Source organism: Ambystoma mexicanum, chromosome 1p (genome assembly GCF_040938575.1).
Source record: "Ambystoma mexicanum isolate Mex_15411 chromosome 1p, UKY_AmexF1_1, whole genome shotgun sequence".
In the NCBI taxonomy this organism is placed as follows: Eukaryota; Metazoa; Chordata; class Amphibia; order Caudata; family Ambystomatidae; genus Ambystoma; species Ambystoma mexicanum.
The window spans coordinates 4,460,379-4,593,518 of record NC_090921.1 but is presented as its reverse complement, the minus strand read 5'-3'; the positions used below and the strand labels follow the sequence as shown (position 1 = coordinate 4,593,518).

General features: G+C 45.2%; 19 non-coding genes across 19 annotated transcripts; all 19 read left to right on the top strand.

Annotated features, from left to right (window-relative positions):
* The first annotated feature begins 3,264 nt into the window (after positions 1-3,264).
* On the top strand, positions 3,265-3,335 carry TRNAG-GCC (transfer RNA glycine (anticodon GCC)). The gene has a single exon. It is a non-coding gene; the product is annotated as a tRNA-Gly (tRNA).
* A 6,103-nt stretch (positions 3,336-9,438) lies between these two features.
* TRNAG-GCC (transfer RNA glycine (anticodon GCC)) lies at positions 9,439-9,509 on the top strand. Its single transcript has one exon. It is a non-coding gene; the product is annotated as a tRNA-Gly (tRNA).
* A 6,103-nt stretch (positions 9,510-15,612) lies between these two features.
* Positions 15,613-15,683, top strand: TRNAG-GCC (transfer RNA glycine (anticodon GCC)). Its single transcript has one exon. It is a non-coding gene; the product is annotated as a tRNA-Gly (tRNA).
* A 6,103-nt stretch (positions 15,684-21,786) lies between these two features.
* TRNAG-GCC (transfer RNA glycine (anticodon GCC)) lies at positions 21,787-21,857 on the top strand. The gene has a single exon. It is a non-coding gene; the product is annotated as a tRNA-Gly (tRNA).
* Positions 21,858-27,961: 6,104 nt separating this feature from the next.
* On the top strand, positions 27,962-28,032 carry TRNAG-GCC (transfer RNA glycine (anticodon GCC)). Its single transcript has one exon. It is a non-coding gene; the product is annotated as a tRNA-Gly (tRNA).
* Positions 28,033-34,135: 6,103 nt separating this feature from the next.
* Positions 34,136-34,206, top strand: TRNAG-GCC (transfer RNA glycine (anticodon GCC)). Its single transcript has one exon. It is a non-coding gene; the product is annotated as a tRNA-Gly (tRNA).
* A 6,102-nt stretch (positions 34,207-40,308) lies between these two features.
* TRNAG-GCC (transfer RNA glycine (anticodon GCC)) lies at positions 40,309-40,379 on the top strand. The gene has a single exon. It is a non-coding gene; the product is annotated as a tRNA-Gly (tRNA).
* A 6,103-nt stretch (positions 40,380-46,482) lies between these two features.
* TRNAG-GCC (transfer RNA glycine (anticodon GCC)) lies at positions 46,483-46,553 on the top strand. Its single transcript has one exon. It is a non-coding gene; the product is annotated as a tRNA-Gly (tRNA).
* A 6,101-nt stretch (positions 46,554-52,654) lies between these two features.
* TRNAG-GCC (transfer RNA glycine (anticodon GCC)) lies at positions 52,655-52,725 on the top strand. Its single transcript has one exon. It is a non-coding gene; the product is annotated as a tRNA-Gly (tRNA).
* An 18,433-nt stretch (positions 52,726-71,158) lies between these two features.
* Positions 71,159-71,229, top strand: TRNAG-GCC (transfer RNA glycine (anticodon GCC)). Its single transcript has one exon. It is a non-coding gene; the product is annotated as a tRNA-Gly (tRNA).
* Positions 71,230-77,330: 6,101 nt separating this feature from the next.
* On the top strand, positions 77,331-77,401 carry TRNAG-GCC (transfer RNA glycine (anticodon GCC)). The gene has a single exon. It is a non-coding gene; the product is annotated as a tRNA-Gly (tRNA).
* A 6,103-nt stretch (positions 77,402-83,504) lies between these two features.
* Positions 83,505-83,575, top strand: TRNAG-GCC (transfer RNA glycine (anticodon GCC)). The gene has a single exon. It is a non-coding gene; the product is annotated as a tRNA-Gly (tRNA).
* Positions 83,576-89,677: 6,102 nt separating this feature from the next.
* Positions 89,678-89,748, top strand: TRNAG-GCC (transfer RNA glycine (anticodon GCC)). Its single transcript has one exon. It is a non-coding gene; the product is annotated as a tRNA-Gly (tRNA).
* Positions 89,749-95,848: 6,100 nt separating this feature from the next.
* TRNAG-GCC (transfer RNA glycine (anticodon GCC)) lies at positions 95,849-95,919 on the top strand. Its single transcript has one exon. It is a non-coding gene; the product is annotated as a tRNA-Gly (tRNA).
* Positions 95,920-102,020: 6,101 nt separating this feature from the next.
* TRNAG-GCC (transfer RNA glycine (anticodon GCC)) lies at positions 102,021-102,091 on the top strand. Its single transcript has one exon. It is a non-coding gene; the product is annotated as a tRNA-Gly (tRNA).
* A 6,101-nt stretch (positions 102,092-108,192) lies between these two features.
* On the top strand, positions 108,193-108,263 carry TRNAG-GCC (transfer RNA glycine (anticodon GCC)). The gene has a single exon. It is a non-coding gene; the product is annotated as a tRNA-Gly (tRNA).
* Positions 108,264-114,366: 6,103 nt separating this feature from the next.
* On the top strand, positions 114,367-114,437 carry TRNAG-GCC (transfer RNA glycine (anticodon GCC)). The gene has a single exon. It is a non-coding gene; the product is annotated as a tRNA-Gly (tRNA).
* A 6,101-nt stretch (positions 114,438-120,538) lies between these two features.
* Positions 120,539-120,609, top strand: TRNAG-GCC (transfer RNA glycine (anticodon GCC)). Its single transcript has one exon. It is a non-coding gene; the product is annotated as a tRNA-Gly (tRNA).
* A 6,101-nt stretch (positions 120,610-126,710) lies between these two features.
* TRNAG-GCC (transfer RNA glycine (anticodon GCC)) lies at positions 126,711-126,781 on the top strand. The gene has a single exon. It is a non-coding gene; the product is annotated as a tRNA-Gly (tRNA).
* Positions 126,782-133,140: the final 6,359 nt, after the last annotated feature.

The window sequence follows — 133,140 nt, the reverse complement described above, 5'->3', positions numbered from 1 at the left end:
TGTTAAAGTAGATGAGCTTAAACTCTTTTGCAAGTCTACAAAATGCTTGTCCATTGCTCAACACCATCTGCAAGTCCTGACTCCATTTGAGTCTAGCTTTTGACTCTATCTGTGGTGTATTCTGTTGTACTAGATTATATAGGGCAGATATCCCTCTCCTCACCTCCTGGAATTCATTATGTGTGACAAGCAAGGATAGGGAACTGGTTCCCACGGGAAAGAAGGCCAATGCCACCTAAATGATGCGTGCATGCGTTTAAATTGCAATATTTATAATGGCCCACTGTCGATCTGAGCCGTGACTCCATTCCAATCTTTGAAATGACCCTCAACAAACATGTCTCCCAGCGTGTGAAACTGTGCTTCCAGCCAGTCTGTGATGATCCTGCAGTCCATGATGGGGCTTAGGGCAGGATTGTTTATCGTAAGGGGCGGCAATCTCCACCTGCCGGAACAGTTTCCTCCACGCAGGAAGTGTGGATCCCACTGAGTCTACTGGATTGTCCCATTTATAGCAGTCAACAAGCAGAAGAGTTTGTAGATTGGCATCACTAGCAGTCACGGTTTCTAGTTTAACATGGGGATGTGCCATATCAGTCCCGAACCAGTATGCTGCAAACTGATTCTGTGCAAGCAAGTAGTATAATTCAAAATGTGTAGCCGCAAGGCTACCAGACTCATACCGCAGCGCTAAGACTGCTCATTGCATTGTAATTGGGCCGGGTGTCAACACAAAATCGGTGCACAGGCACACCCATTCAGTGAAAAAGTCTCTGCCTCGCCATAACAATATCTTACCGAACAAATATAGCAGCTTGGGAAGGACGATAACCTTCAGGCTGAAATTCTACCCATTAGCGACATTGGTGATTTGCTCCATCTCGCCAAGTTCCGCCGCAGTTGTATTATATATGCTCCATGGATACCGTCAAAGATTCCAATGTTTGAATGTGGAAATAGGGTACCGAAGTATTTAAATGGGGTGTCGGACCATTTGATGCCAGCCATGTTGGCGGGTCTCTTGGTTTTGGAGCTTAATGGAAACACTTTGGATTTAGCTCTACTAATGCAGAGTCTTGAGTATTTACTGAAATCAGTCACCACTTGGGTCAGGATCATGGGCTATATGCCCTGCCCGGATTCCTCACAAGTAATTGAATAGCATCAGCGCAAAGCAATATCATTTCAGGAGTGCCCCCCAGTTTGATGCCCTTATCTTGGAAATGATCGCTAATGATGTCTGCCAGCAGTTCCACCACCAATGCGAATAGTAGTGGGGAACGAGGGCTGCCTTGCCTCGTACACTTAGCTAAATGGAGAATTGAGGAGAGTATGTCATTCGATCTCCGCCTGGCGAATGGCTTTGTTCATAACAATCTAATCCAAGATGGAAAAATCAGGGCCAAAACCCTATTTCTCTAGGACTTTGAAGAGGAATTGCCAGGACACAGAGTCAAATACTTTCTGCATGTCTAGAGAAACAGCCACTTCATGCACCTCTGGGTCCACTCAGATCAACATGTTGAATATTCTTTGCAGATTTAGAGTCATCCCGACTGGTCCAGGTGCATTAGAAGGGTAGAAGCCTAGTTGGTATTATTTTGGCGTACCTTTTAACGTCCACCTTGATAAGAGATAGTGGACGGCAGAAGACGCAATCCCGCGCAGGCTTATTAAGTTATAAAAGCAAGATTATTATGAGTTCTCGCATTGATTCGGGTAATGTCCCTTTTGAAAGGGACTCCTCCCAAAGCTGTAATAGATATGGGGTAGGAGGTCCGGAAATTCTTCATAAAATTCTGGCATAGCCCATCTGACCTGGGTGCATTACCATTGGGCACCTCGCAGATTGCTGTTTTGATTTCTTCTTGCGTCATGGGACTTTTGAATAGGGCACTGGCTTCTCTGGAGAGCAGAGGGATCGGGATACTGTCTAGACATTGCTCCATTTCGGCATTGGCTGTTTTCCTCCTCGGGCCAAATAGTTCTCCATAAAACCAGTAGAAAGTGCCATTCATGTCTGTGCTGCAGTGCATTACTATCCCCACTTTAGATAATATGAACAAGATAGTTTTACTGCAGGTGTCTTTCCTAACCAGTTGGGGCAATAATTACCCGGTGTGCCTGCCTGGATGGAGGGTAGCCTGGGCGGACCCAAGGCACCAGTCTGATCTGGGGGGCCCAGACCAGCAGGGACCGGCAGGACCGTGATCACACGGTATGGGCCTGTAGGTCCGAAATGAGAGACAGTTACATTGGCAGATGGCAGTCGAACATGGTGGTCTTCCCAAGGCAGCAGGAGGCTGCCCTCGGTCTCTTCCTCTTTCAGGCGGGAGCTGTTTACTCGATGAGACAGCGGTCCTGGCCGGGTCTAGCTTCCCCTTTCCTTGCTAGGAGTCGCGGCAGGGCGGCTGGCCTTGGTGGCAGTTTGTTGGCCAGCAGGTGACCGCCAGCAGCACTTTGTAGATAAAGGGCTTCTATCTTCCTTAGGTTTAATCACACAACAGCAAACACCTTGACAAAGACGCGGGAGGGATGATCTAATAACTGCGACTATACCAATACTTACAGATATACCGATAGCGAAATAAAAAGTTTATCAAAAGTGAAATACACTGAATAGTGCAACCTCTCCCTAAGACTCGAAACACGTGTGGGTGTTGATTGGTATACAAAGAAAAGTCATTGGTCTTGATTAATTTCATCTAAACTCATTATGCTTGCGCCAAGAACCGTGCACTTCGAATCAATGTATGGTGAGAACTGAGAATTATTGGGCTGAGTTAACTTGTTTTTGGTGTTAATGGCATCCGCTTTTCTAGTTTCTTTGCAGAATTCATGAAGAATAATCTTTTGTCTAGAGGCAATGATATCATTGTGAAATAGAAGATATGAGCATTAATGAATGTATTCAATTTACAATGAAATGAGAAATTTGATTTTATTATTGAATAATATTTTCTAAAAGTCTTACCCATGAATCTGACCGGACATATTAATGTTGTAAGCAATAATGAGTTTGAAGGAATTGAAGTGGTTGACAAGGTTTCTCTTATTTCCCTGCGAACTACAGTAAGGCAGAGAGTAAAACTTAAAAAAAGGACGTAGCAAAGTATGAATGAAGATTTCACCAGAATGTGAGCTCTCTGCCTGCTCCCTGCTTTTGAAATTGAAAGTGCATTGCTTTCCTGTCGCTCTATCCGGTCCTTTGGCATTCGTGAATTGTGCTCAACTGCACTTTTTCCCACAGGGGTCAACATGCAAGCATTGGTGGTTCAGTGGTAGAATTCTCGCCTGCCACGCGGGAGGCCCGGGTTCGATTCCCGGCCAATGCAGCAAAGTTTTTTTTTACTTCTAAAAATCTGTTTGCATGCTGCTGACATTTTGAAAGTGAAATCAGAACATTATGCACATTATTCTGCAGCTCTAACGTAAACATTCATCCCTCTACCGCCCCCTGGAGCTTTCATGAAAGCATCCAAACGTCCCAGCCACGTCTACGAATTTGCTCACAGATGGTTTACTGGTGTATACTTGTTGAAGAAAATACCGCAAAGAAATTACCATAGCAAAATCCGCATGTTTCTAATATGTGCTCGCACAATACATTATCTATTTAACTCTGAACTTTTAATTATGCCACTTTTTATTGCCCACAGGGCAGAACTCCCGACTATAAACGGAGTGCTCTTCACTGCAGCATAAATCACGTTCTGTTGTGTAATGACTGCACGTAATTGAGGAGGTGTATACTATATGGGTGATCATCAGGGCTTTAAGTGGGCCGGTGTTAGCCTGGGCCACGCCTCGGCAGTCTCAAGAAAGGGCTCCTCAGGCAGTCCTGTAGCCGAAGCGTTGCACAGTTACACAGACTGCCTGCAGGTGTCATCATGCAGCATGAGGCCTTTTAAATGAGGCTTCATGAGGAGTGATGACTCTTTACAGGAAAACAAACGGAGAGACTGGTTACTGTTTCAGAGTAGTCATCACGCAGCAGGCAGCCCTTTCATTCAAGGAGCCTGTGGTTGTTATCCACGCGGCACCTTGAATGAAAGGGCTGCCTGGTGCGTGTGAGAGAGGGGCACACTGGTATTACACCTTTGGTGTGCCCCAGCCTTTCACCAACCCCTCTACCCTGCATTGGCGAGTGGGGGGGGGCTCTCATTTGGGGTGTGGCCTAAATACACACATACTTTGGCAACACCCCCCCTCAATGTAGCACCCCACTTTATCCACTGGTGAACATATTAACTATAGTTAGTGGTGTTCCCATGGAAGGGCAGGGGGGCACAGGCCCCCACTTTGATCAAGCTTGGCAGCACAACCTATTCCCACTGTAGTGAGCTGCATGTGGCCCACGCTGCCCGGTGCTGGGCGCATGCACAACACAGAAACTGCGAGAAACATCACAACATGATGAGTTCGTTTCTTGACTTTAGTCAGCTGAAAAGTTCGCACTTTGCAATTAAAGTGGGCTGCACATGACATTGTTACCTAATTCATATTTTGGCTTTCTTTCGGTGGCCAATGTGCTGTATGCACAAGGGGGCAGATAGGTCGTCAGGTTTGCCTGTACAGAGCAGGCAGACTGGCTTACCCAGGCCTTTAGTATCTTATCTGGAGTTAACTTCATTGAGTTATGTTTCTGTGGCCTACAATTTCGTGCATGCCGATAAACTCCACATTTTGATGTACTAACACCGAGATTCTCCCATATCCAGCTAGAATAGTTGATATTATTCCACATTTACTTGCATGCAAACCCTCCCGACATAGTCGGGAGTCTCTCAATTATTTCATCACAAATTGCGCTCTATTTTACCTTCTCCCTCCTAAAATATTTCTAACCCCCATTCAATCCAATGGGAACATTCAATTCTCCCGAGCTCTGTTACAAAACCTCCCTCCCAGCTGTGGCAAAGATGTTGTCATGTATGTTTTGATGTGACGGATTGTCATCTGCAAAGGTGTGAAAGCCCTGGCTTTTTTTATTCTTATTTAAATTAAATGCTGCTAATGATTCTAAGGCTGTCTGTGTAATGAGTACATGTAATTGGCGAAGGTGTATAGGGGTAAAAGGGGGTCAGACCCCCTCATTCATGGTACTACGTCCTTTCATCGACACCCGACACCCGTTTTTTCGACTGGTGTTTTTACGAATGGTTTTTGCCGAAAACACTCATCAACATTTTTTGGGGGGGGAATGGGGAGGGCATATTAAGGGATGGGGAAAACAGAAAATTGGTAGAGGAGGGGGAGGGGAGTAACCCCCCAAAAATGTATTGGACAAAAATTTGATGAGTTTTTTCGGCAAAACTCTTCGTAAAACCACCCGTCGAAAAAACGGCTGTCGATTAAATGACACAGAGCCCTCATTCATAAATGCGCCTTGGTAAAATGATTGTACACATGACTTGCTGTAGCCAGTCTCCTAACAGTTAGAGAGCCAGTTCTGCCATGGCACAGAGCAGGCTCAAATGTCACATATGCATCTCTGACAGTTGCTGTGATGCAAAGTCCATGCAGGCAGAGGTGGCATGGCATTTTTTGAATTCTTTCTTTATTTCAGCACTTAGGTGGTTGAACAAACAGTACAAAAATAAAGCATCAGGAGGCAAGGCATATACATTACATGGTGCCTGATTACATTGTATATCAGTGGTTAAGCCATATCTATTCTCAATCTGCCACAGAGTCAGTGCTTTGGTCATGTTGTGTATCAGTCAGTTTTCGAACATTATATAGTCCTTAAGAGCAGCCTATTTGTCTTTGGGATGACACCCCGCTGGGAGAGGGTAGCATACAGTATATCCATATCGTTGGCCAATTCCATATTTGACATCCACATATTGGGCATGAGAGGACAGTTGTCCTTCCATTTCTAATATATAACTCGTTTAGCTACGAAAAGACCTAGATTTAACAGTCTATGGATGATAATAAACATTTTGCCCACAACGTCAAACATACATGTACGGGAAAGCACGTCCACCCGAAAGCCAGTAATGTCCACTAGGACCTTGCACACCTCTGACCAATATGATCCCAGCATCGGGCAGGCCCAGAGAATATGCAAAAAGTCTGCATTTGGGGTCCGGCATATCGGGCACCTGCCCTCAGATTCTGAATTGAATAATGTGATTCTGGATGGGGTATAATGAAGGCAATTTACCATGTTAAAGTAGATGAGCTTAAACTCTTTTGCAAGTCTACAAAATGCTTGTCCATTGCTCAACACCATCTGCAAGTCCTGACTCCATTTGAGTCTAGCTTTTGACTCTATCTGTGGTGTATTCTGTTGTACTAGATTATATAGGGCAGATATCCCTCTCCTCACCTCCTGGAATTCATTATGTGTGACAAGCAAGGATAGGGAACTGGTTCCCACGGGAAAGAAGGCCAATGCCACCTAAATGATGCGTGCATGCGTTTAAATTGCAATATTTATAATGGCCCACTGTCGATCTGAGCCGTGACTCCATTCCAATCTTTGAAATGACCCTCAACAAACATGTCTCCCAGCGTGTGAAACTGTGCTTCCAGCCAGTCTGTGATGATCCTGCAGTCCATGATGGGGCTTAGGGCAGGATTGTTTATCGTAAGGGGCGGCAATCTCCACCTGCCGGAACAGTTTCCTCCACGCAGGAAGTGTGGATCCCACTGAGTCTACTGGATTGTCCCATTTATAGCAGTCAACAAGCAGAAGAGTTTGTAGATTGGCATCACTAGCAGTCACGGTTTCTAGTTTAACATGGGGATGTGCCATATCAGTCCCGAACCAGTATGCTGCAAACTGATTCTGTGCAAGCAAGTAGTATAATTCAAAATGTGTAGCCGCAAGGCTACCAGACTCATACCGCAGCGCTAAGACTGCTCATTGCATTGTAATTGGGCCGGGTGTCAACACAAAATCGGTGCACAGGCACACCCATTCAGTGAAAAAGTCTCTGCCTCGCCATAACAATATCTTACCGAACAAATATAGCAGCTTGGGAAGGACGATAACCTTCAGGCTGAAATTCTACCCATTAGCGACATTGGTGATTTGCTCCATCTCGCCAAGTTCCGCCGCAGTTGTATTATATATGCTCCATGGATACCGTCAAAGATTCCAATGTTTGAATGTGGAAATAGGGTACCGAAGTATTTAAATGGGGTGTCGGACCATTTGATGCCAGCCATGTTGGCGGGTCTCTTGGTTTTGGAGCTTAATGGAAACACTTTGGATTTAGCTCTACTAATGCAGAGTCTTGAGTATTTACTGAAATCAGTCACCACTTGGGTCAGGATCATGGGCTATATGCCCTGCCCGGATTCCTCACAAGTAATTGAATAGCATCAGCGCAAAGCAATATCATTTCAGGAGTGCCCCCCAGTTTGATGCCCTTATCTTGGAAATGATCGCTAATGATGTCTGCCAGCAGTTCCACCACCAATGCGAATAGTAGTGGGGAACGAGGGCTGCCTTGCCTCGTACACTTAGCTAAATGGAGAATTGAGGAGAGTATGTCATTCGATCTCCGCCTGGCGAATGGCTTTGTTCATAACAATCTAATCCAAGATGGAAAAATCAGGGCCAAAACCCTATTTCTCTAGGACTTTGAAGAGGAATTGCCAGGACACAGAGTCAAATACTTTCTGCATGTCTAGAGAAACAGCCACTTCATGCACCTCTGGGTCCACTCAGATCAACATGTTGAATATTCTTTGCAGATTTAGAGTCATCCCGACTGGTCCAGGTGCATTAGAAGGGTAGAAGCCTAGTTGGTATTATTTTGGCGTACCTTTTAACGTCCACCTTGATAAGAGATAGTGGACGGCAGAAGACGCAATCCCGCGCAGGCTTATTAAGTTATAAAAGCAAGATTATTATGAGTTCTCGCATTGATTCGGGTAATGTCCCTTTTGAAAGGGACTCCTCCCAAAGCTGTAATAGATATGGGGTAGGAGGTCCGGAAATTCTTCATAAAATTCTGGCATAGCCCATCTGACCTGGGTGCATTACCATTGGGCACCTCGCAGATTGCTGTTTTGATTTCTTCTTGCGTCATGGGACTTTTGAATAGGGCACTGGCTTCTCTGGAGAGCAGAGGGATCGGGATACTGTCTAGACATTGCTCCATTTCGGCATTGGCTGTTTTCCTCCTCGGGCCAAATAGTTCTCCATAAAACCAGTAGAAAGTGCCATTCATGTCTGTGCTGCAGTGCATTACTATCCCCACTTTAGATAATATGAACAAGATAGTTTTACTGCAGGTGTCTTTCCTAACCAGTTGGGGCAATAATTACCCGGTGTGCCTGCCTGGATGGAGGGTAGCCTGGGCGGACCCAAGGCACCAGTCTGATCTGGGGGGCCCAGACCAGCAGGGACCGGCAGGACCGTGATCACACGGTATGGGCCTGTAGGTCCGAAATGAGAGACAGTTACATTGGCAGATGGCAGTCGAACATGGTGGTCTTCCCAAGGCAGCAGGAGGCTGCCCTCGGTCTCTTCCTCTTTCAGGCGGGAGCTGTTTACTCGATGAGACAGCGGTCCTGGCCGGGTCTAGCTTCCCCTTTCCTTGCTAGGAGTCGCGGCAGGGCGGCTGGCCTTGGTGGCAGTTTGTTGGCCAGCAGGTGACCGCCAGCAGCACTTTGTAGATAAAGGGCTTCTATCTTCCTTAGGTTTAATCACACAACAGCAAACACCTTGACAAAGACGCGGGAGGGATGATCTAATAACTGCGACTATACCAATACTTACAGATATACCGATAGCGAAATAAAAAGTTTATCAAAAGTGAAATACACTGAATAGTGCAACCTCTCCCTAAGACTCGAAACACGTGTGGGTGTTGATTGGTATACAAAGAAAAGTCATTGGTCTTGATTAATTTCATCTAAACTCATTATGCTTGCGCCAAGAACCGTGCACTTCGAATCAATGTATGGTGAGAACTGAGAATTATTGGGCTGAGTTAACTTGTTTTTGGTGTTAATGGCATCCGCTTTTCTAGTTTCTTTGCAGAATTCATGAAGAATAATCTTTTGTCTAGAGGCAATGATATCATTGTGAAATAGAAGATATGAGCATTAATGAATGTATTCAATTTACAATGAAATGAGAAATTTGATTTTATTATTGAATAATATTTTCTAAAAGTCTTACCCATGAATCTGACCGGACATATTAATGTTGTAAGCAATAATGAGTTTGAAGGAATTGAAGTGGTTGACAAGGTTTCTCTTATTTCCGTGCGAACTACAGTAAGGCAGAGAGTAAAACTTAAAAAAAGGACGTAGCAAAGTATGAATGAAGATTTCACCAGAATGTGAGCTCTCTGCCTGCTCCCTGCTTTTGAAATTGAAAGTGCATTGCTTTCCTGTCGCTCTATCCGGTCCTTTGGCATTCGTGAATTGTGCTCAACTGCACTTTTTCCCACAGGGGTCAACATGCAAGCATTGGTGGTTCAGTGGTAGAATTCTCGCCTGCCACGCGGGAGGCCCGGGTTCGATTCCCGGCCAATGCAGCAAAGTTTTTTTTTACTTCTAAAAATCTGTTTGCATGCTGCTGACATTTTGAAAGTGAAATCAGAACATTATGCACATTATTCTGCAGCTCTAACGTAAACATTCATCCCTCTACCGCCCCCTGGAGCTTTCATGAAAGCATCCAAACGTCCCAGCCACGTCTACGAATTTGCTCACAGATGGTTTACTGGTGTATACTTGTTGAAGAAAATACCGCAAAGAAATTACCATAGCAAAATCCGCATGTTTCTAATATGTGCTCGCACAATACATTATCTATTTAACTCTGAACTTTTAATTATGCCACTTTTTATTGCCCACAGGGCAGAACTCCCGACTATAAACGGAGTGCTCTTCACTGCAGCATAAATCACGTTCTGTTGTGTAATGACTGCACGTAATTGAGGAGGTGTATACTATATGGGTGATCATCAGGGCTTTAAGTGGGCCGGTGTTAGCCTGGGCCACGCCTCGGCAGTCTCAAGAAAGGGCTCCTCAGGCAGTCCTGTAGCCGAAGCGTTGCACAGTTACACAGACTGCCTGCAGGTGTCATCATGCAGCATGAGGCCTTTTAAATGAGGCTTCATGAGGAGTGATGACTCTTTACAGGAAAACAAACGGAGAGACTGGTTACTGTTTCAGAGTAGTCATCACGCAGCAGGCAGCCCTTTCATTCAAGGAGCCTGTGGTTGTTATCCACGCGGCACCTTGAATGAAAGGGCTGCCTGGTGCGTGTGAGAGAGGGGCACACTGGTATTACACCTTTGGTGTGCCCCAGCCTTTCACCAACCCCTCTACCCTGCATTGGCGAGTGGGGGGGGGCTCTCATTTGGGGTGTGGCCTAAATACACACATACTTTGGCAACACCCCCCCTCAATGTAGCACCCCACTTTATCCACTGGTGAACATATTAACTATAGTTAGTGGTGTTCCCATGGAAGGGCAGGGGGGCACAGGCCCCCACTTTGATCAAGCTTGGCAGCACAACCTATTCCCACTGTAGTGAGCTGCATGTGGCCCACGCTGCCCGGTGCTGGGCGCATGCACAACACAGAAACTGCGAGAAACATCACAACATGATGAGTTCGTTTCTTGACTTTAGTCAGCTGAAAAGTTCGCACTTTGCAATTAAAGTGGGCTGCACATGACATTGTTACCTAATTCATATTTTGGCTTTCTTTCGGTGGCCAATGTGCTGTATGCACAAGGGGGCAGATAGGTCGTCAGGTTTGCCTGTACAGAGCAGGCAGACTGGCTTACCCAGGCCTTTAGTATCTTATCTGGAGTTAACTTCATTGAGTTATGTTTCTGTGGCCTACAATTTCGTGCATGCCGATAAACTCCACATTTTGATGTACTAACACCGAGATTCTCCCATATCCAGCTAGAATAGTTGATATTATTCCACATTTACTTGCATGCAAACCCTCCCGACATAGTCGGGAGTCTCTCAATTATTTCATCACAAATTGCGCTCTATTTTACCTTCTCCCTCCTAAAATATTTCTAACCCCCATTCAATCCAATGGGAACATTCAATTCTCCCGAGCTCTGTTACAAAACCTCCCTCCCAGCTGTGGCAAAGATGTTGTCATGTATGTTTTGATGTGACGGATTGTCATCTGCAAAGGTGTGAAAGCCCTGGCTTTTTTTATTCTTATTTAAATTAAATGCTGCTAATGATTCTAAGGCTGTCTGTGTAATGAGTACATGTAATTGGCGAAGGTGTATAGGGGTAAAAGGGGGTCAGACCCCCTCATTCATGGTACTACGTCCTTTCATCGACACCCGACACCCGTTTTTTCGACTGGTGTTTTTACGAATGGTTTTTGCCGAAAACACTCATCAACATTTTTTGGGGGGGGAATGGGGAGGGCATATTAAGGGATGGGGAAAACAGAAAATTGGTAGAGGAGGGGGAGGGGAGTAACCCCCCAAAAATGTATTGGACAAAAATTTGATGAGTTTTTTCGGCAAAACTCTTCGTAAAACCACCCGTCGAAAAAACGGCTGTCGATTAAATGACACAGAGCCCTCATTCATAAATGCGCCTTGGTAAAATGATTGTACACATGACTTGCTGTAGCCAGTCTCCTAACAGTTAGAGAGCCAGTTCTGCCATGGCACAGAGCAGGCTCAAATGTCACATATGCATCTCTGACAGTTGCTGTGATGCAAAGTCCATGCAGGCAGAGGTGGCATGGCATTTTTTGAATTCTTTTTTTATTTCAGCACTTAGGTGGTTGAACAAACAGTACAAAAATAAAGCATCAGGAGGCAAGGCATATACATTACATGGTGCCTGATTACATTGTATATCAGTGGTTAAGCCATATCTATTCTCAATCTGCCACAGAGTCAGTGCTTTGGTCATGTTGTGTATCAGTCAGTTTTCGAACATTATATAGTCCTTAAGAGCAGCCTATTTGTCTTTGGGATGACACCCCGCTGGGAGAGGGTAGCATACAGTATATCCATATCGTTGGCCAATTCCATATTTGACATCCACATATTGGGCATGAGAGGACAGTTGTCCTTCCATTTCTAATATATAACTCGTTTAGCTACGAAAAGACCTAGATTTAACAGTCTATGGATGATAATAAACATTTTGCCCACAACGTCAAACATACATGTACGGGAAAGCACGTCCACCCGAAAGCCAGTAATGTCCACTAGGACCTTGCACACCTCTGACCAATATGATCCCAGCATCGGGCAGGCCCAGAGAATATGCAAAAAGTCTGCATTTGGGGTCCGGCATATCGGGCACCTGCCCTCAGATTCTGAATTGAATAATGTGATTCTGGATGGGGTATAATGAAGGCAATTTACCATGTTAAAGTAGATGAGCTTAAACTCTTTTGCAAGTCTACAAAATGCTTGTCCATTGCTCAACACCATCTGCAAGTCCTGACTCCATTTGAGTCTAGCTTTTGACTCTATCTGTGGTGTATTCTGTTGTACTAGATTATATAGGGCAGATATCCCTCTCCTCACCTCCTGGAATTCATTATGTGTGACAAGCAAGGATAGGGAACTGGTTCCCACGGGAAAGAAGGCCAATGCCACCTAAATGATGCGTGCATGCGTTTAAATTGCAATATTTATAATGGCCCACTGTCGATCTGAGCCGTGACTCCATTCCAATCTTTGAAATGACCCTCAACAAACATGTCTCCCAGCGTGTGAAACTGTGCTTCCAGCCAGTCTGTGATGATCCTGCAGTCCATGATGGGGCTTAGGGCAGGATTGTTTATCGTAAGGGGCGGCAATCTCCACCTGCCGGAACAGTTTCCTCCACGCAGGAAGTGTGGATCCCACTGAGTCTACTGGATTGTCCCATTTATAGCAGTCAACAAGCAGAAGAGTTTGTAGATTGGCATCACTAGCAGTCACGGTTTCTAGTTTAACATGGGGATGTGCCATATCAGTCCCGAACCAGTATGCTGCAAACTGATTCTGTGCAAGCAAGTAGTATAATTCAAAATGTGTAGCCGCAAGGCTACCAGACTCATACCGCAGCGCTAAGACTGCTCATTGCATTGTAATTGGGCCGGGTGTCAACACAAAATCGGTGCACAGGCACACCCATTCAGTGAAAAAGTCTCTGCCTCGCCATAACAATATCTTACCGAACAAATATAGCAGCTTGGGAAGGACGATAACCTTCAGGCTGAAATTCTACCCATTAGCGACATTGGTGATTTGCTCCATCTCGCCAAGTTCCGCCGCAGTTGTATTATATATGCTCCATGGATACCGTCAAAGATTCCAATGTTTGAATGTGGAAATAGGGTACCGAAGTATTTAAATGGGGTGTCGGACCATTTGATGCCAGCCATGTTGGCGGGTCTCATGGTTTTGGAGCTTAATGGAAACACTTTGGATTTAGCTCTACTAATGCAGAGTCTTGAGTATTTACTGAAATCAGTCACCACTTGGGTCAGGATCATGGGCTATATGCCCTGCCCGGATTCCTCACAAGTAATTGAATAGCATCAGCGCAAAGCAATATCATTTCAGGAGTGCCCCCCAGTTTGATGCCCTTATCTTGGAAATGATCGCTAATGATGTCTGCCAGCAGTTCCACCACCAATGCGAATAGTAGTGGGGAACGAGGGCTGCCTTGCCTCGTACACTTAGCTAAATGGAGAATTGAGGAGAGTATGTCATTCGATCTCCGCCTGGCGAATGGCTTTGTTCATAACAATCTAATCCAAGATGGAAAAATCAGGGCCAAAACCATATTTCTCTAGGACTTTGAAGAGGAATTGCCAGGACACAGAGTCAAATACTTTCTGCATGTCTAGAGAAACAGCCACTTCATGCACCTCTGGGTCCACTCAGATCAACATGTTGAATAGTCTTTGCAGATTTAGAGTCATCCCGACTGGTCCAGGTGCATTAGAAGGGTAGAAGCCTAGTTGGTATTATTTTGGCGTACCTTTTAACGTCCACCTTGATAAGAGATAGTGGACGGCAGAAGACGCAATCCCGCGCAGGCTTATTAAGTTATAAAAGCAAGATTATTATGAGTTCTCGCATTGATTCGGGTAATGTCCCTTTTGAAAGGGACTCCTCCCAAAGCTGTAATAGATATGGGGTAGGAGGTCCGGAAATTCTTCATAAAATTCTGGCATAGCCCATCTGACCTGGGTGCATTACCATTGGGCACCTCGCAGATTGCTGTTTTGATTTCTTCTTGCGTCATGGGACTTTTGAATAGGGCACTGGCTTCTCTGGAGAGCAGAGGGATCGGGATACTGTCTAGACATTGCTCCATTTCGGCATTGGCTGTTTTCCTCCTCGGGCCAAATAGTTCTCCATAAAACCAGTAGAAAGTGCCATTCATGTCTGTGCTGCAGTGCATTACTATCCCCACTTTAGATAATATGAACAAGATAGTTTTACTGCAGGTGTCTTTCCTAACCAGTTGGGGCAATAATTACCCGGTGTGCCTGCCTGGATGGAGGGTAGCCTGGGCGGACCCAAGGCACCAGTCTGATCTGGGGGGCCCAGACCAGCAGGGACCGGCAGGACCGTGATCACACGGTATGGGCCTGTAGGTCCGAAATGAGAGACAGTTACATTGGCAGATGGCAGTCGAACATGGTGGTCTTCCCAAGGCAGCAGGAGGCTGCCCTCGGTCTCTTCCTCTTTCAGGCGGGAGCTGTTTACTCGATGAGACAGCGGTCCTGGCCGGGTCTAGCTTCCCCTTTCCTTGCTAGGAGTCGCGGCAGGGCGGCTGGCCTTGGTGGCAGTTTGTTGGCCAGCAGGTGACCGCCAGCAGCACTTTGTAGATAAAGGGCTTCTATCTTCCTTAGGTTTAATCACACAACAGCAAACACCTTGACAAAGACGCGGGAGGGATGATCTAATAACTGCGACTATACCAATACTTACAGATATACCGATAGCGAAATAAAAAGTTTATCAAAAGTGAAATACACTGAATAGTGCAACCTCTCCCTAAGACTCGAAACACGTGTGGGTGTTGATTGGTATACAAAGAAAAGTCATTGGTCTTGATTAATTTCATCTAAACTCATTATGCTTGCGCCAAGAACCGTGCACTTCGAATCAATGTATGGTGAGAACTGAGAATTATTGGGCTGAGTTAACTTGTTTTTGGTGTTAATGGCATCCGCTTTTCTAGTTTCTTTGCAGAATTCATGAAGAATAATCTTTTGTCTAGAGGCAATGATATCATTGTGAAATAGAAGATATGAGCATTAATGAATGTATTCAATTTACAATGAAATGAGAAATTTGATTTTATTATTGAATAATATTTTCTAAAAGTCTTACCCATGAATCTGACCGGACATATTAATGTTGTAAGCAATAATGAGTTTGAAGGAATTGAAGTGGTTGACAAGGTTTCTCTTATTTCCGTGCGAACTACAGTAAGGCAGAGAGTAAAACTTAAAAAAAGGACGTAGCAAAGTATGAATGAAGATTTCACCAGAATGTGAGCTCTCTGCCTGCTCCCTGCTTTTGAAATTGAAAGTGCATTGCTTTCCTGTCGCTCTATCCGGTCCTTTGGCATTCGTGAATTGTGCTCAACTGCACTTTTTCCCACAGGGGTCAACATGCAAGCATTGGTGGTTCAGTGGTAGAATTCTCGCCTGCCACGCGGGAGGCCCGGGTTCGATTCCCGGCCAATGCAGCAAAGTTTTTTTTTACTTCTAAAAATCTGTTTGCATGCTGCTGACATTTTGAAAGTGAAATCAGAACATTATGCACATTATTCTGCAGCTCTAACGTAAACATTCATCCCTCTACCGCCCCCTGGAGCTTTCATGAAAGCATCCAAACGTCCCAGCCACGTCTACGAATTTGCTCACAGATGGTTTACTGGTGTATACTTGTTGAAGAAAATACCGCAAAGAAATTACCATAGCAAAATCCGCATGTTTCTAATATGTGCTCGCACAATACATTATCTATTTAACTCTGAACTTTTAATTATGCCACTTTTTATTGCCCACAGGGCAGAACTCCCGACTATAAACGGAGTGCTCTTCACTGCAGCATAAATCACGTTCTGTTGTGTAATGACTGCACGTAATTGAGGAGGTGTATACTATATGGGTGATCATCAGGGCTTTAAGTGGGCCGGTGTTAGCCTGGGCCACGCCTCGGCAGTCTCAAGAAAGGGCTCCTCAGGCAGTCCTGTAGCCGAAGCGTTGCACAGTTACACAGACTGCCTGCAGGTGTCATCATGCAGCATGAGGCCTTTTAAATGAGGCTTCATGAGGAGTGATGACTCTTTACAGGAAAACAAACGGAGAGACTGGTTACTGTTTCAGAGTAGTCATCACGCAGCAGGCAGCCCTTTCATTCAAGGAGCCTGTGGTTGTTATCCACGCGGCACCTTGAATGAAAGGGCTGCCTGGTGCGTGTGAGAGAGGGGCACACTGGTATTACACCTTTGGTGTGCCCCAGCCTTTCACCAACCCCTCTACCCTGCATTGGCGAGTGGGGGGGGGCTCTCATTTGGGGTGTGGCCTAAATACACACATACTTTGGCAACACCCCCCCTCAATGTAGCACCCCACTTTATCCACTGGTGAACATATTAACTATAGTTAGTGGTGTTCCCATGGAAGGGCAGGGGGGCACAGGCCCCCACTTTGATCAAGCTTGGCAGCACAACCTATTCCCACTGTAGTGAGCTGCATGTGGCCCACGCTGCCCGGTGCTGGGCGCATGCACAACACAGAAACTGCGAGAAACATCACAACATGATGAGTTCGTTTCTTGACTTTAGTCAGCTGAAAAGTTCGCACTTTGCAATTAAAGTGGGCTGCACATGACATTGTTACCTAATTCATATTTTGGCTTTCTTTCGGTGGCCAATGTGCTGTATGCACAAGGGGGCAGATAGGTCGTCAGGTTTGCCTGTACAGAGCAGGCAGACTGGCTTACCCAGGCCTTTAGTATTTTATCTGGAGTTAACTTCATTGAGTTATGTTTCTGTGGCCTACAATTTCGTGCATGCCGATAAACTCCACATTTTGATGTACTAACACCGAGATTCTCCCATATCCAGCTAGAATAGTTGATATTATTCCACATTTACTTGCATGCAAACCCTCCCGACATAGTCGGGAGTCTCTCAATTATTTCATCACAAATTGCGCTCTATTTTACCTTCTCCCTCCTAAAATATTTCTAACCCCCATTCAATCCAATGGGAACATTCAATTCTCCCGAGCTCTGTTACAAAACCTCCCTCCCAGCTGTGGCAAAGATGTTGTCATGTATGTTTTGATGTGACGGATTGTCATCTGCAAAGGTGTGAAAGCCCTGGCTTTTTTTATTCTTATTTAAATTAAATGCTGCTAATGATTCTAAGGCTGTCTGTGTAATGAGTACATGTAATTGGCGAAGGTGTATAGGGGTAAAAGGGGGTCAGACCCCCTCATTCATGGTACTACGTCCTTTCATCGACACCCGACACCCGTTTTTTCGACTGGTGTTTTTACGAATGGTTTTTGCCGAAAACACTCATCAACATTTTTTGGGGGGGGAATGGGGAGGGCATATTAAGGGATGGGGAAAACAGAAAATTGGTAGAGGAGGGGGAGGGGAGTAACCCCCCAAAAATGTATTGGACAAAAATTTGATGAGTTTTTTCGGCAAAACTCTTCGTAAAACCACCCGTCGAAAAAACGGCTGTCGATTAAATGACACAGAGCCCTCATTCATAAATGCGCCTTGGTAAAATGATTGTACACATGACTTGCTGTAGCCAGTCTCCTAACAGTTAGAGAGCCAGTTCTGCCATGGCACAGAGCAGGCTCAAATGTCACATATGCATCTCTGACAGTTGCTGTGATGCAAAGTCCATGCAGGCAGAGGTGGCATGGCATTTTTTGAATTCTTTTTTTATTTCAGCACTTAGGTGGTTGAACAAACAGTACAAAAATAAAGCATCAGGAGGCAAGGCATATACATTACATGGTGCCTGATTACATTGTATATCAGTGGTTAAGCCATATCTATTCTCAATCTGCCACAGAGTCAGTGCTTTGGTCATGTTGTGTATCAGTCAGTTTTCGAACATTATATAGTCCTTAAGAGCAGCCTATTTGTCTTTGGGATGACACCCCGCTGGGAGAGGGTAGCATACAGTATATCCATATCGTTGGCCAATTCCATATTTGACATCCACATATTGGGCATGAGAGGACAGTTGTCCTTCCATTTCTAATATATAACTCGTTTAGCTACGAAAAGACCTAGATTTAACAGTCTATGGATGATAATAAACATTTTGCCCACAACGTCAAACATACATGTACGGGAAAGCACGTCCACCCGAAAGCCAGTAATGTCCACTAGGACCTTGCACACCTCTGACCAATATGATCCCAGCATCGGGCAGGCCCAGAGAATATGCAAAAAGTCTGCATTTGGGGTCCGGCATATCGGGCACCTGCCCTCAGATTCTGAATTGAATAATGTGATTCTGGATGGGGTATAATGAAGGCAATTTACCATGTTAAAGTAGATGAGCTTAAACTCTTTTGCAAGTCTACAAAATGCTTGTCCATTGCTCAACACCATCTGCAAGTCCTGACTCCATTTGAGTCTAGCTTTTGACTCTATCTGTGGTGTATTCTGTTGTACTAGATTATATAGGGCAGATATCCCTCTCCTCACCTCCTGGAATTCATTATGTGTGACAAGCAAGGATAGGGAACTGGTTCCCACGGGAAAGAAGGCCAATGCCACCTAAATGATGCGTGCATGCGTTTAAATTGCAATATTTATAATGGCCCACTGTCGATCTGATCCGTGACTCCATTCCAATCTTTGAAATGACCCTCAACAAACATGTCTCCCAGCGTGTGAAACTGTGCTTCCAGCCAGTCTGTGATGATCCTGCAGTCCATGATGGGGCTTAGGGCAGGATTGTTTATCGTAAGGGGCGGCAATCTCCACCTGCCGGAACAGTTTCCTCCACGCAGGAAGTGTGGATCCCACTGAGTCTACTGGATTGTCCCATTTATAGCAGTCAACAAGCAGAAGAGTTTGTAGATTGGCATCACTAGCAGTCACGGTTTCTAGTTTAACATGGGGATGTGCCATATCAGTCCCGAACCAGTATGCTGCAAACTGATTCTGTGCAAGCAAGTAGTATAATTCAAAATGTGTAGCCGCAAGGCTACCAGACTCATACCGCAGCGCTAAGACTGCTCATTGCATTGTAATTGGGCCGGGTGTCAACACAAAATCGGTGCACAGGCACACCCATTCAGTGAAAAAGTCTCTGCCTTGCCATAACAATATCTTACCGAACAAATATAGCAGCTTGGGAAGGACGATAACCTTCAGGCTGAAATTCTACCCATTAGCGACATTGGTGATTTGCTCCATCTCGCCAAGTTCCGCCGCAGTTGTATTATATATGCTCCATGGATACCGTCAAAGATTCCAATGTTTGAATGTGGAAATAGGGTACCGAAGTATTTAAATGGGGTGTCGGACCATTTGATGCCAGCCATGTTGGCGGGTCTCATGGTTTTGGAGCTTAATGGAAACACTTTGGATTTAGCTCTACTAATGCAGAGTCTTGAGTATTTACTGAAATCAGTCACCACTTGGGTCAGGATCATGGGCTATATGCCCTGCCCGGATTCCTCACAAGTAATTGAATAGCATCAGCGCAAAGCAATATCATTTCAGGAGTTCCCCCCAGTTTGATGCCCTTATCTTGGAAATGATCGCTAATGATGTCTGCCAGCAGTTCCACCACCAATGCGAATAGTAGTGGGGAACGAGGGCTGCCTTGCCTCGTACACTTAGCTAAATGGAGAATTGAGGAGAGTATGTCATTCGATCTCCGCCTGGCGAATGGCTTTGTTCATAACAATCTAATCCAAGATGGAAAAATCAGGGCCAAAACCATATTTCTCTAGGACTTTGAAGAGGAATTGCCAGGACACAGAGTCAAATACTTTCTGCATGTCTAGAGAAACAGCCACTTCATGCACCTCTGGGTCCACTCAGATCAACATGTTGAATAGTCTTTGCAGATTTAGAGTCATCCCGACTGGTCCAGGTGCATTAGAAGGGTAGAAGCCTAGTTGGTATTATTTTGGCGTACCTTTTAACGTCCACCTTGATAAGAGATAGTGGACGGCAGAAGACGCAATCCCGCGCAGGCTTATTAAGTTATAAAAGCAAGATTATTATGAGTTCTCGCATTGATTCGGGTAATGTCCCTTTTGAAAGGGACTCCTCCCAAAGCTGTAATAGATATGGGGTAGGAGGTCCGGAAATTCTTCATAAAATTCTGGCATAGCCCATCTGACCTGGGTGCATTACCATTGGGCACCTCGCAGATTGCTGTTTTGATTTCTTCTTGCGTCATGGGACTTTTGAATAGGGCACTGGCTTCTCTGGAGAGCAGAGGGATCGGGATACTGTCTAGACATTGCTCCATTTCGGCATTGGCTGTTTTCCTCCTCGGGCCAAATAGTTCTCCATAAAACCAGTAGAAAGTGCCATTCATGTCTGTGCTGCAGTGCATTACTATCCCCACTTTAGATAATATGAACAAGATAGTTTTACTGCAGGTGTCTTTCCTAACCAGTTGGGGCAATAATTACCCGGTGTGCCTGCCTGGATGGAGGGTAGCCTGGGCGGACCCAAGGCACCAGTCTGATCTGGGGGGCCCAGACCAGCAGGGACCGGCAGGACCGTGATCACACGGTATGGGCCTGTAGGTCCGAAATGAGAGACAGTTACATTGGCAGATGGCAGTCGAACATGGTGGTCTTCCCAAGGCAGCAGGAGGCTGCCCTCGGTCTCTTCCTCTTTCAGGCGGGAGCTGTTTACTCGATGAGACAGCGGTCCTGGCCGGGTCTAGCTTCCCCTTTCCTTGCTAGGAGTCGCGGCAGGGCGGCTGGCCTTGGTGGCAGTTTGTTGGCCAGCAGGTGACCGCCAGCAGCACTTTGTAGATAAAGGGCCTCTATCTTCCTTAGGTTTAATCACACAACAGCAAACACCTTGACAAAGACGCGGGAGGGATGATCTAGTAACTGCGACTATACCAATACTTACAGATATACCGATAGCGAAATAAAAAGTTTATCAAAAGTGAAATACACTGAATAGTGCAACCTCTCCCTAAGACTCGAAACACGTGTGGGTGTTGATTGGTATACAAAGAAAAGTCATTGGTGTTGATTAATTTCATCTAAACTCATTATGCTTGCGCCAAGAACCGTGCACTTCGAATCAATGTATGGTGAGAACTGAGAATTATTGGGCTGAGTTAACTTGTTTTTGGTGTTAATGGCATCCGCTTTTCTAGTTTCTTTGCAGAATTCATGAAGAATAATCTTTTGTCTAGAGGCAATGATATCATTGTGAAATAGAAGATATGAGCATTAATGAATGTATTCAATTTACAATGAAATGAGAAATTTGATTTTATTATTGAATAATATTTTCTAAAAGTCTTACCCATGAATCTGACCGGACATATTAATGTTGTAAGCAATAATGAGTTTGAAGGAATTGAAGTGGTTGACAAGGTTTCTCTTATTTCCGTGCGAACTACAGTAAGGCAGAGAGTAAAACTTAAAAAAAGGACCTAGCAAAGTATGAATGAAGATTTCACCAGAATGTGAGCTCTCTGCCTGCTCCCTGCTTTTGAAATTGAAAGTGCATTGCTTCCCTGTCGCTCTATCCGGTCCTTTGGCATTCATGAATTGTGCTCAACTGCACTTTTTTCCACAGAGGTCAACATGCAAGCATTGGTGGTTCAGTGGTAGAATTCTCGCCTGCCACGCGGGAGGCCCGGGTTCGATTCCCGGCCAATGCAGCAAAGTTTTTTTTACTTCTAAAAATCTGTTTGCATGCTGCTGACATTTTGAAAGTGAAATCAGAACATTATGCACATTATTCTGCAGCTCTAACGTAAACATTCATCCCTCTACCGCCCCCTGGAGCTCTCATGAAAGCATCCAAACGTCCCAGCCACATCTACGAATTTGCTCACAGATGGTTTACTGGTGTATACTTGTTGAAGAAAATACCGCAAAGAAATTACCATAGCAAAATCCGCATGTTTCTAATATGTGCTCGCACAATACATTATCTATTTAACTCTGAACTTTTAATTATGCCACTTTTTATTGCCCCCAGGGCAGAACTCCCGACTATAAACGGAGTGCTCTTCACTGCAACATAAATCACGTTCTGTTGTGTAATGACTGCACGTAATTGAGGAGGTGTATACTATATGGGTGATCATCAGGGCTTTAAGTGGGCCTGTGTTAGCCTGGGCCACGCCTCGGCAGTCTCAAGAAAGGACTCCTCAGGCAGTCCTGTAGCCGAAGCGTTGCACAGTTACACAGACTGCCTGCAGGTGTCATCATGCAGCATGTTGCCTTTTAAATGAGGCTTCATGAGGAGTGATGACTCTTTACAGGAAAACAAACGGAGAGACTGGTTACTGTTTCAGAGTAGTCATCACGCAGCAGGCAGCCCTTTCATTCAAGGAGCCTGTGGTTGTTATCCACGCGGCACCTTGAATGAAAGGGCTGCCTGGTGCGTGTGAGAGAGGGGCACACTGGTATTACACCTTTGGTGTGCCCCAGCCTTTCACCAACCCCTCTACCCTGCATTGGCGAGTGGGGGGGGGCTCTCATTTGGGGTGTGGCCTAAATACACACATACTTTGGCCACGCCCCCCCCTCAATGTAGCACCCCACTTTATCCACTGGTGAACATATTAACTATAGTTAGTGGTGTTCCCATGGAAGGGCAGGGGGGCACAGGCCCCCACTTTGATCAAGCTTGGCAGCACAACCTATTCCCACTGTAGTGAGCTGCATGTGGCCCACGCTGCCCGGTGCTGGGCGCATGCACAACACAGAAACTGCGAGAAACATCACAACATGATGAGTTCGTTTCTTGACTTTAGTCAGCTGAAAAGTTCGCACTTTGCAATTAAAGTGGGCTGCACATGACATTGTTACCTAATTCATATTTTGGCTTTCTTTCGGTGGCCAATGTGCTGTATGCACAAGGGGGCAGGTAGGTCGTCAGGTTTGTCTGTACAGAGCAGGCAGACTGGCTTACCCAGGCCTTTAGTATCTTATCTGGAGTTAACTTCATTGAGTTATGTTTCTGTGGCCTACAATTTCGTGCATGCCGATAAACTCCACATTTTGATGTACTAACACCGAGATTCTCCCATATCCAGCTAGAATAGTTGATATTATTCCACATTTACTTGCATGCAAACCCTCCCGACATAGTCGGGAGTCTCTCAATTATTTCATCACAAATTGCGCTCTTTTTTACCTTCTCCCTCCTAAAATATTTCTAACCCCCATTCAATCCAATGGGAACATTCAATTCTCCCGAGCTCTGTTACAAAACCTCCCTCCCAGCTGTGGCAAAGATGTTGTCATGTATGTTTTGATGTTACGGATTGTCATCTGCAAAGGTGTGAAAGCCCTGGCTTTTTTTATTCTTATTTAAATTAAATGCTGCTGATGATTCTAAGGCTGTCTGTGTAATGAGTACATGTAATTTGCGAAGGTGTATAGGAGTAAAAGGGGGTCAGACCCCCTCATTCATGGTACTACGTCCTTTCATCGACACCCGACACCCGTTTTTTCGACTGGTGTTTTTACGAATGGTTTTTGCCGAAAACACTCATCGACATTTTTTTGGGGGGGAATGGGGAGGGCATATTAAGGGATGGGGAAAACAGAAAATTGGTAGAGGAGGGGGAGGGGAGTAACCCCCCAAAAATGTATTGGACAAAAATTTGATGGGTTTTTTCGGCAAAACTCTTCGTAAAAACCACCCGTCGAAAAAACGGCTGTCGATTAAATGACACAGAGCCCTCATTCATAAATGCGCCTTGGTAAAATGATTGTACACATGACTTGCTGTAGCCAGTCTCCTAACAGTTAGAGAGCCAGTTCTGCCATGGCACAGAGCAGGCTCAAATGTCACATATGCATCTCTGACAGTTGCTGTGATGCAAAAGCCATGCAGGCAGAGGTGGCATGGCATTTTTTGAATTCTTTTTTTATTTCAGCACTTAGGTGGTTGAACAAACAGTACAAAAATAAAGCATCAGGAGGCAAGGCATATACATTACATGGTGCCTGATTACATTGTATATCAGTGGTTAAGCCATATCTATTCTCAATCTGCCACAGAGTCAGTGCTTTGGTCATGTTGTGTATCAGTCAGTTTTCGAACATTATATAGTCCTTAAGAGCAGCCTATTTGTCTTTGGGATGACACCCCGCTGGGAGAGGGTAGCATACAGTACTTCCATATCGTTGGCCAATACCATATTTGACATCCACATATTGGGCATGAGAGGACAGTTGTCCTTCCATTTCTAATATATAACTCGTTTAGCTACGAAAAGACCTAGATTTAACAGTCTATGGATGATAATAAACATTTTGCCCACAACGTCAAACATACATGTACGGGAAAGCACGTCCACCCGAAAGCCAGTAATGTCCACTAGGACCTTGCACACCTCTGACCAGTATGATCCCAGCATCGGGCAGGCCCAGAGAATATGCAAAAAGTCTGCATTTGGGGTCCGGCATATCGGGCACCTGCCCTCAGATTCTGAATTGAATAATGTGATTCTGGATGGGGTATAATGAAGGCAATTTACCATGTTAAAGTAGATGAGCTTAAACTCTTTTGCAAGTCTACAAAATGCTTGTCCATTGCTCAACACCATCTGCAAGTCCTGACTCCATTTGAGTCTAGCTTTTGACTCTATCTGCGGTGTATTCTGTTGTACTAGATTATATAGGGCAGATATCCCTCTCCTCACCTCCTGGAATTCATTATGTGTGACAAGCAAGGATAGGGAACTGGTTCCCACGGGAAAGAAGGCCAATGCGACCTAAATGATGCGTGCATGCGTTTAAATTGCAATATTTATAATGGCCCACTGTCGATCTGAGCCGTGACTCCATTCCAATCTTTGAAATGACCCTCAACAAACATGTCTCCCAGCGTGTGAAACTGTGCTTCCAGCCAGTCTGTGATGATCCTGCAGTCCATGATGGGTCTTAGGGCAGGATTGTTTATCGTAAGGGGCGCCAATCTCCACCTGCCGGAACAGTTTCCTCCACGCAGGAAGTGTGGATCCCACTGAGTCTACTGGATTGTCCCATTTATAGCAGTCAACAAGCAGAAGAGTTTGTAGATTGGCATTACTAGCAGTCACGGTTTCTAGTTTAACATGGGGATGTGCCATATCAGTCCCGAACCAGTATGCTGCAAACTGATTCTGTGCAAGCAAGTAGTATAATTCAAAATGTGTAGCCGCAAGGCTACCAGACTCATACCGCAGCGCTAAGACTGCTCATTGCATTGTAATTGGGCCGGGTGTCAACACAAAATCGGTGCACAGGCACACCCATTCAGTGAAAAAGTCTCTGCCTCGCCATAACAATATCTTACCGAACAAATATAGCAGCTTGGGAAGGACGATAACCTTCAGGCTGAAATTCTACCCATTAGCGACATTGGTGATTTGCTCCATCTCGCCAAGTTCCGCCGCAGTTGTATTATATATGCTCCATGGATACCGTCAAAGATTCCAATGTTTGAATGTGGAAATAGGGTACCGAAGTATTTAAATGGGGTGTCGGACCATTTGAGGCCAGCCATGTTGGCGGGTCTCTTGGTTTTGGAGCTTAATGGAAACACTTTGGATTTAGCTCTACTAATGCAGAGTCTTGAGTATTTACTGAAATCAGTCACCACTTGGGTCAGGATCATGGGCTATATGCCCTGCCCGGATTCCTCACAAGTAATTGAATAGCATCAGCGCAAAGCAATATCATTTCAGGAGTGCCCCCCAGTTTGATGCCCTTATCTTGGAAATGATCGCTAATGATGTCTGCCAGCAGTTCCACCACCAATGCGAATAGTAGTGGGGAACGAGGGCTGCCTTGCCTCGTACACTTAGCTAAATGAAGAATTGAGAAGAGTATGTCATTCGATCTCCGCCTGGCGAATGGCTTTGTTCATAACAATCTAATCCAAGATGGAAAAATCAGGGCCAAAACCATATTTCTCTAGGACTTTGAAGAGGAATTGCCAGGACACAGAGTCAAATGCTTTCTGCATGTCTAGAGAAACAGCCACTTCATGCACCTCTGGGTCCACTCAGATCAACATGTTGAATAGTCTTTGCAGATTTAGAGTCATCCCGACTGGTCCAGGTGCATTAGAAGGGTAGAAGCCTAGTTGGTATTATTTTAGCGTACCTTTTAACGTCCACCTTGATAAGAGATAGTGGACGGCAGAAGACGCAATCCCGCGCAGGCTTATTAAGTTATAAAAGCAAGATTATTATGAGTTCTCGCATTGATTCGGGTAATGTCCCTTTTGAAAGGGACTCCTCCCAAAGCTGTAATAGATATGGGGTAGGAGGTCCGGAAATTCTTCATAAAATTCTGGCATAGCCCATCTGACCTGGGTGCATTACCATTGGGCACCTCGCAGATTGCTGTTTTGATTTCTTCTTGCGTCATGGGACTTTTGAATAGGGCACTGGCTTCTCTGGAGAGCAGAGGGATCGGGATACTGTCTAGACATTGCTCCATTTCGGCATTGGCTGTTTTCCTCCTCGGGCCAAATAGTTCTCCATAAAACCAGTAGAAAGTGCCATTCATGTCTGTGCTGCAGTGCCTTACTATCCCCACTTTAGATAATATGAACAAGATAGTTTTACTGCAGGTGTCTTTCCTAACCAGTTGGGGCAATAATTACCCGGTGTGCCTGCCTGGATGGAGGGTAGCCTGGGCGGACCCAAGGCACCAGTCTGATCTGGGGGGCCCAGACCAGCAGGGACCGGCAGGACCGTGATCACACGGTATGGGCCTGTAGGTCCGAAATGAGAGACAGTTACATTGGCAGATGGCAGTCGAACATGGTGGTCTTCCCAAGGCAGCAGGAGGCTGCCCTCGGTCTCTTCCTCTTTCAGGCGGGAGCTGTTTACTCGATGAGACAGCGGTCCTGGCCGGGTCTAGCTTCCCCTTTCCTTGCTAGGAGTCGCGGCAGGGCGGCTGGCCTTGGTGGCAGTTTGTTGGCCAGCAGGTGACCGCCAGCAGCACTTTGTAGATAAAGGGCTTCTATCTTCCTTAGGTTTAATCACACAACAGCAAACACCTTGACAAAGACGGGGGAGGGATGATCTAATAACTGCGACTATACCAATACTTACAGATATACCGATAGCGAAATAAAAAGTTTATCAAAAGTGAAATACACTGAATAGTGCAACCTCTCCCTAAGACTCGAAACACGTGTGGGTGTTGATTGGTATACAAAGAAAAGTCATTGGTGTTGATTAATTTCATCTAAACTCATTATGCTTGCGCCAAGAACCGTGCACTTCGAATCAATGTATGGTGAGAACTGAGAATTATTGGGCTGAGTTAACTTGTTTTTGGTGTTAATGGCATCCGCTTTTCTAGTTTCTTTGCAGAATTCATGAAGAATAATCTTTTGTCTAGAGGCAATGATATCATTGTGAAATAGAAGATATGAGCATTAATGAATGTATTCAATTTACAATGAAATGAGAAATTTGATTTTATTATTGAATAATATTTTCTAAAAGTCTTACCCATGAATCTGACCGGACATATTAATGTTGTAAGCAATAATGAGTTTGAAGGAATTGAAGTGGTTGACAAGGTTTCTCTTATTTCCGTGCGAACTACAGTAAGGCAGAGAGTAAAACTTAAAAAAAGGACGTAGCAAAGTATGAATGAAGATTTCACCAGAATGTGAGCTCTCTGCCTGCTCCCTGCTTTTGAAATTGAAAGTGCATTGCTTTCCTGTTGCTCTATCCGGTCCTTTGGCATTAGTGAATTGTGCTCAACTGCACTTTTTCCCACAGGGGTCAACATGCAAGCATTGGTGGTTCAGTGGTAGAATTCTCGCCTGCCACGCGGGAGGCCCGGGTTCGATTCCCGGCCAATGCAGCAAAGTTTTTTTTTACTTCTAAAAATCTGTTTGCATGCTGCTGACATTTTGAAAGTGAAATCAGAACATTATGCACATTATTCTGCAGCTCTAACGTAAACATTCATCCCTCTACCGCCCCCTGGAGCTTTCATGAAAGCATCCAAACGTCCCAGCCACGTCTACGAATTTGCTCACAGATGGTTTACTGGTGTATACTTGTTGAAGAAAATACCGCAAAGAAATTACCATAGCAAAATCCGCATGTTTCTAATATGTGCTCGCACAATACATTATCTATTTAACTCTGAACTTTTAATTATGCCACTTTTTATTGCCCACAGGGCAGAACTCCCGACTATAAACGGAGTGCTCTTCACTGAAGCATAAATCACGTTCTGTTGTGTAATGACTGCACGTAATTGAGGAGGTGTATACTATATGGGTGATCATCAGGGCTTTAAGTGGGCCGGTGTTAGCCTGGGCCACGCCTCGGCAGTCTCAAGAAAGGGCTCCTCAGGCAGTCCTGTAGCCGAAGCGTTGCACAGTTACACAGACTGCCTGCAGGTGTCATCATGCAGCATGAGGCCTTTTAAATGAGGCTTCATGAGGAGTGATGACTCTTTACAGGAAAACAAACGGAGAGACTGGTTACTGTTTCAGAGTAGTCATCACGCAGCAGGCAGCCCTTTCATTCAAGGAGCCTGTGGTTGTTATCCACGCGGCACCTTGAATGAAAGGGCTGCCTGGTGCGTGTGAGAGAGGGGCACACTGGTATTACACCTTTGGTGTGCCCCAGCCTTTCACCAACCCCTCTACCCTGCATTGGCGAGTGGGGGGGGGCTCTCATTTGGGGTGTGGCCTAAATACACACATACTTTGGCAACACCCCCCCTCAATGTAGCACCCCACTTTATCCACTGGTGAACATATTAACTATAGTTAGTGGTGTTCCCATGGAAGGGCAGGGGGGCACAGGCCCCCACTTTGATCAAGCTTGGCAGCACAACCTATTCCCACTGTAGTGAGCTGCATGTGGCCCACGCTGCCCGGTGCTGGGCGCATGCACAACACAGAAACTGCGAGAAACATCACAACATGATGAGTTCGTTTCTTGACTTTAGTCAGCTGAAAAGTTCGCACTTTGCAATTAAAGTGGGCTGCACATGACATTGTTACCTAATTCATATTTTGGCTTTCTTTCGGTGGCCAATGTGCTGTATGCACAAGGGGGCAGATAGGTCGTCAGGTTTGCCTGTACAGAGCAGGCAGACTGGCTTACCCAGGCCTTTAGTATCTTATCTGGAGTTAACTTCATTGAGTTATGTTTCTGTGGCCTACAATTTCGTGCATGCCGATAAACTCCACATTTTGATGTACTAACACCGAGATTCTCCCATATCCAGCTAGAATAGTTGATATTATTCCACATTTACTTGCATGCAAACCCTCCCGACATAGTCGGGAGTCTCTCAATTATTTCATCACAAATTGCGCTCTATTTTACCTTCTCCCTCCTAAAATATTTCTAACCCCCATTCAATCCAATGGGAACATTCAATTCTCCCGAGCTCTGTTACAAAACCTCCCTCCCAGCTGTGGCAAAGATGTTGTCATGTATGTTTTGATGTGACGGATTGTCATCTGCAAAGGTGTGAAAGCCCTGGCTTTTTTTATTCTTATTTAAATTAAATGCTGCTAATGATTCTAAGGCTGTCTGTGTAATGAGTACATGTAATTGGCGAAGGTGTATAGGGGTAAAAGGGGGTCAGACCCCCTCATTCATGGTACTACGTCCTTTCATCGACACCCGACACCCGTTTTTTCGACTGGTGTTTTTACGAATGGTTTTTGCCGAAAACACTCATCAACATTTTTTGGGGGGGGAATGGGGAGGGCATATTAAGGGATGGGGAAAACAGAAAATTGGTAGAGGAGGGGGAGGGGAGTAACCCCCCAAAAATGTATTGGACAAAAATTTGATGAGTTTTTTCGGCAAAACTCTTCGTAAAACCACCCGTCGAAAAAACGGCTGTCGATTAAATGACACAGAGCCCTCATTCATAAATGCGCCTTGGTAAAATGATTGTACACATGACTTGCTGTAGCCAGTCTCCTAACAGTTAGAGAGCCAGTTCTGCCATGGCACAGAGCAGGCTCAAATGTCACATATGCATCTCTGACAGTTGCTGTGATGCAAAGTCCATGCAGGCAGAGGTGGCATGGCATTTTTTGAATTCTTTTTTTATTTCAGCACTTAGGTGGTTGAACAAACAGTACAAAAATAAAGCATCAGGAGGCAAGGCATATACATTACATGGTGCCTGATTACATTGTATATCAGTGGTTAAGCCATATCTATTCTCAATCTGCCACAGAGTCAGTGCTTTGGTCATGTTGTGTATCAGTCAGTTTTCGAACATTATATAGTCCTTAAGAGCAGCCTATTTGTCTTTGGGATGACACCCCGCTGGGAGAGGGTAGCATACAGTATATCCATATCGTTGGCCAATTCCATATTTGACATCCACATATTGGGCATGAGAGGACAGTTGTCCTTCCATTTCTAATATATAACTCGTTTAGCTACGAAAAGACCTAGATTTAACAGTCTATGGATGATAATAAACATTTTGCCCACAACGTCAAACATACATGTACGGGAAAGCACGTCCACCCGAAAGCCAGTAATGTCCACTAGGACCTTGCACACCTCTGACCAATATGATCCCAGCATCGGGCAGGCCCAGAGAATATGCAAAAAGTCTGCATTTGGGGTCCGGCATATCGGGCACCTGCCCTCAGATTCTGAATTGAATAATGTGATTCTGGATGGGGTATAATGAAGGCAATTTACCATGTTAAAGTAGATGAGCTTAAACTCTTTTGCAAGTCTACAAAATGCTTGTCCATTGCTCAACACCATCTGCAAGTCCTGACTCCATTTGAGTCTAGCTTTTGACTCTATCTGTGGTGTATTCTGTTGTACTAGATTATATAGGGCAGATATCCCTCTCCTCACCTCCTGGAATTCATTATGTGTGACAAGCAAGGATAGGGAACTGGTTCCCACGGGAAAGAAGGCCAATGCCACCTAAATGATGCGTGCATGCGTTTAAATTGCAATATTTATAATGGCCCACTGTCGATCTGAGCCGTGACTCCATTCCAATCTTTGAAATGACCCTCAACAAACATGTCTCCCAGCGTGTGAAACTGTGCTTCCAGCCAGTCTGTGATGATCCTGCAGTCCATGATGGGGCTTAGGGCAGGATTGTTTATCGTAAGGGGCGGCAATCTCCACCTGCCGGAACAGTTTCCTCCACGCAGGAAGTGTGGATCCCACTGAGTCTACTGGATTGTCCCATTTATAGCAGTCAACAAGCAGAAGAGTTTGTAGATTGGCATCACTAGCAGTCACGGTTTCTAGTTTAACATGGGGATGTGCCATATCAGTCCCGAACCAGTATGCTGCAAACTGATTCTGTGCAAGCAAGTAGTATAATTCAAAATGTGTAGCCGCAAGGCTACCAGACTCATACCGCAGCGCTAAGACTGCTCATTGCATTGTAATTGGGCCGGGTGTCAACACAAAATCGGTGCACAGGCACACCCATTCAGTGAAAAAGTCTCTGCCTCGCCATAACAATATCTTACCGAACAAATATAGCAGCTTGGGAAGGACGATAACCTTCAGGCTGAAATTCTACCCATTAGCGACATTGGTGATTTGCTCCATCTCGCCAAGTTCCGCCGCAGTTGTATTATATATGCTCCATGGATACCGTCAAAGATTCCAATGTTTGAATGTGGAAATAGGGTACCGAAGTATTTAAATGGGGTGTCGGACCATTTGATGCCAGCCATGTTGGCGGGTCTCTTGGTTTTGGAGCTTAATGGAAACACTTTGGATTTAGCTCTACTAATGCAGAGTCTTGAGTATTTACTGAAATCAGTCACCACTTGGGTCAGGATCATGGGCTATATGCCCTGCCCGGATTCCTCACAAGTAATTGAATAGCATCAGCGCAAAGCAATATCATTTCAGGAGTGCCCCCCAGTTTGATGCCCTTATCTTGGAAATGATCGCTAATGATGTCTGCCAGCAGTTCCACCACCAATGCGAATAGTAGTGGGGAACGAGGGCTGCCTTGCCTCGTACACTTAGCTAAATGGAGAATTGAGGAGAGTATGTCATTCGATCTCCGCCTGGCGAATGGCTTTGTTCATAACAATCTAATCCAAGATGGAAAAATCAGGGCCAAAACCATATTTCTCTAGGACTTTGAAGAGGAATTGCCAGGACACAGAGTCAAATACTTTCTGCATGTCTAGAGAAACAGCCACTTCATGCACCTCTGGGTCCACTCAGATCAACATGTTGAATAGTCTTTGCAGATTTAGAGTCATCCCGACTGGTCCAGGTGCATTAGAAGGGTAGAAGCCTAGTTGGTATTATTTTGGCGTACCTTTTAACGTCCACCTTGATAAGAGATAGTGGACGGCAGAAGACGCAATCCCGCGCAGGCTTATTAAGTTATAAAAGCAAGATTATTATGAGTTCTCGCATTGATTCGGGTAATGTCCCTTTTGAAAGGGACTCCTCCCAAAGCTGTAATAGATATGGGGTAGGAGGTCCGGAAATTCTTCATAAAATTCTGGCATAGCCCATCTGACCTGGGTGCATTACCATTGGGCACCTCGCAGATTGCTGTTTTGATTTCTTCTTGCGTCATGGGACTTTTGAATAGGGCACTGGCTTCTCTGGAGAGCAGAGGGATCGGGATACTGTCTAGACATTGCTCCATTTCGGCATTGGCTGTTTTCCTCCTCGGGCCAAATAGTTCTCCATAAAACCAGTAGAAAGTGCCATTCATGTCTGTGCTGCAGTGCATTACTATCCCCACTTTAGATAATATGAACAAGATAGTTTTACTGCAGGTGTCTTTCCTAACCAGTTGGGGCAATAATTACCCGGTGTGCCTGCCTGGATGGAGGGTAGCCTGGGCGGACCCAAGGCACCAGTCTGATCTGGGGGGCCCAGACCAGCAGGGACCGGCAGGACCGTGATCACACGGTATGGGCCTGTAGGTCCGAAATGAGAGACAGTTACATTGGCAGATGGCAGTCGAACATGGTGGTCTTCCCAAGGCAGCAGGAGGCTGCCCTCGGTCTCTTCCTCTTTCAGGCGGGAGCTGTTTACTCGATGAGACAGCGGTCCTGGCCGGGTCTAGCTTCCCCTTTCCTTGCTAGGAGTCGCGGCAGGGCGGCTGGCCTTGGTGGCAGTTTGTTGGCCAGCAGGTGACCGCCAGCAGCACTTTGTAGATAAAGGGCTTCTATCTTCCTTAGGTTTAATCACACAACAGCAAACACCTTGACAAAGACGGGGGAGGGATGATCTAATAACTGCGACTATACCAATACTTACAGATATACCGATAGCGAAATAAAAAGTTTATCAAAAGTGAAATACACTGAATAGTGCAACCTCTCCCTAAGACTCGAAACACGTGTGGGTGTTGATTGGTATACAAAGAAAAGTCATTGGTGTTGATTAATTTCATCTAAACTCATTATGCTTGCGCCAAGAACCGTGCACTTCGAATCAATGTATGGTGAGAACTGAGAATTATTGGGCTGAGTTAACTTGTTTTTGGTGTTAATGGCATCCGCTTTTCTAGTTTCTTTGCAGAATTCATGAAGAATAATCTTTTGTCTAGAGGCAATGATATCATTGTGAAATAGAAGATATGAGCATTAATGAATGTATTCAATTTACAATGAAATGAGAAATTTGATTTTATTATTGAATAATATTTTCTAAAAGTCTTACCCATGAATCTGACCGGACATATTAATGTTGTAAGCAATAATGAGTTTGAAGGAATTGAAGTGGTTGACAAGGTTTCTCTTATTTCCGTGCGAACTACAGTAAGGCAGAGAGTAAAACTTAAAAAAAGGACGTAGCAAAGTATGAATGAAGATTTCACCAGAATGTGAGCTCTCTGCCTGCTCCCTGCTTTTGAAATTGAAAGTGCATTGCTTTCCTGTTGCTCTATCCGGTCCTTTGGCATTCGTGAATTGTGCTCAACTGCACTTTTTCCCACAGGGGTCAACATGCAAGCATTGGTGGTTCAGTGGTAGAATTCTCGCCTGCCACGCGGGAGGCCCGGGTTCGATTCCCGGCCAATGCAGCAAAGTTTTTTTTTACTTCTAAAAATCTGTTTGCATGCTGCTGACATTTTGAAAGTGAAATCAGAACATTATGCACATTATTCTGCAGCTCTAACGTAAACATTCATCCCTCTACCGCCCCCTGGAGCTCTCATGAAAGCATCCAAACGTCCCAGCCACGTCTACGAATTTGCTCACAGATGGTTTACTGGTGTATACTTGTTGAAGAAAATACCGCAAAGAAATTACCATAGCAAAATCCGCATGTTTCTAATATGTGCTCGCACAATACATTATCTATTTAACTCTGAACTTTTAATTATGCCACTTTTTATTGCCCCCAGGGCAGAACTCCCGACTATAAACGGAGTGCTCTTCACTGCAGCATAAATCACGTTCTGTTGTGTAATGACTGCACGTAATTGAGGAGGTGTATACTATATGGGTGATCATCAGGGCTTTAAGTGGGCCGGTGTTAGCCTGGGCCACGCCTCGGCAGTCTCAAGAAAGGGCTCCTCAGGCAGTCCTGTAGCCGAAGCGTTGCACAGTTACACGGACTGCCTGCAGGTGTCATCATGCAGCATGAGGCCTTTTAAATGAGGCTTCATGAGGAGTGATGACTCTTTACAGGAAAACAGACGGAGAGACAGGTCCCTGTTTCAGAGTAGTCATCACGCAGCAGGCAGCCCTTTCATTCAAGGAGCCTGTGGTTGTTATCCACGCGGCACCTTGAATGAAAGGGCTGCCTGGTGCGTGTGAGAGAGGGGCACACTGGTATTACACCTTTGGTGTGCCCCAGCCTTTCACCAACCCCTCTACCCTGCATTGGCGAGTGGGGGGGGCTCTCATTTGGGGTGTGGCCTAAATACACACATACTTTGGCCACGCCCCCCCTCAATGTAGCACCCCACTTTATCCACTGGTGAACATATTAACTATAGTTAGTGGTGTTCCCATGGAAGGGCAGGGGGGCACAGGCCCCCACTTTGATCAAGCTTGGCAGCACAACCTATTCCCACTGTAGTGAGCTGCATGTGGCCCACGCTGCCCGGTGCTGGGCGCATGCACAACACAGAAACTGCGAGAAACATCACAACATGATGAGTTCGTTTCTTGACTTTAGTCAGCTGAAAAGTTCGCACTTTGCAATTAAAGTGGGCTGCACATGACATTGTTACCTAATTCATATTTTGGCTTTCTTTCGGTGGCCAATGTGCTGTATGCACAAGGGGGCAGATAGGTCGTCAGGTTTGCCTGTACAGAGCAGGCAGACTGGCTTACCCAGGCCTTTAGTATCTTATCTGGAGTTAACTTCATTGAGTTATGTTTCTGTGGCCTACAATTTCGTGCATGCCGATAAACTCCACATTTTGATGTACTAACACCGAGATTCTCCCATATCCAGCTAGAATAGTTGATATTATTCCACATTTACTTGCATGCAAACCCTCCCGACATAGTCGGGAGTCTCTCAATTATTTCATCACAAATTGCGCTCTATTTTACCTTCTCCCTCCTAAAATATTTCTAACCCCCATTCAATCCAATGGGAACATTCAATTCTCCCGAGCTCTGTTACAAAACCTCCCTCCCAGCTGTGGCAAAGATGTTGTCATGTATGTTTTGATGTGACGGATTGTCATCTGCAAAGGTGTGAAAGCCCTGGCTTTTTTTATTCTTATTTAAATTAAATGCTGCTAATGATTCTAAGGCTGTCTGTGTAATGAGTACATGTAATTGGCGAAGGTGTATAGGGGTAAAAGGGGGTCAGACCCCCTCATTCATGGTACTACGTCCTTTCATCGACACCCGACACCCGTTTTTTCGACTGGTGTTTTTACGAATGGTTTTTGCCGAAAACACTCATCAACATTTTTTGGGGGGGGAATGGGGAGGGCATATTAAGGGATGGGGAAAACAGAAAATTGGTAGAGGAGGGGGAGGGGAGTAACCCCCCAAAAATGTATTGGACAAAAATTTGATGAGTTTTTTCGGCAAAACTCTTCGTAAAACCACCCGTCGAAAAAACGGCTGTCGATTAAATGACACAGAGCCCTCATTCATAAATGCGCCTTGGTAAAATGATTGTACACATGACTTGCTGTAGCCAGTCTCCTAACAGTTAGAGAGCCAGTTCTGCCATGGCACAGAGCAGGCTCAAATGTCACATATGCATCTCTGACAGTTGCTGTGATGCAAAGTCCATGCAGGCAGAGGTGGCATGGCATTTTTTGAATTCTTTTTTTATTTCAGCACTTAGGTGGTTGAACAAACAGTACAAAAATAAAGCATCAGGAGGCAAGGCATATACATTACATGGTGCCTGATTACATTGTATATCAGTGGTTAAGCCATATCTATTCTCAATCTGCCACAGAGTCAGTCCTTTGGTCATGTTGTGTATCAGTCAGTTTTCGAACATTATATAGTCCTTAAGAGCAGCCTATTTGTCTTTGGGATGACACCCCGCTGGGAGAGGGTAGCATACAGTACTTCCATATCGTTGGCCAATTCCATATTTGACATCCACATATTGGGCATGAGAGGACAGTTGTCCTTCCATTTCTAATATATAACTCGTTTAGCTACGAAAAGACCTAGATTTAACAGTCTATGGATGATAATAAACATTTTGCCCACAACGTCAAACATACATGTACAGGAAAGCACGTCCACCCGAAAGCCAGTAATGTCCACTAGGACCTTGCACACCTCTGACCAGTATGATCCCAGCATCGGGCAGGCCCAGAGAATATGCAAAAAGTCTGCATTTGGGGTCCGGCATATCGGGCACCTGCCCTCAGATTCTGAATTGAATAATGTGATTGTGGATGGGGTATAATGAAGGCAATTTACCATGTTAAAGTAGATGAGCTTAAACTCTTTTGCAAGTCTACAAAATGCTTGTCCATTGCTCAACACCATCTGCAAGTCCTGACTCCATTTGAGTCTAGCTTTTGACTCTATCTGCGGTGTATTCTGTTGTACTAGATTATATAGGGCAGATATCCCTCTCCTCACCTCCTGGAATTCATTATGTGTGACAAGCAAGGATAGGGAACTGGTTCCCACGGGAAAGAAGGCCAATGCGACCTAAATGATGCGTGCATGCGTTTAAATTGCAATATTTATAATGGCCCACTGTCGATCTGAGCCGTGACTCCATTCCAATCTTTGAAATGACCCTCAACAAACATGTCTCCCAGCGTGTGAAACTGTGCTTCCAGCCAGTCTGTGATGATCCTGCAGTCCATGATGGGGCTTAGGGCAGGATTGTTTATCGTAAGGGGCGCCAATCTCCACCTGCCGGAACAGTTTCCTCCACGCAGGAAGTGTGGATCCCACTGAGTCTACTGGATTGTCCCATTTATAGCAGTCAACAAGCAGAAGAGTTTGTAGATTGGCATCACTAGCAGTCACGGTTTCTAGTTTAACATGGGGATGTGCCATATCAGTCCCGAACCAGTATGCTGCAAACTGATTCTGTGCAAGCAAGTAGTATAATTCAAAATGTGTAGCCGCAAGGCTACCAGACTCATACCGCAGCGCTAAGACTGCTCATTGCATTGTAATTGGGCCGGGTGTCAACACAAAATCGGTGCACAGGCACACCCATTCAGTGAAAAAGTCTCTGCCTCGCCATAACAATATCTTACCGAACAAATATAGCAGCTTGGGAAGGACGATAACCTTCAGGCTGAAATTCTACCCATTAGCGACATTGGCGATTTGCTCCATCTCGCCAAGTTCCGCTGCAGTTGTATTATATATGCTCCATGGATACCGTCAAAGATTCCAATGTTTGAATGTGGAAATAGGGTACCGAAGTATTTAAATGGGGTGTCGGACCATTTGAGGCCAGCCATGTTGGCGGGTCTCTTGGTTTTGGAGCTTAATGGAAACACTTTGGATTTAGCTCTACTAATGCAGAGTCTTGAGTATTTACTGAAATCAGTCACCACTTGGGTCAGGATCATGGGCTATATGCCCTGCCCGGATTCCTCACAAGTAATTGAATAGCATCAGCGCAAAGCAATATCATTTCAGGAGTGCCCCCCAGTTTGATGCCCTTATCTTGGAAATGATCGCTAATGATGTCTGCCAGCAGTTCCACCACCAATGCGAATAGTAGTGGGGAACGAGGGCTGCCTTGCCTCGTACACTTAGCTAAATGGAGAATTGAGGAGAGTATGTCATTCGATCTCCGCCTGGCGAATGGCTTTGTTCATAACAATCTAATCCAAGATGGAAAAATCAGGGCCAAAACCATATTTCTCTAGGACTTTGAAGAGGAATTGCCAGGACACAGAGTCAAATGCTTTCTGCATGTCTAGAGAAACAGCCACTTCATGCACCTCTGGGTCCACTCAGATCAACATGTTGAATAGTCTTTGCAGATTTAGAGTCATCCCGACTGGTCCAGGTGCATTAGAAGGGTAGAAGCCTAGTTGGTATTATTTTGGCGTACCTTTTAACGTCCACCTTGATAAGAGATAGTGGACGGCAGAAGACGCAATCCCGCGCAGGCTTATTAAATTATAAAAGCAAGATTATTATGAGTTCTCGCATTGATTCGGGTAATGTCCCTTTTGAAAGGGACTCCTCCCAAAGCTGTAATAGATATGGGGTAGGAGGTCCGGAAATTCTTCATAAAATTCTGGCATAGCCCATCTGACCTGGGTGCATTACCATTGGGCACCTCGCAGATTGCTGTTTTGATTTCTTCTTGCGTCATGGGACTTTTGAATAGGGCACTGGCTTCTCTGGAGAGCAGAGGGATCGGGATACTGTCTAGACATTGCTCCATTTCGGCATTGGCTGTTTTCCTCCTCGGGCCAAATAGTTCTCCATAAAACCAGTAGAAAGTGCCATTCATGTCTGTGCTGCAGTGCATTACTATCCCCACTTTAGATAATATGAACAAGATAGTTTTACTGCAGGTGTCTTTCCTAACCAGTTGGGGCAATAATTACCCGGTGTGCCTGCCTGGATGGAGGGTAGCCTGGGCGGACCCAAGGCACCAGTCTGATCTGGGGGGCCCAGACCAGCAGGGACCGGCAGGACCGTGATCACACGGTATGGGCCTGTAGGTCCGAAATGAGAGACAGTTACATTGGCAGATGGCAGTCGAACATGGTGGTCTTCCCAAGGCAGCAGGAGGCTGCCCTCGGTCTCTTCCTCTTTCAGGCGGGAGCTGTTTACTCGATGAGACAGCGGTCCTGGCCGGGTCTAGCTTCCCCTTTCCTTGCTAGGAGTCGCGGCAGGGCGGCTGGCCTTGGTGGCAGTTTGTTGGCCAGCAGGTGACCGCCAGCAGCACTTTGTAGATAAAGGGCCTCTATCTTCCTTAGGTTTAATCACACAACAGCAAACACCTTGACAAAGACGCGGGAGGGATGATCTAGTAACTGCGACTATACCAATACTTACAGATATACCGATAGCGAAATAAAAAGTTTATCAAAAGTGAAATACACTGAATAGTGCAACCTCTCCCTAAGACTCGAAACACGTGTGGGTGTTGATTGGTATACAAAGAAAAGTCATTGGTGTTGATTAATTTCATCTAAACTCATTATGCTTGCGCCAAGAACCGTGCACTTCGAATCAATGTATGGTGAGAACTGAGAATTATTGGGCTGAGTTAACTTGTTTTTGGTGTTAATGGCATCCGCTTTTCTAGTTTCTTTGCAGAATTCATGAAGAATAATCTTTTGTCTAGAGGCAATGATATCATTGTGAAATAGAAGATATGAGCATTAATGAATGTATTCAATTTACAATGAAATGAGAAATTTGATTTTATTATTGAATAATATTTTCTAAAAGTCTTACCCATGAATCTGACCGGACATATTAATGTTGTAAGCAATAATGAGTTTGAAGGAATTGAAGTGGTTGACAAGGTTTCTCTTATTTCCGTGCGAACTACAGTAAGGCAGAGAGTAAAACTTAAAAAAAGGACGTAGCAAAGTATGAATGAAGATTTCACCAGAATGTGAGCTCTCTGCCTGCTCCCTGCTTTTGAAATTGAAAGTGCATTGCTTTCCTGTCGCTCTATCCGGTCCTTTGGCATTCGTGAATTGTGCTCAACTGCACTTTTTCCCACAGGCTTGAACATGCATGCATTGGTGGTTCAGTGGTAGAATTCTCGCCTGCCACGCGGGAGGCCCGGGTTCGATTCCCGGCCAATGCAGCAAAGTTTTTTTTTACTTCTAAAAATCTGTTTGCATGCTGCTGACATTTTGAAAGTGAAATCAGAACATTATGCACATTATTCTGCAGCTCTAACGTAAACATTCATCCCTCTACCGCCCCCTGGAGCTTTCATGAAAGCATCCAAACGTCCCAGCCACGTCTACGAATTTGCTCACAGATGGTTTACTGGTGTATACTTGTTGAAGAAAATACCGCAAAGAAATTACCATAGCAAAATCCGCATGTTTCTAATATGTGCTCGCACAATACATTATCTATTTAACTCTGAACTTTTAATTATGCCACTTTTTATTGCCCACAGGGCAGAACTCCCGACTATAAACGGAGTGCTCTTCACTGCAGCATAAATCACGTTCTGTTGTGTAATGACTGCACGTAATTGAGGAGGTGTATACTATATGGGTGATCATCAGGGCTTTAAGTGGGCCGGTGTTAGCCTGGGCCACGCCTCGGCAGTCTCAAGAAAGGGCTCCTCAGGCAGTCCTGTAGCCGAAGCGTTGCACAGTTACACAGACTGCCTGCAGGTGTCATCATGCAGCATGAGGCCTTTTAAATGAGGCTTCATGAGGAGTGATGACTCTTTACAGGAAAACAAACGGAGAGACTGGTTACTGTTTCAGAGTAGTCATCACGCAGCAGGCAGCCCTTTCATTCAAGGAGCCTGTGGTTGTTATCCACGCGGCACCTTGAATGAAAGGGCTGCCTGGTGCGTGTGAGAGAGGGGCACACTGGTATTACACCTTTGGTGTGCCCCAGCCTTTCACCAACCCCTCTACCCTGCATTGGCGAGTGGGGGGGGGCTCTCATTTGGGGTGTGGCCTAAATACACACATACTTTGGCAACACCCCCCCTCAATGTAGCACCCCACTTTATCCACTGGTGAACATATTAACTATAGTTAGTGGTGTTCCCATGGAAGGGCAGGGGGGCACAGGCCCCCACTTTGATCAAGCTTGGCAGCACAACCTATTCCCACTGTAGTGAGCTGCATGTGGCCCACGCTGCCCGGTGCTGGGCGCATGCACAACACAGAAACTGCGAGAAACATCACAACATGATGAGTTCGTTTCTTGACTTTAGTCAGCTGAAAAGTTCGCACTTTGCAATTAAAGTGGGCTGCACATGACATTGTTACCTAATTCATATTTTGGCTTTCTTTCGGTGGCCAATGTGCTGTATGCACAAGGGGGCAGATAGGTCGTCAGGTTTGCCTGTACAGAGCAGGCAGACTGGCTTACCCAGGCCTTTAGTATCTTATCTGGAGTTAACTTCATTGAGTTATGTTTCTGTGGCCTACAATTTCGTGCATGCCGATAAACTCCACATTTTGATGTACTAACACCGAGATTCTCCCATATCCAGCTAGAATAGTTGATATTATTCCACATTTACTTGCATGCAAACCCTCCCGACATAGTCGGGAGTCTCTCAATTATTTCATCACAAATTGCGCTCTATTTTACCTTCTCCCTCCTAAAATATTTCTAACCCCCATTCAATCCAATGGGAACATTCAATTCTCCCGAGCTCTGTTACAAAACCTCCCTCCCAGCTGTGGCAAAGATGTTGTCATGTATGTTTTGATGTGACGGATTGTCATCTGCAAAGGTGTGAAAGCCCTGGCTTTTTTTATTCTTATTTAAATTAAATGCTGCTAATGATTCTAAGGCTGTCTGTGTAATGAGTACATGTAATTGGCGAAGGTGTATAGGGGTAAAAGGGGGTCAGACCCCCTCATTCATGGTACTACGTCCTTTCATCGACACCCGACACCCGTTTTTTCGACTGGTGTTTTTACGAATGGTTTTTGCCGAAAACACTCATCAACATTTTTTGGGGGGGGAATGGGGAGGGCATATTAAGGGATGGGGAAAACAGAAAATTGGTAGAGGAGGGGGAGGGGAGTAACCCCCCAAAAATGTATTGGACAAAAATTTGATGAGTTTTTTCGGCAAAACTCTTCGTAAAACCACCCGTCGAAAAAACGGCTGTCGATTAAATGACACAGAGCCCTCATTCATAAATGCGCCTTGGTAAAATGATTGTACACATGACTTGCTGTAGCCAGTCTCCTAACAGTTAGAGAGCCAGTTCTGCCATGGCACAGAGCAGGCTCAAATGTCACATATGCATCTCTGACAGTTGCTGTGATGCAAAGTCCATGCAGGCAGAGGTGGCATGGCATTTTTTGAATTCTTTTTTTATTTCAGCACTTAGGTGGTTGAACAAACAGTACAAAAATAAAGCATCAGGAGGCAAGGCATATACATTACATGGTGCCTGATTACATTGTATATCAGTGGTTAAGCCATATCTATTCTCAATCTGCCACAGAGTCAGTGCTTTGGTCATGTTGGGTATCAGTCAGTTTTCGAACATTATATAGTCCTTAAGAGCAGCCTATTTGTCTTTGGGATGACACCCCGCTGGGAGAGGGTAGCATACAGTATATCCATATCGTTGGCCAATTCCATATTTGACATCCACATATTGGGCATGAGAGGACAGTTGTCCTTCCATTTCTAATATATAACTCGTTTAGCTACGAAAAGACCTAGATTTAACAGTCTATGGATGATAATAAACATTTTGCCCACAACGTCAAACATACATGTACGGGAAAGCACGTCCACCCGAAAGCCAGTAATGTCCACTAGGACCTTGCACACCTCTGACCAATATGATCCCAGCATCGGGCAGGCCCAGAGAATATGCAAAAAGTCTGCATTTGGGGTCCGGCATATCGGGCACCTGCCCTCAGATTCTGAATTGAATAATGTGATTCTGGATGGGGTATAATGAAGGCAATTTACCATGTTAAAGTAGATGAGCTTAAACTCTTTTGCAAGTCTACAAAATGCTTGTCCATTGCTCAACACCATCTGCAAGTCCTGACTCCATTTGAGTCTAGCTTTTGACTCTATCTGTGGTGTATTCTGTTGTACTAGATTATATAGGGCAGATATCCCTCTCCTCACCTCCTGGAATTCATTATGTGTGACAAGCAAGGATAGGGAACTGGTTCCCACGGGAAAGAAGGCCAATGCCACCTAAATGATGCGTGCATGCGTTTAAATTGCAATATTTATAATGGCCCACTGTCGATCTGAGCCGTGACTCCATTCCAATCTTTGAAATGACCCTCAACAAACATGTCTCCCAGCGTGTGAAACTGTGCTTCCAGCCAGTCTGTGATGATCCTGCAGTCCATGATGGGGCTTAGGGCAGGATTGTTTATCGTAAGGGGCGGCAATCTCCACCTGCCGGAACAGTTTCCTCCACGCAGGAAGTGTGGATCCCACTGAGTCTACTGGATTGTCCCATTTATAGCAGTCAACAAGCAGAAGAGTTTGTAGATTGGCATCACTAGCAGTCACGGTTTCTAGTTTAACATGGGGATGTGCCATATCAGTCCCGAACCAGTATGCTGCAAACTGATTCTGTGCAAGCAAGTAGTATAATTCAAAATGTGTAGCCGCAAGGCTACCAGACTCATACCGCAGCGCTAAGACTGCTCATTGCATTGTAATTGGGCCGGGTGTCAACACAAAATCGGTGCACAGGCACACCCATTCAGTGAAAAAGTCTCTGCCTCGCCATAACAATATCTTACCGAACAAATATAGCAGCTTGGGAAGGACGATAACCTTCAGGCTGAAATTCTACCCATTAGCGACATTGGTGATTTGCTCCATCTCGCCAAGTTCCGCCGCAGTTGTATTATATATGCTCCATGGATACCGTCAAAGATTCCAATGTTTGAATGTGGAAATAGGGTACCGAAGTATTTAAATGGGGTGTCGGACCATTTGATGCCAGCCATGTTGGCGGGTCTCTTGGTTTTGGAGCTTAATGGAAACACTTTGGATTTAGCTCTACTAATGCAGAGTCTTGAGTATTTACTGAAATCAGTCACCACTTGGGTCAGGATCATGGGCTATATGCCCTGCCCGGATTCCTCACAAGTAATTGAATAGCATCAGCGCAAAGCAATATCATTTCAGGAGTGCCCCCCAGTTTGATGCCCTTATCTTGGAAATGATCGCTAATGATGTCTGCCAGCAGTTCCACCACCAATGCGAATAGTAGTGGGGAACGAGGGCTGCCTTGCCTCGTACACTTAGCTAAATGGAGAATTGAGGAGAGTATGTCATTCGATCTCCGCCTGGCGAATGGCTTTGTTCATAACAATCTAATCCAAGATGGAAAAATCAGGGCCAAAACCATATTTCTCTAGGACTTTGAAGAGGAATTGCCAGGACACAGAGTCAAATACTTTCTGCATGTCTAGAGAAACAGCCACTTCATGCACCTCTGGGTCCACTCAGATCAACATGTTGAATAGTCTTTGCAGATTTAGAGTCATCCCGACTGGTCCAGGTGCATTAGAAGGGTAGAAGCCTAGTTGGTATTATTTTGGCGTACCTTTTAACGTCCACCTTGATAAGAGATAGTGGACGGCAGAAGACGCAATCCCGCGCAGGCTTATTAAGTTATAAAAGCAAGATTATTATGAGTTCTCGCATTGATTCGGGTAATGTCCCTTTTGAAAGGGACTCCTCCCAAAGCTGTAATAGATATGGGGTAGGAGGTCCGGAAATTCTTCATAAAATTCTGGCATAGCCCATCTGACCTGGGTGCATTACCATTGGGCACCTCGCAGATTGCTGTTTTGATTTCTTCTTGCGTCATGGGACTTTTGAATAGGGCACTGGCTTCTCTGGAGAGCAGAGGGATCGGGATACTGTCTAGACATTGCTCCATTTCGGCATTGGCTGTTTTCCTCCTCGGGCCAAATAGTTCTCCATAAAACCAGTAGAAAGTGCCATTCATGTCTGTGCTGCAGTGCATTACTATCCCCACTTTAGATAATATGAACAAGATAGTTTTACTGCAGGTGTCTTTCCTAACCAGTTGGGGCAATAATTACCCGGTGTGCCTGCCTGGATGGAGGGTAGCCTGGGCGGACCCAAGGCACCAGTCTGATCTGGGGGGCCCAGACCAGCAGGGACCGGCAGGACCGTGATCACACGGTATGGGCCTGTAGGTCCGAAATGAGAGACAGTTACATTGGCAGATGGCAGTCGAACATGGTGGTCTTCCCAAGGCAGCAGGAGGCTGCCCTCGGTCTCTTCCTCTTTCAGGCGGGAGCTGTTTACTCGATGAGACAGCGGTCCTGGCCGGGTCTAGCTTCCCCTTTCCTTGCTAGGAGTCGCGGCAGGGCGGCTGGCCTTGGTGGCAGTTTGTTGGCCAGCAGGTGACCGCCAGCAGCACTTTGTAGATAAAGGGCTTCTATCTTCCTTAGGTTTAATCACACAACAGCAAACACCTTGACAAAGACGGGGGAGGGATGATCTAATAACTGCGACTATACCAATACTTACAGATATACCGATAGCGAAATAAAAAGTTTATCAAAAGTGAAATACACTGAATAGTGCAACCTCTCCCTAAGACTCGAAACACGTGTGGGTGTTGATTGGTATACAAAGAAAAGTCATTGGTGTTGATTAATTTCATCTAAACTCATTATGCTTGCGCCAAGAACCGTGCACTTCGAATCAATGTATGGTGAGAACTGAGAATTATTGGGCTGAGTTAACTTGTTTTTGGTGTTAATGGCATCCGCTTTTCTAGTTTCTTTGCAGAATTCATGAAGAATAATCTTTTGTCTAGAGGCAATGATATCATTGTGAAATAGAAGATATGAGCATTAATGAATGTATTCAATTTACAATGAAATGAGAAATTTGATTTTATTATTGAATAATATTTTCTAAAAGTCTTACCCATGAATCTGACCGGACATATTAATGTTGTAAGCAATAATGAGTTTGAAGGAATTGAAGTGGTTGACAAGGTTTCTCTTATTTCCGTGCGAACTACAGTAAGGCAGAGAGTAAAACTTAAAAAAAGGACGTAGCAAAGTATGAATGAAGATTTCACCAGAATGTGAGCTCTCTGCCTGCTCCCTGCTTTTGAAATTGAAAGTGCATTGCTTTCCTGTTGCTCTATCCGGTCCTTTGGCATTCGTGAATTGTGCTCAACTGCACTTTTTCCCACAGGGGTCAACATGCAAGCATTGGTGGTTCAGTGGTAGAATTCTCGCCTGCCACGCGGGAGGCCCGGGTTCGATTCCCGGCCAATGCAGCAAAGTTTTTTTTTACTTCTAAAAATCTGTTTGCATGCTGCTGACATTTTGAAAGTGAAATCAGAACATTATGCACATTATTCTGCAGCTCTAACGTAAACATTCATCCCTCTACCGCCCCCTGGAGCTCTCATGAAAGCATCCAAACGTCCCAGCCACGTCTACGAATTTGCTCACAGATGGTTTACTGGTGTATACTTGTTGAAGAAAATACCGCAAAGAAATTACCATAGCAAAATCCGCATGTTTCTAATATGTGCTCGCACAATACATTATCTATTTAACTCTGAACTTTTAATTATGCCACTTTTTATTGCCCCCAGGGCAGAACTCCCGACTATAAACGGAGTGCTCTTCACTGCAGCATAAATCACGTTCTGTTGTGTAATGACTGCACGTAATTGAGGAGGTGTATACTATATGGGTGATCATCAGGGCTTTAAGTGGGCCGGTGTTAGCCTGGGCCACGCCTCGGCAGTCTCAAGAAAGGGCTCCTCAGGCAGTCCTGTAGCCGAAGCGTTGCACAGTTACACGGACTGCCTGCAGGTGTCATCATGCAGCATGAGGCCTTTTAAATGAGGCTTCATGAGGAGTGATGACTCTTTACAGGAAAACAGACGGAGAGACAGGTCCCTGTTTCAGAGTAGTCATCACGCAGCAGGCAGCCCTTTCATTCAAGGAGCCTGTGGTTGTTATCCACGCGGCACCTTGAATGAAAGGGCTGCCTGGTGCGTGTGAGAGAGGGGCACACTGGTATTACACCTTTGGTGTGCCCCAGCCTTTCACCAACCCCTCTACCCTGCATTGGCGAGTGGGGGGGGCTCTCATTTGGGGTGTGGCCTAAATACACACATACTTTGGCCACGCCCCCCCTCAATGTAGCACCCCACTTTATCCACTGGTGAACATATTAACTATAGTTAGTGGTGTTCCCATGGAAGGGCAGGGGGGCACAGGCCCCCACTTTGATCAAGCTTGGCAGCACAACCTATTCCCACTGTAGTGAGCTGCATGTGGCCCACGCTGCCCGGTGCTGGGCGCATGCACAACACAGAAACTGCGAGAAACATCACAACATGATGAGTTCGTTTCTTGACTTTAGTCAGCTGAAAAGTTCGCACTTTGCAATTAAAGTGGGCTGCACATGACATTGTTACCTAATTCATATTTTGGCTTTCTTTCGGTGGCCAATGTGCTGTATGCACAAGGGGGCAGATAGGTCGTCAGGTTTGCCTGTACAGAGCAGGCAGACTGGCTTACCCAGGCCTTTAGTATCTTATCTGGAGTTAACTTCATTGAGTTATGTTTCTGTGGCCTACAATTTCGTGCATGCCGATAAACTCCACATTTTGATGTACTAACACCGAGATTCTCCCATATCCAGCTAGAATAGTTGATATTATTCCACATTTACTTGCATGCAAACCCTCCCGACATAGTCGGGAGTCTCTCAATTATTTCATCACAAATTGCGCTCTATTTTACCTTCTCCCTCCTAAAATATTTCTAACCCCCATTCAATCCAATGGGAACATTCAATTCTCCCGAGCTCTGTTACAAAACCTCCCTCCCAGCTGTGGCAAAGATGTTGTCATGTATGTTTTGATGTGACGGATTGTCATCTGCAAAGGTGTGAAAGCCCTGGCTTTTTTTATTCTTATTTAAATTAAATGCTGCTAATGATTCTAAGGCTGTCTGTGTAATGAGTACATGTAATTGGCGAAGGTGTATAGGGGTAAAAGGGGGTCAGACCCCCTCATTCATGGTACTACGTCCTTTCATCGACACCCGACACCCGTTTTTTCGACTGGTGTTTTTACGAATGGTTTTTGCCGAAAACACTCATCAACATTTTTTGGGGGGGGAATGGGGAGGGCATATTAAGGGATGGGGAAAACAGAAAATTGGTAGAGGAGGGGGAGGGGAGTAACCCCCCAAAAATGTATTGGACAAAAATTTGATGAGTTTTTTCGGCAAAACTCTTCGTAAAACCACCCGTCGAAAAAACGGCTGTCGATTAAATGACACAGAGCCCTCATTCATAAATGCGCCTTGGTAAAATGATTGTACACATGACTTGCTGTAGCCAGTCTCCTAACAGTTAGAGAGCCAGTTCTGCCATGGCACAGAGCAGGCTCAAATGTCACATATGCATCTCTGACAGTTGCTGTGATGCAAAGTCCATGCAGGCAGAGGTGGCATGGCATTTTTTGAATTCTTTTTTTATTTCAGCACTTAGGTGGTTGAACAAACAGTACAAAAATAAAGCATCAGGAGGCAAGGCATATACATTACATGGTGCCTGATTACATTGTATATCAGTGGTTAAGCCATATCTATTCTCAATCTGCCACAGAGTCAGTCCTTTGGTCATGTTGTGTATCAGTCAGTTTTCGAACATTATATAGTCCTTAAGAGCAGCCTATTTGTCTTTGGGATGACACCCCGCTGGGAGAGGGTAGCATACAGTACTTCCATATCGTTGGCCAATTCCATATTTGACATCCACATATTGGGCATGAGAGGACAGTTGTCCTTCCATTTCTAATATATAACTCGTTTAGCTACGAAAAGACCTAGATTTAACAGTCTATGGATGATAATAAACATTTTGCCCACAACGTCAAACATACATGTACAGGAAAGCACGTCCACCCGAAAGCCAGTAATGTCCACTAGGACCTTGCACACCTCTGACCAGTATGATCCCAGCATCGGGCAGGCCCAGAGAATATGCAAAAAGTCTGCATTTGGGGTCCGGCATATCGGGCACCTGCCCTCAGATTCTGAATTGAATAATGTGATTGTGGATGGGGTATAATGAAGGCAATTTACCATGTTAAAGTAGATGAGCTTAAACTCTTTTGCAAGTCTACAAAATGCTTGTCCATTGCTCAACACCTTCTGCAAGTCCTGACTCCATTTGAGTCTAGCTTTTGACTCTATCTGCGGTGTATTCTGTTGTACTAGATTATATAGGGCAGATATCCCTCTCCTCACCTCCTGGAATTCATTATGTGTGACAAGCAAGGATAGGGAACTGGTTCCCACGGGAAAGAAGGCCAATGCGACCTAAATGATGCGTGCATGCGTTTAAATTGCAATATTTATAATGGCCCACTGTCGATCTGAGCCGTGACTCCATTCCAATCTTTGAAATGACCCTCAACAAACATGTCTCCCAGCGTGTGAAACTGTGCTTCCAGCCAGTCTGTGATGATCCTGCAGTCCATGATGGGGCTTAGGGCAGGATTGTTTATCGTAAGGGGCGCCAATCTCCACCTGCCGGAACAGTTTCCTCCACGCAGGAAGTGTGGATCCCACTGAGTCTACTGGATTGTCCCATTTATAGCAGTCAACAAGCAGAAGAGTTTGTAGATTGGCATCACTAGCAGTCACGGTTTCTAGTTTAACATGGGGATGTGCCATATCAGTCCCGAACCAGTATGCTGCAAACTGATTCTGTGCAAGCAAGTAGTATAATTCAAAATGTGTAGCCGCAAGGCTACCAGACTCATACCGCAGCGCTAAGACTGCTCATTGCATTGTAATTGGGCCGGGTGTCAACACAAAATCGGTGCACAGGCACACCCATTCAGTGAAAAAGTCTCTGCCTCGCCATAACAATATCTTACCGAACAAATATAGCAGCTTGGGAAGGACGATAACCTTCAGGCTGAAATTCTACCCATTAGCGACATTGGCGATTTGCTCCATCTCGCCAAGTTCCGCTGCAGTTGTATTATATATGCTCCATGGATACCGTCAAAGATTCCAATGTTTGAATGTGGAAATAGGGTACCGAAGTATTTAAATGGGGTGTCGGACCATTTGAGGCCAGCCATGTTGGCGGGTCTCTTGGTTTTGGAGCTTAATGGAAACACTTTGGATTTAGCTCTACTAATGCAGAGTCTTGAGTATTTACTGAAATCAGTCACCACTTGGGTCAGGATCATGGGCTATATGCCCTGCCCGGATTCCTCACAAGTAATTGAATAGCATCAGCGCAAAGCAATATCATTTCAGGAGTGCCCCCCAGTTTGATGCCCTTATCTTGGAAATGATCGCTAATGATGTCTGCCAGCAGTTCCACCACCAATGCGAATAGTAGTGGGGAACGAGGGCTGCCTTGCCTCGTACACTTAGCTAAATGGAGAATTGAGGAGAGTATGTCATTCGATCTCCGCCTGGCGAATGGCTTTGTTCATAACAATCTAATCCAAGATGGAAAAATCAGGGCCAAAACCATATTTCTCTAGGACTTTGAAGAGGAATTGCCAGGACACAGAGTCAAATGCTTTCTGCATGTCTAGAGAAACAGCCACTTCATGCACCTCTGGGTCCACTCAGATCAACATGTTGAATAGTCTTTGCAGATTTAGAGTCATCCCGACTGGTCCAGGTGCATTAGAAGGGTAGAAGCCTAGTTGGTATTATTTTGGCGTACCTTTTAACGTCCACCTTGATAAGAGATAGTGGACGGCAGAAGACGCAATCCCGCGCAGGCTTATTAAATTATAAAAGCAAGATTATTATGAGTTCTCGCATTGATTCGGGTAATGTCCCTTTTGAAAGGGACTCCTCCCAAAGCTGTAATAGATATGGGGTAGGAGGTCCGGAAATTCTTCATAAAATTCTGGCATAGCCCATCTGACCTGGGTGCATTACCATTGGGCACCTCGCAGATTGCTGTTTTGATTTCTTCTTGCGTCATGGGACTTTTGAATAGGGCACTGGCTTCTCTGGAGAGCAGAGGGATCGGGATACTGTCTAGACATTGCTCCATTTCGGCATTGGCTGTTTTCCTCCTCGGGCCAAATAGTTCTCCATAAAACCAGTAGAAAGTGCCATTCATGTCTGTGCTGCAGTGCATTACTATCCCCACTTTAGATAATATGAACAAGATAGTTTTACTGCAGGTGTCTTTCCTAACCAGTTGGGGCAATAATTACCCGGTGTGCCTGCCTGGATGGAGGGTAGCCTGGGCGGACCCAAGGCACCAGTCTGATCTGGGGGGCCCAGACCAGCAGGGACCGGCAGGACCGTGATCACACGGTATGGGCCTGTAGGTCCGAAATGAGAGACAGTTACATTGGCAGATGGCAGTCGAACATGGTGGTCTTCCCAAGGCAGCAGGAGGCTGCCCTCGGTCTCTTCCTCTTTCAGGCGGGAGCTGTTTACTCGATGAGACAGCGGTCCTGGCCGGGTCTAGCTTCCCCTTTCCTTGCTAGGAGTCGCGGCAGGGCGGCTGGCCTTGGTGGCAGTTTGTTGGCCAGCAGGTGACCGCCAGCAGCACTTTGTAGATAAAGGGCCTCTATCTTCCTTAGGTTTAATCACACAACAGCAAACACCTTGACAAAGACGCGGGAGGGATGATCTAGTAACTGCGACTATACCAATACTTACAGATATACCGATAGCGAAATAAAAAGTTTATCAAAAGTGAAATACACTGAATAGTGCAACCTCTCCCTAAGACTCGAAACACGTGTGGGTGTTGATTGGTATACAAAGAAAAGTCATTGGTGTTGATTAATTTCATCTAAACTCATTATGCTTGCGCCAAGAACCGTGCACTTCGAATCAATGTATGGTGAGAACTGAGAATTATTGGGCTGAGTTAACTTGTTTTTGGTGTTAATGGCATCCGCTTTTCTAGTTTCTTTGCAGAATTCATGAAGAATAATCTTTTGTCTAGAGGCAATGATATCATTGTGAAATAGAAGATATGAGCATTAATGAATGTATTCAATTTACAATGAAATGAGAAATTTGATTTTATTATTGAATAATATTTTCTAAAAGTCTTACCCATGAATCTGACCGGACATATTAATGTTGTAAGCAATAATGAGTTTGAAGGAATTGAAGTGGTTGACAAGGTTTCTCTTATTTCCGTGCGAACTACAGTAAGGCAGAGAGTAAAACTTGAAAAAGGACGTAGCAAAGTATGAATGAAGATTTCACCAGAATGTGAGCTCTCTGCCTGCTCCCTGCTTTTGAAATTGAAAGTGCATTGCTTTCCTGTCGCTCTATCCGGTCCTTTGGCATTCGTGGATTGTGCTCAACTGCACTTTTTCCCACAGGGGTCAACATGCAAGCATTGGTGGTTCAGTGGTAGAATTCTCGCCTGCCACGCGGGAGGCCCGGGTTCGATTCCCGGCCAATGCAGCAAAGTTTTTTTTTACTTCTAAAAATCTGTTTGCATGCTGCTGACATTTTGAAAGTGAAATCAGAACATTATGCACATTATTCTGCAGCTCTAACGTAAACATTCATCCCTCTACCGCCCCCTGGAGCTTTCATGAAAGCATCCAAACGTCCCAGCCACGTCTACGAATTTGCTCACAGATGGTTTACTGGTGTATACTTGTTGAAGAAAATACCGCAAAGAAATTACCATAGCAAAATCCGCATGTTTCTAATATGTGCTCGCACAATACATTATCTATTTAACTCTGAACTTTTAATTATGCCACTTTTTATTGCCCACAGGGCAGAACTCCCGACTATAAACGGAGTGCTCTTCACTGCAGCATAAATCACGTTCTGTTGTGTAATGACTGCACGTAATTGAGGAGGTGTATACTATATGGGTGATCATCAGGGCTTTAAGTGGGCCGGTGTTAGCCTGGGCCACGCCTCGGCAGTCTCAAGAAAGGGCTCCTCAGGCAGTCCTGTAGCCGAAGCGTTGCACAGTTACACAGACTGCCTGCAGGTGTCATCATGCAGCATGAGGCCTTTTAAATGAGGCTTCATGAGGAGTGATGACTCTTTACAGGAAAACAAACGGAGAGACTGGTTACTGTTTCAGAGTAGTCATCACGCAGCAGGCAGCCCTTTCATTCAAGGAGCCTGTGGTTGTTATCCACGCGGCACCTTGAATGAAAGGGCTGCCTGGTGCGTGTGAGAGAGGGGCACACTGGTATTACACCTTTGGTGTGCCCCAGCCTTTCACCAACCCCTCTACCCTGCATTGGCGAGTGGGGGGGGGCTCTCATTTGGGGTGTGGCCTAAATACACACATACTTTGGCAACACCCCCCCTCAATGTAGCACCCCACTTTATCCACTGGTGAACATATTAACTATAGTTAGTGGTGTTCCCATGGAAGGGCAGGGGGGCACAGGCCCCCACTTTGATCAAGCTTGGCAGCACAACCTATTCCCACTGTAGTGAGCTGCATGTGGCCCACGCTGCCCGGTGCTGGGCGCATGCACAACACAGAAACTGCGAGAAACATCACAACATGATGAGTTCGTTTCTTGACTTTAGTCAGCTGAAAAGTTCGCACTTTGCAATTAAAGTGGGCTGCACATGACATTGTTACCTAATTCATATTTTGGCTTTCTTTCGGTGGCCAATGTGCTGTATGCACAAGGGGGCAGATAGGTCGTCAGGTTTGCCTGTACAGAGCAGGCAGACTGGCTTACCCAGGCCTTTAGTATCTTATCTGGAGTTAACTTCATTGAGTTATGTTTCTGTGGCCTACAATTTCGTGCATGCCGATAAACTCCACATTTTGATGTACTAACACCGAGATTCTCCCATATCCAGCTAGAATAGTTGATATTATTCCACATTTACTTGCATGCAAACCCTCCCGACATAGTCGGGAGTCTCTCAATTATTTCATCACAAATTGCGCTCTATTTTACCTTCTCCCTCCTAAAATATTTCTAACCCCCATTCAATCCAATGGGAACATTCAATTCTCCCGAGCTCTGTTACAAAACCTCCCTCCCAGCTGTGGCAAAGATGTTGTCATGTATGTTTTGATGTGACGGATTGTCATCTGCAAAGGTGTGAAAGCCCTGGCTTTTTTTATTCTTATTTAAATTAAATGCTGCTAATGATTCTAAGGCTGTCTGTGTAATGAGTACATGTAATTGGCGAAGGTGTATAGGGGTAAAAGGGGGTCAGACCCCCTCATTCATGGTACTACGTCCTTTCATCGACACCCGACACCCGTTTTTTCGACTGGTGTTTTTACGAATGGTTTTTGCCGAAAACACTCATCAACATTTTTTGGGGGGGGAATGGGGAGGGCATATTAAGGGATGGGGAAAACAGAAAATTGGTAGAGGAGGGGGAGGGGAGTAACCCCCCAAAAATGTATTGGACAAAAATTTGATGAGTTTTTTCGGCAAAACTCTTCGTAAAACCACCCGTCGAAAAAACGGCTGTCGATTAAATGACACAGAGCCCTCATTCATAAATGCGCCTTGGTAAAATGATTGTACACATGACTTGCTGTAGCCAGTCTCCTAACAGTTAGAGAGCCAGTTCTGCCATGGCACAGAGCAGGCTCAAATGTCACATATGCATCTCTGACAGTTGCTGTGATGCAAAGTCCATGCAGGCAGAGGTGGCATGGCATTTTTTGAATTCTTTTTTTATTTCAGCACTTAGGTGGTTGAACAAACAGTACAAAAATAAAGCATCAGGAGGCAAGGCATATACATTACATGGTGCCTGATTACATTGTATATCAGTGGTTAAGCCATATCTATTCTCAATCTGCCACAGAGTCAGTGCTTTGGTCATGTTGTGTATCAGTCAGTTTTCGAACATTATATAGTCCTTAAGAGCAGCCTATTTGTCTTTGGGATGACACCCCGCTGGGAGAGGGTAGCATACAGTATATCCATATCGTTGGCCAATTCCATATTTGACATCCACATATTGGGCATGAGAGGACAGTTGTCCTTCCATTTCTAATATATAACTCGTTTAGCTACGAAAAGACCTAGATTTAACAGTCTATGGATGATAATAAACATTTTGCCCACAACGTCAAACATACATGTACGGGAAAGCACGTCCACCCGAAAGCCAGTAATGTCCACTAGGACCTTGCACACCTCTGACCAATATGATCCCAGCATCGGGCAGGCCCAGAGAATATGCAAAAAGTCTGCATTTGGGGTCCGGCATATCGGGCACCTGCCCTCAGATTCTGAATTGAATAATGTGATTGTGGATGGGGTATAATGAAGGCAATTTACCATGTTAAAGTAGATGAGCTTAAACTCTTTTGCAAGTCTACAAAATGCTTGTCCATTGCTCAACACCATCTGCAAGTCCTGACTCCATTTGAGTCTAGCTTTTGACTCTATCTGTGGTGTATTCTGTTGTACTAGATTATATAGGGCAGATATCCCTCTCCTCACCTCCTGGAATTCATTATGTGTGACAAGCAAGGATAGGGAACTGGTTCCCACGGGAAAGAAGGCCAATGCCACCTAAATGATGCGTGCATGCGTTTAAATTGCAATATTTATAATGGCCCACTGTCGATCTGAGCCGTGACTCCATTCCAATCTTTGAAATGACCCTCAACAAACATGTCTCCCAGCGTGTGAAACTGTGCTTCCAGCCAGTCTGTGATGATCCTGCAGTCCATGATGGGGCTTAGGGCAGGATTGTTTATCGTAAGGGGCGGCAATCTCCACCTGCCGGAACAGTTTCCTCCACGCAGGAAGTGTGGATCCCACTGAGTCTACTGGATTGTCCCATTTATAGCAGTCAACAAGCAGAAGAGTTTGTAGATTGGCATCACTAGCAGTCACGGTTTCTAGTTTAACATGGGGATGTGCCATATCAGTCCCGAACCAGTATGCTGCAAACTGATTCTGTGCAAGCAAGTAGTATAATTCAAAATGTGTAGCCGCAAGGCTACCAGACTCATACCGCAGCGCTAAGACTGCTCATTGCATTGTAATTGGGCCGGGTGTCAACACAAAATCGGTGCACAGGCACACCCATTCAGTGAAAAAGTCTCTGCCTCGCCATAACAATATCTTACCGAACAAATATAGCAGCTTGGGAAGGACGATAACCTTCAGGCTGAAATTCTACCCATTAGCGACATTGGTGATTTGCTCCATCTCGCCAAGTTCCGCCGCAGTTGTATTATATATGCTCCATGGATACCGTCAAAGATTCCAATGTTTGAATGTGGAAATAGGGTACCGAAGTATTTAAATGGGGTGTCGGACCATTTGATGCCAGCCATGTTGGCGGGTCTCTTGGTTTTGGAGCTTAATGGAAACACTTTGGATTTAGCTCTACTAATGCAGAGTCTTGAGTATTTACTGAAATCAGTCACCACTTGGGTCAGGATCATGGGCTATATGCCCTGCCCGGATTCCTCACAAGTAATTGAATAGCATCAGCGCAAAGCAATATCATTTCAGGAGTGCCCCCCAGTTTGATGCCCTTATCTTGGAAATGATCGCTAATGATGTCTGCCAGCAGTTCCACCACCAATGCGAATAGTAGTGGGGAACGAGGGCTGCCTTGCCTCGTACACTTAGCTAAATGGAGAATTGAGGAGAGTATGTCATTCGATCTCCGCCTGGCGAATGGCTTTGTTCATAACAATCTAATCCAAGATGGAAAAATCAGGGCCAAAACCATATTTCTCTAGGACTTTGAAGAGGAATTGCCAGGACACAGAGTCAAATACTTTCTGCATGTCTAGAGAAACAGCCACTTCATGCACCTCTGGGTCCACTCAGATCAACATGTTGAATAGTCTTTGCAGATTTAGAGTCATCCCGACTGGTCCAGGTGCATTAGAAGGGTAGAAGCCTAGTTGGTATTATTTTGGCGTACCTTTTAACGTCCACCTTGATAAGAGATAGTGGACGGCAGAAGACGCAATCCCGCGCAGGCTTATTAAGTTATAAAAGCAAGATTATTATGAGTTCTCGCATTGATTCGGGTAATGTCCCTTTTGAAAGGGACTCCTCCCAAAGCTGTAATAGATATGGGGTAGGAGGTCCGGAAATTCTTCATAAAATTCTGGCATAGCCCATCTGACCTGGGTGCATTACCATTGGGCACCTCGCAGATTGCTGTTTTGATTTCTTCTTGCGTCATGGGACTTTTGAATAGGGCACTGGCTTCTCTGGAGAGCAGAGGGATCGGGATACTGTCTAGACATTGCTCCATTTCGGCATTGGCTGTTTTCCTCCTCGGGCCAAATAGTTCTCCATAAAACCAGTAGAAAGTGCCATTCATGTCTGTGCTGCAGTGCATTACTATCCCCACTTTAGATAATATGAACAAGATAGTTTTACTGCAGGTGTCTTTCCTAACCAGTTGGGGCAATAATTACCCGGTGTGCCTGCCTGGATGGAGGGTAGCCTGGGCGGACCCAAGGCACCAGTCTGATCTGGGGGGCCCAGACCAGCAGGGACCGGCAGGACCGTGATCACACGGTATGGGCCTGTAGGTCCGAAATGAGAGACAGTTACATTGGCAGATGGCAGTCGAACATGGTGGTCTTCCCAAGGCAGCAGGAGGCTGCCCTCGGTCTCTTCCTCTTTCAGGCGGGAGCTGTTTACTCGATGAGACAGCGGTCCTGGCCGGGTCTAGCTTCCCCTTTCCTTGCTAGGAGTCGCGGCAGGGCGGCTGGCCTTGGTGGCAGTTTGTTGGCCAGCAGGTGACCGCCAGCAGCACTTTGTAGATAAAGGGCTTCTATCTTCCTTAGGTTTAATCACACAACAGCAAACACCTTGACAAAGACGGGGGAGGGATGATCTAATAACTGCGACTATACCAATACTTACAGATATACCGATAGCGAAATAAAAAGTTTATCAAAAGTGAAATACACTGAATAGTGCAACCTCTCCCTAAGACTCGAAACACGTGTGGGTGTTGATTGGTATACAAAGAAAAGTCATTGGTGTTGATTAATTTCATCTAAACTCATTATGCTTGCGCCAAGAACCGTGCACTTCGAATCAATGTATGGTGAGAACTGAGAATTATTGGGCTGAGTTAACTTGTTTTTGGTGTTAATGGCATCCGCTTTTCTAGTTTCTTTGCAGAATTCATGAAGAATAATCTTTTGTCTAGAGGCAATGATATCATTGTGAAATAGAAGATATGAGCATTAATGAATGTATTCAATTTACAATGAAATGAGAAATTTGATTTTATTATTGAATAATATTTTCTAAAAGTCTTACCCATGAATCTGACCGGACATATTAATGTTGTAAGCAATAATGAGTTTGAAGGAATTGAAGTGGTTGACAAGGTTTCTCTTATTTCCGTGCGAACTACAGTAAGGCAGAGAGTAAAACTTAAAAAAAGGACGTAGCAAAGTATGAATGAAGATTTCACCAGAATGTGAGCTCTCTGCCTGCTCCCTGCTTTTGAAATTGAAAGTGCATTGCTTTCCTGTTGCTCTATCCGGTCCTTTGGCATTCGTGAATTGTGCTCAACTGCACTTTTTCCCACAGGGGTCAACATGCAAGCATTGGTGGTTCAGTGGTAGAATTCTCGCCTGCCACGCGATTCCCGGCCAATGCAGCAAAGTTTTTTTTTACTTCTAAAAATCTGTTTGCATGCTGCTGACATTTTGAAAGTGAAATCAGAACATTATGCACATTATTCTGCAGCTCTAACGTAAACATTCATCCCTCTACCGCCCCCTGGAGCTCTCATGAAAGCATCCAAACGTCCCAGCCACGTCTACGAATTTGCTCACAGATGGTTTACTGGTGTATACTTGTTGAAGAAAATACCGCAAAGAAATTACCATAGCAAAATCCGCATGTTTCTAATATGTGCTCGCACAATACATTATCTATTTAACTCTGAACTTTTAATTATGCCACTTTTTATTGCCCCCAGGGCAGAACTCCCGACTATAAACGGAGTGCTCTTCACTGCAGCATAAATCACGTTCTGTTGTGTAATGACTGCACGTAATTGAGGAGGTGTATACTATATGGGTGATCATCAGGGCTTTAAGTGGGCCGGTGTTAGCCTGGGCCACGCCTCGGCAGTCTCAAGAAAGGGCTCCTCAGGCAGTCCTGTAGCCGAAGCGTTGCACAGTTACACGGACTGCCTGCAGGTGTCATCATGCAGCATGAGGCCTTTTAAATGAGGCTTCATGAGGAGTGATGACTCTTTACAGGAAAACAGACGGAGAGACAGGTCCCTGTTTCAGAGTAGTCATCACGCAGCAGGCAGCCCTTTCATTCAAGGAGCCTGTGGTTGTTATCCACGCGGCACCTTGAATGAAAGGGCTGCCTGGTGCGTGTGAGAGAGGGGCACACTGGTATTACACCTTTGGTGTGCCCCAGCCTTTCACCAACCCCTCTACCCTGCATTGGCGAGTGGGGGGGGCTCTCATTTGGGGTGTGGCCTAAATACACACATACTTTGGCCACGCCCCCCCTCAATGTAGCACCCCACTTTATCCACTGGTGAACATATTAACTATAGTTAGTGGTGTTCCCATGGAAGGGCAGGGGGGCACAGGCCCCCACTTTGATCAAGCTTGGCAGCACAACCTATTCCCACTGTAGTGAGCTGCATGTGGCCTACGCTGCCCGGTGCTGGGCGCATGCACAACACAGAAACTGCGAGAAACATCACAACATGATGAGTTCGTTTCTTGACTTTAGTCAGCTGAAAAGTTCGCACTTTGCAATTAAAGTGGGCTGCACATGACATTGTTACCTAATTCATATTTTGGCTTTCTTTCGGTGGCCAATGTGCTGTATGCACAAGGGGGCAGATAGGTCGTCAGGTTTGCCTGTACAGAGCAGGCAGACTGGCTTACCCAGGCCTTTAGTATCTTATCTGGAGTTAACTTCATTGAGTTATGTTTCTGTGGCCTACAATTTCGTGCATGCCGATAAACTCCACATTTTGATGTACTAACACCGAGATTCTCCCATATCCAGCTAGAATAGTTGATATTATTCCACATTTACTTGCATGCAAACCCTCCCGACATAGTCGGGAGTCTCTCAATTATTTCATCACAAATTGCGCTCTATTTTACCTTCTCCCTCCTAAAATATTTCTAACCCCCATTCAATCCAATGGGAACATTCAATTCTCCCGAGCTCTGTTACAAAACCTCCCTCCCAGCTGTGGCAAAGATGTTGTCATGTATGTTTTGATGTGACGGATTGTCATCTGCAAAGGTGTGAAAGCCCTGGCTTTTTTTATTCTTATTTAAATTAAATGCTGCTAATGATTCTAAGGCTGTCTGTGTAATGAGTACATGTAATTGGCGAAGGTGTATAGGGGTAAAAGGGGGTCAGACCCCCTCATTCATGGTACTACGTCCTTTCATCGACACCCGACACCCGTTTTTTCGACTGGTGTTTTTACGAATGGTTTTTGCCGAAAACACTCATCAACATTTTTTGGGGGGGGAATGGGGAGGGCATATTAAGGGATGGGGAAAACAGAAAATTGGTAGAGGAGGGGGAGGGGAGTAACCCCCCAAAAATGTATTGGACAAAAATTTGATGAGTTTTTTCGGCAAAACTCTTCGTAAAACCACCCGTCGAAAAAACGGCTGTCGATTAAATGACACAGAGCCCTCATTCATAAATGCGCCTTGGTAAAATGATTGTACACATGACTTGCTGTAGCCAGTCTCCTAACAGTTAGAGAGCCAGTTCTGCCATGGCACAGAGCAGGCTCAAATGTCACATATGCATCTCTGACAGTTGCTGTGATGCAAAGTCCATGCAGGCAGAGGTGGCATGGCATTTTTTGAATTCTTTTTTTATTTCAGCACTTAGGTGGTTGAACAAACAGTACAAAAATAAAGCATCAGGAGGCAAGGCATATACATTACATGGTGCCTGATTACATTGTATATCAGTGGTTAAGCCATATCTATTCTCAATCTGCCACAGAGTCAGTCCTTTGGTCATGTTGTGTATCAGTCAGTTTTCGAACATTATATAGTCCTTAAGAGCAGCCTATTTGTCTTTGGGATGACACCCCGCTGGGAGAGGGTAGCATACAGTACTTCCATATCGTTGGCCAATTCCATATTTGACATCCACATATTGGGCATGAGAGGACAGTTGTCCTTCCATTTCTAATATATAACTCGTTTAGCTACGAAAAGACCTAGATTTAACAGTCTATGGATGATAATAAACATTTTGCCCACAACGTCAAACATACATGTACGGGAAAGCACGTCCACCCGAAAGCCAGTAATGTCCACTAGGACCTTGCACACCTCTGACCAGTATGATCCCAGCATCGGGCAGGCCCAGAGAATATGCAAAAAGTCTGCATTTGGGGTCCGGCATATCGGGCACCTGCCCTCAGATTCTGAATTGAATAATGTGATTGTGGATGGGGTATAATGAAGGCAATTTACCATGTTAAAGTAGATGAGCTTAAACTCTTTTGCAAGTCTACAAAATGCTTGTCCATTGCTCAACACCATCTGCAAGTCCTGACTCCATTTGAGTCTAGCTTTTGACTCTATCTGCGGTGTATTCTGTTGTACTAGATTATATAGGGCAGATATCCCTCTCCTCACCTCCTGGAATTCATTATGTGTGACAAGCAAGGATAGGGAACTGGTTCCCACGGGAAAGAAGGCCAATGCGACCTAAATGATGCGTGCATGCGTTTAAATTGCAATATTTATAATGGCCCACTGTCGATCTGAGCCGTGACTCCATTCCAATCTTTGAAATGACCCTCAACAAACATGTCTCCCAGCGTGTGAAACTGTGCTTCCAGCCAGTCTGTGATGATCCTGCAGTCCATGATGGGGCTTAGGGCAGGATTGTTTATCGTAAGGGGCGCCAATCTCCACCTGCCGGAACAGTTTCCTCCACGCAGGAAGTGTGGATCCCACTGAGTCTACTGGATTGTCCCATTTATAGCAGTCAACAAGCAGAAGAGTTTGTAGATTGGCATCACTAGCAGTCACGGTTTCTAGTTTAACATGGGGATGTGCCATATCAGTCCCGAACCAGTATGCTGCAAACTGATTCTGTGCAAGCAAGTAGTATAATTCAAAATGTGTAGCCGCAAGGCTACCAGACTCATACCGCAGCGCTAAGACTGCTCATTGCATTGTAATTGGGCCGGGTGTCAACACAAAATCGGTGCACAGGCACACCCATTCAGTGAAAAAGTCTCTGCCTCGCCATAACAATATCTTACCGAACAAATATAGCAGCTTGGGAAGGACGATAACCTTCAGGCTGAAATTCTACCCATTAGCGACATTGGCGATTTGCTCCATCTCGCCAAGTTCCGCTGCAGTTGTATTATATATGCTCCATGGATACCGTCAAAGATTCCAATGTTTGAATGTGGAAATAGGGTACCGAAGTATTTAAATGGGGTGTCGGACCATTTGAGGCCAGCCATGTTGGCGGGTCTCTTGGTTTTGGAGCTTAATGGAAACACTTTGGATTTAGCTCTACTAATGCAGAGTCTTGAGTATTTACTGAAATCAGTCACCACTTGGGTCAGGATCATGGGCTATATGCCCTGCCCGGATTCCTCACAAGTAATTGAATAGCATCAGCGCAAAGCAATATCATTTCAGGAGTGCCCCCCAGTTTGATGCCCTTATCTTGGAAATGATCGCTAATGATGTCTGCCAGCAGTTCCACCACCAATGCGAATAGTAGTGGGGAACGAGGGCTGCCTTGCCTCGTACACTTAGCTAAATGGAGAATTGAGGAGAGTATGTCATTCGATCTCCGCCTGGCGAATGGCTTTGTTCATAACAATCTAATCCAAGATGGAAAAATCAGGGCCAAAACCATATTTCTCTAGGACTTTGAAGAGGAATTGCCAGGACACAGAGTCAAATGCTTTCTGCATGTCTAGAGAAACAGCCACTTCATGCACCTCTGGGTCCACTCAGATCAACATGTTGAATAGTCTTTGCAGATTTAGAGTCATCCCGACTGGTCCAGGTGCATTAGAAGGGTAGAAGCCTAGTTGGTATTATTTTGGCGTACCTTTTAACGTCCACCTTGATAAGAGATAGTGGACGGCAGAAGACGCAATCCCGCGCAGGCTTATTAAATTATAAAAGCAAGATTATTATGAGTTCTCGCATTGATTCGGGTAATGTCCCTTTTGAAAGGGACTCCTCCCAAAGCTGTAATAGATATGGGGTAGGAGGTCCGGAAATTCTTCATAAAATTCTGGCATAGCCCATCTGACCTGGGTGCATTACCATTGGGCACCTCGCAGATTGCTGTTTTGATTTCTTCTTGCGTCATGGGACTTTTGAATAGGGCACTGGCTTCTCTGGAGAGCAGAGGGATCGGGATACTGTCTAGACATTGCTCCATTTCGGCATTGGCTGTTTTCCTCCTCGGGCCAAATAGTTCTCCATAAAACCAGTAGAAAGTGCCATTCATGTCTGTGCTGCAGTGCATTACTATCCCCACTTTAGATAATATGAACAAGATAGTTTTACTGCAGGTGTCTTTCCTAACCAGTTGGGGCAATAATTACCCGGTGTGCCTGCCTGGATGGAGGGTAGCCTGGGCGGACCCAAGGCACCAGTCTGATCTGGGGGGCCCAGACCAGCAGGGACCGGCAGGACCGTGATCACACGGTATGGGCCTGTAGGTCCGAAATGAGAGACAGTTACATTGGCAGATGGCAGTCGAACATGGTGGTCTTCCCAAGGCAGCAGGAGGCTGCCCTCGGTCTCTTCCTCTTTCAGGCGGGAGCTGTTTACTCGATGAGACAGCGGTCCTGGCCGGGTCTAGCTTCCCCTTTCCTTGCTAGGAGTCGCGGCAGGGCGGCTGGCCTTGGTGGCAGTTTGTTGGCCAGCAGGTGACCGCCAGCAGCACTTTGTAGATAAAGGGCCTCTATCTTCCTTAGGTTTAATCACACAACAGCAAACACCTTGACAAAGACGCGGGAGGGATGATCTAGTAACTGCGACTATACCAATACTTACAGATATACCGATAGCGAAATAAAAAGTTTATCAAAAGTGAAATACACTGAATAGTGCAACCTCTCCCTAAGACTCGAAACACGTGTGGGTGTTGATTGGTATACAAAGAAAAGTCATTGGTGTTGATTAATTTCATCTAAACTCATTATGCTTGCGCCAAGAACCGTGCACTTCGAATCAATGTATGGTGAGAACTGAGAATTATTGGGCTGAGTTAACTTGTTTTTGGTGTTAATGGCATCCGCTTTTCTAGTTTCTTTGCAGAATTCATGAAGAATAATCTTTTGTCTAGAGGCAATGATATCATTGTGAAATAGAAGATATGAGCATTAATGAATGTATTCAATTTACAATGAAATGAGAAATTTGATTTTATTATTGAATAATATTTTCTAAAAGTCTTACCCATGAATCTGACCGGACATATTAATGTTGTAAGCAATAATGAGTTTGAAGGAATTGAAGTGGTTGACAAGGTTTCTCTTATTTCCGTGCGAACTACAGTAAGGCAGAGAGTAAAACTTGAAAAAGGACGTAGCAAAGTATGAATGAAGATTTCACCAGAATGTGAGCTCTCTGCCTGCTCCCTGCTTTTGAAATTGAAAGTGCATTGGTTTCCTGTCACCCTATCCAATCCTTCGGCATTCATGAATTGTGCTCAACTGCACATTTTTCCAGGGACTTGAACATGCAAGCATTGGTGGTTCAGTGGTAGAATTCTCGCCTGCCACGCGGGAGGCCCGGGTTCGATTCCCGGCCAATACAGCAAAGTTTTTTTTACTTCTAAAAATCTGTTTGCATGCTGCTGACATTTTGAAAGTGAAATCAGAACATTATGCACATTATTCTGCAGCTCTAACGTAAACATTCATCCCTCTACCGCCCCCTGGAGCTCTCATGAAAGCATCCAAACCTCCCAGCCACGTCTACGAATTTGCTCACAGATGGTTTACTGGTGTATACTTGTTGAAGAAAATACCGCAAAGAAATTACCATAGCAAAATCCGCATGTTTCTAATATGTGCTCGCACAATACATTATCTATTTAACTCTGAACTTTTAATTATGCCACTTTTTATTGCCCCCAGGGCAGAACTCCCGACTATAAACGGAGTGCTCTTCACTGCAGCATAAATCACGTTCTGTTGTGTAATGACTGCACGTAATTGAGGAGGTGTATACTATATGGGTGATCATCAGGGCTTTAAGTGGGCCGGTGTTAGCCTGGGCCACGCCTCGGCAGTCTCAAGAAAGGGCTCCTCAGGCAGTCCCGTAGCCGAAGCGTTGCACAGTTACACGGACTGCCTGCAGGTGTCATCATGCAGCATGAGGCCTTTTAAATGAGGCTTCATGAGGAGTGATGACTCTTTACAGGAAAACAGACGGAGAGACAGGTCCCTGTTTCAGAGTAGTCATCACGCAGCAGGCAGCCCTTTCATTCAAGGAGCCTGTGGTTGTTATCCACGCGGCACCTTGAATGAAAGGGCTGCCTGGTGCGTGTGAGAGAGGGGCACACTGGTATTACACCTTTGGTGTGCCCCAGCCTTTCACCAACCCCTCTACCCTGCATTGGCGAGTGGGGGGGGGCTCTCATTTGGGGTGTGGCCTAAATACACACATACTTTGGCAACACCCCCCCTCAATGTAGCACCCCACTTTATCCACTGGTGAACATATTAACTATAGTTAGTGGTGTTCCCATGGAAGGGCAGGGGGGCACAGGCCCCCACTTTGATCAAGCTTGGCAGCACAACCTATTCCCACTGTAGTGAGCTGCATGTGGCCCACGCTGCCCGGTGCTGGGCGCATGCACAACACAGAAACTGCGAGAAACATCACAACATGATGAGTTCGTTTCTTGACTTTAGTCAGCTGAAAAGTTCGCACTTTGCAATTAAAGTGGGCTGCACATGACATTGTTACCTAATTCATATTTTGGCTTTCTTTCGGTGGCCAATGTGCTGTATGCACAAGGGGGCAGATAGGTCGTCAGGTTTGCCTGTACAGAGCAGGCAGACTGGCTTACCCAGGCCTTTAGTATCTTATCTGGAGTTAACTTCATTGAGTTATGTTTCTGTGGCCTACAATTTCGTGCATGCCGATAAACTCCACATTTTGATGTACTAACACCGAGATTCTCCCATATCCAGCTAGAATAGTTGATATTATTCCACATTTACTTGCATGCAAACCCTCCCGACATAGTCGGGAGTCTCTCAATTATTTCATCACAAATTGCGCTCTATTTTACCTTCTCCCTCCTAAAATATTTCTAACCCCCATTCAATCCAATGGGAACATTCAATTCTCCCGAGCTCTGTTACAAAACCTCCCTCCCAGCTGTGGCAAAGATGTTGTCATGTATGTTTTGATGTGACGGATTGTCATCTGCAAAGGTGTGAAAGCCCTGGCTTTTTTTATTCTTATTTAAATTAAATGCTGCTAATGATTCTAAGGCTGTCTGTGTAATGAGTACATGTAATTGGCGAAGGTGTATAGGGGTAAAAGGGGGTCAGACCCCCTCATTCATGGTACTACGTCCTTTCATCGACACCCGACACCCGTTTTTTCGACTGGTGTTTTTACGAATGGTTTTTGCCGAAAACACTCATCAACATTTTTTGGGGGGGGAATGGGGAGGGCATATTAAGGGATGGGGAAAACAGAAAATTGGTAGAGGAGGGGGAGGGGAGTAACCCCCCAAAAATGTATTGGACAAAAATTTGATGAGTTTTTTCGGCAAAACTCTTCGTAAAACCACCCGTCGAAAAAACGGCTGTCGATTAAATGACACAGAGCCCTCATTCATAAATGCGCCTTGGTAAAATGATTGTACACATGACTTGCTGTAGCCAGTCTCCTAACAGTTAGAGAGCCAGTTCTGCCATGGCACAGAGCAGGCTCAAATGTCACATATGCATCTCTGACAGTTGCTGTGATGCAAAGTCCATGCAGGCAGAGGTGGCATGGCATTTTTTGAATTCTTTTTTTATTTCAGCACTTAGGTGGTTGAACAAACAGTACAAAAATAAAGCATCAGGAGGCAAGGCATATACATTACATGGTGCCTGATTACATTGTATATCAGTGGTTAAGCCATATCTATTCTCAATCTGCCACAGAGTCAGTGCTTTGGTCATGTTGTGTATCAGTCAGTTTTCGAACATTATATAGTCCTTAAGAGCAGCCTATTTGTCTTTGGGATGACACCCCGCTGGGAGAGGGTAGCATACAGTATATCCATATCGTTGGCCAATTCCATATTTGACATCCACATATTGGGCATGAGAGGACAGTTGTCCTTCCATTTCTAATATATAACTCGTTTAGCTACGAAAAGACCTAGATTTAACAGTCTATGGATGATAATAAACATTTTGCCCACAACGTCAAACATACATGTACGGGAAAGCACGTCCACCCGAAAGCCAGTAATGTCCACTAGGACCTTGCACACCTCTGACCAATATGATCCCAGCATCGGGCAGGCCCAGAGAATATGCAAAAAGTCTGCATTTGGGGTCCGGCATATCGGGCACCTGCCCTCAGATTCTGAATTGAATAATGTGATTCTGGATGGGGTATAATGAAGGCAATTTACCATGTTAAAGTAGATGAGCTTAAACTCTTTTGCAAGTCTACAAAATGCTTGTCCATTGCTCAACACCATCTGCAAGTCCTGACTCCATTTGAGTCTAGCTTTTGACTCTATCTGTGGTGTATTCTGTTGTACTAGATTATATAGGGCAGATATCCCTCTCCTCACCTCCTGGAATTCATTATGTGTGACAAGCAAGGATAGGGAACTGGTTCCCACGGGAAAGAAGGCCAATGCCACCTAAATGATGCGTGCATGCGTTTAAATTGCAATATTTATAATGGCCCACTGTCGATCTGAGCCGTGACTCCATTCCAATCTTTGAAATGACCCTCAACAAACATGTCTCCCAGCGTGTGAAACTGTGCTTCCAGCCAGTCTGTGATGATCCTGCAGTCCATGATGGGGCTTAGGGCAGGATTGTTTATCGTAAGGGGCGGCAATCTCCACCTGCCGGAACAGTTTCCTCCACGCAGGAAGTGTGGATCCCACTGAGTCTACTGGATTGTCCCATTTATAGCAGTCAACAAGCAGAAGAGTTTGTAGATTGGCATCACTAGCAGTCACGGTTTCTAGTTTAACATGGGGATGTGCCATATCAGTCCCGAACCAGTATGCTGCAAACTGATTCTGTGCAAGCAAGTAGTATAATTCAAAATGTGTAGCCGCAAGGCTACCAGACTCATACCGCAGCGCTAAGACTGCTCATTGCATTGTAATTGGGCCGGGTGTCAACACAAAATCGGTGCACAGGCACACCCATTCAGTGAAAAAGTCTCTGCCTCGCCATAACAATATCTTACCGAACAAATATAGCAGCTTGGGAAGGACGATAACCTTCAGGCTGAAATTCTACCCATTAGCGACATTGGTGATTTGCTCCATCTCGCCAAGTTCCGCCGCAGTTGTATTATATATGCTCCATGGATACCGTCAAAGATTCCAATGTTTGAATGTGGAAATAGGGTACCGAAGTATTTAAATGGGGTGTCGGACCATTTGATGCCAGCCATGTTGGCGGGTCTCTTGGTTTTGGAGCTTAATGGAAACACTTTGGATTTAGCTCTACTAATGCAGAGTCTTGAGTATTTACTGAAATCAGTCACCACTTGGGTCAGGATCATGGGCTATATGCCCTGCCCGGATTCCTCACAAGTAATTGAATAGCATCAGCGCAAAGCAATATCATTTCAGGAGTGCCCCCCAGTTTGATGCCCTTATCTTGGAAATGATCGCTAATGATGTCTGCCAGCAGTTCCACCACCAATGCGAATAGTAGTGGGGAACGAGGGCTGCCTTGCCTCGTACACTTAGCTAAATGGAGAATTGAGGAGAGTATGTCATTCGATCTCCGCCTGGCGAATGGCTTTGTTCATAACAATCTAATCCAAGATGGAAAAATCAGGGCCAAAACCATATTTCTCTAGGACTTTGAAGAGGAATTGCCAGGACACAGAGTCAAATACTTTCTGCATGTCTAGAGAAACAGCCACTTCATGCACCTCTGGGTCCACTCAGATCAACATGTTGAATAGTCTTTGCAGATTTAGAGTCATCCCGACTGGTCCAGGTGCATTAGAAGGGTAGAAGCCTAGTTGGTATTATTTTGGCGTACCTTTTAACGTCCACCTTGATAAGAGATAGTGGACGGCAGAAGACGCAATCCCGCGCAGGCTTATTAAGTTATAAAAGCAAGATTATTATGAGTTCTCGCATTGATTCGGGTAATGTCCCTTTTGAAAGGGACTCCTCCCAAAGCTGTAATAGATATGGGGTAGGAGGTCCGGAAATTCTTCATAAAATTCTGGCATAGCCCATCTGACCTGGGTGCATTACCATTGGGCACCTCGCAGATTGCTGTTTTGATTTCTTCTTGCGTCATGGGACTTTTGAATAGGGCACTGGCTTCTCTGGAGAGCAGAGGGATCGGGATACTGTCTAGACATTGCTCCATTTCGGCATTGGCTGTTTTCCTCCTCGGGCCAAATAGTTCTCCATAAAACCAGTAGAAAGTGCCATTCATGTCTGTGCTGCAGTGCATTACTATCCCCACTTTAGATAATATGAACAAGATAGTTTTACTGCAGGTGTCTTTCCTAACCAGTTGGGGCAATAATTACCCGGTGTGCCTGCCTGGATGGAGGGTAGCCTGGGCGGACCCAAGGCACCAGTCTGATCTGGGGGGCCCAGACCAGCAGGGACCGGCAGGACCGTGATCACACGGTATGGGCCTGTAGGTCCGAAATGAGAGACAGTTACATTGGCAGATGGCAGTCGAACATGGTGGTCTTCCCAAGGCAGCAGGAGGCTGCCCTCGGTCTCTTCCTCTTTCAGGCGGGAGCTGTTTACTCGATGAGACAGCGGTCCTGGCCGGGTCTAGCTTCCCCTTTCCTTGCTAGGAGTCGCGGCAGGGCGGCTGGCCTTGGTGGCAGTTTGTTGGCCAGCAGGTGACCGCCAGCAGCACTTTGTAGATAAAGGGCTTCTATCTTCCTTAGGTTTAATCACACAACAGCAAACACCTTGACAAAGACGGGGGAGGGATGATCTAATAACTGCGACTATACCAATACTTACAGATATACCGATAGCGAAATAAAAAGTTTATCAAAAGTGAAATACACTGAATAGTGCAACCTCTCCCTAAGACTCGAAACACGTGTGGGTGTTGATTGGTATACAAAGAAAAGTCATTGGTGTTGATTAATTTCATCTAAACTCATTATGCTTGCGCCAAGAACCGTGCACTTCGAATCAATGTATGGTGAGAACTGAGAATTATTGGGCTGAGTTAACTTGTTTTTGGTGTTAATGGCATCCGCTTTTCTAGTTTCTTTGCAGAATTCATGAAGAATAATCTTTTGTCTAGAGGCAATGATATCATTGTGAAATAGAAGATATGAGCATTAATGAATGTATTCAATTTACAATGAAATGAGAAATTTGATTTTATTATTGAATAATATTTTCTAAAAGTCTTACCCATGAATCTGACCGGACATATTAATGTTGTAAGCAATAATGAGTTTGAAGGAATTGAAGTGGTTGACAAGGTTTCTCTTATTTCCGTGCGAACTACAGTAAGGCAGAGAGTAAAACTTAAAAAAAGGACGTAGCAAAGTATGAATGAAGATTTCACCAGAATGTGAGCTCTCTGCCTGCTCCCTGCTTTTGAAATTGAAAGTGCATTGCTTTCCTGTTGCTCTATCCGGTCCTTTGGCATTCGTGAATTGTGCTCAACTGCACTTTTTCCCACAGGGGTCAACATGCAAGCATTGGTGGTTCAGTGGTAGAATTCTCGCCTGCCACGCGGGAGGCCCGGGTTCGATTCCCGGCCAATGCAGCAAAGTTTTTTTTTACTTCTAAAAATCTGTTTGCATGCTGCTGACATTTTGAAAGTGAAATCAGAACATTATGCACATTATTCTGCAGCTCTAACGTAAACATTCATCCCTCTACCGCCCCCTGGAGCTCTCATGAAAGCATCCAAACGTCCCAGCCACGTCTACGAATTTGCTCACAGATGGTTTACTGGTGTATACTTGTTGAAGAAAATACCGCAAAGAAATTACCATAGCAAAATCCGCATGTTTCTAATATGTGCTCGCACAATACATTATCTATTTAACTCTGAACTTTTAATTATGCCACTTTTTATTGCCCCCAGGGCAGAACTCCCGACTATAAACGGAGTGCTCTTCACTGCAGCATAAATCACGTTCTGTTGTGTAATGACTGCACGTAATTGAGGAGGTGTATACTATATGGGTGATCATCAGGGCTTTAAGTGGGCCGGTGTTAGCCTGGGCCACGCCTCGGCAGTCTCAAGAAAGGGCTCCTCAGGCAGTCCTGTAGCCGAAGCGTTGCACAGTTACACGGACTGCCTGCAGGTGTCATCATGCAGCATGAGGCCTTTTAAATGAGGCTTCATGAGGAGTGATGACTCTTTACAGGAAAACAGACGGAGAGACAGGTCCCTGTTTCAGAGTAGTCATCACGCAGCAGGCAGCCCTTTCATTCAAGGAGCCTGTGGTTGTTATCCACGCGGCACCTTGAATGAAAGGGCTGCCTGGTGCGTGTGAGAGAGGGGCACACTGGTATTACACCTTTGGTGTGCCCCAGCCTTTCACCAACCCCTCTACCCTGCATTGGCGAGTGGGGGGGGCTCTCATTTGGGGTGTGGCCTAAATACACACATACTTTGGCCACGCCCCCCCTCAATGTAGCACCCCACTTTATCCACTGGTGAACATATTAACTATAGTTAGTGGTGTTCCCATGGAAGGGCAGGGGGGCACAGGCCCCCACTTTGATCAAGCTTGGCAGCACAACCTATTCCCACTGTAGTGAGCTGCATGTGGCCCACGCTGCCCGGTGCTGGGCGCATGCACAACACAGAAACTGCGAGAAACATCACAACATGATGAGTTCGTTTCTTGACTTTAGTCAGCTGAAAAGTTCGCACTTTGCAATTAAAGTGGGCTGCACATGACATTGTTACCTAATTCATATTTTGGCTTTCTTTCGGTGGCCAATGTGCTGTATGCACAAGGGGGCAGATAGGTCGTCAGGTTTGCCTGTACAGAGCAGGCAGACTGGCTTACCCAGGCCTTTAGTATCTTATCTGGAGTTAACTTCATTGAGTTATGTTTCTGTGGCCTACAATTTCGTGCATGCCGATAAACTCCACATTTTGATGTACTAACACCGAGATTCTCCCATATCCAGCTAGAATAGTTGATATTATTCCACATTTACTTGCATGCAAACCCTCCCGACATAGTCGGGAGTCTCTCAATTATTTCATCACAAATTGCGCTCTATTTTACCTTCTCCCTCCTAAAATATTTCTAACCCCCATTCAATCCAATGGGAACATTCAATTCTCCCGAGCTCTGTTACAAAACCTCCCTCCCAGCTGTGGCAAAGATGTTGTCATGTATGTTTTGATGTGACGGATTGTCATCTGCAAAGGTGTGAAAGCCCTGGCTTTTTTTATTCTTATTTAAATTAAATGCTGCTAATGATTCTAAGGCTGTCTGTGTAATGAGTACATGTAATTGGCGAAGGTGTATAGGGGTAAAAGGGGGTCAGACCCCCTCATTCATGGTACTACGTCCTTTCATCGACACCCGACACCCGTTTTTTCGACTGGTGTTTTTACGAATGGTTTTTGCCGAAAACACTCATCAACATTTTTTGGGGGGGGAATGGGGAGGGCATATTAAGGGATGGGGAAAACAGAAAATTGGTAGAGGAGGGGGAGGGGAGTAACCCCCCAAAAATGTATTGGACAAAAATTTGATGAGTTTTTTCGGCAAAACTCTTCGTAAAACCACCCGTCGAAAAAACGGCTGTCGATTAAATGACACAGAGCCCTCATTCATAAATGCGCCTTGGTAAAATGATTGTACACATGACTTGCTGTAGCCAGTCTCCTAACAGTTAGAGAGCCAGTTCTGCCATGGCACAGAGCAGGCTCAAATGTCACATATGCATCTCTGACAGTTGCTGTGATGCAAAGTCCATGCAGGCAGAGGTGGCATGGCATTTTTTGAATTCTTTTTTTATTTCAGCACTTAGGTGGTTGAACAAACAGTACAAAAATAAAGCATCAGGAGGCAAGGCATATACATTACATGGTGCCTGATTACATTGTATATCAGTGGTTAAGCCATATCTATTCTCAATCTGCCACAGAGTCAGTCCTTTGGTCATGTTGTGTATCAGTCAGTTTTCGAACATTATATAGTCCTTAAGAGCAGCCTATTTGTCTTTGGGATGACACCCCGCTGGGAGAGGGTAGCATACAGTACTTCCATATCGTTGGCCAATTCCATATTTGACATCCACATATTGGGCATGAGAGGACAGTTGTCCTTCCATTTCTAATATATAACTCGTTTAGCTACGAAAAGACCTAGATTTAACAGTCTATGGATGATAATAAACATTTTGCCCACAACGTCAAACATACATGTACAGGAAAGCACGTCCACCCGAAAGCCAGTAATGTCCACTAGGACCTTGCACACCTCTGACCAGTATGATCCCAGCATCGGGCAGGCCCAGAGAATATGCAAAAAGTCTGCATTTGGGGTCCGGCATATCGGGCACCTGCCCTCAGATTCTGAATTGAATAATGTGATTGTGGATGGGGTATAATGAAGGCAATTTACCATGTTAAAGTAGATGAGCTTAAACTCTTTTGCAAGTCTACAAAATGCTTGTCCATTGCTCAACACCATCTGCAAGTCCTGACTCCATTTGAGTCTAGCTTTTGACTCTATCTGCGGTGTATTCTGTTGTACTAGATTATATAGGGCAGATATCCCTCTCCTCACCTCCTGGAATTCATTATGTGTGACAAGCAAGGATAGGGAACTGGTTCCCACGGGAAAGAAGGCCAATGCGACCTAAATGATGCGTGCATGCGTTTAAATTGCAATATTTATAATGGCCCACTGTCGATCTGAGCCGTGACTCCATTCCAATCTTTGAAATGACCCTCAACAAACATGTCTCCCAGCGTGTGAAACTGTGCTTCCAGCCAGTCTGTGATGATCCTGCAGTCCATGATGGGGCTTAGGGCAGGATTGTTTATCGTAAGGGGCGCCAATCTCCACCTGCCGGAACAGTTTCCTCCACGCAGGAAGTGTGGATCCCACTGAGTCTACTGGATTGTCCCATTTATAGCAGTCAACAAGCAGAAGAGTTTGTAGATTGGCATCACTAGCAGTCACGGTTTCTAGTTTAACATGGGGATGTGCCATATCAGTCCCGAACCAGTATGCTGCAAACTGATTCTGTGCAAGCAAGTAGTATAATTCAAAATGTGTAGCCGCAAGGCTACCAGACTCATACCGCAGCGCTAAGACTGCTCATTGCATTGTAATTGGGCCGGGTGTCAACACAAAATCGGTGCACAGGCACACCCATTCAGTGAAAAAGTCTCTGCCTCGCCATAACAATATCTTACCGAACAAATATAGCAGCTTGGGAAGGACGATAACCTTCAGGCTGAAATTCTACCCATTAGCGACATTGGCGATTTGCTCCATCTCGCCAAGTTCCGCTGCAGTTGTATTATATATGCTCCATGGATACCGTCAAAGATTCCAATGTTTGAATGTGGAAATAGGGTACCGAAGTATTTAAATGGGGTGTCGGACCATTTGAGGCCAGCCATGTTGGCGGGTCTCTTGGTTTTGGAGCTTAATGGAAACACTTTGGATTTAGCTCTACTAATGCAGAGTCTTGAGTATTTACTGAAATCAGTCACCACTTGGGTCAGGATCATGGGCTATATGCCCTGCCCGGATTCCTCACAAGTAATTGAATAGCATCAGCGCAAAGCAATATCATTTCAGGAGTGCCCCCCAGTTTGATGCCCTTATCTTGGAAATGATCGCTAATGATGTCTGCCAGCAGTTCCACCACCAATGCGAATAGTAGTGGGGAACGAGGGCTGCCTTGCCTCGTACACTTAGCTAAATGGAGAATTGAGGAGAGTATGTCATTCGATCTCCGCCTGGCGAATGGCTTTGTTCATAACAATCTAATCCAAGATGGAAAAATCAGGGCCAAAACCATATTTCTCTAGGACTTTGAAGAGGAATTGCCAGGACACAGAGTCAAATGCTTTCTGCATGTCTAGAGAAACAGCCACTTCATGCACCTCTGGGTCCACTCAGATCAACATGTTGAATAGTCTTTGCAGATTTAGAGTCATCCCGACTGGTCCAGGTGCATTAGAAGGGTAGAAGCCTAGTTGGTATTATTTTGGCGTACCTTTTAACGTCCACCTTGATAAGAGATAGTGGACGGCAGAAGACGCAATCCCGCGCAGGCTTATTAAATTATAAAAGCAAGATTATTATGAGTTCTCGCATTGATTCGGGTAATGTCCCTTTTGAAAGGGACTCCTCCCAAAGCTGTAATAGATATGGGGTAGGAGGTCCGGAAATTCTTCATAAAATTCTGGCATAGCCCATCTGACCTGGGTGCATTACCATTGGGCACCTCGCAGATTGCTGTTTTGATTTCTTCTTGCGTCATGGGACTTTTGAATAGGGCACTGGCTTCTCTGGAGAGCAGAGGGATCGGGATACTGTCTAGACATTGCTCCATTTCGGCATTGGCTGTTTTCCTCCTCGGGCCAAATAGTTCTCCATAAAACCAGTAGAAAGTGCCATTCATGTCTGTGCTGCAGTGCATTACTATCCCCACTTTAGATAATATGAACAAGATAGTTTTACTGCAGGTGTCTTTCCTAACCAGTTGGGGCAATAATTACCCGGTGTGCCTGCCTGGATGGAGGGTAGCCTGGGCGGACCCAAGGCACCAGTCTGATCTGGGGGGCCCAGACCAGCAGGGACCGGCAGGACCGTGATCACACGGTATGGGCCTGTAGGTCCGAAATGAGAGACAGTTACATTGGCAGATGGCAGTCGAACATGGTGGTCTTCCCAAGGCAGCAGGAGGCTGCCCTCGGTCTCTTCCTCTTTCAGGCGGGAGCTGTTTACTCGATGAGACAGCGGTCCTGGCCGGGTCTAGCTTCCCCTTTCCTTGCTAGGAGTCGCGGCAGGGCGGCTGGCCTTGGTGGCAGTTTGTTGGCCAGCAGGTGACCGCCAGCAGCACTTTGTAGATAAAGGGCCTCTATCTTCCTTAGGTTTAATCACACAACAGCAAACACCTTGACAAAGACGCGGGAGGGATGATCTAGTAACTGCGACTATACCAATACTTACAGATATACCGATAGCGAAATAAAAAGTTTATCAAAAGTGAAATACACTGAATAGTGCAACCTCTCCCTAAGACTCGAAACACGTGTGGGTGTTGATTGGTATACAAAGAAAAGTCATTGGTGTTGATTAATTTCATCTAAACTCATTATGCTTGCGCCAAGAACCGTGCACTTCGAATCAATGTATGGTGAGAACTGAGAATTATTGGGCTGAGTTAACTTGTTTTTGGTGTTAATGGCATCCGATTTTCTAGTTTCTTTGCAGAATTCATGAAGAATAATCTTTTGTCTAGAGGCAATGATATCATTGTGAAATAGAAGATATGAGCATTAATGAATGTATTCAATTTACAATGAAATGAGAAATTTGATTTTATTATTGAATAATATTTTCTAAAAGTCTTACCCATGAATCTGACCGGACATATTAATGTTGTAAGCAATAATGAGTTTGAAGGAATTGAAGTGGTTGACAAGGTTTCTCTTATTTCCGTGCGAACTACAGTAAGGCAGAGAGTAAAACTTGAAAAAGGACGTAGCAAAGTATGAATGAAGATTTCACCAGAATGTGAGCTCTCTGCCTGCTCCCTGCTTTTGAAATTGAAAGTGCATTGCTTTCCTGTCGCTCTATCCGGTCCTTTGGCATTCGTGAATTGTGCTCAACTGCACTTTTTCCCACAGGGGTCAACATGCAAGCATTGGTGGTTCAGTGGTAGAATTCTCGCCTGCCACGCGGGAGGCCCGGGTTCGATTCCCGGCCAATGCAGCAAAGTTTTTTTTTACTTCTAAAAATCTGTTTGCATGCTGCTGACATTTTGAAAGTGAAATCAGAACATTATGCACATTATTCTGCAGCTCTAACGTAAACATTCATCCCTCTACCGCCCCCTGGAGCTTTCATGAAAGCATCCAAACGTCCCAGCCACGTCTACGAATTTGCTCACAGATGGTTTACTGGTGTATACTTGTTGAAGAAAATACCGCAAAGAAATTACCATAGCAAAATCCGCATGTTTCTAATATGTGCTCGCACAATACATTATCTATTTAACTCTGAACTTTTAATTATGCCACTTTTTATTGCCCACAGGGCAGAACTCCCGACTATAAACGGAGTGCTCTTCACTGCAGCATAAATCACGTTCTGTTGTGTAATGACTGCACGTAATTGAGGAGGTGTATACTATATGGGTGATCATCAGGGCTTTAAGTGGGCCGGTGTTAGCCTGGGCCACGCCTCGGCAGTCTCAAGAAAGGGCTCCTCAGGCAGTCCTGTAGCCGAAGCGTTGCACAGTTACACAGACTGCCTGCAGGTGTCATCATGCAGCATGAGGCCTTTTAAATGAGGCTTCATGAGGAGTGATGACTCTTTACAGGAAAACAAACGGAGAGACTGGTTACTGTTTCAGAGTAGTCATCACGCAGCAGGCAGCCCTTTCATTCAAGGAGCCTGTGGTTGTTATCCACGCGGCACCTTGAATGAAAGGGCTGCCTGGTGCGTGTGAGAGAGGGGCACACTGGTATTACACCTTTGGTGTGCCCCAGCCTTTCACCAACCCCTCTACCCTGCATTGGCGAGTGGGGGGGGGCTCTCATTTGGGGTGTGGCCTAAATACACACATACTTTGGCAACACCCCCCCTCAATGTAGCACCCCACTTTATCCACTGGTGAACATATTAACTATAGTTAGTGGTGTTCCCATGGAAGGGCAGGGGGGCACAGGCCCCCACTTTGATCAAGCTTGGCAGCACAACCTATTCCCACTGTAGTGAGCTGCATGTGGCCCACGCTGCCCGGTGCTGGGCGCATGCACAACACAGAAACTGCGAGAAACATCACAACATGATGAGTTCGTTTCTTGACTTTAGTCAGCTGAAAAGTTCGCACTTTGCAATTAAAGTGGGCTGCACATGACATTGTTACCTAATTCATATTTTGGCTTTCTTTCGGTGGCCAATGTGCTGTATGCACAAGGGGGCAGATAGGTCGTCAGGTTTGCCTGTACAGAGCAGGCAGACTGGCTTACCCAGGCCTTTAGTATCTTATCTGGAGTTAACTTCATTGAGTTATGTTTCTGTGGCCTACAATTTCGTGCATGCCGATAAACTCCACATTTTGATGTACTAACACCGAGATTCTCCCATATCCAGCTAGAATAGTTGATATTATTCCACATTTACTTGCATGCAAACCCTCCCGACATAGTCGGGAGTCTCTCAATTATTTCATCACAAATTGCGCTCTATTTTACCTTCTCCCTCCTAAAATATTTCTAACCCCCATTCAATCCAATGGGAACATTCAATTCTCCCGAGCTCTGTTACAAAACCTCCCTCCCAGCTGTGGCAAAGATGTTGTCATGTATGTTTTGATGTGACGGATTGTCATCTGCAAAGGTGTGAAAGCCCTGGCTTTTTTTATTCTTATTTAAATTAAATGCTGCTAATGATTCTAAGGCTGTCTGTGTAATGAGTACATGTAATTGGCGAAGGTGTATAGGGGTAAAAGGGGGTCAGACCCCCTCATTCATGGTACTACGTCCTTTCATCGACACCCGACACCCGTTTTTTCGACTGGTGTTTTTACGAATGGTTTTTGCCGAAAACACTCATCAACATTTTTTGGGGGGGGAATGGGGAGGGCATATTAAGGGATGGGGAAAACAGAAAATTGGTAGAGGAGGGGGAGGGGAGTAACCCCCCAAAAATGTATTGGACAAAAATTTGATGAGTTTTTTCGGCAAAACTCTTCGTAAAACCACCCGTCGAAAAAACGGCTGTCGATTAAATGACACAGAGCCCTCATTCATAAATGCGCCTTGGTAAAATGATTGTACACATGACTTGCTGTAGCCAGTCTCCTAACAGTTAGAGAGCCAGTTCTGCCATGGCACAGAGCAGGCTCAAATGTCACATATGCATCTCTGACAGTTGCTGTGATGCAAAGTCCATGCAGGCAGAGGTGGCATGGCATTTTTTGAATTCTTTTTTTATTTCAGCACTTAGGTGGTTGAACAAACAGTACAAAAATAAAGCATCAGGAGGCAAGGCATATACATTACATGGTGCCTGATTACATTGTATATCAGTGGTTAAGCCATATCTATTCTCAATCTGCCACAGAGTCAGTGCTTTGGTCATGTTGTGTATCAGTCAGTTTTCGAACATTATATAGTCCTTAAGAGCAGCCTATTTGTCTTTGGGATGACACCCCGCTGGGAGAGGGTAGCATACAGTATATCCATATCGTTGGCCAATTCCATATTTGACATCCACATATTGGGCATGAGAGGACAGTTGTCCTTCCATTTCTAATATATAACTCGTTTAGCTACGAAAAGACCTAGATTTAACAGTCTATGGATGATAATAAACATTTTGCCCACAACGTCAAACATACATGTACGGGAAAGCACGTCCACCCGAAAGCCAGTAATGTCCACTAGGACCTTGCACACCTCTGACCAATATGATCCCAGCATCGGGCAGGCCCAGAGAATATGCAAAAAGTCTGCATTTGGGGTCCGGCATATCGGGCACCTGCCCTCAGATTCTGAATTGAATAATGTGATTCTGGATGGGGTATAATGAAGGCAATTTACCATGTTAAAGTAGATGAGCTTAAACTCTTTTGCAAGTCTACAAAATGCTTGTCCATTGCTCAACACCATCTGCAAGTCCTGACTCCATTTGAGTCTAGCTTTTGACTCTATCTGTGGTGTATTCTGTTGTACTAGATTATATAGGGCAGATATCCCTCTCCTCACCTCCTGGAATTCATTATGTGTGACAAGCAAGGATAGGGAACTGGTTCCCACGGGAAAGAAGGCCAATGCCACCTAAATGATGCGTGCATGCGTTTAAATTGCAATATTTATAATGGCCCACTGTCGATCTGAGCCGTGACTCCATTCCAATCTTTGAAATGACCCTCAACAAACATGTCTCCCAGCGTGTGAAACTGTGCTTCCAGCCAGTCTGTGATGATCCTGCAGTCCATGATGGGGCTTAGGGCAGGATTGTTTATCGTAAGGGGCGGCAATCTCCACCTGCCGGAACAGTTTCCTCCACGCAGGAAGTGTGGATCCCACTGAGTCTACTGGATTGTCCCATTTATAGCAGTCAACAAGCAGAAGAGTTTGTAGATTGGCATCACTAGCAGTCACGGTTTCTAGTTTAACATGGGGATGTGCCATATCAGTCCCGAACCAGTATGCTGCAAACTGATTCTGTGCAAGCAAGTAGTATAATTCAAAATGTGTAGCCGCAAGGCTACCAGACTCATACCGCAGCGCTAAGACTGCTCATTGCATTGTAATTGGGCCGGGTGTCAACACAAAATCGGTGCACAGGCACACCCATTCAGTGAAAAAGTCTCTGCCTCGCCATAACAATATCTTACCGAACAAATATAGCAGCTTGGGAAGGACGATAACCTTCAGGCTGAAATTCTACCCATTAGCGACATTGGTGATTTGCTCCATCTCGCCAAGTTCCGCCGCAGTTGTATTATATATGCTCCATGGATACCGTCAAAGATTCCAATGTTTGAATGTGGAAATAGGGTACCGAAGTATTTAAATGGGGTGTCGGACCATTTGATGCCAGCCATGTTGGCGGGTCTCTTGGTTTTGGAGCTTAATGGAAACACTTTGGATTTAGCTCTACTAATGCAGAGTCTTGAGTATTTACTGAAATCAGTCACCACTTGGGTCAGGATCATGGGCTATATGCCCTGCCCGGATTCCTCACAAGTAATTGAATAGCATCAGCGCAAAGCAATATCATTTCAGGAGTGCCCCCCAGTTTGATGCCCTTATCTTGGAAATGATCGCTAATGATGTCTGCCAGCAGTTCCACCACCAATGCGAATAGTAGTGGGGAACGAGGGCTGCCTTGCCTCGTACACTTAGCTAAATGGAGAATTGAGGAGAGTATGTCATTCGATCTCCGCCTGGCGAATGGCTTTGTTCATAACAATCTAATCCAAGATGGAAAAATCAGGGCCAAAACCATATTTCTCTAGGACTTTGAAGAGGAATTGCCAGGACACAGAGTCAAATACTTTCTGCATGTCTAGAGAAACAGCCACTTCATGCACCTCTGGGTCCACTCAGATCAACATGTTGAATAGTCTTTGCAGATTTAGAGTCATCCCGACTGGTCCAGGTGCATTAGAAGGGTAGAAGCCTAGTTGGTATTATTTTGGCGTACCTTTTAACGTCCACCTTGATAAGAGATAGTGGACGGCAGAAGACGCAATCCCGCGCAGGCTTATTAAGTTATAAAAGCAAGATTATTATGAGTTCTCGCATTGATTCGGGTAATGTCCCTTTTGAAAGGGACTCCTCCCAAAGCTGTAATAGATATGGGGTAGGAGGTCCGGAAATTCTTCATAAAATTCTGGCATAGCCCATCTGACCTGGGTGCATTACCATTGGGCACCTCGCAGATTGCTGTTTTGATTTCTTCTTGCGTCATGGGACTTTTGAATAGGGCACTGGCTTCTCTGGAGAGCAGAGGGATCGGGATACTGTCTAGACATTGCTCCATTTCGGCATTGGCTGTTTTCCTCCTCGGGCCAAATAGTTCTCCATAAAACCAGTAGAAAGTGCCATTCATGTCTGTGCTGCAGTGCATTACTATCCCCACTTTAGATAATATGAACAAGATAGTTTTACTGCAGGTGTCTTTCCTAACCAGTTGGGGCAATAATTACCCGGTGTGCCTGCCTGGATGGAGGGTAGCCTGGGCGGACCCAAGGCACCAGTCTGATCTGGGGGGCCCAGACCAGCAGGGACCGGCAGGACCGTGATCACACGGTATGGGCCTGTAGGTCCGAAATGAGAGACAGTTACATTGGCAGATGGCAGTCGAACATGGTGGTCTTCCCAAGGCAGCAGGAGGCTGCCCTCGGTCTCTTCCTCTTTCAGGCGGGAGCTGTTTACTCGATGAGACAGCGGTCCTGGCCGGGTCTAGCTTCCCCTTTCCTTGCTAGGAGTCGCGGCAGGGCGGCTGGCCTTGGTGGCAGTTTGTTGGCCAGCAGGTGACCGCCAGCAGCACTTTGTAGATAAAGGGCTTCTATCTTCCTTAGGTTTAATCACACAACAGCAAACACCTTGACAAAGACGGGGGAGGGATGATCTAATAACTGCGACTATACCAATACTTACAGATATACCGATAGCGAAATAAAAAGTTTATCAAAAGTGAAATACACTGAATAGTGCAACCTCTCCCTAAGACTCGAAACACGTGTGGGTGTTGATTGGTATACAAAGAAAAGTCATTGGTGTTGATTAATTTCATCTAAACTCATTATGCTTGCGCCAAGAACCGTGCACTTCGAATCAATGTATGGTGAGAACTGAGAATTATTGGGCTGAGTTAACTTGTTTTTGGTGTTAATGGCATCCGCTTTTCTAGTTTCTTTGCAGAATTCATGAAGAATAATCTTTTGTCTAGAGGCAATGATATCATTGTGAAATAGAAGATATGAGCATTAATGAATGTATTCAATTTACAATGAAATGAGAAATTTGATTTTATTATTGAATAATATTTTCTAAAAGTCTTACCCATGAATCTGACCGGACATATTAATGTTGTAAGCAATAATGAGTTTGAAGGAATTGAAGTGGTTGACAAGGTTTCTCTTATTTCCGTGCGAACTACAGTAAGGCAGAGAGTAAAACTTAAAAAAAGGACGTAGCAAAGTATGAATGAAGATTTCACCAGAATGTGAGCTCTCTGCCTGCTCCCTGCTTTTGAAATTGAAAGTGCATTGCTTTCCTGTTGCTCTATCCGGTCCTTTGGCATTCGTGAATTGTGCTCAACTGCACTTTTTCCCACAGGGGTCAACATGCAAGCATTGGTGGTTCAGTGGTAGAATTCTCGCCTGCCACGCGGGAGGCCCGGGTTCGATTCCCGGCCAATGCAGCAAAGTTTTTTTTTACTTCTAAAAATCTGTTTGCATGCTGCTGACATTTTGAAAGTGAAATCAGAACATTATGCACATTATTCTGCAGCTCTAACGTAAACATTCATCCCTCTACCGCCCCCTGGAGCTCTCATGAAAGCATCCAAACGTCCCAGCCACGTCTACGAATTTGCTCACAGATGGTTTACTGGTGTATACTTGTTGAAGAAAATACCGCAAAGAAATTACCATAGCAAAATCCGCATGTTTCTAATATGTGCTCGCACAATACATTATCTATTTAACTCTGAACTTTTAATTATGCCACTTTTTATTGCCCCCAGGGCAGAACTCCCGACTATAAACGGAGTGCTCTTCACTGCAGCATAAATCACGTTCTGTTGTGTAATGACTGCACGTAATTGAGGAGGTGTATACTATATGGGTGATCATCAGGGCTTTAAGTGGGCCGGTGTTAGCCTGGGCCACGCCTCGGCAGTCTCAAGAAAGGGCTCCTCAGGCAGTCCTGTAGCCGAAGCGTTGCACAGTTACACGGACTGCCTGCAGGTGTCATCATGCAGCATGAGGCCTTTTAAATGAGGCTTCATGAGGAGTGATGACTCTTTACAGGAAAACAGACGGAGAGACAGGTCCCTGTTTCAGAGTAGTCATCACGCAGCAGGCAGCCCTTTCATTCAAGGAGCCTGTGGTTGTTATCCACGCGGCACCTTGAATGAAAGGGCTGCCTGGTGCGTGTGAGAGAGGGGCACACTGGTATTACACCTTTGGTGTGCCCCAGCCTTTCACCAACCCCTCTACCCTGCATTGGCGAGTGGGGGGGGCTCTCATTTGGGGTGTGGCCTAAATACACACATACTTTGGCCACGCCCCCCCTCAATGTAGCACCCCACTTTATCCACTGGTGAACATATTAACTATAGTTAGTGGTGTTCCCATGGAAGGGCAGGGGGGCACAGGCCCCCACTTTGATCAAGCTTGGCAGCACAACCTATTCCCACTGTAGTGAGCTGCATGTGGCCCACGCTGCCCGGTGCTGGGCGCATGCACAACACAGAAACTGCGAGAAACATCACAACATGATGAGTTCGTTTCTTGACTTTAGTCAGCTGAAAAGTTCGCACTTTGCAATTAAAGTGGGCTGCACATGACATTGTTACCTAATTCATATTTTGGCTTTCTTTCGGTGGCCAATGTGCTGTATGCACAAGGGGGCAGATAGGTCGTCAGGTTTGCCTGTACAGAGCAGGCAGACTGGCTTACCCAGGCCTTTAGTATCTTATCTGGAGTTAACTTCATTGTTTTATGTTTCTGTGGCCTACAATTTCGTGCATGCCGATAAACTCCACATTTTGATGTACTAACACCGAGATTCTCCCATATCCAGCTAGAATAGTTGATATTATTCCACATTTACTTGCATGCAAACCCTCCCGACATAGTCGGGAGTCTCTCAATTATTTCATCACAAATTGCGCTCTATTTTACCTTCTCCCTCCTAAAATATTTCTAACCCCCATTCAATCCAATGGGAACATTCAATTCTCCCGAGCTCTGTTACAAAACCTCCCTCCCAGCTGTGGCAAAGATGTTGTCATGTATGTTTTGATGTGACGGATTGTCATCTGCAAAGGTGTGAAAGCCCTGGCTTTTTTTATTCTTATTTAAATTAAATGCTGCTAATGATTCTAAGGCTGTCTGTGTAATGAGTACATGTAATTGGCGAAGGTGTATAGGGGTAAAAGGGGGTCAGACCCCCTCATTCATGGTACTACGTCCTTTCATCGACACCCGACACCCGTTTTTTCGACTGGTGTTTTTACGAATGGTTTTTGCCGAAAACACTCATCAACATTTTTTGGGGGGGGAATGGGGAGGGCATATTAAGGGATGGGGAAAACAGAAAATTGGTAGAGGAGGGGGAGGGGAGTAACCCCCCAAAAATGTATTGGACAAAAATTTGATGAGTTTTTTCGGCAAAACTCTTCGTAAAACCACCCGTCGAAAAAACGGCTGTCGATTAAATGACACAGAGCCCTCATTCATAAATGCGCCTTGGTAAAATGATTGTACACATGACTTGCTGTAGCCAGTCTCCTAACAGTTAGAGAGCCAGTTCTGCCATGGCACAGAGCAGGCTCAAATGTCACATATGCATCTCTGACAGTTGCTGTGATGCAAAGTCCATGCAGGCAGAGGTGGCATGGCATTTTTTGAATTCTTTTTTTATTTCAGCACTTAGGTGGTTGAACAAACAGTACAAAAATAAAGCATCAGGAGGCAAGGCATATACATTACATGGTGCCTGATTACATTGTATATCAGTGGTTAAGCCATATCTATTCTCAATCTGCCACAGAGTCAGTGCTTTGGTCATGTTGTGTATCAGTCAGTTTTCGAACATTATATAGTCCTTAAGAGCAGCCTATTTGTCTTTGGGATGACACCCCGCTGGGAGAGGGTAGCATACAGTATATCCATATCGTTGGCCAATTCCATATTTGACATCCACATATTGGGCATGAGAGGACAGTTGTCCTTCCATTTCTAATATATAACTCGTTTAGCTACGAAAAGACCTAGATTTAACAGTCTATGGATGATAATAAACATTTTGCCCACAACGTCAAACATACATGTACGGGAAAGCACGTCCACCCGAAAGCCAGTAATGTCCACTAGGACCTTGCACACCTCTGACCAATATGATCCCAGCATCGGGCAGGCCCAGAGAATATGCAAAAAGTCTGCATTTGGGGTCCGGCATATCGGGCACCTGCCCTCAGATTCTGAATTGAATAATGTGATTCTGGATGGGGTATAATGAAGGCAATTTACCATGTTAAAGTAGATGAGCTTAAACTCTTTTGCAAGTCTACAAAATGCTTGTCCATTGCTCAACACCATCTGCAAGTCCTGACTCCATTTGAGTCTAGCTTTTGACTCTATCTGTGGTGTATTCTGTTGTACTAGATTATATAGGGCAGATATCCCTCTCCTCACCTCCTGGAATTCATTATGTGTGACAAGCAAGGATAGGGAACTGGTTCCCACGGGAAAGAAGGCCAATGCCACCTAAATGATGCGTGCATGCGTTTAAATTGCAATATTTATAATGGCCCACTGTCGATCTGAGCCGTGACTCCATTCCAATCTTTGAAATGACCCTCAACAAACATGTCTCCCAGCGTGTGAAACTGTGCTTCCAGCCAGTCTGTGATGATCCTGCAGTCCATGATGGGGCTTAGGGCAGGATTGTTTATCGTAAGGGGCGGCAATCTCCACCTGCCGGAACAGTTTCCTCCACGCAGGAAGTGTGGATCCCACTGAGTCTACTGGATTGTCCCATTTATAGCAGTCAACAAGCAGAAGAGTTTGTAGATTGGCATCACTAGCAGTCACGGTTTCTAGTTTAACATGGGGATGTGCCATATCAGTCCCGAACCAGTATGCTGCAAACTGATTCTGTGCAAGCAAGTAGTATAATTCAAAATGTGTAGCCGCAAGGCTACCAGACTCATACCGCAGCGCTAAGACTGCTCATTGCATTGTAATTGGGCCGGGTGTCAACACAAAATCGGTGCACAGGCACACCCATTCAGTGAAAAAGTCTCTGCCTCGCCATAACAATATCTTACCGAACAAATATAGCAGCTTGGGAAGGACGATAACCTTCAGGCTGAAATTCTACCCATTAGCGACATTGGTGATTTGCTCCATCTCGCCAAGTTCCGCCGCAGTTGTATTATATATGCTCCATGGATACCGTCAAAGATTCCAATGTTTGAATGTGGAAATAGGGTACCGAAGTATTTAAATGGGGTGTCGGACCATTTGATGCCAGCCATGTTGGCGGGTCTCTTGGTTTTGGAGCTTAATGGAAACACTTTGGATTTAGCTCTACTAATGCAGAGTCTTGAGTATTTACTGAAATCAGTCACCACTTGGGTCAGGATCATGGGCTATATGCCCTGCCCGGATTCCTCACAAGTAATTGAATAGCATCAGCGCAAAGCAATATCATTTCAGGAGTGCCCCCCAGTTTGATGCCCTTATCTTGGAAATGATCGCTAATGATGTCTGCCAGCAGTTCCACCACCAATGCGAATAGTAGTGGGGAACGAGGGCTGCCTTGCCTCGTACACTTAGCTAAATGGAGAATTGAGGAGAGTATGTCATTCGATCTCCGCCTGGCGAATGGCTTTGTTCATAACAATCTAATCCAAGATGGAAAAATCAGGGCCAAAACCATATTTCTCTAGGACTTTGAAGAGGAATTGCCAGGACACAGAGTCAAATACTTTCTGCATGTCTAGAGAAACAGCCACTTCATGCACCTCTGGGTCCACTCAGATCAACATGTTGAATAGTCTTTGCAGATTTAGAGTCATCCCGACTGGTCCAGGTGCATTAGAAGGGTAGAAGCCTAGTTGGTATTATTTTGGCGTACCTTTTAACGTCCACCTTGATAAGAGATAGTGGACGGCAGAAGACGCAATCCCGCGCAGGCTTATTAAGTTATAAAAGCAAGATTATTATGAGTTCTCGCATTGATTCGGGTAATGTCCCTTTTGAAAGGGACTCCTCCCAAAGCTGTAATAGATATGGGGTAGGAGGTCCGGAAATTCTTCATAAAATTCTGGCATAGCCCATCTGACCTGGGTGCATTACCATTGGGCACCTCGCAGATTGCTGTTTTGATTTCTTCTTGCGTCATGGGACTTTTGAATAGGGCACTGGCTTCTCTGGAGAGCAGAGGGATCGGGATACTGTCTAGACATTGCTCCATTTCGGCATTGGCTGTTTTCCTCCTCGGGCCAAATAGTTCTCCATAAAACCAGTAGAAAGTGCCATTCATGTCTGTGCTGCAGTGCATTACTATCCCCACTTTAGATAATATGAACAAGATAGTTTTACTGCAGGTGTCTTTCCTAACCAGTTGGGGCAATAATTACCCGGTGTGCCTGCCTGGATGGAGGGTAGCCTGGGCGGACCCAAGGCACCAGTCTGATCTGGGGGGCCCAGACCAGCAGGGACCGGCAGGACCGTGATCACACGGTATGGGCCTGTAGGTCCGAAATGAGAGACAGTTACATTGGCAGATGGCAGTCGAACATGGTGGTCTTCCCAAGGCAGCAGGAGGCTGCCCTCGGTCTCTTCCTCTTTCAGGCGGGAGCTGTTTACTCGATGAGACAGCGGTCCTGGCCGGGTCTAGCTTCCCCTTTCCTTGCTAGGAGTCGCGGCAGGGCGGCTGGCCTTGGTGGCAGTTTGTTGGCCAGCAGGTGACCGCCAGCAGCACTTTGTAGATAAAGGGCTTCTATCTTCCTTAGGTTTAATCACACAACAGCAAACACCTTGACAAAGACGGGGGAGGGATGATCTAATAACTGCGACTATACCAATACTTACAGATATACCGATAGCGAAATAAAAAGTTTATCAAAAGTGAAATACACTGAATAGTGCAACCTCTCCCTAAGACTCGAAACACGTGTGGGTGTTGATTGGTATACAAAGAAAAGTCATTGGTGTTGATTAATTTCATCTAAACTCATTATGCTTGCGCCAAGAACCGTGCACTTCGAATCAATGTATGGTGAGAACTGAGAATTATTGGGCTGAGTTAACTTGTTTTTGGTGTTAATGGCATCCGCTTTTCTAGTTTCTTTGCAGAATTCATGAAGAATAATCTTTTGTCTAGAGGCAATGATATCATTGTGAAATAGAAGATATGAGCATTAATGAATGTATTCAATTTACAATGAAATGAGAAATTTGATTTTATTATTGAATAATATTTTCTAAAAGTCTTACCCATGAATCTGACCGGACATATTAATGTTGTAAGCAATAATGAGTTTGAAGGAATTGAAGTGGTTGACAAGGTTTCTCTTATTTCCGTGCGAACTACAGTAAGGCAGAGAGTAAAACTTAAAAAAAGGACGTAGCAAAGTATGAATGAAGATTTCACCAGAATGTGAGCTCTCTGCCTGCTCCCTGCTTTTGAAATTGAAAGTGCATTGCTTTCCTGTTGCTCTATCCGGTCCTTTGGCATTCGTGAATTGTGCTCAACTGCACTTTTTCCCACAGGAGTCAACATGCAAGCATTGGTGGTTCAGTGGTAGAATTCTCGCCTGCCACGCGGGAGGCCCGGGTTCGATTCCCGGCCAATGCAGCAAAGTTTTTTTTTACTTCTAAAAATCTGTTTGCATGCTGCTGACATTTTGAAAGTGAAATCAGAACATTATGCACATTATTCTGCAGCTCTAACGTAAACATTCATCCCTCTACCGCCCCCTGGAGCTCTCATGAAAGCATCCAAACGTCCCAGCCACGTCTACGAATTTGCTCACAGATGGTTTACTGGTGTATACTTGTTGAAGAAAATACCGCAAAGAAATTACCATAGCAAAATCCGCATGTTTCTAATATGTGCTCGCACAATACATTATCTATTTAACTCTGAACTTTTAATTATGCCACTTTTTATTGCCCCCAGGGCAGAACTCCCGACTATAAACGGAGTGCTCTTCACTGCAGCATAAATCACGTTCTGTTGTGTAATGACTGCACGTAATTGAGGAGGTGTATACTATATGGGTGATCATCAGGGCTTTAAGTGGGCCGGTGTTAGCCTGGGCCACGCCTCGGCAGTCTCAAGAAAGGGCTCCTCAGGCAGTCCTGTAGCCGAAGCGTTGCACAGTTACACAGACTGCCTGCAGGTGTCATCATGCAGCATGTTGCCTTTTAAATGAGGCTTCATGAGGAGTGATGACTCTTTACAGGAAAACAGACGGAGAGACAGGTTCCTGTTTCAGAGTAGTCATCACGCAGCAGGCAGCCCTTTCATTCAAGGAGCCTGTGGTTGTTATCCACGCGGCACCTTGAATGAAAGGGCTGCCTGGTGCGTGTGAGAGAGGGGCACACTGGTATTACACCTTTGGTGTGCCCCAGCCTTTCACCAACCCCTCTACCCTGCATTGGCGAGTGGGGGGGGCTCTCATTTGGGGTGTGGCCTAAATACACACATACTTTGGCCACGCCCCCCCTCAATGTAGCACCCCACTTTATCCACTGGTGAACATATTAACTATAGTTAGTGGTGTTCCCATGGAAGGGCAGGGGGGCACAGGCCCCCACTTTGATCAAGCTTGGCAGCACAACCTATTCCCACTGTAGTGAGCTGCATGTGGCCCACGCTGCCCGGTGCTGGGCGCATGCACAACACAGAAACTGCGAGAAACATCACAACATGATGAGTTCGTTTCTTGACTTTAGTCAGCTGAAAAGTTCGCACTTTGCAATTAAAGTGGGCTGCACATGACATTGTTACCTAATTCATATTTTGGCTTTCTTTCGGTGGCCAATGTGCTGTATGCACAAGGGGGCAGATAGGTCGTCAGGTTTGCCTGTACAGAGCAGGCAGACTGGCTTACCCAGGCCTTTAGTATCTTATCTGGAGTTAACTTCATTGAGTTATGTTTCTGTGGCCTACAATTTCGTGCATGCCGATAAACTCCACATTTTGATGTACTAACACCGAGATTCTCCCATATCCAGCTAGAATAGTTGATATTATTCCACATTTACTTGCATGCAAACCCTCCCGACATAGTCGGGAGTCTCTCAATTATTTCATCACAAATTGCGCTCTATTTTACCTTCTCCCTCCTAAAATATTTCTAACCCCCATTCAATCCAATGGGAACATTCAATTCTCCCGAGCTCTGTTACAAAACCTCCCTCCCAGCTGTGGCAAAGATGTTGTCATGTATGTTTTGATGTGACGGATTGTCATCTGCAAAGGTGTGAAAGCCCTGGCTTTTTTTATTCTTATTTAAATTAAATGCTGCTAATGATTCTAAGGCTGTCTGTGTAATGAGTACATGTAATTGGCGAAGGTGTATAGGGGTAAAAGGGGGTCAGACCCCCTCATTCATGGTACTACGTCCTTTCATCGACACCCGACACCCGTTTTTTCGACTGGTGTTTTTACGAATGGTTTTTGCCGAAAACACTCATCAACATTTTTTGGGGGGGGAATGGGGAGGGCATATTAAGGGATGGGGAAAACAGAAAATTGGTAGAGGAGGGGGAGGGGAGTAACCCCCCAAAAATGTATTGGACAAAAATTTGATGAGTTTTTTCGGCAAAACTCTTCGTAAAACCACCCGTCGAAAAAACGGCTGTCGATTAAATGACACAGAGCCCTCATTCATAAATGCGCCTTGGTAAAATGATTGTACACATGACTTGCTGTAGCCAGTCTCCTAACAGTTAGAGAGCCAGTTCTGCCATGGCACAGAGCAGGCTCAAATGTCACATATGCATCTCTGACAGTTGCTGTGATGCAAAGTCCATGCAGGCAGAGGTGGCATGGCATTTTTTGAATTCTTTTTTTATTTCAGCACTTAGGTGGTTGAACAAACAGTACAAAAATAAAGCATCAGGAGGCAAGGCATATACATTACATGGTGCCTGATTACATTGTATATCAGTGGTTAAGCCATATCTATTCTCAATCTGCCACAGAGTCAGTCCTTTGGTCATGTTGTGTATCAGTCAGTTTTCGAACATTATATAGTCCTTAAGAGCAGCCTATTTGTCTTTGGGATGACACCCCGCTGGGCGAGGGTAGCATACAGTACTTCCATATCGTTGGCCAATTCCATATTTGACATCCACATATTGGGCATGAGAGGACAGTTGTCCTTCCATTTCTAATATATAACTCGTTTAGCTACGAAAAGACCTAGATTTAACAGTCTATGGATGATAATAAACATTTTGCCCACAACGTCAAACATACATGTACGGGAAAGCACGTCCACCCGAAAGCCAGTAATGTCCACTAGGACCTTGCACACCTCTGACCAGTATGATCCCAGCATCGGGCAGGCCCAGAGAATATGCAAAAAGTCTGCATTTGGGGTCCGGCATATCGGGCACCTGCCCTCAGATTCTGAATTGAATAATGTGATTGTGGATGGGGTATAATGAAGGCAATTTACCATGTTAAAGTAGATGAGCTTAAACTCTTTTGCAAGTCTACAAAATGCTTGTCCATTGCTCAACACCATCTGCAAGTCCTGACTCCATTTGAGTCTAGCTTTTGACTCTATCTGCGGTGTATTCTGTTGTACTAGATTATATAGGGCAGATATCCCTCTCCTCACCTCCTGGAATTCATTATGTGTGACAAGCAAGGATAGGGAACTGGTTCCCACGGGAAAGAAGGCCAATGCGACCTAAATGATGCGTGCATGCGTTTAAATTGCAATATTTATAATGGCCCACTGTCGATCTGAGCCGTGACTCCATTCCAATCTTTGAAATGACCCTCAACAAACATGTCTCCCAGCGTGTGAAACTGTGCTTCCAGCCAGTCTGTGATGATCCTGCAGTCCATGATGGGGCTTAGGGCAGGATTGTTTATCGTAAGGGGCGCCAATCTCCACCTGCCGGAACAGTTTCCTCCACGCAGGAAGTGTGGATCCCACTGAGTCTACTGGATTGTCCCATTTATAGCAGTCAACAAGCAGAAGAGTTTGTAGATTGGCATCACTAGCAGTCACGGTTTCTAGTTTAACATGGGGATGTGCCATATCAGTCCCGAACCAGTATGCTGCAAACTGATTCTGTGCAAGCAAGTAGTATAATTCAAAATGTGTAGCCGCAAGGCTACCAGACTCATACCGCAGCGCTAAGACTGCTCATTGCATTGTAATTGGGCCGGGTGTCAGCACAAAATCGGTGCACAGGCACACCCATTCAGTGAAAAAGTCTCTGCCTCGCCATAACAATATCTTACCGAACAAATATAGCAGCTTGGGAAGGACGATAACCTTCAGGCTGAAATTCTACCCATTAGCGACATTGGCGATTTGCTCCATCTCGCCAAGTTCCGCTGCAGTTGTATTATATATGCTCCATGGATACCGTCAAAGATTCCAATGTTTGAATGTGGAAATAGGGTACCGAAGTATTTAAATGGGGTGTCGGACCATTTGAGGCCAGCCATGTTGGCGGGTCTCTTGGTTTTGGAGCTTAATGGAAACACTTTGGATTTAGCTCTACTAATGCAGAGTCTTGAGTATTTACTGAAATCAGTCACCACTTGGGTCAGGATCATGGGCTATATGCCCTGCCCGGATTCCTCACAAGTAATTGAATAGCATCAGCGCAAAGCAATATCATTTCAGGAGTGCCCCCCAGTTTGATGCCCTTATCTTGGAAATGATCGCTAATGATGTCTGCCAGCAGTTCCACCACCAATGCGAATAGTAGTGGGGAACGAGGGCTGCCTTGCCTCGTTCACTTAGCTAAATGGAGAATTGAGGAGAGTATGTCATTCGATCTCCGCCTGGCGAATGGCTTTGTTCATAACAATCTAATCCAAGATGGAAAAATCAGGGCCAAAACCATATTTCTCTAGGACTTTGAAGAGGAATTGCCAGGACACAGAGTCAAATGCTTTCTGCATGTCTAGAGAAACAGCCACTTCATGCACCTCTGGGTCCACTCAGATCAACATGTTGAATAGTCTTTGCAGATTTAGAGTCATCCCGACTGGTCCAGGTGCATTAGAAGGGTAGAAGCCTAGTTGGTATTATTTTGGCGTACCTTTTAACGTCCACCTTGATAAGAGATAGTGGACGGCAGAAGACGCAATCCCGCGCAGGCTTATTAAATTATAAAAGCAAGATTATTATGAGTTCTCGCATTGATTCGGGTAATGTCCCTTTTGAAAGGGACTCCTCCCAAAGCTGTAATAGATATGGGGTAGGAGGTCCGGAAATTCTTCATAAAATTCTGGCATAGCCCATCTGACCTGGGTGCATTACCATTGGGCACCTCGCAGATTGCTGTTTTGATTTCTTCTTGCGTCATGGGACTTTTGAATAGGGCACTGGCTTCTCTGGAGAGCAGAGGGATCGGGATACTGTCTAGACATTGCTCCATTTCGGCATTGGCTGTTTTCCTCCTCGGGCCAAATAGTTCTCCATAAAACCAGTAGAAAGTGCCATTCATGTCTGTGCTGCAGTGCATTACTATCCCCACTTTAGATAATATGAACAAGATAGTTTTACTGCAGGTGTCTTTCCTAACCAGTTGGGGCAATAATTACCCGGTGTGCCTGCCTGGATGGAGGGTAGCCTGGGCGGACCCAAGGCACCAGTCTGATCTGGGGGGCCCAGACCAGCAGGGACCGGCAGGACCGTGATCACACGGTATGGGCCTGTAGGTCCGAAATGAGAGACAGTTACATTGGCAGATGGCAGTCGAACATGGTGGTCTTCCCAAGGCAGCAGGAGGCTGCCCTCGGTCTCTTCCTCTTTCAGGCGGGAGCTGTTTACTCGATGAGACAGCGGTCCTGGCCGGGTCTAGCTTCCCCTTTCCTTGCTAGGAGTCGCGGCAGGGCGGCTGGCCTTGGTGGCAGTTTGTTGGCCAGCAGGTGACCGCCAGCAGCACTTTGTAGATAAAGGGCCTCTATCTTCCTTAGGTTTAATCACACAACAGCAAACACCTTGACAAAGACGCGGGAGGGATGATCTAGTAACTGCGACTATACCAATACTTACAGATATACCGATAGCGAAATAAAAAGTTTATCAAAAGTGAAATACACTGAATAGTGCAACCTCTCCCTAAGACTCGAAACACGTGTGGGTGTTGATTGGTATACAAAGAAAAGTCATTGGTGTTGATTAATTTCATCTAAACTCATTATGCTTGCGCCAAGAACCGTGCACTTCGAATCAATGTATGGTGAGAACTGAGAATTATTGGGCTGAGTTAACTTGTTTTTGGTGTTAATGGCATCCGCTTTTCTAGTTTCTTTGCAGAATTCATGAAGAATAATCTTTTGTCTAGAGGCAATGATATCATTGTGAAATAGAAGATATGAGCATTAATGAATGTATTCAATTTACAATGAAATGAGAAATTTGATTTTATTATTGAATAATATTTTCTAAAAGTCTTACCCATGAATCTGACCGGACATATTAATGTTGTAAGCAATAATGAGTTTGAAGGAATTGAAGTGGTTGACAAGGTTTCTCTTATTTCCGTGCGAACTACAGTAAGGCAGAGAGTAAAACTTGAAAAAGGACGTAGCAAAGTATGAATGAAGATTTCACCAGAATGTGAGCTCTCTGCCTGCTCCCTGCTTTTGAAATTGAAAGTGCATTGGTTTCCTGTCACCCTATCCAATCCTTCGGCATTCATGAATTGTGCTCAACTGCACATTTTCCAGAGGCTTGAACATGCAAGCATTGGTGGTTCAGTGGTAGAATTCTCGCCTGCCACGCGGGAGGCCCGGGTTCGATTCCCGGCCAATGCAGCAAAGTTTTTTTTACTTCTAAAAATCTGTTTGCATGCTGCTGACATTTTGAAAGTGAAATCAGAACATTATGCACATTATTCTGCAGCTCTAACGTAAACATTCATCCCTCTACCGCCCCCTGGAGCTCTCATGAAAGCATCCAAACCTCCCAGCCACGTCTACGAATTTGCTCACAGATGGTTTACTGGTGTATACTTGTTGAAGAAAATACCGCAAAGAAATTACCATAGCAAAATCCGCATGTTTCTAATATGTGCTCGCACAATACATTATCTATTTAACTCTGAACTTTTAATTATGCCACTTTTTATTGCCCCCAGGGCAGAACTCCCGACTATAAACGGAGTGCTCTTCACTGCAGCATAAATCACGTTCTGTTGTGTAATGACTGCACGTAATTGAGGAGGTGTATACTATATGGGTGATCATCAGGGCTTTAAGTGGGCCGGTGTTAGCCTGGGCCACGCCTCGGCAGTCTCAAGAAAGGGCTCCTCAGGCAGTCCCGTAGCCGAAGCGTTGCACAGTTACACGGACTGCCTGCAGGTGTCATCATGCAGCATGAGGCCTTTTAAATGAGGCTTCATGAGGAGTGATGACTCTTTACAGGAAAACAGACGGAGAGACAGGTCCCTGTTTCAGAGTAGTCATCACGCAGCAGGCAGCCCTTTCATTCAAGGAGCCTGTGGTTGTTATCCACGCGGCACCTTGAATGAAAGGGCTGCCTGGTGCGTGTGAGAGAGGGGCACACTGGTATTACACCTTTGGTGTGCCCCAGCCTTTCACCAACCCCTCTACCCTGCATTGGCGAGTGGGGGGGGCTCTCATTTGGGGTGTGGCCTAAATACACACATACTTTGGCCACGCCCCCCCTCAATGTAGCACCCCACTTTATCCACTGGTGAACATATTAACTATAGTTAGTGGTGTTCCCATGGAAGGGCAGGGGGGCACAGGCCCCCACTTTGATCAAGCTTGGCAGCACAACCTATTCCCACTGTAGTGAGCTGCATGTGGCCCACGCTGCCCGGTGCTGGGCGCATGCACAACACAGAAACTGCGAGAAACATCACAACATGATGAGTTCGTTTCTTGACTTTAGTCAGCTGAAAAGTTCGCACTTTGCAATTAAAGTGGGCTGCACATGACATTGTTACCTAATTCATATTTTGGCTTTCTTTCGGTGGCCAATGTGCTGTATGCACAAGGGGGCAGATAGGTCGTCAGGTTTGCCTGTACAGAGCAGGCAGACTGGCTTACCCAGGCCTTTAGTATCTTATCTGGAGTTAACTTCATTGAGTTATGTTTCTGTGGCCTACAATTTCGTGCATGCCGATAAACTCCACATTTTGATGTACTAACACCGAGATTCTCCCATATCCAGCTAGAATAGTTGATATTATTCCACATTTACTTGCATGCAAACCCTCCCGACATAGTCGGGAGTCTCTCAATTATTTCATCACAAATTGCGCTCTATTTTACCTTCTCCCTCCTAAAATATTTCTAACCCCCATTCAATCCAATGGGAACATTCAATTCTCCCGAGCTCTGTTACAAAACCTCCCTCCCAGCTGTGGCAAAGATGTTGTCATGTATGTTTTGATGTGACGGATTGTCATCTGCAAAGGTGTGAAAGCCCTGGCTTTTTTTATTCTTATTTAAATTAAATGCTGCTAATGATTCTAAGGCTGTCTGTGTAATGAGTACATGTAATTGGCGAAGGTGTATAGGGGTAAAAGGGGGTCAGACCCCCTCATTCATGGTACTACGTCCTTTCATCGACACCCGACACCCGTTTTTTCGACTGGTGTTTTTACGAATGGTTTTTGCCGAAAACACTCATCAACATTTTTTGGGGGGGGAATGGGGAGGGCATATTAAGGGATGGGGAAAACAGAAAATTGGTAGAGGAGGGGGAGGGGAGTAACCCCCCAAAAATGTATTGGACAAAAATTTGATGAGTTTTTTCGGCAAAACTCTTCGTAAAACCACCCGTCGAAAAAACGGCTGTCGATTAAATGACACAGAGCCCTCATTCATAAATGCGCCTTGGTAAAATGATTGTACACATGACTTGCTGTAGCCAGTCTCCTAACAGTTAGAGAGCCAGTTCTGCCATGGCACAGAGCAGGCTCAAATGTCACATATGCATCTCTGACAGTTGCTGTGATGCAAAGTCCATGCAGGCAGAGGTGGCATGGCATTTTTTGAATTCTTTTTTTATTTCAGCACTTAGGTGGTTGAACAAACAGTACAAAAATAAAGCATCAGGAGGCAAGGCATATACATTACATGGTGCCTGATTACATTGTATATCAGTGGTTAAGCCATATCTATTCTCAATCTGCCACAGAGTCAGTCCTTTGGTCATGTTGTGTATCAGTCAGTTTTCGAACATTATATAGTCCTTAAGAGCAGCCTATTTGTCTTTGGGATGACACCCCGCTGGGCGAGGGTAGCATACAGTACTTCCATATCGTTGGCCAATTCCATATTTGACATCCACATATTGGGCATGAGAGGACAGTTGTCCTTCCATTTCTAATATATAACTCGTTTAGCTACGAAAAGACCTAGATTTAACAGTCTATGGATGATAATAAACATTTTGCCCACAACGTCAAACATACATGTACGGGAAAGCACGTCCACCCGAAAGCCAGTAATGTCCACTAGGACCTTGCACACCTCTGACCAGTATGATCCCAGCATCGGGCAGGCCCAGAGAATATGCAAAAAGTCTGCATTTGGGGTCCGGCATATCGGGCACCTGCCCTCAGATTCTGAATTGAATAATGTGATTGTGGATGGGGTATAATGAAGGCAATTTACCATGTTAAAGTAGATGAGCTTAAACTCTTTTGCAAGTCTACAAAATGCTTGTCCATTGCTCAACACCATCTGCAAGTCCTGACTCCATTTGAGTCTAGCTTTTGACTCTATCTGCGGTGTATTCTGTTGTACTAGATTATATAGGGCAGATATCCCTCTCCTCACCTCCTGGAATTCATTATGTGTGACAAGCAAGGATAGGGAACTGGTTCCCACGGGAAAGAAGGCCAATGCGACCTAAATGATGCGTGCATGCGTTTAAATTGCAATATTTATAATGGCCCACTGTCGATCTGAGCCGTGACTCCATTCCAATCTTTGAAATGACCCTCAACAAACATGTCTCCCAGCGTGTGAAACTGTGCTTCCAGCCAGTCTGTGATGATCCTGCAGTCCATGATGGGGCTTAGGGCAGGATTGTTTATCGTAAGGGGCGCCAATCTCCACCTGCCGGAACAGTTTCCTCCACGCAGGAAGTGTGGATCCCACTGAGTCTACTGGATTGTCCCATTTATAGCAGTCAACAAGCAGAAGAGTTTGTAGATTGGCATCACTAGCAGTCACGGTTTCTAGTTTAACATGGGGATGTGCCATATCAGTCCCGAACCAGTATGCTGCAAACTGATTCTGTGCAAGCAAGTAGTATAATTCAAAATGTGTAGCCGCAAGGCTACCAGACTCATACCGCAGCGCTAAGACTGCTCATTGCATTGTAATTGGGCCGGGTGTCAACACAAAATCGGTGCACAGGCACACCCATTCAGTGAAAAAGTCTCTGCCTCGCCATAACAATATCTTACCGAACAAATATAGCAGCTTGGGAAGGACGATAACCTTCAGGCTGAAATTCTACCCATTAGCGACATTGGCGATTTGCTCCATCTCGCCAAGTTCCGCTGCAGTTGTATTATATATGCTCCATGGATACCGTCAAAGATTCCAATGTTTGAATGTGGAAATAGGGTACCGAAGTATTTAAATGGGGTGTCGGACCATTTGAGGCCAGCCATGTTGGCGGGTCTCTTGGTTTTGGAGCTTAATGGAAACACTTTGGATTTAGCTCTACTAATGCAGAGTCTTGAGTATTTACTGAAATCAGTCACCACTTGGGTCAGGATCATGGGCTATATGCCCTGCCCGGATTCCTCACAAGTAATTGAATAGCATCAGCGCAAAGCAATATCATTTCAGGAGTGCCCCCCAGTTTGATGCCCTTATCTTGGAAATGATCGCTAATGATGTCTGCCAGCAGTTCCACCACCAATGCGAATAGTAGTGGGGAACGAGGGCTGCCTTGCCTCGTACAATTAGCTAAATGGAGAATTGAGGAGAGTATGTCATTCGATCTCCGCCTGGCGAATGGCTTTGTTCATAACAATCTAATCCAAGATGGAAAAATCAGGGCCAAAACCATATTTCTCTAGGACTTTGAAGAGGAATTGCCAGGACACAGAGTCAAATGCTTTCTGCATGTCTAGAGAAACAGCCACTTCATGCACCTCTGGGTCCACTCAGATCAACATGTTGAATAGTCTTTGCAGATTTAGAGTCATCCCGACTGGTCCAGGTGCATTAGAAGGGTAGAAGCCTAGTTGGTATTATTTTGGCGTACCTTTTAACGTCCACCTTGATAAGAGATAGTGGACGGCAGAAGACGCAATCCCGCGCAGGCTTATTAAGTTATAAAAGCAAGATTATTATGAGTTCTCGCATTGATTCGGGTAATGTCCCTTTTGAAAGGGACTCCTCCCAAAGCTGTAATAGATATGGGGTAGGAGGTCCGGAAATTCTTCATAAAATTCTGGCATAGCCCATCTGACCTGGGTGCATTACCATTGGGCACCTCGCAGATTGCTGTTTTGATTTCTTCTTGCGTCATGGGACTTTTGAATAGGGCACTGGCTTCTCTGGAGAGCAGAGGGATCGGGATACTGTCTAGACATTGCTCCATTTCGGCATTGGCTGTTTTCCTCCTCGGGCCAAATAGTTCTCCATAAAACCAGTAGAAAGTGCCATTCATGTCTGTGCTGCAGTGCATTACTAACCCCACTTTAGATAATATGAACAAGATAGTTTTACTGCAGGTGTCTTTCCTAACCAGTTGGGGCAATAATTACCCGGTGTGCCTGCCTGGATGGAGGGTAGCCTGGGCGGACCCAAGGCACCAGTCTGATCTGGGGGGCCCAGACCAGCAGGGACCGGCAGGACCGTGATCACACGGTATGGGCCTGTAGGTCCGAAATGAGAGACAGTTACATTGGCAGATGGCAGTCGAACATGGTGGTCTTCCCAAGGCAGCAGGAGGCTGCCCTCGGTGTCTTCCTCTTTCAGGCGGGAGCTGTTTACTCGATGAGACAGCGGTCCTGGCCGGGTCTAGCTTCCCCTTTCCTTGCTAGGAGTCGCGGCAGGGCGGCTGGCCTTGGTGGCAGTTTGTTGGCCAGCAGGTGACCGCCAGCAGCACTTTGTAGATAAAGGGCTTCTATCTTCCTTAGGTTTAATCACACAACAGCAAACACCTTGACAAAGACGCGGGAGGGATGATCTAATAACTGCGACTATACCAATACTTACAGATATACCGATAGCGAAATAAAAGGTTTATCAAAAGTGAAATACACTGAATAGTGCAACCTCTCCCTAAGACTCGAAACACGTGTGGGTGTTGATTGGTATACAAAGAAAAGTCATTGGTGTTGATTAATTTCATCTAAACTCATTATGCTTGCGCCAAGAACCGTGCACTTCGAATCAATGTATGGTGAGAACTGAGAATTATTGGGCTGAGTTAACTTGTTTTTGGTGTTAATGGCATCCGCTTTTCTAGTTTCTTTGCAGAATTCATGAAGAATAATCTTTTGTCTAGAGGCAATGATATCATTGTGAAATAGAAGATATGAGCATTAATGAATGCATTCAATTTACAATGAAATGAGAAATTTGATTTTATTATTGAATAATATTTTCTAAAAGTCTTACCCATGAATCTGACCGGACATATTAATGTTGTAAGCAATAATGAGTTTGAAGGAATTGAAGTGGTTGACAAGGTTTCTCTTATTTCCGTGCGAACTACAGTAAGGCAGAGAGTAAAACTTAAAAAAAGGACCTAGCAAAGTATGAATGAAGATTTCACCAGAATGTGAGCTCTCTGCCTGCTCCCTGCTTTTGAAATTGAAAGTGCATTGCTTCCCTGTCGCTCTATCCGGTCCTTTGGCATTCATGAATTGTGCTCAACTGCACATTTTTCCGGATAGTTGAACATGCAAGCATTGGTGGTTCAGTGGTAGAATTCTCGCCTGCCACGCGGGAGGCCCGGGTTCGATTCCCGGCCAATGCAGCAAAGTTTTTTTTACTTCTAAAAATCTGTTTGCATGCTGCTGACATTTTGAAAGTGAAATCAGAACATTATGCACATTATTCTGCAGCTCTAACGTAAACATTCAACCCTCTACCGCCCCCTGGAGCTCTCATGAAAGCATCCAAACCTCCCAGCCACGTCTACGAATTTGCTCACAGATGGTTTACTGGTGTATACTTATTGAAGAAAATACCGCAAAGAAATTACCATAGCAAAATCCGCATGTTTCTAATATGTGCTCGCACAATACATTATCTATTTAACTCTGAACTTTTAATTATGCCACTTTTTATTGCCCCCAGGGCAGAACTCCCGACTATAAACGGAGTGCTCTTCACTGCAGCATAAATCACGTTCTGTTGTGTAATGACTGCACGTAATTGAGGAGGTGTATACTATATGGGTGATCATCAGGGCTTTAAGTGGGCCGGTGTTAGCCTGGGCCACGCCTCGGCAGTCTCAAGAAAGGGCTCCTCAGGCAGTCCTGTAGCCGAAGCGTTGCACAGTTACACGGACTGCCTGCAGGTGTCATCATGCAGCATGAGGCCTTTTAAATGAGGCTTCATGAGGAGTGATGACTCTTTACAGGAAAACAGACGGAGAGACAGGTCCCTGTTTCAGAGTAGTCATCACGCAGCAGGCAGCCCTTTCATTCAAGGAGCCTGTGGTTGTTATCCACGCGGCACCTTGAATGAAAGGGCTGCCTGGTGCGTGTGAGAGAGGGGCACACTGCTATTACACCTTTGGTGTGCCCCAGCCTTTCACCAACCCCTCTACCCTGCATTGGCGAGTGGGGGGGGCTCTCATTTGGGGTGTGGCCTAAATACACACATACTTTGGCCACGCCCCCCCTCAATGTAGCACCCCACTTTATCCACTGGTGAACATATTAACTATAGTTAGTGGTGTTCCCATGGAAGGGCAGGGGGGCACAGGCCCCCACTTTGATCAAGCTTGGCAGAACAACCTATTCCCACTGTAGTGAGCTGCATGTGGCCCACGCTGCCCGGTGCTGGGCGCATGCACAACACAGAAACTGCGAGAAACATCACAACATGATGAGTTCGTTTCTTGACTTTAGTCAGCTGAAAAGTTCGCACTTTGCAATTAAAGTGGGCTGCACATGACATTGTTACCTAATTCATATTTTGGCTTTCTTTCGGTGGCCAATGTGCTGTATGCACAAGGGGGCAGATAGGTCGTCAGGTTTGCCTGTACAGAGCAGGCAGACTGGCTTACCCAGGCCTTTAGTATCTTATCTGGAGTTAACTTCATTGAGTTATGTTTCTGTGGCCTACAATTTCGTGCATGCCGATAAACTCCACATTTTGATGTACTAACACCGAGATTCTCCCATATCCAGCTAGAATAGTTGATATTATTCCACATTTACTTGCATGCAAACCCTCCCGACATAGTCGGGAGTCTCTCAATTATTTCATCACAAATTGCGCTCTATTTTACCTTCTCCCTCCTAAAATATTTCTAACCCCCATTCAATCCAATGGGAACATTCAATTCTCCCGAGCTCTGTTACAAAACCTCCCTCCCAGCTGTGGCAAAGATGTTGTCATGTATGTTTTGATGTGACGGATTGTCATCTGCAAAGGTGTGAAAGCCCTGGCTTTTTTTATTCTTATTTAAATTAAATGCTGCTAATGATTCTAAGGCTGTCTGTGTAATGAGTACATGTAATTGGCGAAGGTGTATAGGGGTAAAAGGGGGTCAGACCCCCTCATTCATGGTACTACGTCCTTTCATCGACACCCGACACCCGTTTTTTCGACTGGTGTTTTTACGAATGGTTTTTGCCGAAAACACTCATCAACATTTTTTGGGGGGGGAATGGGGAGGGCATATTAAGGGATGGGGAAAACAGAAAATTGGTAGAGGAGGGGGAGGGGAGTAACCCCCCAAAAATGTATTGGACAAAAATTTGATGAGTTTTTTCGGCAAAACTCTTCGTAAAACCACCCGTCGAAAAAACGGCTGTCGATTAAATGACACAGAGCCCTCATTCATAAATGCGCCTTGGTAAAATGATTGTACACATGACTTGCTGTAGCCAGTCTCCTAACAGTTAGAGAGCCAGTTCTGCCATGGCACAGAGCAGGCTCAAATGTCACATATGCATCTCTGACAGTTGCTGTGATGCAAAGTCCATGCAGGCAGAGGTGGCATGGCATTTTTTGAATTCTTTTTTTATTTCAGCACTTAGGTGGTTGAACAAACAGTACAAAAATAAAGCATCAGGAGGCAAGGCATATACATTACATGGTGCCTGATTACATTGTATATCAGTGGTTAAGCCATATCTATTCTCAATCTGCCACAGAGTCAGTGCTTTGGTCATGTTGTGTATCAGTCAGTTTTCGAACATTATATAGTCCTTAAGAGCAGCCTATTTGTCTTTGGGATGACACCCCGCTGGGAGAGGATAGCATACAGTACTTCCATATCGTTGGCCAGTTCCATATTTGACATCCACATATTGGGCATGAGAGGACAGTTGTCCTTCCATTTCTAATATATAACTCGTTTAGCTACGAAAAGACCTAGATTTAACAGTCTATGGATGATAATAAACATTTTGCCCACAACGTCAAACATACATGTACGGGAAAGCACGTCCACCCGAAAGCCAGTAATGTCCACTATGACCTTGCACACCTCTGACCAGTATGATCCCAGCATCGGGCAGGCCCAGAGAATATGCAAAAAGTCTGCATTTGGGGTCCGGCATATCGGGCACCTGCCCTCAGATTCTGAATTGAATAATGTGATTGTGGATGGGGTATAATGAAGGCAATTTACCATGTTAAAGTAGATGAGCTTAAACTCTTTTGCAAGTCTACAAAATGCTTGTCCATTGCTCAACACCATCTGCAAGTCCTGACTCCATTTGAGTCTAGCTTTTGACTCTATCTGCGGTGTATTCTGTTGTACTAGATTATATAGGGCAGATATCCCTCTCCTCACCTCCTGGAATTCATTATGTGTGACAAGCAAGGATAGGGAACTGGTTCCCACGGGAAAGAAGGCCAATGCGACCTAAATGATGCGTGCATGCGTTTAAATTGCAATATTTATAATGGCCCACTGTCGATCTGAGCCGTGACTCCATTCCAATCTTTGAAATGACCCTCAACAAACATGTCTCCCAGCGTGTGAAACTGTGCTTCCAGCCAGTCTGTGATGATCCTGCAGTCCATGATGGGGCTTAGGGCAGGATTGTTTATCGTAAGGGGCGCCAATCTCCACCTGCCGGAACAGTTTCCTCCACGCAGGAAGTGTGGATCCCACTGAGTCTACTGGATTGTCCCATTTATAGCAGTCAACAAGCAGAAGAGTTTGTAGATTGGCATCACTAGCAGTCACGGTTTCTAGTTTAACATGGGGATGTGCCATATCAGTCCCGAACCAGTATGCTGCAAACTGATTCTGTGCAAGCAAGTAGTATAATTCAAAATGTGTAGCCGCAAGGCTACCAGACTCATACCGCAGCGCTAAGACTGCTCATTGCATTGTAATTGGGCCGGGTGTCAACACAAAATCGGTGCACAGGCACACCCATTCAGTGAAAAAGTCTCTGCCTCGCCATAACAATATCTTACCGAACAAATATAGCAGCTTGGGAAGGACGATAACCTTCAGGCTGAAATTCTACCCATTAGCGACATTGGCGATTTGCTCCATCTCGCCAAGTTCCGCTGCAGTTGTATTATATATGCTCCATGGATACCGTCAAAGATTCCAATGTTTGAATGTGGAAATAGGGTACCGAAGTATTTAAATGGGGTGTCGGACCATTTGAGGCCAGCCATGTTGGCGAGTCTCTTGGTTTTGGAGCTTAATGGAAACACTTTGGATTTAGCTCTACTAATGCAGAGTCTTGAGTATTTACTGAAATCAGTCACCACTTGGGTCAGGATCATGGGCTATATGCCCTGCCCGGATTCCTCACAAGTAATTGAATAGCATCAGCGCAAAGCAATATCATTTCAGGAGTGCCCCCCAGTTTGATGCCCTTATCTTGGAAATGATCGCTAATGATGTCTGCCAGCAGTTCCACCACCAATGCGAATAGTAGTGGGGAACGAGGGCTGCCTTGCCTCGTACACTTAGCTAAATGGAGAATTGAGGAGAGTATGTCATTCGATCTCCGCCTGGCGAATGGCTTTGTTCATAACAATCTAATCCAAGATGGAAAAATCAGGGCCAAAACCATATTTCTCTAGGACTTTGAAGAGGAATTGCCAGGACACAGAGTCAAATGCTTTCTGCATGTCTAGAGAAACAGCCACTTCATGCACCTCTGGGTCCACTCAGATCAACATGTTGAATAGTCTTTGCAGATTTAGAGTCATCCCGACTGGTCCAGGTGCATTAGAAGGGTAGAAGCCTAGTTGGTATTATTTTGGCGTACCTTTTAACGCCCACCTTGATAAGAGATAGTGGACGGCAGAAGACGCAATCCCGCGCAGGCTTATTAAGTTATAAAAGCAAGATTATTATGAGTTCTCGCATTGATTCGGGTAATGTCCCTTTTGAAAGGGACTCCTCCCAAAGCTGTAATAGATATGGGGTAGGAGGTCCGGAAATTCTTCATAAAATTCTGGCATAGCCCATCTGACCTGGGTGCATTACCATTGGGCACCTCGCAGATTGCTGTTTTGATTTCTTCTTGCGTCATGGGACTTTTGAATAGGGCACTGGCTTCTCTGGAGAGCAGAGGGATCGGGATACTGTCTAGACATTGCTCCATTTCGGCATTGGCTGTTTTCCTCCTCGGGCCAAATAGTTCTCCATAAAACCAGTAGAAAGTGCCATTCATGTCTGTGCTGCAGTGCATTACTATCCCCACTTTAGATAATATGAACAAGATAGTTTTACTGCAGGTGTCTTTCCTAACCAGTTGGGGCAATAATTACCCGGTGTGCCTGCCTGGATGGAGGGTAGCCTGGGCGGACCCAAGGCACCAGTCTGATCTGGGGGGCCCAGACCAGCAGGGACCGGCAGGACCGTGATCACACGGTATGGGCCTGTAGGTCCGAAATGAGAGACAGTTACATTGGCAGATGGCAGTCGAACATGGTGGTCTTCCCAAGGCAGCAGGAGGCTGCCCTCGGTGTCTTCCTCTTTCAGGCGGGAGCTGTTTACTCGATGAGACAGCGGTCCTGGCCGGGTCTAGCTTCCCCTTTCCTTGCTAGGAGTCGCGGCAGGGCGGCTGGCCTTGGTGGCAGTTTGTTGGCCAGCAGGTGACCGCCAGCAGCACTTTGTAGATAAAGGGCTTCTATCTTCCTTAGGTTTAATCACACAACAGCAAACACCTTGACAAAGACGCGGGAGGGATGATCTAATAACTGCGACTATACCAATACTTACAGATATACCGATAGCGAAATAAAAAGTTTATCAAAAGTGAAATACACTGAATAGTGCAACCTCTCCCTAAGACTCGAAACACGTGTGGGTGTTGATTGGTATACAAAGAAAAGTCATTGGTGTTGATTAATTTCATCTAAACTCATTATGCTTGCGCCAAGAACCGTGCACTTCGAATCAATGTATGGTGAGAACTGAGAATTATTGGGCTGAGTTAACTTGTTTTTGGTGTTAATGGCATCCGCTTTTCTAGTTTCTTTGCAGAATTCATGAAGAATAATCTTTTGTCTAGAGGCAATGATATCATTGTGAAATAGAAGATATGAGCATTAATGAATGTATTCAATTTACAATGAAATGAGAAATTTGATTTTATTATTGAATAATATTTTCTAAAAGTCTTACCCATGAATCTGACCGGACATATTAATGTTGTAAGCAATAATGAGTTTGAAGGAATTGAAGTGGTTGACAAGGTTTCTCTTATTTCCGTGCGAACTACAGTAAGGCAGAGAGTAAAACTTAAAAAAAGGACCTAGCAAAGTATGAATGAAGATTTCACCAGAATGTGAGCTCTCTGCCTGCTCCCTGCTTTTGAAATTGAAAGTGCATTGCTTCCCTGTCGCTCTATTCGGTCCTTTGGCATTCATGAATTGTGCTCAACTGCACTTTTTCCCACAGGCTTGAACATGCAAGCATTGGTGGTTCAGTGGTAGAATTCTCGCCTGCCACGCGGGAGGCCCGGGTTCGATTCCCGGCCAATGCAGCAAAGTTTTTTTTTTTACTTCTAAAAATCTGTTTGCATGCTGCTGACATTTTGAAAGTGAAATCAGAACATTATGCACATTATTCTGCAGCTCTAACGTAAACATTCATCCCTCTACCGGCCCCTGGAGCTCTCATGAAAGCATCCAAACGTCCCAGCCACGTCTACGAATTTGCTCACAGATGGTTTACTGGTGTATACTTGTTGAAGAAAATACCGCAAAGAAATTACCATAGCAAAATCCGCATGTTTCTAATATGTGCTCGCACAATACATTATCTATTTAACTCTGAACTTTTAATTATGCCACTTTTTATTGCCCACAGGGCAGAACTCCCGACTATAAACGGAGTGCTCTTCACTGCAGCATAAATCACGTTCTGTTGTGTAATGACTGCATGTAATTGAGGAGGTGTATACTATATGGGTGATCATCAGGGCTTTAAGTGGGCCGGTGTTAGCCTGGGCCACGCCTCGGCAGTCTCAAGAAAGGGCTCCTCAGGCAGTCCTGTAGCCGAAGCGTTGCACAGTTACACGGACTGCCTGCAGGTGTCATCATGCAGCATGAGGCCTTTTAAATGAGGCTTCATGATGAGTGATGACTCTTTACAGGAAAACAAACGGAGAGACAGGTCCCTGTTTCAGAGTAGTCATCACGCAGCAGGAAGCCCTTTCATTCAAGGAGCCTGTGGTTGTTATCCACGCGGCACCTTGAATGAAAGGGCTGCCTGGTGCGTGTGAGAGAGGGGCACACTGGTATTACACCTTTGGTGTGCCCCAGCCTTTCACCAACCCCTCTACCCTGCATTGGCGAGTGGGGGGGGGCTCTCATTTGGGGTGTGGCCTAAATACACACATACTTTGGCCACGCCCCCCCTCAATGTAGCACCCCACTTTATCCACTGGTGAACATATTAACTATAGTTAGTGGTGTTCCCATGGAAGGGCAGGGGGGCACAGGCCCCCACTTTGATCAAGCTTGGCAGCACAACCTATTCCCACTGTAGTGAGCTGCATGTGGCCCACGCTGCCCGGTGCTGGGCGCATGCACAACACAGAAACTGCGAGAAACATCACAACATGATGAGTTCGTTTCTTGACTTTAGTCAGCTGAAAAGTTCGCACTTTGCAATTAAAGTGGGCTGCACATGACATTGTTACCTAATTCATATTTTGGCTTTCTTTCGGTGGCCAATGTGCTGTATGCACAAGGGGGCAGGTAGGTCGTCAGGTTTGTCTGTACAGAGCAGGCAGACTGGCTTACCCAGGCCTTTAGTATCTTATCTGGAGTTAACTTCATTGAGTTATGTTTCTGTGGCCTACAATTTCGTGCATGCCGATAAACTCCACATTTTGATGTACTAACACCGAGATTCTCCCATATCCAGCTAGAATAGTTGATATTATTCCACATTTACTTGCATGCAAACCCTCCCGACATAGTCGGGAGTCTCTCAATTATTTCATCACAAATTGCGCTCTTTTTTACCTTCTCCCTCCTAAAATATTTCTAACCCCCATTCAATCCAATGGGAACATTCAATTCTCCCGAGCTCTGTTACAAAACCTCCCTCCCAGCTGTGGCAAAGATGTTGTCATGTATGTTTTGATGTGACGGATTGTCATCTGCAAAGGTGTGAAAGCCCTGGCTTTTTTTATTCTTATTTAAATTAAATGCTGCTGATGATTCTAAGGCTGTCTGTGTAATGAGTACATGTAATTGGCAAAGGTGTATAGGGGTGAAAGGGGGTCAGACCCCCTCATTCATGGTACTACGTCCTTTCATCGACACCCGACACCCGTTTTTTCGACTGGTGTTTTTACGAATGGTTTTTGCCAAAAACACTCATCGACATTTTTTGGGGGGGGAATGGGGAGGGCATATTAAGGGATGGGGAAAACAGAAAATTGGTAGAGGAGGGGGAGGGGAGTAACCCCCCAAAAATGTATTGGACAAAAATTTGATGAGTTTTTTCGGCAAAACTCTTCGTAAAACCACCCGTCGAAAAAACGGCTGTCGATTAAATGACACAGAGCCCTCATTCATAAATGCGCCTTGGTAAAATGATTGTACACATGACTTGCTGTAGCCAGTCTCCTAACAGTTAGAGAGCCAGTTCTGCCATGGCACAGAGCAGGCTCAAATGTCACATATGCATCTCTGACAGTTGCTGTGATGCAAAGTCCATGCAGGCAGAGGTGGCATGGCATTTTTTGAATTCTTTTTTTATTTCAGCACTTAGGTGGTTGAACAAACAGTACAAAAATAAAGCATCAGGAGGCAAGGCATATACATTACATGGTGCCTGATTACATTGTATATCAGTGGTTAAGCCATATCTATTCTCAATCTGCCACAGAGTCAGTGCTTTGGTCATGTTGTGTATCAGTCAGTTTTCGAACATTATATAGTCCTTAAGAGCAGCCTATTTGTCTTTGGGATGACACCCCGCTGGGAGAGGGTAGCATACAGTACTTCCATATCGTTGGCCAATACCATATTTGACATCCACATATTGGGCATGAGAGGACAGTTGTCCTTCCATTTCTAATATATAACTCGTTTAGCTACGAAAAGACCTAGATTTAACAGTCTATGGATGATAATAAACATTTTGCCCACAACGTCAAACATACATGTACGGGAAAGCACGTCCACCCGAAAGCCAGTAATGTCCACTAGGACCTTGCACACCTCTGACCAGTATGATCCCAGCATCGGGCAGGCCCAGAGAATATGCAAAAAGTCTGCATTTGGGGTCCGGCATATCGGGCACCTGCCCTCAGATTCTGAATTGAATAATGTGATTCTGGATGGGGTATAATGAAGGCAATTTACCATGTTAAAGTAGATGAGCTTAAACTCTTTTGCAAGTCTACAAAATGCTTGTCCATTGCTCAACACCATCTGCAAGTCCTGACTCCATTTGAGTCTAGCTTTTGACTCTATCTGCGGTGTATGCTGTTGTACTAGATTATATAGGGCAGATATCCCTCTCCTCACCTCCTGGAATTCATTATGTGTGACAAGCAAGGATAGGGAACTGGTTCCCACGGGAAAGAAGGCCAATGCGACCTAAATGATGCGTGCATGCGTTTAAATTGCAATATTTATAATGGCCCACTGTCGATCTGAGCCGTGACTCCATTCCAATCTTTGAAATGACCCTCAACAAACATGTCTCCCAGCGTGTGAAACTGTGCTTCCAGCCAGTCTGTGATGATCCTGCAGTCCATGATGGGTCTTAGGGCAGGATTGTTTATCGTAAGGGGCGCCAATCTCCACCTGCCGGAACAGTTTCCTCCACGCAGGAAGTGTGGATCCCACTGAGTCTACTGGATTGTCCCATTTATAGCAGTCAACAAGCAGAAGAGTTTGTAGATTGGCATCACTAGCAGTCACGGTTTCTAGTTTAACATGGGGATGTGCCATATCAGTCCCGAACCAGTATGCTGCAAACTGATTCTGTGCAAGCAAGTAGTATAATTCAAAATGTGTAGCCGCAAGGCTACCAGACTCATACCGCAGCGCTAAGACTGCTCATTGCATTGTAATTGGGCCGGGTGTCAACACAAAATCGGTGCACAGGCACACCCATTCAGTGAAAAAGTCTCTGCCTCGCCATAACAATATCTTACCGAACAAATATAGCAGCTTGGGAAGGACGATAACCTTCAGACTGAAATTCTACCCATTAGCGACATTGGTGATTTGCTCCATCTCGCCAAGTTCCGCCGCAGTTGTATTATATATGCTCCATGGATACCGTCAAAGATTCCAATGTTTGAATGTGGAAATAGGGTACCGAAGTATTTAAATGGGGTGTCGGACCATTTGAGGCCAGCCATGTTGGCGGGTCTCTTGGTTTTGGAGCTTAATGGAAACACTTTGGATTTAGCTCTACTAATGCAGAGTCTTGAGTATTTACTGAAATCAGTCACCACTTGGGTCAGGATCATGGGCTATATGCCCTGCCCGGATTCCTCACAAGTAATTGAATAGCATCAGCGCAAAGCAATATCATTTCAGGAGTGCCCCCCAGTTTGATGCCCTTATCTTGGAAATGATCGCTAATGATGTCTGCCAGCAGTTCCACCACCAATGCGAATAGTAGTGGGGAACGAGGGCTGCCTTGCCTCGTACACTTAGCTAAATGGAGAATTGAGGAGAGTATGTCATTCGATCTCCGCCTGGCGAATGGCTTTGTTCATAACAATCTAATCCAAGATGGAAAAATCAGGGCCAAAACCATATTTCTCTAGGACTTTGAAGAGGAATTGCCAGGACACAGAGTCAAATGCTTTCTGCATGTCTAGAGAAACAGCCACTTCATGCACCTCTGGGTCCACTCAGATCAACATGTTGAATAGTCTTTGCAGATTTAGAGTCATCCCGACTGGTCCAGGTGCATTAGAAGGGTAGAAGCCTAGTTGGTATTATTTTGGCGTACCTTTTAACGTCCACCTTGATAAGAGATAGTGGACGGCAGAAGACGCAATCCCGCGCAGGCTTATTAAGTTATAAAAGCAAGATTATTATGAGTTCTCGCATTGATTCGGGTAATGTCCCTTTTGAAAGGGACTCCTCCCAAAGCTGTAATAGATATGGGGTAGGAGGTCCGGAAATTCTTCATAAAATTCTGGCATAGCCCATCTGACCTGGGTGCATTACCATTGGGCACCTCGCAGATTGCTGTTTTGATTTCTTCTTGCGTCATGGGACTTTTGAATAGGGCACTGGCTTCTCTGGAGAGCAGAGGGATCGGGATACTGTCTAGACATTGCTCCATTTCGGCATTGGCTGTTTTCCTCCTCGGGCCAAATAGTTCTCCATAAAACCAGTAGAAAGTGCCATTCATGTCTGTGCTGCAGTGCATTACTATCCCCACTTTAGATAATATGAACAAGATAGTTTTACTGCAGGTGTCTTTCCTAACCAGTTGGGGCAATAATTACCCGGTGTGCCTGCCTGGATGGAGGGTAGCCTGGGCGGACCCAAGGCACCAGTCTGATCTGGGGGGCCCAGACCAGCAGGGACCGGCAGGACCGTGATCACACGGTATGGGCCTGTAGGTCCGAAATGAGAGACAGTTACATTGGCAGATGGCAGTCGAACATGGTGGTCTTCCCAAGGCAGCAGGAGGCTGCCCTCGGTCTCTTCCTCTTTCAGGCGGGAGCTGTTTACTCGATGAGACAGCGGTCCTGGCCGGGTCTAGCTTCCCCTTTCCTTGCTAGGAGTCGCGGCAGGGCGGCTGGCCTTGGTGGCAGTTTGTTGGCCAGCAGGTGACCGCCAGCCGCACTTTGTAGATAAAGGGCCTCTTTCTTCCTTAGGTTTAATCACACAACAGCAAACACCTTGACAAAGACGCGGGAGGGATGATCTAGTAACTGCGACTATACCAATACTTACAGATATACCGATAGCGAAATAAAAAGTTTATCAAAAGTGAAATACACTGAATAGTGCAACCTCTCCCTAAGACTCGAAACACGTGTGGGTGTTGATTGGTATACAAAGAAAAGTCATTGGTGTTGATTAATTTCATCTAAACTCATTATGCTTGCGCCAAGAACCGTGCACTTCGAATCAATGTATGGTGAGAACTGAGAATTATTGGGCTGAGTTAACTTGTTTTTGGTGTTAATGGCATCCGCTTTTCTAGTTTCTTTGCAGAATTCATGAAGAATAATCTTTTGTCTAGAGGCAATGATATCATTGTGAAATAGAAGATATGAGCATTAATGAATGTATTCAATTTACAATGAAATGAGAAATTTGATTTTATTATTGAATAATATTTTCTAAAAGTCTTACCCATGAATCTGACCGGACATATTAATGTTGTAAGCAATAATGAGTTTGAAGGAATTGAAGTGGTTGACAAGGTTTCTCTTATTTCCGTGCGAACTACAGTAAGGCAGAGAGTAAAACTTGAAAAAGGACGTAGCAAAGTATGAATGAAGATTTCACCAGAATGTGAGCTCTCTGCCTGCTCCCTGCTTTTGAAATTGAAAGTGCATTGGTTTCCTGTCACCCTATCCAATCCTTCGGCATTCATGAATTGTGCTCAACTGCACATTTTCCAGAGGCTTGAACATGCAAGCATTGGTGGTTCAGTGGTAGAATTCTCGCCTGCCACGCGGGAGGCCCGGGTTCGATTCCCGGCCAATGCAGCAAAGTTTTTTTTACTTCTAAAAATCTGTTTGCATGCTGCTGACATTTTGAAAGTGAAATCAGAACATTATGCACATTATTCTGCAGCTCTAACGTAAACATTCATCCCTCTACCGCCCCCTGGAGCTCTCATGAAAGCATCCAAACCTCCCAGCCACGTCTACGAATTTGCTCACAGATGGTTTACTGGTGTATACTTGTTGAAGAAAATACCGCAAAGAAATTACCATAGCAAAATCCGCATGTTTCTAATATGTGCTCGCACAATACATTATCTATTTAACTCTGAACTTTTAATTATGCCACTTTTTATTGCCCCCAGGGCAGAACTCCCGACTATAAACGGAGTGCTCTTCACTGCAGCATAAATCACGTTCTGTTGTGTAATGACTGCACGTAATTGAGGAGGTGTATACTATATGGGTGATCATCAGGGCTTTAAGTGGGCCGGTGTTAGCCTGGGCCACGCCTCGGCAGTCTCAAGAAAGGGCTCCTCAGGCAGTCCCGTAGCCGAAGCGTTGCACAGTTACACGGACTGCCTGCAGGTGTCATCATGCAGCATGAGGCCTTTTAAATGAGGCTTCATGAGGAGTGATGACTCTTTACAGGAAAACAGACGGAGAGACAGGTCCCTGTTTCAGAGTAGTCATCACGCAGCAGGCAGCCCTTTCATTCAAGGAGCCTGTGGTTGTTATCCACGCGGCACCTTGAATGAAAGGGCTGCCTGGTGCGTGTGAGAGAGGGGCACACTGGTATTACACCTTTGGTGTGCCCCAGCCTTTCACCAACCCCTCTACCCTGCATTGGCGAGTGGGGGGGGCTCTCATTTGGGGTGTGGCCTAAATACACACATACTTTGGCCACGCCCCCCCTCAATGTAGCACCCCACTTTATCCACTGGTGAACATATTAACTATAGTTAGTGGTGTTCCCATGGAAGGGCAGGGGGGCACAGGCCCCCACTTTGATCAAGCTTGGCAGCACAACCTATTCCCACTGTAGTGAGCTGCATGTGGCCCACGCTGCCCGGTGCTGGGCGCATGCACAACACAGAAACTGCGAGAAACATCACAACATGATGAGTTCGTTTCTTGACTTTAGTCAGCTGAAAAGTTCGCACTTTGCAATTAAAGTGGGCTGCACATGACATTGTTACCTAATTCATATTTTGGCTTTCTTTCGGTGGCCAATGTGCTGTATGCACAAGGGGGCAGATAGGTCGTCAGGTTTGCCTGTACAGAGCAGGCAGACTGGCTTACCCAGGCCTTTAGTATCTTATCTGGAGTTAACTTCATTGAGTTATGTTTCTGTGGCCTACAATTTCGTGCATGCCGATAAACTCCACATTTTGATGTACTAACACCGAGATTCTCCCATATCCAGCTAGAATAGTTGATATTATTCCACATTTACTTGCATGCAAACCCTCCCGACATAGTCGGGAGTCTCTCAATTATTTCATCACAAATTGCGCTCTATTTTACCTTCTCCCTCCTAAAATATTTCTAACCCCCATTCAATCCAATGGGAACATTCAATTCTCCCGAGCTCTGTTACAAAACCTCCCTCCCAGCTGTGGCAAAGATGTTGTCATGTATGTTTTGATGTGACGGATTGTCATCTGCAAAGGTGTGAAAGCCCTGGCTTTTTTTATTCTTATTTAAATTAAATGCTGCTAATGATTCTAAGGCTGTCTGTGTAATGAGTACATGTAATTGGCGAAGGTGTATAGGGGTAAAAGGGGGTCAGACCCCCTCATTCATGGTACTACGTCCTTTCATCGACACCCGACACCCGTTTTTTCGACTGGTGTTTTTACGAATGGTTTTTGCCGAAAACACTCATCAACATTTTTTGGGGGGGGAATGGGGAGGGCATATTAAGGGATGGGGAAAACAGAAAATTGGTAGAGGAGGGGGAGGGGAGTAACCCCCCAAAAATGTATTGGACAAAAATTTGATGAGTTTTTTCGGCAAAACTCTTCGTAAAACCACCCGTCGAAAAAACGGCTGTCGATTAAATGACACAGAGCCCTCATTCATAAATGCGCCTTGGTAAAATGATTGTACACATGACTTGCTGTAGCCAGTCTCCTAACAGTTAGAGAGCCAGTTCTGCCATGGCACAGAGCAGGCTCAAATGTCACATATGCATCTCTGACAGTTGCTGTGATGCAAAGTCCATGCAGGCAGAGGTGGCATGGCATTTTTTGAATTCTTTTTTTATTTCAGCACTTAGGTGGTTGAACAAACAGTACAAAAATAAAGCATCAGGAGGCAAGGCATATACATTACATGGTGCCTGATTACATTGTATATCAGTGGTTAAGCCATATCTATTCTCAATCTGCCACAGAGTCAGTCCTTTGGTCATGTTGTGTATCAGTCAGTTTTCGAACATTATATAGTCCTTAAGAGCAGCCTATTTGTCTTTGGGATGACACCCCGCTGGGCGAGGGTAGCATACAGTACTTCCATATCGTTGGCCAATTCCATATTTGACATCCACATATTGGGCATGAGAGGACAGTTGTCCTTCCATTTCTAATATATAACTCGTTTAGCTACGAAAAGACCTAGATTTAACAGTCTATGGATGATAATAAACATTTTGCCCACAACGTCAAACATACATGTACGGGAAAGCACGTCCACCCGAAAGCCAGTAATGTCCACTAGGACCTTGCACACCTCTGACCAGTATGATCCCAGCATCGGGCAGGCCCAGAGAATATGCAAAAAGTCTGCATTTGGGGTCCGGCATATCGGGCACCTGCCCTCAGATTCTGAATTGAATAATGTGATTGTGGATGGGGTATAATGAAGGCAATTTACCATGTTAAAGTAGATGAGCTTAAACTCTTTTGCAAGTCTACAAAATGCTTGTCCATTGCTCAACACCATCTGCAAGTCCTGACTCCATTTGAGTCTAGCTTTTGACTCTATCTGCGGTGTATTCTGTTGTACTAGATTATATAGGGCAGATATCCCTCTCCTCACCTCCTGGAATTCATTATGTGTGACAAGCAAGGATAGGGAACTGGTTCCCACGGGAAAGAAGGCCAATGCGACCTAAATGATGCGTGCATGCGTTTAAATTGCAATATTTATAATGGCCCACTGTCGATCTGAGCCGTGACTCCATTCCAATCTTTGAAATGACCCTCAACAAACATGTCTCCCAGCGTGTGAAACTGTGCTTCCAGCCAGTCTGTGATGATCCTGCAGTCCATGATGGGGCTTAGGGCAGGATTGTTTATCGTAAGGGGCGCCAATCTCCACCTGCCGGAACAGTTTCCTCCACGCAGGAAGTGTGGATCCCACTGAGTCTACTGGATTGTCCCATTTATAGCAGTCAACAAGCAGAAGAGTTTGTAGATTGGCATCACTAGCAGTCACGGTTTCTAGTTTAACATGGGGATGTGCCATATCAGTCCCGAACCAGTATGCTGCAAACTGATTCTGTGCAAGCAAGTAGTATAATTCAAAATGTGTAGCCGCAAGGCTACCAGACTCATACCGCAGCGCTAAGACTGCTCATTGCATTGTAATTGGGCCGGGTGTCAACACAAAATCGGTGCACAGGCACACCCATTCAGTGAAAAAGTCTCTGCCTCGCCATAACAATATCTTACCGAACAAATATAGCAGCTTGGGAAGGACGATAACCTTCAGGCTGAAATTCTACCCATTAGCGACATTGGCGATTTGCTCCATCTCGCCAAGTTCCGCTGCAGTTGTATTATATATGCTCCATGGATACCGTCAAAGATTCCAATGTTTGAATGTGGAAATAGGGTACCGAAGTATTTAAATGGGGTGTCGGACCATTTGAGGCCAGCCATGTTGGCGGGTCTCTTGGTTTTGGAGCTTAATGGAAACACTTTGGATTTAGCTCTACTAATGCAGAGTCTTGAGTATTTACTGAAATCAGTCACCACTTGGGTCAGGATCATGGGCTATATGCCCTGCCCGGATTCCTCACAAGTAATTGAATAGCATCAGCGCAAAGCAATATCATTTCAGGAGTGCCCCCCAGTTTGATGCCCTTATCTTGGAAATGATCGCTAATGATGTCTGCCAGCAGTTCCACCACCAATGCGAATAGTAGTGGGGAACGAGGGCTGCCTTGCCTCGTACAATTAGCTAAATGGAGAATTGAGGAGAGTATGTCATTCGATCTCCGCCTGGCGAATGGCTTTGTTCATAACAATCTAATCCAAGATGGAAAAATCAGGGCCAAAACCATATTTCTCTAGGACTTTGAAGAGGAATTGCCAGGACACAGAGTCAAATGCTTTCTGCATGTCTAGAGAAACAGCCACTTCATGCACCTCTGGGTCCACTCAGATCAACATGTTGAATAGTCTTTGCAGATTTAGAGTCATCCCGACTGGTCCAGGTGCATTAGAAGGGTAGAAGCCTAGTTGGTATTATTTTGGCGTACCTTTTAACGTCCACCTTGATAAGAGATAGTGGACGGCAGAAGACGCAATCCCGCGCAGGCTTATTAAGTTATAAAAGCAAGATTATTATGAGTTCTCGCATTGATTCGGGTAATGTCCCTTTTGAAAGGGACTCCTCCCAAAGCTGTAATAGATATGGGGTAGGAGGTCCGGAAATTCTTCATAAAATTCTGGCATAGCCCATCTGACCTGGGTGCATTACCATTGGGCACCTCGCAGATTGCTGTTTTGATTTCTTCTTGCGTCATGGGACTTTTGAATAGGGCACTGGCTTCTCTGGAGAGCAGAGGGATCGGGATACTGTCTAGACATTGCTCCATTTCGGCATTGGCTGTTTTCCTCCTCGGGCCAAATAGTTCTCCATAAAACCAGTAGAAAGTGCCATTCATGTCTGTGCTGCAGTGCATTACTAACCCCACTTTAGATAATATGAACAAGATAGTTTTACTGCAGGTGTCTTTCCTAACCAGTTGGGGCAATAATTACCCGGTGTGCCTGCCTGGATGGAGGGTAGCCTGGGCGGACCCAAGGCACCAGTCTGATCTGGGGGGCCCAGACCAGCAGGGACCGGCAGGACCGTGATCACACGGTATGGGCCTGTAGGTCCGAAATGAGAGACAGTTACATTGGCAGATGGCAGTCGAACATGGTGGTCTTCCCAAGGCAGCAGGAGGCTGCCCTCGGTGTCTTCCTCTTTCAGGCGGGAGCTGTTTACTCGATGAGACAGCGGTCCTGGCCGGGTCTAGCTTCCCCTTTCCTTGCTAGGAGTCGCGGCAGGGCGGCTGGCCTTGGTGGCAGTTTGTTGGCCAGCAGGTGACCGCCAGCAGCACTTTGTAGATAAAGGGCTTCTATCTTCCTTAGGTTTAATCACACAACAGCAAACACCTTGACAAAGACGCGGGAGGGATGATCTAATAACTGCGACTATACCAATACTTACAGATATACCGATAGCGAAATAAAAGGTTTATCAAAAGTGAAATACACTGAATAGTGCAACCTCTCCCTAAGACTCGAAACACGTGTGGGTGTTGATTGGTATACAAAGAAAAGTCATTGGTGTTGATTAATTTCATCTAAACTCATTATGCTTGCGCCAAGAACCGTGCACTTCGAATCAATGTATGGTGAGAACTGAGAATTATTGGGCTGAGTTAACTTGTTTTTGGTGTTAATGGCATCCGCTTTTCTAGTTTCTTTGCAGAATTCATGAAGAATAATCTTTTGTCTAGAGGCAATGATATCATTGTGAAATAGAAGATATGAGCATTAATGAATGCATTCAATTTACAATGAAATGAGAAATTTGATTTTATTATTGAATAATATTTTCTAAAAGTCTTACCCATGAATCTGACCGGACATATTAATGTTGTAAGCAATAATGAGTTTGAAGGAATTGAAGTGGTTGACAAGGTTTCTCTTATTTCCGTGCGAACTACAGTAAGGCAGAGAGTAAAACTTAAAAAAAGGACCTAGCAAAGTATGAATGAAGATTTCACCAGAATGTGAGCTCTCTGCCTGCTCCCTGCTTTTGAAATTGAAAGTGCATTGCTTCCCTGTCGCTCTATCCGGTCCTTTGGCATTCATGAATTGTGCTCAACTGCACATTTTTCCGGATAGTTGAACATGCAAGCATTGGTGGTTCAGTGGTAGAATTCTCGCCTGCCACGCGGGAGGCCCGGGTTCGATTCCCGGCCAATGCAGCAAAGTTTTTTTTACTTCTAAAAATCTGTTTGCATGCTGCTGACATTTTGAAAGTGAAATCAGAACATTATGCACATTATTCTGCAGCTCTAACGTAAACATTCAACCCTCTACCGCCCCCTGGAGCTCTCATGAAAGCATCCAAACCTCCCAGCCACGTCTACGAATTTGCTCACAGATGGTTTACTGGTGTATACTTATTGAAGAAAATACCGCAAAGAAATTACCATAGCAAAATCCGCATGTTTCTAATATGTGCTCGCACAATACATTATCTATTTAACTCTGAACTTTTAATTATGCCACTTTTTATTGCCCCCAGGGCAGAACTCCCGACTATAAACGGAGTGCTCTTCACTGCAGCATAAATCACGTTCTGTTGTGTAATGACTGCACGTAATTGAGGAGGTGTATACTATATGGGTGATCATCAGGGCTTTAAGTGGGCCGGTGTTAGCCTGGGCCACGCCTCGGCAGTCTCAAGAAAGGGCTCCTCAGGCAGTCCTGTAGCCGAAGCGTTGCACAGTTACACGGACTGCCTGCAGGTGTCATCATGCAGCATGAGGCCTTTTAAATGAGGCTTCATGAGGAGTGATGACTCTTTACAGGAAAACAGACGGAGAGACAGGTCCCTGTTTCAGAGTAGTCATCACGCAGCAGGCAGCCCTTTCATTCAAGGAGCCTGTGGTTGTTATCCACGCGGCACCTTGAATGAAAGGGCTGCCTGGTGCGTGTGAGAGAGGGGCACACTGCTATTACACCTTTGGTGTGCCCCAGCCTTTCACCAACCCCTCTACCCTGCATTGGCGAGTGGGGGGGGCTCTCATTTGGGGTGTGGCCTAAATACACACATACTTTGGCCACGCCCCCCCTCAATGTAGCACCCCACTTTATCCACTGGTGAACATATTAACTATAGTTAGTGGTGTTCCCATGGAAGGGCAGGGGGGCACAGGCCCCCACTTTGATCAAGCTTGGCAGAACAACCTATTCCCACTGTAGTGAGCTGCATGTGGCCCACGCTGCCCGGTGCTGGGCGCATGCACAACACAGAAACTGCGAGAAACATCACAACATGATGAGTTCGTTTCTTGACTTTAGTCAGCTGAAAAGTTCGCACTTTGCAATTAAAGTGGGCTGCACATGACATTGTTACCTAATTCATATTTTGGCTTTCTTTCGGTGGCCAATGTGCTGTATGCACAAGGGGGCAGATAGGTCGTCAGGTTTGCCTGTACAGAGCAGGCAGACTGGCTTACCCAGGCCTTTAGTATCTTATCTGGAGTTAACTTCATTGAGTTATGTTTCTGTGGCCTACAATTTCGTGCATGCCGATAAACTCCACATTTTGATGTACTAACACCGAGATTCTCCCATATCCAGCTAGAATAGTTGATATTATTCCACATTTACTTGCATGCAAACCCTCCCGACATAGTCGGGAGTCTCTCAATTATTTCATCACAAATTGCGCTCTATTTTACCTTCTCCCTCCTAAAATATTTCTAACCCCCATTCAATCCAATGGGAACATTCAATTCTCCCGAGCTCTGTTACAAAACCTCCCTCCCAGCTGTGGCAAAGATGTTGTCATGTATGTTTTGATGTGACGGATTGTCATCTGCAAAGGTGTGAAAGCCCTGGCTTTTTTTATTCTTATTTAAATTAAATGCTGCTAATGATTCTAAGGCTGTCTGTGTAATGAGTACATGTAATTGGCGAAGGTGTATAGGGGTAAAAGGGGGTCAGACCCCCTCATTCATGGTACTACGTCCTTTCATCGACACCCGACACCCGTTTTTTCGACTGGTGTTTTTACGAATGGTTTTTGCCGAAAACACTCATCAACATTTTTTGGGGGGGGAATGGGGAGGGCATATTAAGGGATGGGGAAAACAGAAAATTGGTAGAGGAGGGGGAGGGGAGTAACCCCCCAAAAATGTATTGGACAAAAATTTGATGAGTTTTTTCGGCAAAACTCTTCGTAAAACCACCCGTCGAAAAAACGGCTGTCGATTAAATGACACAGAGCCCTCATTCATAAATGCGCCTTGGTAAAATGATTGTACACATGACTTGCTGTAGCCAGTCTCCTAACAGTTAGAGAGCCAGTTCTGCCATGGCACAGAGCAGGCTCAAATGTCACATATGCATCTCTGACAGTTGCTGTGATGCAAAGTCCATGCAGGCAGAGGTGGCATGGCATTTTTTGAATTCTTTTTTTATTTCAGCACTTAGGTGGTTGAACAAACAGTACAAAAATAAAGCATCAGGAGGCAAGGCATATACATTACATGGTGCCTGATTACATTGTATATCAGTGGTTAAGCCATATCTATTCTCAATCTGCCACAGAGTCAGTGCTTTGGTCATGTTGTGTATCAGTCAGTTTTCGAACATTATATAGTCCTTAAGAGCAGCCTATTTGTCTTTGGGATGACACCCCGCTGGGAGAGGGTAGCATACAGTACTTCCATATCGTTGGCCAGTTCCATATTTGACATCCACATATTGGGCATGAGAGGACAGTTGTCCTTCCATTTCTAATATATAACTCGTTTAGCTACGAAAAGACCTAGATTTAACAGTCTATGGATGATAATAAACATTTTGCCCACAACGTCAAACATACATGTACGGGAAAGCACGTCCACCCGAAAGCCAGTAATGTCCACTATGACCTTGCACACCTCTGACCAGTATGATCCCAGCATCGGGCAGGCCCAGAGAATATGCAAAAAGTCTGCATTTGGGGTCCGGCATATCGGGCACCTGCCCTCAGATTCTGAATTGAATAATGTGATTGTGGATGGGGTATAATGAAGGCAATTTACCATGTTAAAGTAGATGAGCTTAAACTCTTTTGCAAGTCTACAAAATGCTTGTCCATTGCTCAACACCATCTGCAAGTCCTGACTCCATTTGAGTCTAGCTTTTGACTCTATCTGCGGTGTATTCTGTTGTACTAGATTATATAGGGCAGATATCCCTCTCCTCACCTCCTGGAATTCATTATGTGTGACAAGCAAGGATAGGGAACTGGTTCCCACGGGAAAGAAGGCCAATGCGACCTAAATGATGCGTGCATGCGTTTAAATTGCAATATTTATAATGGCCCACTGTCGATCTGAGCCGTGACTCCATTCCAATCTTTGAAATGACCCTCAACAAACATGTCTCCCAGCGTGTGAAACTGTGCTTCCAGCCAGTCTGTGATGATCCTGCAGTCCATGATGGGGCTTAGGGCAGGATTGTTTATCGTAAGGGGCGCCAATCTCCACCTGCCGGAACAGTTTCCTCCACGCAGGAAGTGTGGATCCCACTGAGTCTACTGGATTGTCCCATTTATAGCAGTCAACAAGCAGAAGAGTTTGTAGATTGGCATCACTAGCAGTCACGGTTTCTAGTTTAACATGGGGATGTGCCATATCAGTCCCGAACCAGTATGCTGCAAACTGATTCTGTGCAAGCAAGTAGTATAATTCAAAATGTGTAGCCGCAAGGCTACCAGACTCATACCGCAGCGCTAAGACTGCTCATTGCATTGTAATTGGGCCGGGTGTCAACACAAAATCGGTGCACAGGCACACCCATTCAGTGAAAAAGTCTCTGCCTCGCCATAACAATATCTTACCGAACAAATATAGCAGCTTGGGAAGGACGATAACCTTCAGGCTGAAATTCTACCCATTAGCGACATTGGCGATTTGCTCCATCTCGCCAAGTTCCGCTGCAGTTGTATTATATATGCTCCATGGATACCGTCAAAGATTCCAATGTTTGAATGTGGAAATAGGGTACCGAAGTATTTAAATGGGGTGTCGGACCATTTGAGGCCAGCCATGTTGGCGGGTCTCTTGGTTTTGGAGCTTAATGGAAACACTTTGGATTTAGCTCTACTAATGCAGAGTCTTGAGTATTTACTGAAATCAGTCACCACTTGGGTCAGGATCATGGGCTATATGCCCTGCCCGGATTCCTCACAAGTAATTGAATAGCATCAGCGCAAAGCAATATCATTTCAGGAGTGCCCCCCAGTTTGATGCCCTTATCTTGGAAATGATCGCTAATGATGTCTGCCAGCAGTTCCACCACCAATGCGAATAGTAGTGGGGAACGAGGGCTGCCTTGCCTCGTACACTTAGCTAAATGGAGAATTGAGGAGAGTATGTCATTCGATCTCCGCCTGGCGAATGGCTTTGTTCATAACAATCTAATCCAAGATGGAAAAATCAGGGCCAAAACCATATTTCTCTAGGACTTTGAAGAGGAATTGCCAGGACACAGAGTCAAATGCTTTCTGCATGTCTAGAGAAACAGCCACTTCATGCACCTCTGGGTCCACTCAGATCAACATGTTGAATAGTCTTTGCAGATTTAGAGTCATCCCGACTGGTCCAGGTGCATTAGAAGGGTAGAAGCCTAGTTGGTATTATTTTGGCGTACCTTTTAACGCCCACCTTGATAAGAGATAGTGGACGGCAGAAGACGCAATCCCGCGCAGGCTTATTAAGTTATAAAAGCAAGATTATTATGAGTTCTCGCATTGATTCGGGTAATGTCCCTTTTGAAAGGGACTCCTCCCAAAGCTGTAATAGATATGGGGTAGGAGGTCCGGAAATTCTTCATAAAATTCTGGCATAGCCCATCTGACCTGGGTGCATTACCATTGGGCACCTCGCAGATTGCTGTTTTGATTTCTTCTTGCGTCATGGGACTTTTGAATAGGGCACTGGCTTCTCTGGAGAGCAGAGGGATCGGGATACTGTCTAGACATTGCTCCATTTCGGCATTGGCTGTTTTCCTCCTCGGGCCAAATAGTTCTCCATAAAACCAGTAGAAAGTGCCATTCATGTCTGTGCTGCAGTGCATTACTATCCCCACTTTAGATAATATGAACAAGATAGTTTTACTGCAGGTGTCTTTCCTAACCAGTTGGGGCAATAATTACCCGGTGTGCCTGCCTGGATGGAGGGTAGCCTGGGCGGACCCAAGGCACCAGTCTGATCTGGGGGGCCCAGACCAGCAGGGACCGGCAGGACCGTGATCACACGGTATGGGCCTGTAGGTCCGAAATGAGAGACAGTTACATTGGCAGATGGCAGTCGAACATGGTGGTCTTCCCAAGGCAGCAGGAGGCTGCCCTCGGTGTCTTCCTCTTTCAGGCGGGAGCTGTTTACTCGATGAGACAGCGGTCCTGGCCGGGTCTAGCTTCCCCTTTCCTTGCTAGGAGTCGCGGCAGGGCGGCTGGCCTTGGTGGCAGTTTGTTGGCCAGCAGGTGACCGCCAGCAGCACTTTGTAGATAAAGGGCTTCTATCTTCCTTAGGTTTAATCACACAACAGCAAACACCTTGACAAAGACGCGGGAGGGATGATCTAATAACTGCGACTATACCAATACTTACAGATATACCGATAGCGAAATAAAAAGTTTATCAAAAGTGAAATACACTGAATAGTGCAACCTCTCCCTAAGACTCGAAACACGTGTGGGTGTTGATTGGTATACAAAGAAAAGTCATTGGTGTTGATTAATTTCATCTAAACTCATTATGCTTGCGCCAAGAACCGTGCACTTCGAATCAATGTATGGTGAGAACTGAGAATTATTGGGCTGAGTTAACTTGTTTTTGGTGTTAATGGCATCCGCTTTTCTAGTTTCTTTGCAGAATTCATGAAGAATAATCTTTTGTCTAGAGGCAATGATATCATTGTGAAATAGAAGATATGAGCATTAATGAATGTATTCAATTTACAATGAAATGAGAAATTTGATTTTATTATTGAATAATATTTTCTAAAAGTCTTACCCATGAATCTGACCGGACATATTAATGTTGTAAGCAATAATGAGTTTGAAGGAATTGAAGTGGTTGACAAGGTTTCTCTTATTTCCGTGCGAACTACAGTAAGGCAGAGAGTAAAACTTAAAAAAAGGACCTAGCAAAGTATGAATGAAGATTTCACCAGAATGTGAGCTCTCTGCCTGCTCCCTGCTTTTGAAATTGAAAGTGCATTGCTTCCCTGTCGCTCTATTCGGTCCTTTGGCATTCATGAATTGTGCTCAACTGCACTTTTTCCCACAGGCTTGAACATGCAAGCATTGGTGGTTCAGTGGTAGAATTCTCGCCTGCCACGCGGGAGGCCCGGGTTCGATTCCCGGCCAATGCAGCAAAGTTTTTTTTTTTACTTCTAAAAATCTGTTTGCATGCTGCTGACATTTTGAAAGTGAAATCAGAACATTATGCACATTATTCTGCAGCTCTAACGTAAACATTCATCCCTCTACCGGCCCCTGGAGCTCTCATGAAAGCATCCAAACGTCCCAGCCACGTCTACGAATTTGCTCACAGATGGTTTACTGGTGTATACTTGTTGAAGAAAATACCGCAAAGAAATTACCATAGCAAAATCCGCATGTTTCTAATATGTGCTCGCACAATACATTATCTATTTAACTCTGAACTTTTAATTATGCCACTTTTTATTGCCCACAGGGCAGAACTCCCGACTATAAACGGAGTGCTCTTCACTGCAGCATAAATCACGTTCTGTTGTGTAATGACTGCACGTAATTGAGGAGGTGTATACTATATGGGTGATCATCAGGGCTTTAAGTGGGCCGGTGTTAGCCTGGGCCACGCCTCGGCAGTCTCAAGAAAGGGCTCCTCAGGCAGTCCTGTAGCCGAAGCGTTGCACAGTTACACGGACTGCCTGCAGGTGTCATCATGCAGCATGAGGCCTTTTAAATGAGGCTTCATGATGAGTGATGACTCTTTACAGGAAAACAAACGGAGAGACAGGTCCCTGTTTCAGAGTAGTCATCACGCAGCAGGAAGCCCTTTCATTCAAGGAGCCTGTGGTTGTTATCCACGCGGCACCTTGAATGAAAGGGCTGCCTGGTGCGTGTGAGAGAGGGGCACACTGGTATTACACCTTTGGTGTGCCCCAGCCTTTCACCAACCCCTCTACCCTGCATTGGCGAGTGGGGGGGGGCTCTCATTTGGGGTGTGGCCTAAATACACACATACTTTGGCCACGCCCCCCCTCAATGTAGCACCCCACTTTATCCACTGGTGAACATATTAACTATAGTTAGTGGTGTTCCCATGGAAGGGCAGGGGGGCACAGGCCCCCACTTTGATCAAGCTTGGCAGCACAACCTATTCCCACTGTAGTGAGCTGCATGTGGCCCACGCTGCCCGGTGCTGGGCGCATGCACAACACAGAAACTGCGAGAAACATCACAACATGATGAGTTCGTTTCTTGACTTTAGTCAGCTGAAAAGTTCGCACTTTGCAATTAAAGTGGGCTGCACATGACATTGTTACCTAATTCATATTTTGGCTTTCTTTCGGTGGCCAATGTGCTGTATGCACAAGGGGGCAGGTAGGTCGTCAGGTTTGTCTGTACAGAGCAGGCAGACTGGCTTACCCAGGCCTTTAGTATCTTATCTGGAGTTAACTTCATTGAGTTATGTTTCTGTGGCCTACAATTTCGTGCATGCCGATAAACTCCACATTTTGATGTACTAACACCGAGATTCTCCCATATCCAGCTAGAATAGTTGATATTATTCCACATTTACTTGCATGCAAACCCTCCCGACATAGTCGGGAGTCTCTCAATTATTTCATCACAAATTGCGCTCTTTTTTACCTTCTCCCTCCTAAAATATTTCTAACCCCCATTCAATCCAATGGGAACATTCAATTCTCCCGAGCTCTGTTACAAAACCTCCCTCCCAGCTGTGGCAAAGATGTTGTCATGTATGTTTTGATGTGACGGATTGTCATCTGCAAAGGTGTGAAAGCCCTGGCTTTTTTTATTCTTATTTAAATTAAATGCTGCTGATGATTCTAAGGCTGTCTGTGTAATGAGTACATGTAATTGGCAAAGGTGTATAGGGGTGAAAGGGGGTCAGACCCCCTCATTCATGGTACTACGTCCTTTCATCGACACCCGACACCCGTTTTTTCGACTGGTGTTTTTACGAATGGTTTTTGCCAAAAACACTCATCGACATTTTTTGGGGGGGGAATGGGGAGGGCATATTAAGGGATGGGGAAAACAGAAAATTGGTAGAGGAGGGGGAGGGGAGTAACCCCCCAAAAATGTATTGGACAAAAATTTGATGAGTTTTTTCGGCAAAACTCTTCGTAAAACCACCCGTCGAAAAAACGGCTGTCGATTAAATGACACAGAGCCCTCATTCATAAATGCGCCTTGGTAAAATGATTGTACACATGACTTGCTGTAGCCAGTCTCCTAACAGTTAGAGAGCCAGTTCTGCCATGGCACAGAGCAGGCTCAAATGTCACATATGCATCTCTGACAGTTGCTGTGATGCAAAGTCCATGCAGGCAGAGGTGGCATGGCATTTTTTGAATTCTTTTTTTATTTCAGCACTTAGGTGGTTGAACAAACAGTACAAAAATAAAGCATCAGGAGGCAAGGCATATACATTACATGGTGCCTGATTACATTGTATATCAGTGGTTAAGCCATATCTATTCTCAATCTGCCACAGAGTCAGTGCTTTGGTCATGTTGTGTATCAGTCAGTTTTCGAACATTATATAGTCCTTAAGAGCAGCCTATTTGTCTTTGGGATGACACCCCGCTGGGAGAGGGTAGCATACAGTACTTCCATATCGTTGGCCAATACCATATTTGACATCCACATATTGGGCATGAGAGGACAGTTGTCCTTCCATTTCTAATATATAACTCGTTTAGCTACGAAAAGACCTAGATTTAACAGTCTATGGATGATAATAAACATTTTGCCCACAACGTCAAACATACATGTACGGGAAAGCACGTCCACCCGAAAGCCAGTAATGTCCACTAGGACCTTGCACACCTCTGACCAGTATGATCCCAGCATCGGGCAGGCCCAGAGAATATGCAAAAAGTCTGCATTTGGGGTCCGGCATATCGGGCACCTGCCCTCAGATTCTGAATTGAATAATGTGATTCTGGATGGGGTATAATGAAGGCAATTTACCATGTTAAAGTAGATGAGCTTAAACTCTTTTGCAAGTCTACAAAATGCTTGTCCATTGCTCAACACCATCTGCAAGTCCTGACTCCATTTGAGTCTAGCTTTTGACTCTATCTGCGGTGTATGCTGTTGTACTAGATTATATAGGGCAGATATCCCTCTCCTCACCTCCTGGAATTCATTATGTGTGACAAGCAAGGATAGGGAACTGGTTCCCACGGGAAAGAAGGCCAATGCGACCTAAATGATGCGTGCATGCGTTTAAATTGCAATATTTATAATGGCCCACTGTCGATCTGAGCCGTGACTCCATTCCAATCTTTGAAATGACCCTCAACAAACATGTCTCCCAGCGTGTGAAACTGTGCTTCCAGCCAGTCTGTGATGATCCTGCAGTCCATGATGGGTCTTAGGGCAGGATTGTTTATCGTAAGGGGCGCCAATCTCCACCTGCCGGAACAGTTTCCTCCACGCAGGAAGTGTGGATCCCACTGAGTCTACTGGATTGTCCCATTTATAGCAGTCAACAAGCAGAAGAGTTTGTAGATTGGCATCACTAGCAGTCACGGTTTCTAGTTTAACATGGGGATGTGCCATATCAGTCCCGAACCAGTATGCTGCAAACTGATTCTGTGCAAGCAAGTAGTATAATTCAAAATGTGTAGCCGCAAGGCTACCAGACTCATACCGCAGCGCTAAGACTGCTCATTGCATTGTAATTGGGCCGGGTGTCAACACAAAATCGGTGCACAGGCACACCCATTCAGTGAAAAAGTCTCTGCCTCGCCATAACAATATCTTACCGAACAAATATAGCAGCTTGGGAAGGACGATAACCTTCAGACTGAAATTCTACCCATTAGCGACATTGGTGATTTGCTCCATCTCGCCAAGTTCCGCCGCAGTTGTATTATATATGCTCCATGGATACCGTCAAAGATTCCAATGTTTGAATGTGGAAATAGGGTACCGAAGTATTTAAATGGGGTGTCGGACCATTTGAGGCCAGCCATGTTGGCGGGTCTCTTGGTTTTGGAGCTTAATGGAAACACTTTGGATTTAGCTCTACTAATGCAGAGTCTTGAGTATTTACTGAAATCAGTCACCACTTGGGTCAGGATCATGGGCTATATGCCCTGCCCGGATTCCTCACAAGTAATTGAATAGCATCAGCGCAAAGCAATATCATTTCAGGAGTGCCCCCCAGTTTGATGCCCTTATCTTGGAAATGATCGCTAATGATGTCTGCCAGCAGTTCCACCACCAATGCGAATAGTAGTGGGGAACGAGGGCTGCCTTGCCTCGTACACTTAGCTAAATGGAGAATTGAGGAGAGTATGTCATTCGATCTCCGCCTGGCGAATGGCTTTGTTCATAACAATCTAATCCAAGATGGAAAAATCAGGGCCAAAACCATATTTCTCTAGGACTTTGAAGAGGAATTGCCAGGACACAGAGTCAAATGCTTTCTGCATGTCTAGAGAAACAGCCACTTCATGCACCTCTGGGTCCACTCAGATCAACATGTTGAATAGTCTTTGCAGATTTAGAGTCATCCCGACTGGTCCAGGTGCATTAGAAGGGTAGAAGCCTAGTTGGTATTATTTTGGCGTACCTTTTAACGTCCACCTTGATAAGAGATAGTGGACGGCAGAAGACGCAATCCCGCGCAGGCTTATTAAGTTATAAAAGCAAGATTATTATGAGTTCTCGCATTGATTCGGGTAATGTCCCTTTTGAAAGGGACTCCTCCCAAAGCTGTAATAGATATGGGGTAGGAGGTCCGGAAATTCTTCATAAAATTCTGGCATAGCCCATCTGACCTGGGTGCATTACCATTGGGCACCTCGCAGATTGCTGTTTTGATTTCTTCTTGCGTCATGGGACTTTTGAATAGGGCACTGGCTTCTCTGGAGAGCAGAGGGATCGGGATACTGTCTAGACATTGCTCCATTTCGGCATTGGCTGTTTTCCTCCTCGGGCCAAATAGTTCTCCATAAAACCAGTAGAAAGTGCCATTCATGTCTGTGCTGCAGTGCATTACTATCCCCACTTTAGATAATATGAACAAGATAGTTTTACTGCAGGTGTCTTTCCTAACCAGTTGGGGCAATAATTACCCGGTGTGCCTGCCTGGATGGAGGGTAGCCTGGGCGGACCCAAGGCACCAGTCTGATCTGGGGGGCCCAGACCAGCAGGGACCGGCAGGACCGTGATCACACGGTATGGGCCTGTAGGTCCGAAATGAGAGACAGTTACATTGGCAGATGGCAGTCGAACATGGTGGTCTTCCCAAGGCAGCAGGAGGCTGCCCTCGGTCTCTTCCTCTTTCAGGCGGGAGCTGTTTACTCGATGAGACAGCGGTCCTGGCCGGGTCTAGCTTCCCCTTTCCTTGCTAGGAGTCGCGGCAGGGCGGCTGGCCTTGGTGGCAGTTTGTTGGCCAGCAGGTGACCGCCAGCCGCACTTTGTAGATAAAGGGCCTCTTTCTTCCTTAGGTTTAATCACACAACAGCAAACACCTTGACAAAGACGCGGGAGGGATGATCTAGTAACTGCGACTATACCAATACTTACAGATATACCGATAGCGAAATAAAAAGTTTATCAAAAGTGAAATACACTGAATAGTGCAACCTCTCCCTAAGACTCGAAACACGTGTGGGTGTTGATTGGTATACAAAGAAAAGTCATTGGTGTTGATTAATTTCCTCTAAGCTCATTATGCTTGCGCCAAGAACCGTGCACTTCGAATCAATGTATGGTGAGAACTGAGAATTATTGGGCTGAGTTAACTTGTTTTTGGTGTTAATGGCATCCGCTTTTCTAGTTTCTTTGCAGAATTCATGAAGAATAATCTTTTGTCTAGAGGCAATGATATCATTGTGAAATAGAAGATATGAGCATTAATGAATGTATTCAATTTACAATGAAATGAGAAATTTGATTTTATTATTGAATAATATTTTCTAAAAGTCTTACCCATGAATCTGACCGGACATATTAATGTTGTAAGCAATAATGAGTTTGAAGGAATTGAAGTGGTTGACAAGGTTTCTCTTATTTCCGTGCGAACTACAGTAAGGCAGAGAGTAAAACTTGAAAAAGGACGTAGCAAAGTATGAATGAAGATTTCACCAGAATGTGAGCTCTCTGCCTGCTCCCTGCTTTTGAAATTGAAAGTGCATTGGTTTCCTGTCACCCTATCCAATCCTTTGGCATTCGTGAATTGTGCTCAACTGCACTTTTTTCCACAGGGGTCAACATGCAAGCATTGGTGGTTCAGTGGTAGAATTCTCGCCTGCCACGCGGGAGGCCCGAGTTCGATTCCCGGCCAATGCAGCAAAGTTTTTTTTACTTCTAAAAATCTGTTTGCATGCTGCTGACATTTTGAAAGTGAAATCAGAACATTATGCACATTATTCTGCAGCTCTAACGTAAACATTCATCCCTCTACCGCCCCCTGGAGCTCTCATGAAAGCATCCAAACCTCCCAGCCACGTCTACGAATTTGCTCACAGATGGT